The sequence below is a fragment of the Lagopus muta genome, chromosome Z, assembly GCF_023343835.1.
Source record: "Lagopus muta isolate bLagMut1 chromosome Z, bLagMut1 primary, whole genome shotgun sequence".
In the NCBI taxonomy this organism is placed as follows: Eukaryota; Metazoa; Chordata; class Aves; order Galliformes; family Phasianidae; genus Lagopus; species Lagopus muta.
The window spans coordinates 70,144,940-70,279,736 of NC_064472.1; the positions used below are offsets into that span (position 1 = coordinate 70,144,940).

The 134,797-nt window shown below is 43.2% G+C and overlaps 1 protein-coding gene across 5 annotated transcripts; it reads left to right on the forward strand.

Moving 5' to 3' along the window:
* Positions 1-34,172: 34,172 nt before the first annotated feature.
* Positions 34,173-106,201, forward strand: LPAR1 (lysophosphatidic acid receptor 1). Of its 5 annotated transcripts, none has more exons than XM_048932480.1 (4): positions 34,173-34,635; positions 58,602-58,770; positions 70,552-71,299; positions 99,479-106,201. In XM_048932480.1, the coding sequence occupies exons 2-4, from the start codon at positions 58,711-58,713 to the stop codon at positions 99,778-99,780; spliced, it is 1,110 nt and encodes a 369-aa protein (XP_048788437.1). In that variant the 5' UTR covers positions 34,173-34,635; positions 58,602-58,710; the 3' UTR covers positions 99,781-106,201. The 5 variants fall into 5 exon arrangements, with proteins under 5 accessions (XP_048788437.1, XP_048788438.1, XP_048788439.1 ...); XM_048932481.1 differs by lacking the exon at positions 34,173-34,635 and adding an exon at positions 34,785-34,885; XM_048932482.1 differs by lacking the exon at positions 34,173-34,635 and adding an exon at positions 34,890-35,002.
* Positions 106,202-134,797: the final 28,596 nt, after the last annotated feature.

Genomic DNA, 134,797 nt, shown 5'->3' on the forward strand with positions numbered 1-134,797 from the left:
AGTTAATAATCTCCAGTAGTCATCATCTCCCCACTTTTTCTCAGTGTCGAAGTCAAATCATAGTGAGATGCTGCCTGTCTTACCAAGCATTCTGAATTCAGGAGATGGCCGAATTCAGCTTAGGAGAAAGGACCCTGAGAAACCACTTTGTCCACTCTGTAGTGATATCCCTTCTCTTCATTTTACAATTGTGAACCACATAGCAACTAATTTACTCACATTTTTTAGTTTTTCTCCACCACTGAGCAGCAGAAACTCAGGAAAAAAAAAAAAAAAAAATTCCTTGAGCTTCATTCATGTTCATTCATTCAATGTAGCCCCAAGCAAAAAGCTGAATGGGACACAGGATGAGCAAGATAAATGCAACTATTGAAAAAATAAAATAAAATACAGCAGAGGAAAAACTCATATCAATGCAAAATTGATTATTTCTCTTTCCACTATCAACCAGAATTTTGGAGATAACTTTTTAACCACTTTTGCCAGCTTCTGCATGTCATTCTGAAAGCACAATGGCATCTACAGTCTTGTGCTGCAGCTGCCTGTGAGTTCCAGAAACAAGCTCAGCAGGCAGAAAGGGGTTCCCAGGTGAGTGTTGTGCTCCAGAAAATCCAACAAACTAACCTCTGTGCTGCTGGGGTCAGGGTTGTACTGCCAGTTTGCTTCTGGTAAAACTGCATCAAGTTAACCAAATCCATTTCTTGTTGTGTTAAAACAGGTTTGATTGCTTTGTATGAAGTTTAGCTTATGCTAAGAGTGGTTCAAAAGTATCTCAACCTAAATCAAGCCTTAAAAAGCGTGCAGTCTTGGTTGGGATTGATTTTTTAGGATGTGCTCTAAAAACTGCTGATTTTTCTGAAAAACATTTTTATCATCTGTGCTGAATTTTGACCAGAGAGTTGCTGGTTTGGCATGATACTGATATCTCCTGATTTTTCATGTCACTAGTACTTTGTATTCAGTGTTAGGTTCTGAAATCACAGAATTGCTGTAGCTATATGTTCAAAATTATAGGACACTTTTTTGAATTTGAATTTGGTGGTAAATTCCTCTGAAAGCTTTGGTTTACACAAGGACTATCATGATTATTTTGCTACTCAATGCCAGGTTTGCTGTTTCCTTAGCACATTTGATCTTAATGAGATCCACATTGCTAAAACCCCATGCAGCCTGTAGGGAATATATACAACCTTGCATGTTTATTTAATGTTGCTTATTTCAAGACCACTTAGGATGAGGAGAAAGAAGAAGGCTTGGTTCCTGAATGTGCAAAAGTAAAGGCAGATACAAGCTGTGTCAGGAAATAAGGGGCACACTTGGAATTAATTAGGTTCTGTACTGCTTTGAGAATATTATATGCTGGGCTTGAGGAGCACTGCTGAAGTCATCTGCCATGAAAGCACAGCTGGAGCACAGCATGAAGGCAGCAAATCCCTGAGATAGAATCACACTCTTGGTATTTCAGCCACAGCTAAGTGCAGTTTTCTGGGAAGTGATGCTGTCTCACAGACAAGAAGGTTTGTGTGGAAGCTGAGCATAAGATCAGTCCCACAGGCAGGAGAGATTCCTGAAGGCAGGATGGCCTTCCGACTTAGTGTGGCACACAGCCATCCACTGAGTCCCACACACTTGGCGAAGCCCATGCCAGCTGGTCTGCCCAAAATGAGACATGGTAGGTACTTGTAGGTACATGCAGATCACGGAGGAGTCTCACATACTTGACCAGGACAATTCCTGCAAAGCACTTAGAGCAATAGAGTGGGACTGACAGAAGAAACCCAATTTAGGGGGTGGAAAGGGAAAGCTTTGGCCAAAGTCACGTTGCCCCATCTCCCATAGTTCGGGTAGAACTGAACCAAGGAACAGGGAGAAAGATTTGGTTGAAATGCAGGCTGACTGTCCTCTATTTTTCCATGTGCTATTGTAATGTAAGCTTGAAAAAACAGAAGAAAGGGACAAGTTTTATGTCAGGCAGGGCTCAGTATAAATCAAAATTAAAAAGGGCATCTGTACAGGGCAAAACTGTGACTTGTGTCTGCAGATCAGTTTTCCCCACTGCTGGCTTACGTACTGTTGATGAGCAATGTATACCTTCCCTTACCCATTTGCTGTGACACAGCTGAACCCTCACTCACTGTCATGTCAAACCCATCAGTGTGAGGTTGGATTTCTTCTAACCTCAAGGCCAACAAGAAGATCCTGGACAGGATGAAGTGGTCTTTGAAGAAGTGGAGGCCGTTTCTCCTGTCCTTCTGTCTATAGATTTTGAGCAGAGCATTACCTGGGCTGTAGTGCAAAATGATGTTAAATGCATGAAATTGCAGCTGCCTTTACTGATATAGACAAAGTTTGGCTTTCCCTTCATCCTTTCCCTTTTGTAACAGAGAAGCATTTCATCTGCATTTACAGCTCAATAAATGCATGGTCTACTTTCAGTTGAAATTTGGCTGGACTGTCAATTGTTTTGCTCTCTTCCCTTTCCTACACAGCTGGAAATGAAACCCTCTCCACTCTTTTAGGATGGGATGAAGATTGGAGAGAGAGTGAGAGAGAGAAATAGAAGCTGTCAAGAAAAATTCTTGTTCTAGATGGAGTAATGTAAACTGAAGTTAAACAAGGCAGTGTTACTTCCTCAAGGCTAAACTGACACTTGTGTCAGGCCTGGGCTGGTGGGGTAGCATCTGATAGAGGGGAGCAGAAGTGAGAAATGTTCATCAGTCAGGAAGAGGAGTGACTGCTGACTGTTGGTTTGGGCACAGACCTGTGAAATAGACATATTCTCTCAGAGAGAAAGTATCCTGTCCTGTTTTGTTATGCAAACAATGGCTGCCCCAGAGTACATTCATCAGCCATGGTGAAGTTGCATCTGGGTGTAACAGTGCAGTCCCTTTTGTCCCTCTCTGGGAACATGGGAAAAATTAGTGCCCTGAAAACCATCTGACATAACTGCAAGTGCTGAGGGCATTTGTCTTGAAATGAAGCTGTCATGACAAGGCTCCCACTGAACCACAGCTTGATACTGCAAACAGCTCAGAGCATGAGTCAGCCCAGCGTCTCCTCCCCATTACCATCAGGACAGCAATTAGGGCTGCAGGAGGGACTCTGCAGGCAGTGGTCAGAGAGAGTCACCTTCTCCCCTGCGTTTCATGACTCTTGCAGAGCAGAAAAGGTCAGATTGTGAAGACAGTGAGGTTTCGTTGGGGTTTTGCTTTCAGAAAATGCACTGTGGTTTTCAGTCAGACTTCAAGTTTTTCCACACGTCATCCTGACAGCCTGCCTGCTGCCTACTTCCACTATACTGCTCATTGCAGATATCATCTTGAACATGCATTCTGCTACCGCCCCAGGAAACCTAAAGTTTCCTGCAAACAAGTTACTAGCAGCTGCAAGAATTGACCGTGCACCTAAGGCCAGACCAGAGAGCAAGAAGCACTGGCCTAATTAAGCTGAAAATGTTTAGAGTGATGCTGAGTGACACCAGTTGTGAAGCTTCACAAAGATTAACCACCCAGCTCCTAATTGCTTTTATATTCTTCATTGTTCCTGCAAGGAAATTCATCTCTGCAAGGGCTGATGGAAAGAAGAGTGAGGAGAAGGAAAGGAAAGCAGAACAGAGTTCCTTTTAAAACAACAAGTCTGGAAAAACCTGTAGCTTTTGCAAATAATTATGCGATAGTAAATAGAAAATTACTGAGAGACTCCAGGGAGCTCAACTTAGACTTTTAGATACAAAACTGTGGTATTGCCTTCTGTTTGTCTGCATATTGCATTTTTATCAAGACAAGAATATAATATATATACGGTTGCCTTAATTTTGGTTTGATGTTAAATAGGAAAGTATAATACAACTGTTTGCTCATATGGCAGCTCTTTAGACTGGCATTGTTTTGTTTGCAGTGAATATTTGCTTTGGGATTGCTTAAAGTTCACAATGCCTCCTGAATTTGCTGGCATACATGGCACACCAAGGCAAGGAAACCAAAAGAACAGAGAGAGATGCAGAGAGGTCCCAGCCCCTACAGTTCTGAATCTATAGATGTTTACTTTACCCTAGAATGCCTAGAAGGAATTGCTAAAGGTTCCTTCTCCATGCAACAGCCCAATTTGCTTATGCTAACTTTGTAGCACTATTCATAGCTTCATCCACATTCTTATTTATTTTTTCCCAAACAGATTTGCTTTCTTCTTTCCCAGAGCTCTCAAAAAAAGGCTGTCTTGTAATTGCAGGAAGGCTGGGATAGCCACAAGCCAGTAGAATAATGCAGTGATAATCGTAACTTAGAGGAGAGCTGGCAGTCACTGGTGAGGCTGTGATAGCAGGCGCCTGAATCCCACCTCAGCAAAAAAGGAGAGGTACTCCTGTTAGTCACCAACAGGTGACAGCCCCTCCTGTCATTTAGGGACAGATGAAACTAATCCATGCTGCACCACAGAATGTAGAAGTGACAGTGTGATTTTTAAAATTCTTTCCCCGTGTTTTGCTGTCTTAAAATCTTCACTGGATTTCACAGAACTTCAGGCTTACAAGCTGCTTCAGTTCTGATATTGTCACCAAAATAGTGGTTTTATTGGTGAAACTACTCAGCAGTCACAAAAGCAGAAAATAAGCGTGGACATACAGGGAAATATTTTTCTGCCAGTCAGTGTTTCCAGTTTGCTGTGGCTGTGCAAGTGCCAACAGGTCGATTCCCAGCAGAGGGCAGAAACAGACACAAGGTTCACCAGGCACCAGTTTGAGGTACTTGTTTATTTTCCAAGATCAAGATTTTACATCTGAAGGGAATTTAAGAGCATTCAGTGCTGCATTTGAAACTAAATTTAGAGTTTACTGCATTTTCAATACTCACATGGAAAATTCTGTATCCAAACACCTCCAGCCTTTGGGAATACTCAGTTCTCAGTTTGAATTTGACCCATGTCACTTGAGCCTCCTTCAGCTTTACAGTTTCTCACTTTCAGAGATGCGAAAACTCATTCTATTCTAAAGAATACTTCTCATTATGCTTAACATACATTTAATTTCTTAGACTTAATGCCTTTATATGATCTGCAGGGCACAGCGTTCTGTGCTGCTTGTAAAGGCAGTGGCATTGGTAGCAAATAGTTCATGGTGAGACTCAGGAAAAGAAGAATAAATTCTATTTTGGATTATAGTGCCTATGCACAGCAGATGATAGCAGGGAAACAAGCATTTCTTGCAAACAGAGCATCCCAAAACGTTAAAGTTAAAATCTATACATGAGAACTTCTATTTTGGGCATGGACTGTATTTTAGAACCTCTCTCTTCTCCTTTCCCCTTTTGGACCTTTTTCCATTTATCTATGCCACTGCCTTCTGCCTACATGTGGTGACTTTGTCAGTTTTGCATAAAAAGGACAACTAAACCCCATAGAAGATGCTACTCTTACATCTCCAGAAGTAGAAGATGCTTTCAGAGATGCCAAGGAACGTCATGAGATAGCTAATTCCCTCACAGTATTTCCTGAAAAATGTTTTTGCTATAATCTGTTTGAAAAATACAAAGGAGAAGAGGTAGCTTGTGAGCCATATGTCAAGAAGCACAATCCTATGAGCAGTTTATATTCCTGAAGATGATCATCATGTTTTAAATACTGAGTAGCTTTTCTCAGCGTTGTAGGCAATCAAAACACTCTATGGCGCTTGGTTTTACCTTCCTTATGACCTCAGACTTTCAGGCTTCTTTTCATAAGAGCGCACTCCTGTTTGGGATTGGCAAAATACAAGATAAAAGAGTAACCCATGCATTTGCTTTAATTTGGTGGAAGCCTTACTGTATCCACTTAGCTGTGGTAATGGTGGCTAATCAGAAAATCATTAGCTGAATATTTTCAGCAGCCAAGGCAAAAAACAAAAAAAGACTTTCATGCAGGAAGAAAAAAAACTAAAATGTGACTTAGTGTCCCTCCCAAAACTTAAGGATTTTAACATTTTTCTGTTCCAGAACGTGCATTGATTTCTCTGGGGAAAATAAGGAGGAAATGTCACAACCCTCAATACAACTTATTTCTCTTTATTTAGTGTAGCCCTTTGTTTCTTGCACTCACACAGCTTCTTGCTAAGTATCATTGGATGGCGTCGCATCCATGTGTAAAGAAGAGAACCACGATTCAACTCAGCACCTTGGAAGGAAGGAAGATCAGGAAGGAAGATGATGTTCTTCAGCTGTGTTTCAACAGCCAAAAGCTGATTTCTGACAACCACAATTGGCAGCAGGGTGCAGACTGAGGGCTGCCTCTTCTGCAGGAGTTTGCAGCCATGAGAAGAGTGGCCTTTTTGGAGAGGACCGCAGAGGGAGAGGCAGGGAGGGGGGCTGCCCCTCACATCACAGCCCTTCCATCTGCAGCCACAACTCAGCAAATGCAACATCTGGTTTTACCACAAAAGCTGCTTCCACCAGGTCAAGCAGTCACAGGAAAGCAGGGAGGAACAATTCACCCACACGAGTGAACCTTTTTTTTCCTACTGGTCTGCACAACTGAGGGTGATGTTCAAGGTCACAGCTGCAAGCATGGCTGCCCTGAGAGAAGGGCCCACAGAAGCAACGTTTGCAGAAGAGCCGATAACTGGCGTGACCCGAGCCCCTGAGGGCTCTGACGTACAAGGCTGCCTTGTGTGGTGTGAGGTCCCGCAGGGTGTGCAACTCCGTGTGTGGGAAGTCCATGCTGGGCTTGCAATAACCACAAGAAATTGCTGGGCCATACCTCATTTTGCAAATGAAAGCCATTTTTGTTCTCTGGTGTTAGTAAGCAAATGGGACGGTAGGTAATTTGATGGATGACACTAAAACATTTGGAAACTCAAAATAGCTTGCAGAGGCTGAGGAAAAGTGCAAAATTCACAGGCTCTGGCAAATAAAAGAGAGTTACATGATCTTCGGTGTCCCCACTTATACTGGACTTGAATGCTTGCTTCCTTCCCCTTCTGATGAATGTCATATTTGCCTAATATCCTACACATAATCATTTATCTGCTTCACACTCCATGCTGACCTGGCCTCTCCAGAGCCACACTGCTGTCTTCTCCCCATGCTCCTCTGTTCCTGCAGATGCATTTCATCCAAAACATGGTTCTTCTATGAGACGTGGGGAAGTTCACAAATGGCTCCAGGATTTGGCCTGCACAGGCAGCTGGCAAGACTGTAGCCTGTCCTTTCAGACTGCAGGAGCAAGTATGTGCCCTCATTTTTGTTGTGACCGCCTGGTTTCTGGGACAATTAGTGCTTCACTGAGAGCAGTTGTGAGGGTGAGCTTCTTACAGCATTGGAGTGAGCTTCAGTAGGGTCAGGCTTGATGACAGCAACCTCAAGATGTCTGACATACCACAGGGATCCTCTAATGGGTTTCAGGAATGCCTTTATCCTCATTTACAGGCTACAACTGGAAAGACACATGATTTTAATTTTAGCTAGCTCTCTGCCATTTGAGAGGGATATTTACAGGAGTATAAGCTGACAAGAGAATAGCTCTGCAGTTCATTGCACAGCATTAAAAAAAAAAAAAAAAAAAAAAAAAAAAAAAAAAAGCCAAAGTATAACACTGACTTCAGAACACCTGATGGTACAGACAAAAACAACCAGGGAATGGTTTCTTGCCTATAAGCATGCATTTTTTTATGGCTAGTGAGTGGATTTGTACCTCTATCAAACAGCCAGTGGAAGGCAGTCACTGGGCTACGCATCTGAAAGTCTTCATTATTTAAAATCAGATAAGCTGCTTTTCCTCTGATCATTTTGTTAGATCCTATAACAGATACTTTATGTATTTACTTACTAATTTATTCATTAGTTCTTCCTTTTCCTGTTTTAACTGTTCTTATTATAGAGTGCCGCAGGATTCAAGCCATATGAAGGAAGGGAAAGAAATAATATTTACATGTAGGATGGCCAAATAAATAAATGGCTATGTTCAGGAAAGTGTCCGCAGTGTTGCAAAGCTGAAGGTTTCTGAATATGGTAATGACAACAAGAGATGAAGTAATTAAATCTGGTAGGAATAAGAGGAGGAACCAGTTTGGAACAAATTAGGCTTATTGCATTAGCAGAACAAGTGTGGTGATGTGTCAGGAAGCCTTTAGGAACCCTAAGGGACAGTTCTGCATAGGAGTAACTCTTGGTGTTCAGAGCACCAAGGATACCAAATCCTTTGTGATTTCAACTTAATATCCGTCAGCAAGGCATGCAAAGGAAAGAGCCTAAGAACTATCAGACGTTTTCATATTTTACTTCATTTTATTATTTTAATGAGCTGTATTTTGTCTACGTAGCCAAAAGCTACAAAACCAACAAAGATTGTTTTTAAATAATGTGTTGAAAGCACCAGTCAGGTCCCTCGCTGTAGGGGCTTCCAGGCTTTCAGTCGATGGTTGTTGCATGTGTAAATATGGCATGGCTTGTTTGTTAGGAGATTGTTTTCTAAATAAATTCTCCAAAAATAAATATTCCAAACCTGACACCAAAGCAAGGCAGAATTCCAGAGAGAAGATGTAACTCAACCCTAAAAGCGTACACCAGAGGAGGACAACTTGGGATGATGCCTCTGGCTGTTATCTTATTTCTTGGAAAGTCTTTTAACTGCCCTTGTCTATTTTATTGTGAAGAATATCTTCAAACTGTGATTAGGAGAAAAGAATATCACAGAATCACAGAATTGTAGGGGTTGGAAGGGACCTCCAGAGATCATCGAGTCCAACCCCCTGCCAAAGCAGGTTCCCTACAGCAGGTCACACAGGTCGGCATCCAGGCAGGTCTTGAACATCTCCAGAGAAGGAGACTCCACCACCTCCCTGGGCAGCCTGTTCCAGTGCTCCGTCACCTCACTGTAAAGAAGTTCTTGCGCACATTTGTGCGGAACTTCCTATGCTGCAGTTTCCGGCCGTTTCCCCTTGTCCTGTCTCCACTCACCACTGAAAAGAGTCCGGCCTCACCATTCTGCCCCCCACACCTTAGATATTTATAGACCTGGATCAGGTCCCCTCTCAGTCTTCTTTTCTCAAGGCTGAACAGACCCAGTTCACTCAGCCTTTCCTCATAGGAGAGATGCTCCAGGCCCCTCACCATCTAATATACCTGGAGTTAACTTCATTCTTGTATCCCTTTTGCATCCCAGTGTTTCATAAAAAAGGAAAACAAATAGGGATAAGGTTTTGGGTTTTTTTTCAATTGTCAGCATGCAGGCCTTTCTTATATTATGCGTACCTGGAAAGAAGAGGAGAAAAAAGCATCTAGCTTCCTGACATGACACTTCCTCCTGATGCTTTCGCAACCAAGTACTTCCCCAGCCCAGGCTTAATCACTGCAGCAGAACTTAACCTGATATATGGTCTATCACTACATGCTGCTGCAGTGGTCCTGAGTGTCCATGCAATACCTGGAAAAGGTGACATCTGTACTGCACGTGGTCAAGAGTCTTGTCTGCATGGTGGAGTCCTGTCTCATGGACATGCATGTGACACTGGGCAGGACTTTTGCCCCTAGTACCTCTGCTCAAACCTGTGCAGGAGGTGCTGCACTGGTGCATGAGAATTGTGCAGGAAGTGCCCACACAGTCATAGGAGCATTCAGTCCCCATGCTGATAAACATCACAGTGCTTCACACAGCTCAGCTGAGATGAAAATTATACTGGAAACTACACTGTCAGGATAAACGCATTTAACAGCTGCAAGATGCTTAAATATAATACCCAGAGTCATATCCCTGCCTAAAAAGAAAGGGCAAAACATGAAAATGCTCCCTGACAAGTGACAGCACTTCTGAGCTGGAAGCTGTAATCACACTGGGGGCTCACTGTGTTAGCATTGGTAGTGCTTTTGTTTAAATGTAAACGCTGATTTGTTCTCACAAGTGCACATGTATGCATCCAGGAATATGTCCAGAATATATTCAGGACCTGTCCAGCCTGCAAGTACACCAGTCATGCTGGAGGCTTTGCTCCCTGTTTGCATTCTTACTTTCACTTCACATTTAAGCAAATTTATCTCTCCATACTGCTACTGGAAAAGTCAACAGAGATGTCAGGGGTTATGTTAGCTCATGCTCTTTGAAAGCATTATTTGTCACAATGCAGCACAGAGCAGATAGTTTCCTCTCCAAGTCCAGTACTACTAAACATTGCACAGGAAAAGATAGCAGGCTGACTGCATACAGGTTTCTATTTGCTATATTGGTAATGCTTCAGCCAGATAATGCCTTATCTCAGCAGTTAAATTGCTGTGTTATCTGAATACCAACCACCGCTAAAATACCCAAAGACAAATTCATTCTAGGCTTTCAGCACTCAGTAGTGTTGGGATTAGCCATAGCAATTTGGTACCAGATGAAACCATAAAATGAAGGTAAAGCCAGCAGCAGTAGTTCTCATGATACTGAATCTCTGTCTGCATAAGGCTAGCTGTAGGACACGTTCCTGAAGCAGTGAATAGGCTTGCCAAAGGAAAGCACTGTCTAAAAAATGTGGAAAAGTGGTTCTTTAGGATCCCTCCTACTGCCAGGGCCACTTTTGCCAGTTGTCCCTGGCATTCAAGCAGAGGAGCTTGTGAGTCCCAGGCAGTGGACATCTAGATTGAGAGGAAAGGGAGTGACTGAGGGAACTGGAATTGTTCAGTCTGGAGAAGAGGAGGCTCAGGGGATAACATCACTCTCTACAGCTCTCAGAAAGGAGGTTGTAGTAAGGTGTGTGGCGGGGCAGGGGGGGTCTCTTCCCCCAGGTAACAGAGGTAGGATGAGAAATAATAACCTCAAGTTACACCAGGGGAGGTTCAGGTTAGATATTTGGAAAAATTTATTCTCAGAGTGGTAAGGCATTGGCACAGGTTGACCAGGGAGGTGGTGGAGTTACCATCCCTGGAAGTATTCAAGAAAAATGTACATGGGGCACTGAGGGATGTGTTTCAGTGGGCATGGTTGGTGGCGGTGGGTTTGACTTGGTGATCTTAGTGGTATTTTCCAAACTTAAAGACTCCATGATTCTATGAATTGCTGACAATGGCATAAGCTTCCTTAGTAACCATATTAAAGCAACTCAAGTTCAATACAGCAGTACAGCATTTCATAGAAGTGCAGAATAAGGATGTTCAGGTGTACAGCAAAAATATGAAGAGGCAAGAGTTACAGCAGGAGTGGTCATCATCCATAAGAATAATGTCACCAAAGTATGGCCAGTCTGGATCAAAGGAATTGTGCAGCTGGAAAACATAATTTTGGGCACAGTAATACCTGAAGATATTAACTAGAACATTTAGAAAAGCTATGCCATGCATTATCACAAGAACATGATTTATAGCTAAAGCATTATGTTTATGGCTTCATGAAGTAGAAGCCCTACAGGAAGAATGAGGCTGTAATTGGATAATGGACCTCAAGTGAAGGCTGTGTCTGTGAAATATTTCAGGAAGAAAATGAGGAACATTGTTCAGAGTCTATAAAAAGCACCCGAGAGCCTGATGTTTGGAAACAGAGGAACAAGGAGAGCTTCTCAGTTACAACTGTCCACTGAACAAAATTGCACTGATTTGGGTAAGCACAAAACACACACACACAGTGTAGGGTAAACATAGATCCATCCTTTCAAGAAAAAAAAATAAAAAAAAATGAAAAATTAAGTACAGCCACCTATGGTAGCAAGAGTCAGTAACAGTGATTTAACAATGGAAAATCACCTCTCTGTCCTCAATCTCACAGCACACTGAGTTTCTCACTGGCAGGTACAGAGACCTCTGTATCCTTTCAGCAAAAGGGAAAGATACAGCTGTAGAAAGCTTTCTTGATAGACCGCTAGGAGTTTCAGTACTGAGGTTCAATACATAAAATAATATTTCCTGACTGTTTTTTCATTAAATATGGGTGTTAAATGACTGTAATAAATCTGTTGTATTCACAAGTTATCTTTCTCAGTAAAGGTATCTTAAAATCATTTCCCTGGAAACAAATCCCTGAGTATTTCTGGGGACAGGATACTTCAGGTTTCGTAGGGAAATGAGAATGTCATCATTTCAGTTGTTGTTGGATGCTCTCCATGTCTGGAACGAAGTTTGCAGCTTGGAAAGATGGGGGCTCTAAAGCAAAGGGGCGTGCCACAGCAAATCAGATCCAAACTAAGCTTATGTGAGCAGCCACTAGGTTTGACAATGAAAAATTATGGAGTTAACTCCATACTCTGTCTCTATAACAAGCACAAATTCAGGAAAGTAGGTATGGAGCAGCAATAAGCATGCCATTCAGGGGACTCCACAGAATGATCTTAGAAGAGTAAAATTGTAAGGTCTTTCAATAACAAAATTAGGAGCTGTAGTAGGAATTCCATTTGAAACGTTCAACATTACAGTAGGAGAGTACAAGACAAATAAATGTATCACGCAGCTCCTTAATTTTAAGAAAGGAACTATATAAAATGAAGCAAACTGTAAAAACATCACAAAACATCAAAGGCAGAAAAGTGAAAAAAGAAAACACAGAGCTTTTAAAAATACCATTATAGAAGTTGTGTGCTACAGCACAGGAAGGAGACAAGAGAAACCTAATTCTTCATAGTTTGCGGTTCACAGAAATCAAGGATCTAGCAGAACAAAAACATCAGCATTTAATTTAAAAATAATAATAATGCTCCTGAGATGATATGAACAGCAGCGTTTAAGAATGCATTGGAACAAATTTGTGGATAACAGGTCTATAAGCCATAGAGAAGTGCTGTCTAACACCCATGAAAAAACTGCTGCAAGATTAGTATAAACTCAATGGGCTGAAGAGCCCACTCAGGCGTGCATGCTTATTCCAAGCAATCTCCTTATGCTGGCTTTCAGGACCAAAAACCACTGATCTGAACAGGTAGCATATTCCTTAAATTCTTGCTTTGCCCTAATTTAGCTTTCCTTTTTAGCTGAAATTAAACCTACAAAGTCTAACTGGAAAAATGAAAGTGGAAGGAAATAGGTAATAGAGCTTTTTCAGCTTGGGACTGCATTCTAGCCACAATGATAAATCTTGTAACTGGTAAGGCTGGGTGAGAAAACTGGTTTCCTAACGCAGAAGTTAAATACATACAGTAGCAATGTATTTCTGAGACACTCCCTACCCCAGAACATTTAGCACAAAAGATGTCTAGAGTTACTAAGAATCTTTACTATAGCTGTCTGTTCTTTAGAGTGGACAAGAGCTAAGGTTAGGGAGAAGGCAAAGGAAGGGAGTTCATTCACTGCAGTGCTCTTAGCTGCCCTGAGCAAACTAAGTCAACAGCAGTTTGCTTTGCTGGTGATAGAATAGGGAATGTCATTTCATGGGCATCACTGAGGCAAACTTGAGCCTTAACAAGGTGTTGAAGTTTGATTTCATGCTTAATATTTGCCAGATGAAAGCAAACTCCAGATTGATTTAAGAGAGAGACACCTGCCACAGATCTTCTCAGTAACAAGATTGAGAAAGCCCTTTCCAATGAGCCCCCAAAATTTAGTCTTCACAGAATCACAGAATGGCCAGGGTTGGAAGGGACCTCATGGATCATGAATCTCCAACCCCCCTGCCACATGCAGGGCCGCCAGCCTCTCCATTTAATGCTAGACCATGCTGCCCAGGTCCCCATCCAACCTGGCCTTGAACACCTCCAAGGACGGGGCATCCACAACCTCTCTGAGCAGCCTGTTCCAGTACCTCACTACTCTCAGAGTCAAGAGCTTCCCCCTGACATTCAACCTAAATCTTCCCTCACTCAAGTTAAAGCCATTTCCCCTTGTCCTGCAGTAATCAACCCTTTCAAAGAGTTGATTCCCCTCCTCTTCGTAGGCTCCCTTTAGATACTGAAAGGCCGCAATGAGGTCACCCCACAGCCTTCTTTTCTCCAGGCTGAACAAGCCCAGCTCCCTCAGTTTGTCTTTGTAGGGGAAGTGCTCCAGTCCCCTGGTCATCTTTGTGGCCCTCTTCTAGACTCTCTCCAACAGCTCCCTGTCTTTCTTGTACTGGGGGCTCCAGACCTGGACACAGTACTGCAGATGGGGCCTCACAAGAGCAGAGTAGAGGGGGACAATCACCTCCCTGTGGGACAGTGCTGGCCACCACTCTTCTGGAGCCCAGGATACCATTTGCTTTCTGAGCTGAAAGAGCACAGTGCTGGCTCATGTTAAGCTTTTCATCTATCAAGACCCCCTGGTCCTTCTCTGCAGGGCTGCTCTCAAGGATTTCTCCTTCCAGTCTCTATGGATGCCTGGGATTCCTCCAGCCCAAATGCAAAACCTTGCACTTTGCACTTGAAAAGTGGGCCCACTTTTCAAGCCTGTTGTAGTCTTGACCCAAGGCATCATAAGGGGGGTGCAATAAAACAGAATCCTAAATGCCAAAGGAAAACTGTGAATGACATTTGCAAGTGTAGATCACAGTAAATGCAGACTTCTTGCCTAGAGATCCCTGCAGCAGGACACTTAGAAGCTTCATTCTTCAGGGTACCACTTTGACTTGTGATGTACATTATGGGATTAATATTTTGACTAAGTAGAATGGGATTGAAAGAGCTACAGCAGTGGTGAGGAGCAAGCAGTGAATTCAGGACATTTGTTTTTAAATTCCAAGAGACAGACATGGAAGTTCCAATGGATTCTCCATAAGCCTAAATCTAGGTTTAATCCAGATTGACTGAAATAGAGGCAGAAGAGCAATAGTAGAAATGCCACGGAAAGGCAGACAATTACTATTGATAGCTAGTTCCCAAGCTACCATCAGAATGTATTTATATACATATATATCATGGATTTGAATTATAAAAAAAATTAAAGATATTCTCAGAAAGCCACAAGATTCAGCAGTAACAGCTTTCAGCATGGTGTTTTTATGTTTTAGGAGAAATTTGCTGTGAGCAATTAAGGGAAGTGAAAACTCACAAAGCAAAGAGTTGTCTTAACTCACAATTAATCCCCTGTTAAAAACATATATGGGACACAAGAATTGTTGTGAAATATCTGTTGGACATACTATGTGCTCGTTATAAGGAATACGTCTGTTTGTCCTAACAGCCTTTCTAGAACTTCACAGTACTTTTTAACTGCAAAGGTAAAGTCCAGAAGGACAAAACTTGTCCCACAGTGAAGTACATCCTTGATAATGGGAAAATACTACACAGCTCCATAGAGGGAAAAAATGGCAACATTCCCAAAAGACCTGGCTCTAGAATTTGCTTTATGATTCCTAAATCTGTCTTTCCCCTCCAATGCAAACATGATTAAGATGGTTATGATGTGTCTGCACAGAATTTGCAAAGCAAATTGCTTTCAGTGGCCTCTGCCAATCTGTGACCTCAAAAGGTTGGCTTACCTTTACACTTAGCTAAGAAACAAAAACTCTGTTACACTTCTCTCTGAGCCAAGCTTGTTATGTTTTATAAAGGAAATGAAAGGAAAATCAAAACGTCTCTAACACTCTGCACAGTGGTATGCATCCTGGAAGGCTGGAATCAAATGAAGATGCATTAACTACCTTTGCTGTTTGTATGAGTGAAGACAGCTGACATCCCCATCTTTAAATACCAGGGGAAGCTGGATGGACCAAAGATTCCAACATGACTTGCTCATTATAGCCTTCTAGTTCGACCCCAAAGTTTTGGCGTTGGCTTCAAATTTTTACTGTGCTTGTTTTTCAATCTCTTTGTTTGTAGAGTTACTGTGACAACTTACTCAGGTCCTCTTGAAAGGTATCAAACACCCAAACCCTATAACTTTCTAGTACATATATATGTTCTTGGCAACTCTATAAGCAATTATGTGCTTTACCCTGTGTTTAACAGCAGATTGAAACCTTCTTGTTATGTCCCCTTACGTGACTCCAGCAAAACAAGGAATATTTTACCCATTATAAACCCTGGCATCATGAAACTGCTCCTTTTTGCTTAAATAATGACTTTATTTGGCTTAATATGATGTGTTGTTGTTGTTCTCCTCATGCCGTGTAGTGAATATGAGTTGGACTTATGAGAAGTTCCTTTCATTTTTTTTCTTCCTAGTGAAGGAAAACTTCCCTCCAGAAATTAGGAAGGGGTGGTTGTACTTTCAGTTTAAGCAAAAAATTCCCTGACAGTTTGCCTCTGGTATCCACTCAAGTCCAGGTTAGTCCAAACCTTGCTGGTGTTGTAGAAAATATTTCCATTAAAAATGTCTATGCAGTACATGCAGTGAAAAGAGAATTAAAACAGTTTTTATTTTCTAAAGAATTCATTTTCTTTTCTTTTTCATCTCTTTAACAAAAGAGATCTATCCTACGTAGCAGTCACGTAGATTCTTATAGTCACTCAGCAAAAAGTCACAAGGAAGTTGCTTCGGACTCTTCCCAGACCATTGAGATTAAGTTCTGCTCAAACACTGACGTGACTTAGCAGGCAATGGTTTAATCCACATGCCTTGGGAGTTCTCTTACATCCATTTGTTCTGTACAGAGTTTAATTGCAGAATTATTTTCTTTCTCTCTCAACAAAACAGTTAGGAGCTCACTTCTTTAATCACGTGCTAAATGGAAACTATCTAGTGAGTGTTTCCATTTAGCCTAGCATGAATCATTTCTCAGAGGTCTGTTCTGCAAGGATTCAAATTCAAGAAACACCCAGTAGATGAGGACAGAAGATTAAGGTGGGAAGCCAGACTAGATGGAAACAATCCTGTACTGTACTGTAATAAGAATAAATGATTTTGCAGAAATTTAAATAGTTTTCCTGGAAGGGGCGATACAAAACCTCATCCTCTCCATTCTGTTATCTCTTCACTTCTACCTCACTTACATCCTTTATTCTGTCTTCTACTCTGTTTCTTAAATTTTCTCCATTTTAATTTACTTTTTAAAGATTTCCTTGAGGCCCTACCTCATACTGAGTAGAACTGCTCACCATGTCTGCTCAGTAGCCAGATAAAACTCATCTACAAAAAGGCTTTTAGTATTAACAAAAGCAACAACATGTAAAATCATCTGATGTGACTTGAACTCCAGCTCTTATTTCTTTACAGTTAGATGAGGAGCAAAGAAATATTCCATAAATCATTAGCCATGAAGCTACTCAGTTGTGATTTGTGAGTAATTTTTGAGGTTATTTTCACACTAGCAGCCTTCCCAGCACTATCTATCTGAAGTATTCCTTGGATAGAGTCTATAGCTGTATGCTCCCAGTGTATCTCATTCTCCACAAGACTTTGACATGAATTTTGGAAGAAAAGAAGACAAAGAAATAAAGATAAATTTGGACTTCTAACAGAAGTACAAATGAAATGCTCTCAAAGGGGAAACCTTCCATGATATAAATATGGAATTCTCCCAAGATTTTCTGAGCTTTTTGTGTAATTTCAAGCTGGGGATATGGAGACAGAAAAATAAGTTATTTCTGTCAGATGGGAGCACTTTATGCATCCAGCCAAACTATTTTGATAGAAAATCCTTAAAAAGAAGTCTTGCATTTATATTCTGTAATACAGTCCTACAGGATGAAAGGATCTATTAAGCAACCTAGTGCTTCATCAAACCAAAATCCAATGTTGAGCATGACTATTATTTCAGGCTATACATAAATCTGTATTGAACTCAGAGACAAACCTGCATTCACCTGTTTTCCAATATGCAACAGTGAGATTTTAAATGGTGTGAAAAGCTCTTGTGGAACCGTGCTTTGCCATACTTGTTACAACTGCCCTGCTCAGTGCTGAAGGCAACTCACTCACTACATTCATGACCCCCTCATGTGGCACAAGTCTCCTCTGCTCTGTGTTTACTTGCATGAATCTTACATATTTCCATTACTTTAAAGTTGTGGTTAGCCAAATTCACAATCACAGTTCCTACCTCACAGTTCCTACAAGTCATCTGGTCTCTGCTAACAATTCAGAGTATGGAGATTACCCCATCTTTTCTTTGCCTGGAATGTGACTTTGCTCTGAAAAATGTGTCACCTCCATCCTTTACTGTACTGTTCCTGATCTGAACTTAGAGTAATGCCTGGATGCATTAGTGACAAAACTATTATTTTTTGTTGGCTTTCAGTCTAGCCAGCACTCAAGAGCCACCCGGGGTAACAGAGAAGGAGCCATCTTCAATTATTTTCTCTACTTTGCTGCACAATAGCACTAGTGTACATTAGCCAAAGTTCTGTTACTTTGTTCGTGAAATCAATCAGATTCATACCAAAGTGACTGCATCACTGGGACAAACAATATCCAGAGAAGCAGACTTCTAACTTTTTTGTGCATGAAAAAATGTGGGCCTGCTTTACTCTTCTCACTTCTGAGAATACTGAGACAATTTTGGCTAACATACTTGCTCTTTAAAATGCTATCGTTCTTAGTTGATGAAAGAAAGAAAAAGGGATGGCTGCTCTGCTGGAGAAAAATGGCACATGACATAAAGAAAGATGTGCAGGGATCTGTTGATTACAACAGTTATTCATGCTGATGATTGGCAGCCCCTTTCTAACTTTCCCAGCTTCTGACTGAATATAGAAATTATTACTAAGGCACTTGGGCATTTTTCATTTTTTTCTAATGTCTTGGGAGTCCCATTTCAATCCTGTTACAGCACAAAGTTTCAGAAGCAGCTGAGGTCATGTGGTTACATAAGAAATAGCTCTATGTGGATGCAACAGACACTTTTGTTCAGCTTGCAGCAGCTGTTCCCTTCAAGGTGAAGATCAAGAAAGAAAGAAGGGAAGAGCTTCCTTCTTCAAGGACAGGGTGAGCCAGAGAGATCAAATAAATCTATGTACACACTATGTTTAATGCAGAGTCATGAGTGGCAGAGCATGGCCTCCCATGATGCTGTTCACATGAAGGAAAAGCAGACAGGATCCTTACATGACTTCATCTTGTAAACTGCAAGGCTTTCTTCATTGCAGAAACTGGGTATTGGAAGATACCAGGAGAGGCTGAGAGATTCAGAGCATATTGCTAGCAAGAATTTCCTTCCGCTGCTGACTGATTAAATACAATGGTTAAATCTGGCATCCCAACTGCACAGAGTTCTAAGGATTGCAGGGATTTAATTAAATTTGGGATAATAAGTTATACAACTGCAGTGCATGAGTGATGATTAGTCCCTGGCAAAAAGCAATGGTGCAAAACAGGAGGAGTTCCTCTTCTTTCTCTCTATGCTGCCTAAGTTTCCACAAAGTGACAAAACTCAAAGCCAAGAAAACATTCATTAAAAATACTGCCTGCCATTCCCTGTGATTCTACATTTATCTTATTAAAGCCAGCCTGTGGCCTATGGCTGTTGGCAATGCAAGTAGTTGCAACAGAGCTCTGCAGGTTGCTCCAATGTGTGCAGTGCTCGTTCTCTTTAAGTACAGCCCTAGTATCTCTGCAGAGCCTGCTGTCTGCGTCACAACAAGCTGATGGAGGAAAATCACCCATCACAACAGAAAAAACAAGTCCTACATCCAAACGTTCACCCATGTATTCCCCTGCTGCACCCTTTGAATATTGTACTGGGAGCATCTGTAAATGCTTTCTGTCTATATTGTGGGAGGCAGCCTTGAATCAAAATCTGCTGATTGAGAATCTCTACCTTGTCCTGACAGCCTCCAGTGGTAAGGAACATGAGAAGAAAGGTTCATGTAACTTTTTTCTTGCTCTGTGGACCCTGGTACAACTCTCAGTATGTTGGTAAGCACTTAGATGCTCTGGTGCACTGAAGTAATTGCAAAATGAATTGAAAAACATGAGCATCATATCCCAAATCTGCTCTGGGGAGCTACCAAAAAATCAGTCAGAGTAGGTGTCCATCCATCCTTGTACTGCTATGTAAGCTAAACATCTGAGTGGCAGCAAAGGTTGAATGCCATGCTGCAGAGCAACCGTGAAGATATGGATGCTCACCTGCCAGTTCCTAGTGGTGAAAAAATCAGGGAGGCCCATTAGGGCATCCTCCAGGAGAAGCAGTAGGCTCCTACTGCTTGTGACTGAGCAAAGCACACAATGCAGTCAGCTAACAATAGCTGCAACGTAGATTTCATTTGGATCTGGTATTATTTTACAACTAAGAAATTAATCTGCTATGTTAATAAGTAGCAGTCACAGAATCCCAGCAAAAGTAGGACATGGAGTGTTCTGGGTCCTAGGATGAATGCATCCAGCCTATTCAAAAGCGCCTTGAAAAAAAAGAAAAAGGACAGAAATGGGTAACTTGTATGCGTTATTCTGGTGTTGGTCCCCTGCAGCTTTTCCCAGAGACCTTTGAAAGTGTGCAGGAAGAATTTACTTCTGCACACACACTGTGCAGTCAATTTACAGTGGATTACACCCTTCAGATAAGTCCTGGACATGTCAAGCATATAAAAAGAGGTGTGATCATGGATCACATCCCATGTAATCTAACAGCTGCCTTCCGTTATCTGTCCAGAAAGCTTAGAGATTTCTTCTCTAAATCATGGTTATTTTCATCTCTTCCAAAGAACAATCTTTGGAGGTTTGTGAGCTCCATGCAGTCATGCAAAAACAGCCTTTACTTTTTTCCTGTGAAGCCCTGAAAACCTGGACTCTCTGTGGCAGTTAGTTACACACAGGACATCTGCTGGGAGTGGATTAGTGTCTTCTCATTAGCAGTGGTGGTACTCAGTGTGGGACCCTCTCTCTTTAGCTTTGCTTTCCCCTTAAGTGCTGATTCTGTCCACTCTGAAGCCGTGGACAGGTATCTGTCCTCCCTGGGAAAAATTCTTCCTAAAAGTAGTTTTCTCCTATGCACCCCTCTTTTGTTGCTCTTCTGGCTTTCCACTGGGTGCTTTTAGGGAAGACTGTATGTTGACCCATTCGGCACTCATGCTCCAGGTATGTCCAGATGTTCCTTCTGGCTGGTGAAATGACTTCTCCTTGGCAATGAAGTCTTCTAGCCTCAAAACTTTCTAAAGCACAGGAATTTTTTTTAGCTTTCAAATCTAAAACTTTGGTAAGTTCCCATGTATCCCCATTGGGCAGACTAAATATGATTTCAAAATTCTCTGTTTGCTTCTGTGAATATGCATATTTGATTTTAATACTATTCTGTATTTTGTGACTAATATTGTATACTATTCTACTTAATGCTATTACAGGCACCTTTCCTATCTTTCTTAATGGCACAAAATTTTCTGTTTTTTACTGTACTCCTGAGGTAAAAAAAAAAAATCAGGATTATGCCTGATGATAAGCCATGTTTTGAGGAAAATCTCTTGGGCATAACTGAATCTGAGCTGTGCTTGATTTTCTTTTCCTTACCTATGTGTTTTGCTTTCATCCATTGCTCCACAGAAGTATTGTTCAGTAGCATGGCAGCAATGAAGTCCAGGTCATCTCAGTTCCATATCCTGGGCTGCATCAAAAGCAGCGTGGTCAGCAGGGTGAGGGATGTGATCCTACTCCTCTGCTCTGCAATGGAGAGATCTCACCTGGAGCACTGCATCTGGATGGGGAGTCCTCAGTACTGGAAAGACCTGGAGCTGATAGAGCAAGTTCACAGTAGGGACACAGAAATGATCCAAGGAATAACGTCTCTCCAACGAGGACAGACTGAGAGAGCTGGAGTTGTTCAGCCTGGAGAAGAGAAGGCAGCGAGGTGACCAGTAGCAGCCTTTCTGTATCTAAAGAGGGGATAGAAGAAAAAAGGAGGTACACTCTTGAGAAGGGTCTGTTGCAACAGAACAAGGTGAAATGGCTTCAAACTAAAAGAGGGGAGATTTAGGTTCGATATAAGGAAAAAAGTTTTTACATAATAAGGGTAGTGAGGCATTGGCACAGCTTACCAGGGGGGTGATGGATGCTCTGTCCCTGGAGACATTCATGGTCAGGCTGGACCAGGCTCTGTGCAATCTGATGTCCCTATAGGTGTCCCTGTTCATTGCAAGAGAGTTGGACTAGATGATCTTTAAAGGTTCCATCCAACTCCAACAGTTCTATGATTCTATGAACAATTGACAATCCACATGTGCTAGGATTTGTACTGCTCAAGAAAAAGCCCATCATCCATTCATGCAAGAGCTAGTGGAAGAGCAATGCATCCACCTTTTAAAGTAGTATTCCTGCCAAACCACTGTTTACTCTTTCTCTGATATAGCACTTCACTTTTCCCTTTCTTAGTGTTAATAATAATGGCAACCAAATTTGTCCGGGACCAAAATATACACGACAGCAAAGATTTCTTGAAGTTATTCTGGGAGTTTTGAAAGCTGGGGATTTATGCATACATCTCTTAGTGACTTAGTGAAATGTCTGGTTTACAGAGAGCTGTTCTCAAAACTTCCCACCACTTCTTTTATCCCAGGAAACTTTTCAGACTAAGGACTGCTTATAACTTAACTCCAGATATCCCCATTGCCGTGATCATGTGCTGGGGGCATTTTGACAGTAACTTTGCATTTCCAGTGCAATAGGGGATCTCTTTTTTCAGCTGATGAAGCTGATGAGCTCCACCACATCATCTTTTAAGTCATAGATGTCACATATCATTAGCATTACTGCTGAGACGTTTTTTGATTGCTGCTGTGTTGTCTTCCATCTTTGCAATTGCACCTTTTGTTTCTGACTTCTTCATTGGACTGATATTAACGATATCTGGGTTAAGTTCCCAAATTTTTTAATTTTCTTTGAAAGTTCTCTGATTTTTGCTTTATTGGTCTGTTACCCTTTTTGTCTACCCAAATCTGAGAGTGTTTCCACCTTTGGTTTGATTGACCAATTCTTGTCTTACAGATTGTCACTTGGCACCAAGTTCTATGTTTTCCCACTGTACTGTAATTTCTGCCTCAATCATTAGGTCTTCAATATCTCTTCACATACCTTTTTTGCATTGTTTTTCTCAGACTGCTTCCTTTTTCTTTTTTTTCCCAGTTTTTTTAATGAGCTTTCCTCAGATGGTTTCCATGTCTGTCAGTTTCTCCAGTTCTTGCTCACTGGGTTGAGATCTAGTTGTCCTGCAAGCAGTTTGGACTGTACTCTCTCTGAATAATGTCAGCTCTTCTTTCAGTGTGTTTTTCTTGCTCCTGTCAAACACATCCCCTGCTAAAAGGGAAGTTTTTTTCAACACCTTGTTTTCCAACACGTGCTCTGCCTTCTACTGTATCTACTCTGCATTTTCCATTGTGTTCCTCCTCCCTCTCAGAAGGTGTAGACCCTGTTTCAGAAGAAAAGTTGGGGTCATAAAGGTGTACCTGTCTAGGAGGTGGTTAGCATGTCATAGCTCTTTTAGCTTCTGCTTTATGTTAAATAGAGTGTGTTAATGCCCTCTCTTATTGTAGGAACAAGATATAATGTGGACTAAAGATGAATGTTAATACTAGAAGAAACTGGTCAGGCATTTTCCACTGCTGTGCTCTGTGGAAAAGCTTCTGGAGGTCAATTTCAGGCAGACAAGGGAGGGTGCATGTAGTCACGTAGTCACACCGGGATGGCATGCCATCCCTAGCACCCTTCAGCTGTATTTTGAATGACCAAAGAGGGCAGCAGGATTTGACCCTGGAAATTTCTTCCTGATTTTTATTTGCAGAAGGCTAGCTGCAGTGTTAGCTCAGCTCTCTCCGCTGTGCAAAACTGCTTAAAATAAAATCACATATTTCTGAGAACTGACTGTTCCTCTTATTGTGACTGTAGGAACAACAGTGCAATACGATCTCCTTTGTCACAGAAATTATAATGCCTTCTGGCTAAAAGACAGGAGTTCTGTTTCTGCTTAATGGCTCCTTCTGTCAGTTTTTTTCTGCTGAGTCTTGCTCTGCAGATTCTGCTCTTGAAACTAAAAGAGGAACCCCAGATTGAGGAAACACCAAAGTATTAGCCCCACTATTTTACCCATAAAGCTTTTGCTCAATGTGTTGAACATTATTTGTGACTATTAAAGAAAAATAGAGAAATAGAGAAAGAAAAAGAGAAAAGGAAGAGAAAGAGAGAGAAAGAAAAAAAGGAAGAAAAAAAATGAAAGAATAGAGATGAGAAAGAAAGAAAGGGGGGGGGGGGGGGGAGGGGGGAAGAAGAAAAATAAATAATAAAAAAAAAAGCCAAACTAGAAACCAGAGCATTATGAATTTGTTCCATTAGGAACTCAGCAGGAAGGTGAAAAGTTTAAACAACTGAAAACCAGAGGAATAGACATCAGTTGGAAATTGTGGTGCAGATGCATATGTAAGAAAATATTAATGGAGCATGTTGTCAAAGACACAATACTTCTAGTTCAGCCCTATATAAACAGGCACAATTCCAGGGGAATAAACCAAGCTTCACCCACTTAAACTCTGACTACGTCTTCGTGTGTGTCTGCACATGCATAAGGAATCTAGGCTTGAGAAAAGAGGGATTTTACTTGCTCATGTTTTGATTTATGTCAAGCATACAATACTTCAGGCTTTACTTTTAAGGTGTGCTTTATATCCTTTAATCAGAGCTGAGCAAGTTTTGCTGAAGTCTACTTTCCTAGTTCTGGCACTTCTGATCTCCAGACTCCTGTTTCCGATTCTTAAATCCAACAGAAATTATTTCCACAACTTTGAGCATACCACTAAGTCTTCTTCTGTGAATGATGAATATAACTCTTCCTTCCCTCCTACTCCCTGCATTTCTTGCTTATGTAGATTGCAAGCTATAGAAATGATCCCCTTCTGTTCCAGTAAATGCATCTGTCTCAGTACAGTCCTGATGTCCATGGGTGAAGACTGGGAGGAAAAAAAAAATGCAGGTGCTGCTAGAGTAGAAATAATTTCCAGACGCACCAACAGGGGACTAGGCTGCAGTGAAGGTTAAGTGGACAGCTAGTCAAAGATAGCCTTCTGACAAACACTTGAACAGTCATGAGCTTTCATGCAGCCTAATGCTTGTGCCCAGTGAAAGGGAAGTGCTGCTCAGATCAAGATTAAACAAAAGAGCAGAGGTGGATAATTACTTCCTGGTGGCTTTTCCAACCAAGACAAATGTATGACTTGCATTTATTTATACATTTATTTGTCATAAAGGAGCAATGTGTTTCTCCAGCTATGCCAGTGATGCTCAATTCTGGCACCCTTAGTACTGATTTTCTGTATCCTGTGCTTGCCTCTCAAAGTCACAGGAAGTTGTTCATGCATGGAGACTGTTCCAAGAACATAACTGCAGGCAATACTCATGACAGAGAATGACAGAGAAGTGTGCTCTCTTCTGAAGTGCTCGTCTTAGAGGGGGTTCTCATGCACGGGAAAAAAAGACCTTTTGATTAGAAAGACAGCTTAGTGGCACTGCTCCCTAATTCCTGCAGTGGAGAGAGGACTGAAAGGAGGAGACAGCCACTATCCTTGAACTAAATGGAAATTTTGCCTGTTTTTCAGATAACATTGCTTGCAAGATGAAACAATGAAACCGGTGCAGACAAAAGGTCTTTTTTAATTTTATTAGGCCAGATACTTGTTTAAGCAAAACTCAGTTTCCTTCCACAGCCTTTCCATAAATCGCTACTTTATAATCTCAGAGCCGCACACAGGCTTCCCAGACTCCTGCTGCCAGTTCTTGCACCCCATGTAATTCCATCAAATCCACCTCCTCAGCACAGTATTCGCAAATGAAGATAGCTAAAGGGGATTGATTGCTGGGCCTTTACTTTCAGGCCCACAAATCCCCATCCAAGTGATCCCCAACAATTGGCTACGTGGGGCAGAGGAGGGGGACGTGCAAAGTTGGCCTACTTGCAGGCCTGCTGCAGGCTGTGAAGGAGACTTGATGGATTCCAGCTGTGCTTATTCAATGGTTTCCTGACTTTCCACATCTGCTGCTGCACCACAGAGTGGCCCCCAGCCACTGTGGGATCATTCCCTCAGCCCAGCCCAGGCACCATGCTGCATTTGGAGATCAGTCTCCCTGTGCCACACAGGCCCAGGCTTCATGTCCTCACTCTCCTCCCCAGGTGCAGGTGCTGTCTCCTGCACTGCTGGATGTCAGATGTGCTGTATCCATTACCAGCAAGAAAAGAGACAATTCTGGTGGCCTTGATGTCATCATGGAGCACCTGTACATGTCTGTAGCATCATGGCAGGGTTGTGCAAATTGCTCTAGAACTTAAGCAAACCTGGTCAATGTCTGCATTGACAGGAGTATGTAGCAAGGTATGTGGCCAGTGGCAGTGGCAATATCAGTGGGCTTCTTGTGCACTTGAAGCTTAAACCCAGGACTTATCTATGACCGACAAACCAGGATCTATAGGGTGGCAATGTTTCAGCAGCACTGACATGTTTTTATGATAATGCCCATGGGTTCCACTCAAAGCAGATGTTACTTTGTCAAAACTGTCTCTGTGCCAGACAATTTACAATGTCTGCTTTTGCTGTCACCAAGTTTTGTATGGATGCTTTTAAATGGAGCATTTAAAAGGAAAGTGGAAGGCACTACATCCTTTGCTAAATGCAGAGATTAATGTCAGAGTTTTTTTCTGAGCTCTGCTCTGCACCCCCTCCCAAAGAGGCTCTGTGCCTCTATACATGGGAAGAAGGGAAGTAAATTTATTGTTCTTGGTAGTCCCTGCAAGGCAGGATGGAAACCAACCAACCAGCATGGGAAAGGAGAAAGGAAGAAATATTCTCATAATACCAGAGATACTGAAACACGCTCTTTGTGCTCTGTATGGGGAGTCCCTTACTCTGAGAGAAAAACCTTGTACCCAGAATCCAGTAAAGCCAATAAATCTTTAGCATCACAAAAGCCAAACTCCTGAGTAGAAAGCTGTGCAAGGAAGTCCCGCTGCCTTTTATTCTTAAATTTCATCCTGGGGAGCACGAGCATTTGTTCTGCAGAATAAGCAGCATAAGGAGTGCTGCAATTTGAGGAGCAGCACTGTGCACAGCTCCTGCTTGACTGACTGACCAAAAGAGCATCTGGAAACCACTCACCCTGTGTCACAATGAGCACATTGCTCCAGCCTTCCCGAGAATATCCTGAAATATAAGGCTACGCTGTTAGTTTGGAGGTGAGGGATTCTGCAGTATCATACTCCTTTCAAGAGCTAATGGGAGTCACATGCCATGCTACCTTGGCATGCAGACAGATTTATGCAGAAGCCGCATAAATCACCTTAGCCCTCTTCTGACACTGAAAACTTGATCTTGACCTCAAGCATTAACTTGTCATTGTCTACATAACTTGTTTTGTGTTTTGTTGTTGTTGTTTTGGTTTTGGTTTTTTTGGTGTTTTTTTTTTTTCTCATTAGTTATTAGGTCTCCACAAAATGTGATCTTCCACTGATTTTAGTAAGTAGAAGTTTGAGTGAATCACATGGGATGAGAACGGGTCACAGCTCAAAAAGCAAGAAGGAGCAACAAGGCTGAGAGCATTATTTTTGATGTGACAAATTTAGAAGCTAGTCTACCACCATTCATGAAGCTGCAATAAGTCACGGTGTTCAGAAGCACACTATACATACAGATTGTTTGTTTTTTTAATGTAAAGTCTACACACTATACCAGTCCTTTCATAAAGAGAATTTTTAAGTATTTTGCCATAGCATTTTTCCAAAAGTTTATAACCTTCAGCTATTTAGCACTCCATCTAGATTTTCAGCATTGTTTCCCATTCACCAACAGGGGAGCATGCAGAGTGTTCTTTTTTTCTTGGAAGCTGGTGTTTTCTATGCTTGCAATCAGTTTCCTCTCCTGAAAGGAGAAATAGTTACCTCCTCTATGAAGCACTGTACTCTAAACGAGAGCAGGGTGTACAAAACACTCAAGCCCTAGAAATGGCCACTTTGTCCAGTTCCCCAAGTGGGGATGTGCTGTTGGTCTGGTAAAAGAAAGCAGCTAAATTCATTTATACGCTACTTATGGGGACAGGCACTCACCTGGTCTGGGTTGTAAGAAGGCTTACTACCATTTACCTGTGTTCTCCCTCAGCCAGGAAGAACCCATGTTGAGTGGTGGGTTTTACTTTGGTCATCTGGCTGTTCATAGCCCTCTAACACACCTCGAAGAAGGAAAACTGGTCCCTAGCATAGACAGTCTTGTCCTTGCAGTCTGATATTTTCCTAACAATGTCAAACACGGGTTTTTTGTTATGTATCAGAAACAAAGATACATCACTGGGATGGTAGATCTGTGACCATAGAGCAAGATAGCCATTTGATTTTGCCTGAAAAGGAGGTGGATATCTGATTGTTTTCAGATTATGAACCTTGTCATGTAGATGCCAGTTGAATGGAAAGAGGCACGGTGAACGTCTGTTTCCAGTGATTCAACCATTATGCAATCTGAGTGAGGATTTGCTTCTGTTACCATGAGATGGTGTTAAAGTCCTGGCTTGAAGCACACTTCCTGACTTGGTAGCCCTTCACAGAAAGCAGTCAGGATGGGCCAGATTTTTAAAGCCTCTACTTAAGAGTACCTTAAGCACTGCCATTCAGAGGTAGGGCTCTCAGTATATAATGCTGAGTAGCCTTTCTCCTTGGCCTACTCCGTCCTACCCAACCTCAGTGTTTCACAGCTTTCAAGAGAACTTTTGGTAAGAAGGGAAAAAAACTAAAAAACTCCCTGTATCTGTGAAGGCTTTACATGCTAAAGCCCAGGCTTCCGTTTGAGCATTTTAATAACGTGTAATTAATTCCTCCACCTTTCTGTGGAGTACATGATTCTGTATTCTCATTAAACTTCCCAGGGCTTATGGACCCACCTCAAAGAGAGGGAAATATCTCTGCTTTTAGCCTTCGTGCACAGCTGCTGAGATGGAGACCAAATTTTGGCTCAGATTCTTCCATGAACAGGTTTCCAGGACAGTCTGAATAGATCTGTCTCCAGTGGTATGATTGTAATTTTCCTGCTGCCTCTTTTCATGGTATTCATTTAATAAAATGCTCGAGCAGTGTATGTTCTCCATTACGCTGTACCATCGAATAATCCAAAATTTCACATTTTTAAAATTGCCATTATTCAACTGACATTAAACCCAAACACACAATTGCAGATCAGTCTCCTAACTCCTATTGGGGCAAAATAAATAAAGGGCCTATTTTAATCACTCATTGTTGAACTTCTAATTGTTAATTCAGCCTCCAAACTAGTGGGTGCCTTTCTCTATTCTGCTGTCTTGAATAGCAGTAGTATGCAAAACCATACACTACAGCCTGTTTCTAATTACACTCTCATATTTCCTCCTAATGAACAAAAAAATCTCCATTCTGCACACTGCCTGTTAACCTCTGGAAAGGTCAGCGTTGCTCCTGTAATGCAGCACACTTTTTTCCTTTCCACTTAACATAGTTAATGATTTCTGGAAGGGAGGATATTTCTTGCTCAGGTTCATGCAGAATCAAACTTCTCATTCAATTCTGATATTTGAAAACTCAGTCTGACCTCCTGTGCAACACATGCCACATACTGTCCCTTTTATACACGTCGTTCGTGTGCAAAACTGGAGACCGATAAAGCATGTTTTCCATAAAAAAAATGTATCCACATATTCTTGACTTGAAGGTCTTAAGCCATTGTAGAGTAAGACCTTTAATTCAGATACCTAGCCCTGTACAACATGACATCCATTGCTTCCATCAGTGAAACTACAGGAATCATTAACCTGCTGGGTTTTTTTCCTCTCCTTTCCGTCATGAAGTTAAAACAAACAAAAAAACAAATTTATGTCAGGAAAACTCAATATTTCTATTGAGCATGCTTCTAATTACTAACTCATATTGAAAAATAAAAGCAGGCAAAAAAAAACCTCGTAGACATTTTGCTTCTGACTCAGCTCCTCCTCCCTTTGTACAGCAAGGGGTGGCACAGGGGGCTGGTGTGTGGGGAGCCCTTGGCTTTCAGTCTTCTCATTTTTCAGTTCCTTCTCAGGACCCCTTGGAGCTGTGCATCCTTCTGTGCCTTCTTCCTGCTCCTGAAAATGAAACTGAAAAACAAAAGGTTGTTGCATCTGTTTCATGGCACAGTTCAAAAGTGAAAAATGGAGCTATTTCAGGTTTCTATCAGTGCTGAAGATGTCACAATCAGAATGAGAATGTCTCCAGTGAATTATGATGGAAATTAATGAAACCTCACCAATTCTGCAGACACTTTCTTCCTAGTAAAGGAAATGAGAACTGGACATCCAAATATCTCAATCTGAACCACTAAACTTCTGACAACTGCTCAGAAGAGCAGAGGTGACAGGAAGGAACGTGTGCTCACCTCTTAAAACTATGAGGCTAGGCTTCCATCAGGCTTAAAATGGCTTGAGTGGTTGAAGTCTGTTCCCCAGCTCCATTGACATTAAGCAAATACTTTCTACTTGTTTATCAGTGTTGCTCTTACTCTGCCTACCCTGCAAAGGCAGCACAAAGGAACGTCAGGAACATTTGCAAACAAATGCTGCAGACATTATATGTAGGTTTGTAAATGCCAGCAGTGATTCAGCCCTAAATGACAACAGATTGCAGCAGCAGCCAGGTCTTAATAATTAACTCAGAAGGCCAAGCTGACCCCAAGTCATTCCTCTAAGGGAGGCAGAGAGGGGACACCTCACACAGCATGCAGGCCAACCTGATGGCAGGGAGTGGTGGGTGCCACCATCTCCCACCAGCAGCCAGAAGAGCAGACCTAAGGGTGCTCTGTGGGTTTCTGGGTTACAAAAACCTGGCACCCGCAGTGCTGTGCAAAGCCTTGAGATGTCTCCTCCACCAAAACATCTCTCAGACACTTCTTTCTCAGCGTGATCCCACTCCAAAAATCTGAACCAGGAAAACCTCAGGGGAGGGGTGTGGGAGCTAGGTGAAAAAGGAGGCCCTATGGAATACAGCAAGCAGAGCATATCTGCAAAGGTCTCTCCACATCCACACTCCTCTGTGCAGAAAGAGGGGTTTCCTTCTGTCCTCCCACACTTTTTAAAATTTTATTTTCCTTTATTTTTTTACCTTGCATAAGCAGTCAGCTTTCGAAGAACTGGCATGGAAGTAAAAGAGGAAATGACACAGCTGGCTTTACCATTGACAGTAGGGACTGCAATTCTTCCAGCATCTCCAAAGTAAGCAGATAGCAGAAACCTAGCTTTGGTAGGAAACTCTTACATGCAGCTAACCTAATATTTAGATTTTTTCCCCCTTTTTCCAAGCTCCCTATCCATAAGATTTGCTCACACATGGAGATCAGAAATGAGCTACTAAGGACACAGAAATACACAGGTTTATCTGTGACAATGAATGGCCTCACAGCCGTGGTAGAGCTGCATCTAGCATGGAGTTGAGTGCTGGAGCTGAGAGTGAGCTTACCAGGGAGGTGTAAGCAAGAAAAAAGGAATGTGCCCATGATAGAGACCCAAGGAGTGAGCTCCCGGACGGGTCATTAAGTAAACCTGGAAGCTAGGTATTTTTAATACAAATGATATTTAATAAAGGGAGCGTATGTTCCAGGAGAGGACTGTATCTCCCAGAGCCTGACATCATTCCTCTGTTTTCACATATCTGGAAGGAATTTCTCCCTAAATACACAACCATCATTCTTTTTCTTTCTTTTTTTTTTTTTTCTTTTTCTTTTTTCTTTTTTTTTTTTTTTTGGCCCAGCGCATTTATCACCAGGTAATCCTGCTGACAGAGCATCACCTGGAATGAATTTACCTGTGCTTGGGAAGAGTGCATTGTGCCTGGGTCCTGCATACATTATTTAAATGGCAGCACTAAGGAAACAGCCTGACTGCCAGAGGTGTTGCACACCTGCGGGTTCTACTTGAAATCGGTGGAAAGTGGAGGCTGAGAAACATCTCTTTTGCATTTTGAGAACTGAAAAATTTATCGGGAGGTTATTGAAGGTTTCTAATGGTGCAATCAAATTATTATAAGCAAAAAGCTACAAAATCAAATTCAGAACAATGAAAGCATCAGTTCATTAATGGAACGGTTCCAGCCATCTGGCATTCATATGTTCTGTGCTGAGGCTGTTATTGTGCAGACATAAATGACCCAATCTTACCTTCAAGCAAAAACTTTCATTAACTGAATATGTCCAAATTCTTCACAGTTCAGCTAATATTGCAAGTTCTTTCTTTATCCATTTTGTCCAGTTAATGCTCCAGCCCTAAGCGTCTCCTCTGGGGAGTGTGTGTTCCCCATCTCACTGTGGGCATAGCACCATTTGGAAAACTGTTAGTGATTCTTGGTTGCCAAAGCTCTGGAAGAAAGAAAAGGGAGTAAATGATATTCCAACAAAAGTAACAACACCTACAACAAACACAGTATCAGGGCAGAAGTGCAGTGACATGAAGATACCACGCACTGGGATAGCTCTGCTTTCTGCAAGACTTCAATCGTCCTGAAGTTGCTCAGAAGAGCAGGACACACCCAACTGTGAGATAATGTTGTCATTTGCTCAGACTCCTCTGCACCCTCTTCAAACACTTGTGAGCACTGGGGTTCTGGAATTAAGTACACAATAAATGAATGATATATGAAACTCCAGGGAGCATATTTTTCTGCACACATTGCTGTAGCTGCTCTTCATAACATGCAATGCACAATGGACTGCAGTATTTTAGAAAATCAGAATATTTTTCATAGCTGTTTACTTGTAAGGCCATTTCATCCCATCAATTGAAAGTGTACATTGAAAATACAGATTCATATAGATTGCACTGATTTGGAAATGACCCTTAAAGGCCATCTAGACATGGAAAGCTTCTTCTTTATACCCAGTCTGTTTTTCACGTTCTCCTGTCATTCCTATCTCAGAGACACCAATGCTCACCTTTTTTTTGTCACTAAGATACCAGTAATTGTGTTCACAGATACCATTTCCTTCAAAGCATTCATTGCGCTGAGATGCAGCGTATTTCCAATCTGAAATGAGATTATCCACCCTGAGAAGAACTCCACACTGTGCTGCACAGGGAGGTGCCAGAGACACATCTTAACTGTAAATTCCCCAATTTTTTATTTTTTAATTAAAAACACCAGAGGTGCTTTCCAGGCCAGGGCTGAACTGGAATGAGATGTGTAACTTTCCAGGGCTTTGTATGACTAATCCTGCAGACACTCGAACTGTATGAATGCTGAGAATTAAATGTAAATAGATCAATGCGCGTACGCATTCAGCATATTTATGATTTGAATCAATTCACAAAATCAGGCACATGGAGCTTATGTGGTTTGTTCTGGAAACAGACGCTTTTTCCAGACTGAGGGATGTGGAAACTGCTTCCCTATCTAATGCAATTCAGTACATCTGCATGTGATTAGAGGAACACACTACAGACTGCGGCACGGCACAGCCAAGCCCTGTGCAAGTTACATTCATTGAACTCCATGGAGCCACATGATCCTCTCCTCAGTATCTGCCTGTTTCTACGACTTTCAGAAGATTGCCTACATTTTCTAGTCAGAAAATGAGAATTAGTTGATTACTTTAATTACCCGGGCTCTATATGGATAACAAGTCACTGTTTCAGGGTTCGGCAAGGCTGCATGAAGTTACTAACAGAAGTCAAAGCAAATAGAAAGATCACAGAATTATAAAAACATTAGTGGTGGAAAAGATCTCCCATGTCAGTCCATCCCCACCATGACCACTAACCACGTCCCTCTGTGCCACATCTGCACACTTTGTGAACACCTCCAACTTTCATCACTTCTGTGTACTAAAAAATACTCTTTTTTTTAACGTATGCCATCATTTTGCCTACAATTCCATCTCACTTGTGAGGCAGCCTTTTCCCACCAGCACAGCCAGGACCGCTGTTCTCCTGTATAACTAAAGAGTCACTACCGACCAGCAAAGCTGAGTGACCATCCCACTGTTTTTATGGAAGTGTGGAGATATCCAGTACACAGAAGCAGCAGCTCTCTACATAAAGCACCTTCCTACCTGCACCATCTCACTGTGCAGCCAAGGAAAAGCTTTCCGCTTATGAAAAGCATATTGCCACAGCGGTGGAGAAATCACATTTATGTTCTGAAGACCTGTTTTGCCTACAGTAGCCATGTGAGTGACCCTCGATCTTCCCCAAAGGGAGAGGTGACACCTGAGCAATCTGAGCTGCAGTCCAGACAGGATGCAGGGCGTGAACAGCCATCAGGAGCTATTCCGGTACACAGTGTGCAGATGCTAAGCCAGGTATTACAGCTTGTGACAGAATATCCTTCCTGGGCTCACTGGCCAATGCTCAGTAGCTTGCCTTGAACACAGGAATAAATCTGCTGGTGTCTGGTTTCCAAGGAAGCACAGTGAGTGCTTTAAATGGGCTGGGTCCTTCATTAGTAACTTCAAGCGCTGCCGGAGGTGCAGCCGGCACGTTTAGCTGGTAGTAATCTCTCTAAGAAGTCTTTCACTGAGAGTGTGGAAGCAGCAAACCGTTTCAGCCACCGAGCACTGAATCTCTGCAGCATATGCTGCCTTTGCACTAGATGCTTGCACATGCAGAAGTGGCCTCTAGATGCTACTGCAATCCAACTAAATCGGACCTTATTGGACAACTCACGAGGAAAAGAAAAGAAAAAAAGAAGTCACTTGAACCTGTTTTTCTATACAGAAACAACTCCTCTAAGCCTGTAAAAGTATCCATCCTGCAACCCTGTCCCTTTCCAACTGCACGGCTTCGCTGACCCCGCGGACAGGCTCAACTTGAAAGCGTTGTTCCCAGACTCTCGCTGCAGACGCCGGCGGGAGCTTCGGGCACTTCTGCAGGAGGAGCAGCCCGCTCGCTCCGGGCCCATCCGCACACCGCTCCGCGGCCCTCACTTCAGGTAGCTCCGCTTATCCTCGCCGCGCAGCTCGGGGGGCTGCAGCGGGGCGGGCGGGGGTTCGCGGGGCCGCACCTGGCTCCAACCCGGCGGGGGCGGGCGGAGCGGAGGCAGCGCGTCCCGTTCCTCCCCGTCCCTCCTCCTCGTCCTCCTCCTCCTCCTCCTCCTCCTCCTCCCCCCTCCCTGCGGGCCGGCGGCGGCGGAGCCGCGCTCCCTCTAGCCGCGCCCGCGGAGCCCCGCGCAGCCCCCGCAGGTAAGCGCCCGCCGCCCTGCTCGCCCCGGGGTGCCGCTCCCGGCTCCGCGCCCACGGTGCCTCTTTTCCCCTCCACTCGCGGTTGCTTCTGTGTTTCGGAAAGTGGATTAAACGTCGGTGAGTGTCTGTGCGGGAAGCGAGCCGCTCCTGCGGGATGAGCGTCTGTGGAGCTGGCCCGGAGGGAATAATGGGCACTTGTTGGATTGAGGGGCACTAACACTGCTGCCGTTGTTCGGTTACTTAGGGTCCGTCCTGTTCTGTTGTTTTTTGTTTTTTGTTTTTTTTCTTTCTCCCTCCGTTACGTCTCTCTTGATCTGGTTGTACCAAGTTAGGGCAGTGGAAGTAGTCCGAACTAAACATGGTTGCCACCTCTCCCTCCTGACTTCCTCGGTCCTTCGGACGATGGGCCCGTGGAGGTGGGATGCGAGCTGCCCTCGCGGGTCCGCGCAGAGGTGCGGGACGGGATAGGATGGATGGCAAACGCAGCGGTAGGGAGTGCCGGGGGGTGGAGGGGAGCTCCGGGACAAAGCCGCCTGCAAACTGCAGTGAGAGGGAGGTGGAACCAGGGGGACCCGCTACGTTCCTCATTCTTTTTAAAGACCTGCAGTGGGAAAACCCAGAAAAACCTTCCTTTGAGAACATATGAGAAGTCTTCTGTATAGCCCTTCAGCAGGAAAGTGTTGGAATGTCTAATCTGTTTTTTTTCTTCTCTTTTCTTGTGGATTTCTCGTTGAAACAAGCTCACACCTCTCTGGTTTCTCCTGCATTTAAGTCGTCTGTGAATAAATTAGAAGCCTCTCTAATCCCCACTTCTTTTCCTTTCCTTTTTTTGTTTTACTGCTGCATTTTTCCTTTTGTTTTCTGAAGATTCAAGGCAGAGCCTCCAAAGGCAGCGGGTGCTCCCCAAGTGCTGGGGCAGCGGGGCAGCTGCTGCCTTAGACTGCTGGAGACTGTTGCTCCTGTATCTTTTCAAAGAAAGGCTCTGGCATGCGAAGTCAGGTTTGGTGTGCTGTACCATTTGGTCTGAAGTGAGTCACTCTCAGGTCTGAGAGTCGTGTTTCAGTCTGGCAGCCGTGCAGCCTCGTTACTCCCGTGTTAGGATGGGCAGAGCAGTATTAAAACAATATGTGCTGGCAGTTTCAGCCATGGACTGAAGCAGTATTCTGCCTGCAGAGGTGCAGCTGAAGGTCTGTCCTGCAGTACAGGCTGTAGGCGTGCTGTGCACTTTTCCTTACCTGATAAGTGCTCAGAAGGTAGTTTGGTGTGTCTCAATTTTATTGTTGTTTTTATTACATACAGCTACTCAAAATCAGATGCTGTCCTTTAGAAAAGATTGGCACCGTCCCATGCTGTGCTATTCCACGTGCACTGTGGTTGTTCTTCTTTGCAGCTGCAAGTAACTGAGGAAGTACTATTCAGGAATTCTGGAGAGTAGTTCTGTGCTGCTCTTATCACTCCCTACTGCAGGTTGCACTGCTTGGACCCTTGGCTGCTATAAACCTTGTTCTGGGAAGTTACTGGTAACTGCTGCCTTGAGTGGGGGAAAAATACTGACTGGTGTCTGCTTTCTTTCCCTCTCTTCAAAACAAATACTGAGAATGGAATGATTAAACAGCTCTTGAGATGAAACACATGTGCAATGCAAAACTGAAGTAATGCTAGACTGTGTACCCAGCTTCAGTATGTGAACTGGATGTCTGAGCAGCAGGCAATCCTAGCACTGTGAGCAAAGACACTTCTGGCCACGTGGCTTTCATCAGTAACTCTGGGAGAATGTTTTGTAACTAGAGTATAATTCATTTTCTGTTAAGAAGAGGGATAAAATAAATGATCAGTCTTCTGCTTGGTCTTCTGGTAAGTGTCCCAAAGAAGGCGTGTGGGGAATCTGGGAAGGAATGGTGGGGAAAGCGTTCTGATCAGGAGCTGAATCTTAGGTAGGATCTTTGGTAGGGTCAGATTTTACATCGCTGTGATGAACCATTAATAACACCTCAATGAATAGTTAATTGTTTTTCTATAGCCTGTCTGTATTGGGTTTGCTTTGTCCAGTATTCAAGGGTTTAAACTGAAAAGAAAGCATTTCTTCCCAATATCTTTTATCACTGGGAGACCACCACCATCCAACTTTGAGAGCCTAGCAACATTGGTGGTCAGCTGGCTTTGAGCACCTCTAGGTGGTGAGATGCCAGCAGCTTGTGAACACCTTCAGAGTGCCATTTTTTGCGTAGATGGTGGGGAAAACAGCCAAAATGCTGAGTGTAGTTCTGTCACTGATGAGAACTTGTTGGTAACCATTGCTTGTGGGCTTGGTGATGGTCCAAGAATGGACCTACAACACACTGAGAGCAGGAACAGGTCGTACTGTGAAGTTGTTGTCCTTTCTGTCGTCATTGCCAAAAACAAATTGGAGTTTGATACGTTCATGGGAATTCCCCATCTTTTCATAAAGAAACATATGTGTGAAATAAGGTACGCCTATATTCAGCTTAAATGCATGTAAATGAGTTATTTGTACCTCAACTGCTAGAAGCAATGCTAAGGAAAAGAAGCGTACCACTGTTCTAGTGAAAGGAAAATAGAGTAAACAGTACTTTGTCCCTGCATCACCTTTAGATGTTTGTAAACTAGTTCTTTGTACGCAGTGTATTATTTTACTGCTTCTTCCTGCACAATGAGATACATACATATATTTTTATATCTTTTTTTTTTTTTTGACAGTAGTAGGAATAGAAAAGGAGAGGAACAGTTGAACTTCAAAAAAGAAATAACATGATTATACAGGACGAAACAAACACAACACAGAAGTTATGGAAAGAGAACTGTAATGGGTCTTTATGTTCTTTATGGTTATTTCTTCTTCAGATTATGTGCCCATTTCACCACTTAGAATTTAATGATGATTTGAAGGGAGAAATCAGAAAGCTCTGATCATGAATGACTGATGGTGGCAATGGCTTGAAAAGGTAGTGATTATATGTGTGTGCAGCTTTGCTTTCCCATGCATCACTAGGTGATACTGTAGAAATGCAGCCTGCCTTCAAGGCTGAAAAACATTTTACATTTTGTCTGAGTATCCCTCACAGTTTGCTTCATCAATGGACCATTGATGTCAGTCATCTACAGTGAACACTTTTGGATCAGACCCAAGGCTGATGTGTTATTCTGACAGAACTGTGCAATTAGTCCCAGCTAGTCCCAACTGTTTAGTGCCAGCTTGAGTAGTGTGAGTGCAACCACATCCCATGTGGCCACCATGTGACCATTGGAAGAGACCTTCAGAGGTGGTTTGTGCACACTTTTCTGCGTAGAGGAACAATAGCCTTGCTTGGAGTAGTGTAAAGTCTTCAGCATTTCCTGACAGGCACAGCCTGGAGTGGTTTGTTAAACGCATTTTTTCTGACTCCTGCCTTTACATTCGATTGGATTCAGCTTCTTGAGTCAGATAGTGTCAGCAGTTATGTTAGTGCACATAAAGGGGAGAGTGCTGGTGCTTTTAGCCCTGGGCAAGGAATTTCCTCTTAGAAACAAAATGAATGCTCCCAGCACACGCCAGCAGCCATGGATGCCACTGTGGGCAAGGTGTGTGTGCCTGTGCCAGCGGCTTAGTGGTAGCCAACCACTGTTGCTTTGATGCTGGCACTCGTGAGGATCATGGCCAACAGACCTGGGTGGTGATAGGCCGTGGAGTCTGCTGCTGAGAGTCAGTGGGTCAGCAGGAGAAGTGCCTCCAGATGTGCATGTGGAAGGCTGCATCTCCCTGGGGACGAGGTGGGGTTTGGGCCATGGGTACCGTATTGGAGACAACTGCACTGCAGTTCTGTGCCAGCTCTTTTTTTTTTTCTCTTTTTTTAACGTTACTTTAACTTGAGAGGCATTGGGACTTTTTTTTTTTCTTTTTTGGCTTCCAAGTGGCATGAGCTGGATAAAATATGGTGCTTTCACCTTCTATTTAAAAATACAAAGGTGCCAAGTGTGCAAGACTAATACTGTCTTTCTGTTTTTGCTTCTGATTGTGGGTAGCAGGCAAACCTCTGCTGAAGTCAGGTTTTTGAGCAGTGCTGATGAATTTGATTGTCATGCATGAACTTCATCTCCCAGAAATACACCGGTATGAGTGAGGCCCACGCACATTTTGCCTTTTCCTTAAGAATTTATGTGCTGTAGTGACCCCCTGAGTAGGGTGAATTTCACATGCACCCTCCAGACAGTACACCATTTCTTTGCCAGATAGAAAATGTATTGCACACTGTAGTGCTTGCAGGAGCAAGCAAAAAAGCATTGGATTGACATCAAAGGCAAGATCTTTCTGTACAAAAAGCTGGAAATTTTTAGAGTGGTAAAAGCCTGGCAAAGGAAATGCATACTGTTTTTCATTGTAAGCCCCTCTCCCTCCCTCCCTGCCTCCTCCCCCTCTTTTTAGGGAGTGTGTGTCAATACAAAATGGTGCCAGCACATTATTTATGGGAGCAGTTTCCAGAGACTTTTCTTAGAAGTTATTTGGCCATTTGGAGATGATTGTTCTCAGCCTGGATGGAAAAATGTATGTATAACTAGGACAGTATCCTTTTTCTTGTCTTGAAGAAGCTAGCTGCAGCTCTGTTTAAAAAATAAAAAAACAGTTGAATGAGTACCGAATGTTCACTGCATAGAGAAATTTATATCTTCTTTCGGTGAGTGAGTGGTTATTTAAGAGTGCTGAGCTTAACATGAACTCCTTCAAGGAGCTACTGGTGTCTGAGAAGTCAAGGAAAGGTGGTACTGATCACATCCGTTTGCCGTGCAGTTGTTTGTATTTTGGGCTAGCATTTGCAGGAAAGAAGGGCTGCTAACATACCATGAGTAATAGCCATGTACCTTACAAGAGCAATCACTGCTGTTTTATCCGTTGTAGCAGGATTTTGGGAAAGGGTGCATACTGATGGATCTCACTGAATATGTCTTGGTCTCTGCGGCTGTCGGGTACAGAGCTCTATGAGTTTCCTGGGATGTTCGGGGATGAAAAAGCAAAGGGTCAGATGTGCTGTGGGTCAGCATCTCCAGCCAGTAGTTACATCAGGCAGAGATGAGGCCAGCTTGCCCCCAGAAGCATGGGGGGGTCCCCTGGGACCATGGCAGTCGTTCACTGTGGTTAGCACATCATATTCCTTTGGTTCTCAGGACTGCATCAGGTGCTCACAGACCTGCACAGGCACATCCATTTTCTTTATCTGATCTCTTAACATGCAGCTATGATAAAATTTGCCCAGCCTGAAGAAGGTACTGTGGCCTTTCAGTACGTAAAAGGAGCTTATAAATGAGGAGGGAGACCGACTTTATACACAGTCTGTTACTGATAGGACAACAGGAAATGGCTTTAAACAAAAAGAGGGGATATTTAGGTGAGATGTTAGGATAAAATTCCTCACTCAGAGGGTGGTGAGGCAGCGGCACAGCTGCCCAGAGAAGCTGTGGGTGCCCCACCCCCATCCCAGGAGATGCTCCAGGTCAGGTTGGATGGGCCCTGTTCTAACCTGACCTGCTGGGAGTCAGCACTCCCGTGGCAGACAGTTGGAACTGGTTATGCTTTAAAGTTCCTTCCAACCTAAGCCACTCTGTAGTTCCATGGTTCTGTGAATTTCTAAAGTCCTAACAACTTTAAAATATTCTAAGCAGATAGAAAGGGTTGGGTTGTTTTGTTTTTTGTTTGTTTGCTTGCTTGCTTGCTTGCTTGTTTTTTCCATCTGTACTTTGGTGAGAATTTTAATCAACAGTCCAGCCAGTAGATGTCAACTGCATGCACTAGATGCTTCTGATGCCTTCTAGTACCATTTCTATGTATATTGAACTATGTACGTTTCCTATGACTCCCCAAAGAGAGCGGATCTGTAGTTTTACAGGGTATGTACAGTGTGAGACGAGCTGCAGTGAAGAGGTGTTGCTTTGATGTGGTAATGTGGCTGCAGGGTAGGGTGTAGAGGGTAGTATGGCTATGCTGCTTCAGGTTGTGCTTACAGGATTAAATTTTTTAGTACCTTTCTGTCATTGCCTGCTAGTTACCCATATAAAACTAATTATTAAAGGCCAGGAGCATTTGGGAATTTGGTAAGGGAATGGACCAGAATAGATTCAAACTGCGGACAGTGAGCATGTAAATCCTAGAGGGAAGTGTTGCACATAAAATTCTGTACTAATGCCTCATTTATTGTGAATATTGCACTTGGAGGAGGTGTCTTTGCAAATGTATACACAGCTCTGCTTAGGGTGAGATTGACAGGTTTTTTGGCAATTTACTGGTACTGGAGAACATCTTGAAAGTTCTTGGAGTTTACATCAGAATGTCCCCAGGCATTTCTGTCCTGTGAAGAGAAACCAGGCCAGGGTACAAAGAGCATATTGTCCTCTGTGCCACAGCAACACCTGGGACCTGCTGGGAGTCACGTTTAAGTGAGTGTTTGCCAACCACAGAATCTTTAGATGCAATCAAGGAGTGAAGGTTTGGCTTTTGGTGTGGGATTCTGGGTTCATTCGGCGGTTTCTGTCCATGCGTAAAGCTCAGGATGATGGTTAAAGATGATTTGAAATATTGCTACGCTCCTGCAGATACAAAGCCAGTACTCCAACATTCTTTGTGCTTCTCATTCCTTGTCAAGGAAACTGCATTGGTTTATTGTTTTCCTTAGACAGGGCAGCAGCAGGGTAGCCAGCTTCATGAAAGTGGGTGTCTGGTTAGATATCCAGTATTCAAGGATTGAACATAGCATGGTAAATAGGACATACATACTGTGCTTGAAAGGTATGTCTGTAAATGCAGAGCTGAGTGGTCACTGCTTTTGCTTGCTTTTCCTCCTAGAATGCTGCAGACAAGCTGCATTGGACCTGCCCTGAGCACAGTGTCTGTGTGAGGCTTTGAGAGCTGTCCCAAACATGTCTGGCCACATGCCAGGTTCATTTTGCTCTTCCTTGGATGGATCTGATAAAAAGTTTGCTTTAGAACAGAGCACATCCCCTCACAGAAAGCATGTGAACTGGAGACAGCTCTTGGAGTCAGTCCGGTTGCTGCCCTCATCTTCCAGCTTCTTGCTGATAGCGGTTGTAGCATCCTGATTCAAATGCCCTGCGCAGATGAGGCTGGAAGCTGGCTGAGGCTGCAGGATATTACTGTGATCAAAGCTATTCAGGTAATTAGTGAATAGACTTCAAATGGGTCTCTAGAAACCACTGGATTTTTTGCAGATACTTGATAAAATGTGCATGGTTTGCCACCTGGTTCTCCAAGAAGTGCCATATGTTTCTGTTCCTTGTTCAGGTTGCTTGAGTTTCACAACCAAAAGCTTCCTGAGAGGCTCAGCCTGGAGAAGACTATAGTGGGAGAGCTGTGTGAGCTGATGACAACCTGATGACAGGAGCAATCACGTGGTTGCAGAGCACACGGAAATGCCTTAAAACTAATAAGCCTCAGCAAACTCTCCTGCTGGTGTCCTGTATGTTTGCTTCCTCCCCATCTCCTCCATGAAATTTCTTACGAACAGAAAACATTGGCCTGTATTTTTGTGACAAAGTGATTGAGGGGTTTGGTTGACTCTTTTTTTTAGTTTTATCTAAACTTTTCTTAATGCTCTGTAAGGACTGTGTGAAGGGATTCATGAGCAGGATTTAGGAACACAGTTGCTTTTTCCTTTGTCAGAGTGGCACAAACTGCAGGAAGGGCTTTGGTGCCGCAGCTGTACTGGCTGCTTCATGCTCAGGCATCTTCAGGCACGTGGGGTGGGAGGGAGGGGAAATGCCATCCGTAGGAGCTGCAAGGCCAGGTGGTGACACGTATCTGCCCCTCCATTTCTGCGTGGGGTTTGATTAAATTTCTTGTTCCCCCCCCCCTGCCTGTGACTCTGCAGAAGGGACTCTCGCTGATATAAGCCATGTCTCCACTAGAGGGGGGTGCCAGTATAGCTATACTATGTAGCTTTGAGGATTTGGCCATTTACGTTGCCTTTGGCTTCCTGGCAGGTATTCTTGCCTGTTGGGTAGGTAGGATGTCGTTGGAGCAACCTGGGAAGTCCAGTGAGAAATGGTTCCTTAGAGCCAGCGCCGCCCACTGGGCTTGGGTACAGTGGACACCCACTGTGGGATGCCCAAACATTCTGGCATGTGGGCAAATGGTGGTACATCCGCCCCTGTGCTCTGGATCCCTTGAACTCCTTAGCTCATGTATATCATCACAAAAAGTTCCAGGCAGTGCTTTATGGTTCGTGGTTTGGTAGCTGTTGGGACAAGGCCTTGCAGTGTTCATTTCTGTGTTTGTACCCTTGCTAATTGAATTCCAATGAGAAGGTTTGAGGCAAACAAATGTACTGCTACATAATTCTAAGGATTTTATCCTTTTTTGTTCCTTAAGAGATGTGCAAAAGCAATGTATCTGAAAAATAGTAAGATAGACTAGGTAGTAGTCCTTGAACACTGACTTTTCTCTCATCGTGTCTGAGTGTTAAAAGTATTCTCTTTGTGTTGGTAGTGGTGGTGTTTTTTCACACTGACTGCATTCTGCCTCCTGGCTCTTTTCTCTTGAATTCTTGGTATCTCCCAGACATTCTGACTAAGGTGTATTGTTCCTGTTGGACACTATGTGTGCAGAGGACCTGGTCAGAGAAGCTGAGTAATCACTTAAGTGTGGTGTGAATTTAAGACAGCCTACTTAATTCACGTGACCTCTTCTATACACTGAAAGCTAAACACAATTTAGAGTTAATCCCAGTTGATTCTTAAAGCGAATTAGTCAAGCTTTGCACTAAGCCTCTGTGTTTACCTGTGTATTCAGATATGCAAAGGCCTGAGATGCATTGAACCTCACTTGATAATAGGCAGGGGAAGGGTCGGAGGGGCAGGTGATTAAAATGCTGTTGTATCCTTCTAGGGCATGTTTCAGAACTCATTTGTGTTTATAAATCTTGAGTTCGTGGAATGATCAGCATGAGCTACCTGAGGCCAAAACCCAATGCTCTGCTGCAGTTCTCCTCTAAATACCTTTGGCAGCTGCTACTCCGCGGACACTGTGGGGAGCATGCTGCTTCCTGATCATCCCTAAAAGCTGTTCCTCAAAAACTGCAGCAAGTTGAGGTGGGGTGGTGATGGGGAGTATGGTGCGGACCAGAGGGACAAAGGAAGTCCTTTTGATCCCCACCAGAAAAAAAGCAGCCAGCCCTGATTTTGCATCGTGGGCTCACAAATTCCTGTTGCCTATTGTTAGGAGCAGTGGCTTGCATGGTGGGCAAGAAGTAATTACCTTCCATTTGTCAACATTAGGATTTCTGTTGTCTTGAGTTCCTGGGTTTGCTGCCACTCCATTGTGGCGAGATCAAAGGTAAGATCTTATTTCTGGGTCACTGCTGTCCATCAGATAAGTTTGTTTGTGGCCTTGGGGAAAAAAGCAGTGACGTGAGAACAGGGAATTTAAAACCCACCATTAAGATAATTCTTTCTTGTTGTCAATTCTTAGTTCTTTCAAACTTCATTCAGCTTAGCTATGCAAAATGCAGTGCCGCAGAAATTGCCGTGATAAGTTGGTTGAACTGACGCTGATGTTAGGAACAATTTTCTGAAACAGCATGACTGCTGTTTGTTTTGTGAGATTGATGAATGGTTGCTGTGCCTGCATTGGTGCTGGCCTCAACCACGTAGAGGCAATGCCTTGCCATCTTCAGTGCACTGTTCTGGGGGGAGTGGTAGGCAGGTTTCTGTTTCAGATACACTTAATTAACCCCCTGTTTGCACAACACTGCTCAGGATTCATGCAAATCTGTATTAAGATGGTACATTTGTAATTTGGGGTTTGGGATCTGGCACGATTAGTTGTGGACTTCTTTGGCTTCAGCACTTCCAGATTATTGTATTTTGTGGTCATTCATTCTGTCTGAAGACTGAACATCTGTTCTGTGCATGTGGGGTGGGGGAAGTATTTGCTTTTGCTTTGCCCCCCCTCAAGACTGTTTAGGGAATTGTGACATTCTGTTATCATCCAGATGTTTTTTATCCAGTGAAAAGGATATTGCCTTAACTTCTAAACACAAACTCGTTTCAGAGGAATGCCAGACCAGTACTTCTCTTTCGTGTTTTAAACAAGGGGTGGGTCATGTCAGGTGGGGTTAGCGGATGGAGCCTATGTTGTTGATCTATGGAAGTGTTGTGTCGTATTACACTGTTTTTTCCTTTTGTAAATATGTATTGGAAGGCTGTAAGTTGTTACAAAGAATGCTTTTTGCTGCTTTTCCTGCTGTGGTGTGATAGCTGGAGAAAAGCATCATAATGTTACATGGTGATGTATACCTCAAGTGTCTGTCTACCACTGTCATCCCAATTACTGAGCAAAACAGGGATGTTCCCTCAGAGGGAAATTCTCCCAATTACCTGTGTGAGGCTGTGCCTCCACTTGGCTCAGCAGTGTGAAAGTTGCTGCTTGCTGTCCCAGCGAATGGTTTCAGTGAGCTCCTTGCTCAGTGGTGGTGGTGAATGTTTTTGAGGAGGAGGACAAAAGCATGCAACATGTTATTTTTTTTCACACCCCCACCCCTAATGATGCTGGTGACAGTTGGTGATGCATCATCAATGATGAGCTATCCGTGGTGACTTTGAACTTTACTCCCTGCTAAGTTAAACTCACAAACTCTTTACACACGTCTGTTGGTAAGAATAAACCACTTTGAAAGAGTTTCAGAAACTGCTTGGAAATGGCTTATTTTAGAAGCATTTGTTTCTCTAGAACTCACTACGATGAAAGTGCAGATTATGAAAACATTGTCATATGACAGCAGATTCCTTGTGGTTGTGCTCTGAGAGAACATCCATGTTGTAGTCAGTTGTTTACATCAAACAGAGCAGATTGGCGTTTCTTTCTGGCAGGCGGTGTCTACTCATTTTTTTCATGTTTTCTGGTGGTCCTTTTATAAAGCTCATTTTAGAGAAATGAGATAATGTTGAAATTCAGTAATGGTTCGTTGTTAGCTCTAGAGTTTTCCCAGTCTGCACTGGATGTACTTGAAGGATGGAAATCAGAAATTCTCTTTCAGGGATGTTTTACTGTTCCAGACAATTGCTTCTCGCAGACGGTGACGCTGTGGTCAGTACATACGCTTTCAAGAGCATTTTTGGATGGTTGGTTTTTCTGTTGGTGTCTTGAAAAGATCGTTATGGTGAAGAAGCACTTAATGTAGCCAAAGAAACATGCAAGTTCCTGCCAGCTCCAGACATTGAGGCAGGTGGACCTCAGCACCAAGGCGAGAGTAGGAGGAGGCTCTGCAGCCTGGCTGAGTAGCAAACCAGAAACCATCTCTAAGCAGTTTTCAACTTGCAGGCATTAAAGTAAGCTGTTGGGGGAAGTAGCATTGCTGGTGGGTAATGACTGAAATAAGTCTGGAGGTTCTGGGTGATAAGGGGAAGGCAGCAGACGTGTTGGCTTTTTGGGGGGAACTGGAAGAAAATAGGGAAAAAAAATCCAAAAAACTGAAGAAGCCACGCAGAAGTTTTTTGAACTTTTCAGGCAATGCTCAGAAAAAGCATTTCACAGAAATGGAAGCTTCGAGAAAAGATGAAGTACAGTTTTGGATTTAGAAACAGCAAGAAAATGCTGTCCAAGAGATGGGTGTAGAACAGAAATAACATGAACGTAATCAGGAGAGGAAGCTGAGTGAACAGTTCACATTGGTGCAAAATGACCTCGGCCGGGGATGTACAAAAAAGACTCTTAAAAAGAGCGCCTAAACGAGGCAGAAGTCTTGCCTAATTGCTGAAACAGTTTCAAAGCTTTCAGTCTGTAACAGAGTGAGAAATTGTGTCCTGTGTTCAGTGGGAAAAGGAGCATGATTCGGTTGTGCACAGCGTGGTGATGGCGCTTGCTCCAGTGCATCCCGGGATTCTTTAAGCTCGTCTGAGCAGCACACAGAGAAACTTGGTGTGCTGCTGCATGCCGTGCTGATTAACCTGCAGCTGATGTGAGTCCAGATTTTACCATAACTGACAAGATTTAGGGAGAGCATATTTATGATTTCACATGTTACAAGGCCAAATACTGTGGGTTTGTGTTTCCAAAATGTATTTTCTGTTTATTAGTAAAGTGCAGCATTTGCTTTTGATTTCAGAAGTCGGAATAGTAAAGATGCAAGTCCCCTAGAATATCCAGAGGCAAAGGAGTTAATTATTTTGGATACAGAAAACCAGAAAGGCCAGGAAAATTCCCTTTTTTCCCCCTCTTTTTTAAAATCAGATACAGCAATGTTTAGTTTCCTGCCTTCGTGATGAGATGTTTATGTGCCTTAGAGAAGACCTTTAAAGTGAGCCTCTTACTGCCCCTGACACGGGAAGGTAAGATGTTTGTTTTTCTCTCTTAAAGATGTTCGTGGTCATTTCCATTAATCTGAAAGCAAATGTCAGGGAGGGCCTAACGAGCATCCATTCTGTCTCTGTCAACACTGCAGTGACATCTCCCAGCCATCCCCTCAAATACCTTTTGCCACGAGTAACCACAACAGCAGGAGATTATGTGGATATGTGTGGCAGAACAAGTGGGGTCAGGGCTATCTTCAGCCCGGCTGGACCTTTAGTGAATGCTTGGGAAGCGGGAGTCTGCCTGCCTGCCACTGAACTTCATGTGCATAGGCTCAGACTCTTGGCTTGCCAGAATAAACAACAGCAAAAGGAAAAAAAAAGAAAAGAAAAAAAAACAGGGCTAGAACAGTTTTGAAAACAGTGAATAGCCTGCAATTTTAGGAATAATGTGCTCTCTGAAGACCCTTGGTGTAGCCTCAGCAAGACATCTGGAGGTCCGTCCTGTGGATCAGCATTAGAGGAGCTGAGGGAGAAAGGCAGAAGAGCACAGGTTAATTACAGACGCTTGAACTTGCCTGCCCTTTGGTGGAACCCAGTGCATAGCTGTGGTCAGCCTGCCTTTGTCATCTTCAAAGGGCTATGCGGCTTTGGTGGCAGTAGAGCCAGATTGGCATATGGAAAAGATTTCCCTGCAAGATAAAAGCTTCAGGGTAGTGTATGGTCTGCTGAAATTTCTGCGTTGCAAATTCATGGAAAGAAAATATTTTCCTTCTCATATGTATTCAGATTGATCTTTGATGGGTTTGAGGGCTTTTGGGGGAATGGGGAGGGACTCTGATCTTGCCTCACTGGGATGACAGGGAAGGTTTATCTCCTGACCTACGCATTCTCTACACGAGCAGATTATTTCTGGGAGGGAGTGCTGCTGCACGATGCTCCTCTTTCTGCTGTAAATGAGTGAAGCTTATGGAAAAGAAATGACACAAGAGTTTTGCTGCTTTTTGGTGAGGAGGGGGGTTCTGTGCAGACCTTGTGAGGCTGCTCAGCGTGAGTGCTTAGGCTCTACCTGGCACATCTCTGCAATCTCGGCCCATCTCTTAGCTGGCCATGGAAAGATTGAGCAGCCGCCTGCAGCACTCATATCATTAATTCTGGAGGCCAGAACAATGATCTCTTCCTGTTTAGCCACAGAGCCCCTATTCAGGGAGATTTGACTGATGTCATTTTTTCTGAAGCATGGGCTGAGCTGCGAGTGCAGGCGATGTAGTTTTGAGATCTTCTGTTGATTGTTGTGTTGTGAAAGGCTCCTGCTGACAGCAAGAGCAGGTTTTTTTTTTTTCAATAGCTTGAAACAATTTTCTTTCTAGTTCTGCTGAAAATTTTGTCTTTTTCCTTATATAAGGGTAATATGAGTGTTATTCTCCTGAACATGAAAGACCGAGACAGTTGGTCTCAGTGTCTCTTCTAGCTGCAAGCAGCTGCAGGCTCCCCTGCAGAACCTTTTTAAGACTCTTTGAGAAATACAGGTGTGAGTTGGCAGAAGGCAAAGTAGAAAAGCTTATTTCTTCTTTTTGCTTTAGTAACACATTCTTGGATTTCTGCATTTTCATCTTATCTCAGTAAGTTAGCTATCTTACACCTGTATTTTTTAATAGATGCCTTTCTGCTGGCTGGGCAAGCAGAAATCAAATTTCCAGGGTGGTGTTTGTTGTTATTTTGGATTGGTTTGGTCTGTATGGAAGTTAAGTGCTGTGGCATGAAGCTCTGTTCTCAGTTATGCAGTCTGTAAGGTGGTGTACAGCAAATGCACTTTCGTGACAGCTAAGGTGTGGTTGTGCATGCATTATGCAGAATCTATACTGTGATTGACAAAAGGCAAAGCAAATGTCATGCACAAACAGATGTATTGGGTAGGGGCCCTCAGCAAAAACAAAAGCCCCAGTTCTCTGGGAAGAACTGAATTGCTTCCAAGACAACTGTTGAAGAGTCTTCACTCTGAAGACGGGGCAGCAGCAGCAGCAATGTAAACAGGTTAAAAGATTTCTGCTTTGGCACGTTCAATGTCCAGGCTAGGCCCAGACTTGTGGAAGTTGCTGTCCTTCTGCTTTTTTGGCTGTTGATGTCATAAGTGCTTAGATTGAATAAGTCTGAATGAGAAAGCAGATGATGCCAACAGGAGAAGAGGAAGGAGGGGATCTCCATTGTTGTGATCCAGGCCAGGGGGGTTCCTGCTCCTCAGCAGTCTGGGTGGGCGCTGGAGGCCTCTCATTGCTGGGGGCCGTGCTTCCTTCCACAAAGGCCATGTTGGCTGCCCTGTGGCAGCTCTTCAGTGGGTGCTTACCCTGGGCATCCTGTGCCCATTCCTGGAGCCCTGGTCTTGCCCCTCCAACTCCCTGCCTTGGGTGCAGCTGCCAGACCCTGAAGACATTCAAGGTCAGGCTGGTATGAGCACCTGATGGAGCTGTAGGTATCCCTGCTCCTGACAGGGGGTTGGACCAGATGGCCTTTAAGGGTCCCTTTCAACTCCAACAATTCTATATTTCTGTGAGTCTCTGACTGCAAAACGCCATTGCTTTATTGTATTACCAAATAGGAGAAAGAAAGCGCTACCCCATGCTGCCTTTCAGTCTCAAGACTCCATTGTAACTGCCAGACTGTTACTAACAAGTTGTTTCTTGATGACAGTGAAACATCTCAAATAGAGCATTATTCTTGTTGCGTATCTCCCTCCCTTACTTCCTCTCAGCCTCCTTCTTTCCCTTTTAAGCCTTAATGATATTTTATTTAGCTGCTTTGTGTTTTGTCTGTTCTGTCACGTTGGGAAAATAAATCCCTTTTTAATAATTGCTCTGGAAATGTTTGTGCACAAACAATGCATTACTTCACTGGTAGCAGAGATGATCTGGGTGGAAATTGACACTGTTGAATTAACCCAGTCAGCCTGCAGAAGAATGTATTCCATCTCTTAAATTGCACCTGCAGATAAATGGCTTTTAAAACCTTAGTAAATTAACCATTTAATACCAAAAATAAATGAATAGTTTCTTTCTCCACCGTGATCTCATGGAAAAATGTTCCTGGGTATGGATTAATTTCCAGTTGCCATTCGGGCAATGTATGTATGGCATTTTGGGGGTGGGCTGTTATTTACATAGCATCTTGCAGTCTGTTGTTAGTGCCTGCCAAGGTGCATGTGAAACGTAGTTTTTGCCTCCCATACAATGTGATAGTCTAACAGCAGCATGAAAGACTTTGCCGTGTTTCCTGTGGGTGTCTTGGTTGCTTCTGCAGAATGAGTAGTTCTTTGCATTTGTAGTCTGCTCTAGGTTTTTCAAGTTGAAAACTGACCAAGTGCTTAGGGCTAGTTTTAATTTCAGTGACATGAGCTCTTGCTAGTGGGAAAGAGACTGTGATGTATGTTTCATTCTCCATTTTTTGTGGTAGAGATGGCCCATCACTGTACCTGAACGTTTCCATGTGTTAGGTAATTACAACAGAACACATAGAGAGTGAAGTTGGACTTAGGAATGGCCAATAGAGCAACTTTGTCCCTTTTGTTTAGCAATCCCCTTTTAAACTCCCACGACCCCTCAGTAAAACCTCACAAATTCACTTCCACAGTGATTGTGTTCATTTGGAAGTTCTCTGTAAAAATGGGTGAGATGTGCTAGCTCTGCTACTCCTTGAAGTAACCTGTCCACTGGAGTGACAGACAGAAGAAGTTCTCCAGTGCTGCAATGAGAGTAATGTTAAATGAGCAGTAGTAATGGGTGCAACTCATGGCATTTGATGGCACTGGATCTGAAGATGTGCTGAATGGTTGCAAGTATTACTGTGGCGTACTCAGTGCATATGTGATATCAGAACTTTATACTTGCCTTCCATGCTGCTAGCGAGAAACTCATTTTTTACTCCAGCAGTGCAACTTCAGATTCACTGCTATTAAGCCAGTTTAGCCAGTGTCATTCCTAGAGTTACTCTCATACTTACTGCTACAGTAATGAATGATGGATGCAAAGACAACCTTTATCTTGCTTGCTGGAGAAAGACATCAGGAGAACAGGCCAAGCTGGTGTCAACCAGTCTGCAAAAACTGCTGTAAGACATGTACTCTAATGCTCACATTGCGAGCAGAGCCTGACAGGTATGGTTAATGTTGTATTGGCTTCTAAACCAGTCACACATCTGCTGAAGGTAAGGCTGAAGAGATCCCTCCTCTGAGACAACGGGCATTTAAGAGGGGAGACCACAGGGGAAGTGTCTAACTGAGAAGAAAAAGGCCAGCAAACTTGCTGTGGTTGTTCAGAAAGATTTAAGATAATAATACAAGCAGAGGCCACAGCATCTGTCCAGAAACTAACTCTTTTCTTTGTTATTATTATTTTAATTTTCTGCTTTTACTTAATATGGAATCATAGCTATTAACTTAGTGTGATTTTAATCACCAAGCAAGTTAATGTGGGCCATGGGGATTATCTTCATTTGCAGATAAAACGCGTCCTGGAGCAGAAGGAGAAAACAGAAATGGAAGGAAATTGCATTGTAGAGATCATAACCACTTGAATTAATTTGGCTTATCAGTATGCTTTGGTGGACCATTTGGTGATGCTCCCTGTCTTTTACGGAGCTCGTTCTGCAGATGCCTTTGTCACAGTAAACCACATGCAGAACTCACAGTGAGATGCAGCATTCTGGTCCCCAGCACAGAACTGGGCACTTGCTCCTGTGCTATGCAACACATAGGGGAAAGGAGGAGGAACATCCTTGGTGACAGGGAGGAAGATGGCACATGGCTTTTTCTCTGGTTTTAGGTGGTAGAACTGGTTAGTGTGGCTAAAAATGCAGTTTACCAAGGTATGCTGTTTTCACTGAAATCACTGCTGAGAGTAGAGTTTGGAGCTTGCGACAAGAATTTCAGGATGACCAAGAACTTCTTGTCTACGTTTCTGTGTTATGAATTGTTCTGTGCTAGTCTGCTGGGGTAACTGTTTCACTGTTGCTGATACTTCTGCTTGCTTATGAAGTCATGTTAGCATACCCTGGAGGTTTTCTGCTTTTTTCTTTTTTGCTTTAAAGTATATGAAGAGAAGTGTGAAGAGAAGTTTGAAGAAGCTGGCTTGTTCGGGTCGTTTAGCTTGGAGAAGAGAAGGCTCTGGGGAGACTTCATTGTGACCTTCCAGTTCCTGAAAGGAGCACAAACAGGCAGGAGGGAGCTGACTTTCTACACAGTCTGGTAATGACAGGACAAGAGGGGTGGCTTTAAACTAAAAGAAGGAAGTTCTAGGTGAGATGTTAGGATAAAATTCTTCACTCAGAGGGTGGTGAGGCCCTGGCACAGCTGCCCAGAGAAGCTGTGGGTGCTCCATCCGTGGAGATGCTCCAGGCCAGGTTGAATGGGCCCTGTTCTAACCTGACCTGTTGGGTGGCAACCAGCACTGAAGCAGGCAGTTGGAACTGAATGATCTTTAAGATCACTTCCAGCCTAAGCCATTCTGTGGTTCTGTAATAAGTTTAAAAAGTTACTGTGAATTTCTCAACAATTTTAAGGAAGAGAATTACGTTGATGTAAATGAATCTGCACATCTGCTATTCGAAGTGCCAATGTCAGAGGTGGCAAAGGCATAAAATAACAAGGACTTAAAAGAGGTAACTACTGTATTTTAGGCAGGGATTCTAATACCTTACAACGTGCAAAAAAAGGCCCGAATTTTTGCAATAGTTCCTAGCAGTAACTATAGTAAAAGAAAGAATAGCAGTACAGTGTCTTCTCTTTTCTTAGAAGCATGAAATTGAAATGAAATTTCTGCCTTTCATTTTTATTTAATGTACCAGAGAGCATATCTATTGTTCTTTTGTTAGCTGAGTGAAACTACTGTAGAGGGAAGCAACAACTCCGTGAATCCATAGTAGATAACAAAAAATTCATGTTTGCATTGTAAAATCATTCTCCCTTTTCTTCTTTATTTATTTATTTTTTTTTTTTAGGAGGAAAACACGATTTTTTTAAACTAAAAGACAAAAGGCTGGAAGGGTTGTGTTACTACCGGCTATTCCATCCGTATGAGGTGGAGAAATCACAAGCCTTCCATAGACTAAAGCAGGCAGTGAAGTATTAAGCGTGGTAGCATCAAACCAACCCTGTTGGTGCAAATGCATTGTGCAAAGATGTGGCTCAATCTGTTGGATATGAAGACTTTGCAAAGCACAGGGAGCAGCATGACCTGTCTCCTCCATAAATGCTTTCCCTGAAAGTGCTTGAGTGGCGGTGCTTCCTCACGAGGTGGGTCATGCTGTTGCCATCACTTAAACAAGTGGTGTGGTGAAGCAGTAGATAGGTAGGTGATCATTGCAGCCATTCCCTGGACCAGGTTTCTGTGTTTTCTTGTCTCTTATTCGTGTGTTGAACGTGCTCAAGCTTATAGGCAAGATTTGCGTAGCAAAGGAGGCTGCTGGAGGTGAGCGGTGGCAGATGATGGCTCTTTGGATGGCAAGTCAGAGGATGCCATGTGAAACGTGGAATGTCTCTGGAGCGACATCTGGAAGCGAAACCCCATGTTATCAGATCGTTTCCTAATCTTGCCTTTCTAAAAGTTGCTTCCATTTTTTGTTTTATTTTCCTTGACTTTCCTAGCCATCTGGGGTCAATTAGTACTTAAATCTGTCTTCTTTACAACCGCAAGTTGGGCTTTTATTCACTAGAGATGGACAGGGAGAGGAGCCTTGTTTAGCTGAGCCAAATACAGTAGCTTCAAGATCATGCTGAATCAGTATCTCTTGAGTCACCTAATCCAGAAACTTGAAGTCTGTGGAGAGAGGCAGTGGTAGGAAAGGATACTGTGATAAGTATCAAGGCTGAACAACTGTAACAGTGCCAAAAATCTGATATGAACCAACACAGGAGGCAGACCCAAATTCTGAAAACACAGCTGGCTTTTTTGAAGGTCTTTGCAAAAACAGGATAGTTATTTTTGTTATTGCAGCGGATATTTCAGAAGTAGTTCCATCAGTGCTTCTCTGGCATGTAACTGCATTTCTCCTAACTTCTTGAAGTAATGACAGAACTACATTGCTCGTCTTTTCTGCATTCTCAGATGGGTGATCCAGAAATTATAGTGTTTAATCATAATGTGTTCAAGAGCCACATTTTCATTTGGTAAGATCATTAGTCCATGCATTAGATAGGTGCTACTCTTTCGGGCGTCAGCAATTTTTAAAACAGTGTGTTACCATAAATGACTTCCTAAATGTTGTATTTATGGTGAAATTCTATTTGCTGGAGTTGAGTACCTTTCATTTTACTAATTTTAAGTAAGTGTTGAATGTCTTTCCCCACTTGGTAGTTCTCTCAGTGGTATCAGCAAAGACAGCAGCACTTATCAAGAGAGGACAGCGTAGACTGTTGCATGCAGTGCTTCCAGTTACAGTGTTTGGGAGTGGTATGTGGGAAGCTGTGTCCAGATTTGGGGATTTTTTTTCAGCGTTGTAGGCAGTAAGCCATCAAAACCTCATTAGTAAGAAGCCACTCCTGTGCTTTTGTGTTTCGGACTTCCTTTTTAGTGGAGATTACATTTTTGCCACAGTGCTCCTGAGAGGAGTTCACTGGAAGATCCTGTTGCCTTTATTTGCAGTTCTTGAAAAACACGAGACTGCACCCAGAGCTCACACGGGTATTAAGTTAGGAGCCACCTTTGTTTGCTGTGGAAGCAGAGTGCCCTTCACATTTTGTTTCTGCTGAAGGAGCTGGGGTGGGTTGGGGGCAGGGGGAGAGTCCCTTTGTACAGTCTGATCCACTTTCAGTAGGAATGCTTTTCAGAGTGTAACTGTTTGGCATAAAGTCCTCATTGCCACGTACCTTATGCTCAGGAGGTTGCATAGCTCCAGTATGGTGCAGAAGCAGTGGTGACCCCATCCTTCATGTCCCCTGTCTCCTTTTGTCTACCCACTCCTACCCATTTACAGGCTTTGTTGGCTGGGCAGAAACAAGGAAGTAACCAATTTAATGGTATGAGCAGCATTCAAGATATGGTGGGCAAACCCTGCTTTGCTTCAATTTTTTGCATCCTGCGTTTTTTTTAATTTTACCAGTTGGAGGCACCTTTTGCCACGCAAGATATGAGCAGAAGAGTCTTCCTTTTCCTGCCTAAAGGAATCAATCCTGCTGGGCAAGCTGGATTCTGAGCATACGCTTGATTTTATTCAAGATAGTCCTCTCTGAAATCTGCGTCATGTATAGTGTATTTTGTTCTCCAACATTTCAGGAACAAGAAAGAAGAATATAGGAAAAAAGATGAGCTGCTCTAAGGCATATGCAGGGTCGTTGCTACTCATTAGCATGTTTTAAGGATAGAAACAGAGGTCTAATGAGGTGTTATTTGAGTTAGATTTGTGACAGTCTTCCACAGCTGATGACCTTGAGGCTATTGATGGAGTTTTACTGGAAGTCACTCTCTTCCTGTTCAAATAGCAAAATTTCCCTAATGGCAGCATTTTCAAATTGAAGGCTCACATCACTCCATTTACAAGAAAGGGAGCAGGGAGGAGCTGGGGAACTACAGGCTGCTGGGTCTCACTTCTGTGCCTGGAAGATCATGGAACAGATCCTCCCAGACGACATGCTTGATCATATGAGGGATGAGCGTGTGATCTGAGACAGCCATTACAGCTTCACCAGGGGAAGGTCGTGCTTTACCACTCTAGTGGACTTCTGTGATGGAATGATGGCATCAGTGGACAAGAGAAAGGCGACTGATGTCCTTTACCTGGACTTGAGTAAGGCCTTTGACATGGTCCCCCACCACATCCTTATCTCCAAATTGGAGGGATGTGGATTTGATGGCTGGACCACTCAGTGGATAAGGATTTGCTTGAAAGGCCGCAGACAGAGGGTGGTCATTAATGGCTCTAATGACTCTAATGGAGTCCAGGTGGAGGATAGTAATGAGTGGTGTCCCCCAGGGGTCTGTCTTGGGACCAGTGCTCTTTAACATCTTTATCACTGACATCGATGATGGAATCCAGTGCACCCTCAGCAAGCTTGCTGATGACACCAAGCTGAGTGGTGCAGTTGACACGGTGGAAGGAAGGGATGCCATTCAGAGGGACCTCGAGAGGCTGGAAAGATGGGCTGAGGTGAACCTGATGAGGTTCAACACAGCAAAGTGCAAGGTTTTGCATTTGGGCCGGAGGAATCCCAGGCATCCATACAGACTGGAAGGAGAAGTCCTTGAGACCTAGGGGTCTTGATAGATGAAAAGCTTAACATGAGCCAGCAGTGTGCTCTTGCAACTCGGAAAGTAAATGGTATCCTGGGCTCCATCAGAAGAGGAGTGGCCAGCAGGGACAGGGAGGTGATTGTCCCCCTCTACTCTGCTCTTGGGAGGCCCCATCTGCAGTACTGTGTCCAGGTCTGGAACCCCCAGTACAAGAAAGACAGGGAGCTGTTGGAGAGAGTCTAGAAGAGGGCCACAAAGATGAGCAGGGGACTGGAGCAGTTCCCCTACAAAGACAAACTGAGGGAGCTGGGCTTGTTCAGCCTGGAGAAAAGAAGGCTGTGGGGTGACCTCATTGCGGCCTTTCAGTATCTAAAGGAAGCCTACAAAGAGGAGGGGAATGAACTCTTTGAAAGGGTTGATTACTGCAGGACAAGGGGAAATGGCTTTAACTTGAGTGAGGGAAGATTTAGGTTGAATGTCAGGGGGAAGCTCTTGACTCTGAGAGTGGTGAGGTGCTGGAACAGGCTGCCCAGAGAGGTTGTGGATGCCCCATCCTTGGAGGTATTCAAGGCCAGGTTGGTTGGGACCCTGGGCAGCCTGGTCTAGCATTAAATGGAGAGGCTGGCGGCCCTGCATGTGGCAGGGGGGTTGGAGATTCATGAGGGTCCCTTCCAACCCTGGCTGTTTTGTGATTCTGTGATATTACAGTGGTGTTTCCTTCATCTGTCAGGCACAGAGGTAAAAATCAATGAATTTCAGAAAATAGGCCAAAAGTCTGTTTTGAAATGGAAATGGGAAGCCTAAAAGATCTGCCGTGTGGTTCTTTGATTTCCAGTGAAGGTTTTCTTGGAGGAATGATAAATCTCCATTTTCTGTCCTCTGCATGAGCATAGTGGTAAAAATTTGGAGCAAGGAGTGGAAAGAATGAAAGGCTGCTAGCAAGAGATGAGTAAGAAGGAATAGGGGTCACTGGAAAGCTATATAAAGATGGGAAAAATGATCCTAGAGCTTGGAAGACGAGCCAGGCAGCTACAAGTGATGTCAGGCATGCTGGGTTGTGTTGAAATGTGAAGCAGGCATTTGAAGATAATGCTTTTGGAGAAGGAGGAGTAATTTCCAGGGTGGTGTGTGAAGGCTGAGTTTGGACGCATGGGCGCACAAAAAGACAAAATCGACTCGTAAGAGCACGTGGAGTGCAGCTTATCTGCTCTGTCTTGGCTGTGTAAGTATGGGCTGGCTTTGAGAAAAGGGACCAAAGGCCGGGAAAGCTGCTAGCTTTGGCTGTGTGCTTGCACCATGGTCTGAGTTCGAAAAATACCGGTTAGATCAGGGTTCATTTTAGGTGTCTTTGATGAGGACTGACTACGCTTTGCGGGGGTGGTTTTCCACCGTGACTTACAGAGTAGGAAGTGGTAGATGCTATGAGCAATAGATCTTTCTCCCAAGTCCTTTCTGGTGGCTCGTCTGTGGGCTGCATTGTGTACGTCTTGCATAACTGTGGAAAAAAATTAATAGCTGCAGTAGCAAAAGTCTGGAGTTTTTAAGTGGGCTTTATTTCGTGGCCATTTGCAGTTTTCTACCTTTTTGTTTGGTTTCCTTTGCATATAGGAAGAGATACATAGACTGAAACTGATCTAAGCCTTGATAAACATGATAGCTAAGAAAATAACTTGTTTTGTTGTATCATCTCATCAGCCTTTACATACCAGTTCAGTATATTCACCCACAGTATGTATCTGCCAGAAAGAATAAGTACGATTGAAACTCACCTACAATAAGTTTGTCATAATCCTTAAGCTGAAGAATGTTTGTGATCACTGAAAGGTAAGACATAGCAGTTGAGAACCTGAGGGTAATCTTCTGTGAGGTTCTCCTTTTGTTCCTCTAAGTGGAGAAAAAATATTACTGTTAACGTAGCGCTGTCAAGTGACCATCTTTGCTTAGAAATGTGTGCGGGGTCTGCACATTAGTCTTCTTGCTGTGTGCAGTTTCTGTGAGTTGTAGTTTGTGTGGTCAAGTGGATTGTTTTGCTGTTCTGGACTAAATGACATGGTGCCCTTTGAAACTCCTCCTGTGAGTCTACTGTAAATGGCCATGTGAGCCAGTTGGCTGTACAAACTCCCAGGCTAGTTTTGTAGCAGCTCAGGGGCTTGGGTGTTGACTGCATACCCAGCTCTCATGTTATTCTCAACCATATTTTTTCTTCTTGCCAGGAGCAAATGCCAGCATGACTGGGATCTGAGGAGGCATCTCCGTGTTCTTACCAGAAGTTTGTGGCTCCAGAGGAGGGGTGCAAGGACAGCAGGAACATTTTGAGCTAAAATGGATATCCCCACCGATTTGGTGCCATCCTCCATGATGTCACAGCCTGAGGTGATCGAGGTGAGGAGATCACAATGAAACTCAGGCAGCCAAGCTGTCTGAACCTCTTTTTTGTTTCCCCAATGAATCCCTGCTTCTTTTTTTTTTCTCCCTCAGTTTTGAGTCATCGAGGGAATTTTCCCTGAAACATTGTATTAAAGACATTCATCATTTCCTAAGAATGTTGTTATACTTTGAGGCATGACACTGTATTATACTGCTATTTGTAGAAGAAAAGATACAGCGTATTATGATCCTTATTGTTTCCACGTAGGTGTTGCCTGCCATGTGGTTTGATTTTACTGTGCATAATGAATACAGGGTAGAAGAAGGTCACGATGGGGTTCATTTGGAATAAAACCACGAGAAATTTCAGGTTCAGTGCTCTTATGAGGAGTGCTAAGCTTTTAAGCCAAAACTGGCAATAAAATAGTAATATACTTACAATTACTAACAATTACTAATCTTACTTTCATGAGTCAAAGTGCGTGCTTAAGACTTGATATTTATAAATACCTAAGTGATTTCTTCAGCTCCATGCACTGAACACCACATATTTTTTCCTGTTAGTGAAGTAAATATTACAAACAGAAAAGGAGATGTTAGTACTGCTGAAGGTTTCGTCTTGAAAAGTTCCTCTGACTTGAGACCCAAGTGTCTGTTGGAATTTAAAACTTTTAAAGGTATATACTTTATATATACATCACTCCACAACTGGTTAAGTTTAGGTGATACTGTCAGAAAATTGGCAACATAACTTTTGTTTTTCTTTTTTTCCTTTTGCTAAAGATCTTTTGACTCAGGAGAACTGAATCTCTTAGCAGAGACCTCTGAGAAGCTGCAAAAAACTTATTAATGGGTGGTGGAGCTAAATCTAAAATCTCTTTTAGGGGGAATTATTTGTGCTCCTTTTCTTCCTGCACTTCAGATTAAGAAGTATCACAGAATCACAGAATCACAGAATCACCCGGGTTGAAAGGGACCTCAAGGATCATGTAGTTCCAACCCCCCTGCCTAGCAGGGCCACCAAACATACACATTCAGATCAGGTTGCCCAGGACCCCGTCCAACCTGGCCTTAAACACATCCAAGGACGGGGCATCCACAACCTCCCTGGGCAGCCCATTCCAGGGCCTAACCACTCTCCTAGTAAAGAACTTCCCTCTAACATCCAACCTAAATCTTCCCTCCTTCAACTTGGATCCATTTCCCCTAGTCCTGCTGTTGTCAGCCCTTTTGAAGAGTTTACTCCCCTCCTGGGTGTAGGTTCCCTTCAGGTATTGATAGGCTGCAATGAGGTCACCCTGCAGCCTTCTCTTCTCCAGGCTGAACAAGCCCAACTCCCTCAGCCTGTCCTCATAGGGGAGGTGCTCCAGCCCCCTGATCATCTTAGTCGCCCTCCTCTGGACCCTTTCCAAAATCTCTATGTCTTTCTTGTACTGAGGGCTCCACACCTGGACACAGTACTCCAGATGGGGCCTCACAAGAGCCGAGTAGAGAGGGACAATCACCTCCCTGTCCCTGCTGGCCACCCCTCTCCTGATGGAGCCCAGGAAGTAGTACATTTTAAAACTATTTCTGTTGCTTTTCAAGTCTATATTAGGGTCAGAGAAGGATTTTATCTCTTTGCAGCAGGTTTCAGGACACCTGACAGGAAGGAGATCCTGTATGGCTGTATTGCAGGGTGCTTGGCCACTGATGCACTCTTCTGCCTTCCTGGACTAAGGCTCCCCCAGACCATCCCCTGCATGCTCTGAAAGGCATCTGCACCACTGTCTCCCTGCATTCTCTTTTCAGAAGCTTCTTTGCATGTAAGAAACGTGTGCTACTGTTCAGGGGTTGCTGTTCAGGATAAATGCCTTTTTGAAGAGAGCATAAGGTCAGTTGTGGTGTAAGAACAAGTGGGAGAAAAGCTATTACTTCTAAAGGGTTTGATTGAAAATGGCCTTCTAAACTGTATGGTCACGGTTCTGTTGCATTTACCATAAATGCATGCTTTGTGCAGGGACTTTCTGCTGACTACATCTTGCACAGGATTTGGATCTCTAGACCAAAGACAAGAGGCAAAAAGTATAATCTAAATATAGATTATACTAGATATTGGCTGTTAACATAAATGGGTTTAGTTGGAAATACTAGTGATAGGTGGGCAGCTGGACTGGCTGATCTTAGAGGTCTTTTCCGACCTTGATGATTCTATGATTCTCTGGCTCTCCCTTTCATGTCCGGGTTTCAGAGTCCATACATCCATAGGATTTGACTTGAGAGCAAAAACAAAATGGCAACAGGAGGCAAAGGAAAGACTGATATCTCAGTGTGGGTTGTAAAATACTATTCTCTGAACCTCTTATTGTAAAAGCAGATTCCAATTTCACAGATTATATCCACATGGCAGGTTTTAAGTGCATGTGTGAATTCATCACAGATTTCAGTAAGCCATGCTGGATATGATGGTTACAGGGCTTTAACCTATGTAAAGGAGAAATGGCTCCAAAAAAATAGCCTGGAGACTTCTGTTGCTGAGGGTGAGGAACAATTTTTTTAACAGAAAAGGGCATTGTAACATATCTTAAGGGCAGAATAATTAGACAGAAATGAAGCTGTTTCCTATTGAATGGGCTTGACTTTAGCATTTGTGCTAAATGAGCATTAAAATGAGCCTTGGTTATTGTTTAAGAAAAGGTACATTTGTTAGAATACCTTTTTTTTTCTGCAGCACATTATTTTTCCTTTTAAAACCGAGTAGAAACCACAGTCAGCTGCAGAAGATATTTAGGGGCTAATGTCTTAAAGATAAAAAAATAAGACAACTTGGAAGTAGCCTTGCATGCTTTCTACATGAGCTAGATGGCATCTCATTTATTATTTAAAAAAAAAAAAAAAAAAAAAGTGCTTTGCTACTTTACTTGAAAGTTTCTTTCTTTCTTTCTTTCTTTCTTTCTTTCTTTCTTTCTTTCTTTCTTTCTTTCTTTCTTTCTTTCTTTCTTTCTTTCTTTCTTTCTTTCTTTCTTTCTTTCTTTCTTTCTTTCTTTCTTTCTTTCTTTCTTTCTTTCTTTCTTTCTTTCTTTCTTTCTTTCTTTCTTTCTTTCTTTTTTTTTTGGTATTCTTTTAGCATTAATTTTTTTATTTAGTGTTACCAGGACAGTTGGTTTCCTGGATACTTCATTTGGACACTTTAGCATTAGAAATAGGTGTATATGCATTCATCACAGAAGCAAGTACTCCTTTGACTGTCATCAGCCCTTTAAATAAATGCCCAAGGACAGCCAAGAATAGGCTGTTACCACACAGGATAATCCCAGAGACCTCAGCAATGCTTTTTGTAGTCCAAAGCCCACTCTGACAGGTTTTGGCTTAGGCTTGATTGTACAGATGCTTGTGGTGACACCGCAGTGGGAAGTTTTTGTTAATTTCATTGAAATAGGTATTTTTCATGTGATTTATTTCCTGAGTCGACAGAAAGGCTCAGATTGTGGAAAGGTTTTCAAAGTTCTTAATACCAGGTGTAACAGTGCTGCTACTTTCTTATTGCCAGTCTGTCAGCACAGTAAGGGATTTTGATGCATCTCTACAAGCCTCTACTGAAGCAACACTTGTTTTCCACAGTAATGTCTCTTCATATTCTCCCACGCACTGATCTCTCTGAAGCTCTGCTTCAACCTTCTTTCCCCCTCCAGCATTCACCAGAGATACGCACTGAATGCATCTTGGCCATGTTTAAATGTGAAGGATAAATAAAGTTTCAGGGTATTTGACTGTCTGCAGCTGAGATCTGGATCAGAAAATGATTCTAGGACAGCATTCCCAATATATCAAAGAATCAATTAAAAGAAAAAATTGCCATAGTTAACAGATATTTATTGGTGATGGAGTTTTTTTATTGTAGGGCTGTATCTATTGATTTCAAATGAGACATAAGCTGTTCTGTTCCTAAGAGGAAGAAACAACAAAATTACAAAACTTTCTGTTTTTTTAAGTTTCAGAGTTTTTTTTTGCAGACCTAACAGCTTCATGGTTCAGCTCTGTATGTGCAAAAGGATAACAGAAACCTGATTGGTCTGATAATGCAGAGAAGTAGAAAGTTAAAACAGCCTGCAGGAAACATTTAGTATCCCTAAGGGCTTTGTGTTTTGCAGGGAGGAAGCACAAGTGGTGATCTAAACGGAGCAATTTACTCTGTGGAGTGATTAGTATCTTCTTGTGAATGGCATGGGATGAACTCTGCTATAAAAGCTTTGAAGAAGAAATGATGTGAGCCTTACTTGTTTAATGAAATAGGGACTTCCAACAGTGCTTCAGAAATGCTTAAAACAAGAAAACAACAAAATTCATCACTCTCTTTGCTTTTGCCAGCAGTGGATTCTACCAGCCAAACACTAGAAGTGAATGAATACATTTAAATAACCGCCTTGCAGCTGTTCCAAAGAGAAACCCATAGCAGATTCCATTATAGTGTCCTTTCATGGCTGTGTGGTTACCAGAGCCAAAAGCCACTTCTTCCACTCAATGCCACTGAATACTTCTTTATTTTCCCTTCCTTTTGTTGAAATTAGAGTTGAAGAGATTTAAGCTATCTGTGCCAAAGAATGATATGTAAATGAAATAGTCTGGTGTTTAAAGTACAATTCCAATTTGTTCGAAATTGACCAGTAAAGGCAGCTTCTTAGTACAGTATGGACATGTTACTGATAGGGAACCTATTCCTGCCAGAGCCCTGAGCTAGAAAGATCTTTCTGTATTGTGTTCACACATTTCACAAGAGTGCATCAAAGCAAAAGAAGCCAAAACTGTGTATATTTCAAGAAGAAAAAGAAATGTATTTGCAGCAGTAAACGCAGGACAATCTTCTTCCCATTTTGAAATCTTGGTTTCCAGCCCACAGTGAAATGTGCAGGTCTCGTTAACATAATTCCGAATAAGCGTTTTGCTTGTAGGCTAACCTCTCCCAAGTGCTTGCATTACTGGTTTGCTCTGTGAGGAGTGATGGAAGGCGTGCCCTGGAGATGCAAACAGCCCCAGTAGCCTCCAGAATTTTTGCAGCATAAAAGACCAATCTTTCAGCTGCTGGTGCCAAAAGCTTACCCCAGCTTGGCTCGTAGAGCACCAAACTGGGCCTGAGGGATGCACGTTGTGTTTCATTATGCATGGGAACTCAGTTGGGATGTTGGAGGTATGGGTTTTGTGGAGGCTTGTTCAGTTTGTTTCTTGTTTTGTTCTGTTTTGTTTTGTTCTGTTTTCCCTCTGGTTTATTCCACTTGGAGGGTTTCTAGGGCATCACACACAGAGCAAAAGCCCTTTCATCCTGGGGCTGAGCAGGCCTGTCCTGAGCTGCCCTTGATGCAGGAATAACTAAGCAGGTCAGACGTCAGCTGCGATGATCAAGTGGAGAGTTAGGCAGAGGGCATTGGGTGATATACTGAAGAGGTCTGGTCTATATCATAGCACAGAGTATTTTAAAAGTGTGAGAAGTGGTATATTCCAGTCGGCAAATTAGTTAATGGAATGTAATCACCTTGCTGTGTTTCCCACAGCAGAGCCGGGAGGCACTGGCCTGTACTGGGCCTTGTTGAGCTCCCCTTGACAGGGGGAAGAGACAGCTGGAAAGCACAAGCAGTCATGAAGGCTCCTCCAGAAAAGAGTGAAACTCGAAGAGCTTTGCAAAAACCCATTACATAGTGTGCATGGAACATTCAGGCTCAACATTCTGCAAAACATGCTCAATCCTGTCTTTCCAGTTAATGTATTTTTGGAGTATCTCTGCATTGTAGTGATGACCTCCCTTTGAGAGGAGCTTGGAAGGCAGCATCAGGGCAGCAGAGAAGTGCTGAATGGTCTGGGAGCAAGTAATGAATGCCCAAGCCATCCAGCTAATGGAAGGGGGAATGTGGTGATGTGGAATCGGGTGGTCCTGAGTTGGAAAATATTCATCAGAACATGTAGGTGTGGCTTGGGAAGAATGCAGCTCATCTGACAATGTTGGGTCTGTGGGAAAGGAACAGTGATACAGCAGGGCCTGAATTACTTGGTAAATTGCTGGAGGAATGGCTTCAGTCTCTGTCTTCTGCTGGATATTTTTTTCCAGTTCAGTTAGCTTTCTGATTTCCTAAATCTCCCTTTGAAGTGAAAGAAGTTGTTTGCATATGCATGCTTCTTTCATGCAGCTGAAGAAAAGGCAGGAGTTTGAATCAAGAGAACTAGCAATTTGGGGGCCTGCTGGAAAAGTGTTTCTCACTGTCACTGCTCTGCATTAATGAGAATTCGCGTCTGAATGGCACGACTCCTGATTTATCTATCCTGAAAAGTTGTACCATTGAGTTTGGGTATTTCAGACTGGCTAGTTAGCTTCCAGAGGAAAAGAACATTTAGCTTTTGCTGGACTTCAAGCTCCTGCCCATTCCGGTTTTTTTAATCCTCAAAAGCTATTTTTTACTTTGCTTTTGTAGTAATCACAGTGAATAAGCATTAAGGAAAGTCAACACCCTTCTTGGTTTTATAGTCCATCTGTGGAGGTTGTTGTAATCATAGCTTCCATCAGGATCTGTGTCACTTGTGAATTATACCTTCCAGCAACATAACTGCTTCTTTTTCCGGTGTTGCTGGGTTTCTTTGGTGCCCTCTGTGCTTAGGTAGTTTAGGTTACCCTTTTCAGGTGTAAGCTGCAAGATAGCCAAGGACTTCTCAGTTCGCAAGATCTATTAGAGCTGAAACTCAGCAGTAAAATCAACTACAAATGCTTCTTAAGATGTTGCCACAGTGTCTATGTGTTGCTTCTTTTTTTTTTTTCAATCGTGTCACAGCAGAATTGAATGGACCCCTTGCAAAGGGATTGACTTTTTCCTACCTTTTCAGCTGTGAGAAATGAAAAATGTTTCTAGTGAAGTGAAGAAGTGGCTTGCTGTGACTGAACCACCAAATCTAACATACAAATCTTATTCCAGTCTATCAAACAATTAATGCCATTCTGGAAAGGGTACGTGAAGATCTACTGCCTCTTGGTGTTAGTGTATTATACTTCTTTTTACAGGTATAAATAATTGCATAAGGCTATGATGAATCAGTACCCTTGTCTCAAGACTTCCTTGATTTTGCCATGTTGGGTAAATGGCCCCTTTCAAATTCTACTTTTATTGTCAGAGGAAATACCTTTATCCCTTTACTTTCGAACCTCTTGTTTCCTCTGCATTCTGAACAATAGTTTATGCCTTTCATTAGATAGTGATTTTTCTTCAAATTGGATTTTTTGCTCATCTGTTACAACTTTACTTTTATAAAGTCCTTGTTTTAGCAATTGCAGCTTGAGAAATTATTCACATATTCATTCAATTATTCCTAAATGTACTCTTCTATGCTTACTTTAAAAATACTCTTACTTGATAATCTTATTGATTTTGAGGACTTTGAAATCGGCCGTTTCCCCAAGCTTTTCTGCTCTAGCCTTCCTGATGTGTTGGTAAATTTCAGAGTATTTAGCTAAACTTATAGCATGCTGTTGCTTCTCTTGTCAATGCTTGCTGTTCTAAATATGGAGCTGTAAGCCACCTATTGCTATTTTGGAGTAGTAACCTACCATTCCCAATTCTGCTTTTCCTCTGAAATGTTTTCTGGATTTCTGGATAACGCTGAGAACAATAAATATTATTTCTGGGATCCAAGGGCAACTACCTCAGAATTAAAAGCTCATCCTGTATAGGATGAGTCTCCTCTGAGTCTCATAGACTTCAAGGAGGTTGCATGCAAGTTGAATGACTTCTACAAATTTGAGGTTTCTGGCTCCCACTTGGCATATTATTCTATGCAGAACTGTCATCTTCCTCAGGCTTCCTTGCCAGATAACTGGCTTTTCATTTTCTCATTGTGTTCTAGGTAAGAAAACAGCAATGTGTCAAGGTTAATTCAATGTAAGGGGAAAGGAGAGAAGCAGGCTGCATTTGGAAAGGGTTAAAATATTTTAAAGTGTTCTCTTGGATATGGAAACATTTTTGTGGCTTCCAAGTTTTAAAGGCTCTGTAAAAGTCAGACCTTAGTATTCTAAGAATGTTCAGCTCTCTTTCTCTCAGCAAGAAGTCAGTGTGCCTATGTTCTCGGTGTGAGGGAGTCTTTGGGGGTTTTTCCTTTTCAGTGAATTAAGGAGCAAACTCTCAGATTGCAGTGGTTTACAAGCTGATCATTTGTCCTTCAAGCACCTTGTGCAGACTTCATTTAGACAATCAGTATATCTTGCACTCTAACCATCCCCAGGTGCAGAGCCCTCCCCACTTGGGCTGCCACTCACCACCAAGCTCCCTTCTGACCTTTCTGCTCTGGGCAGCCAATGTCTTTTCCAATCTCTTCAGCAGGAGGAGAAGGTGACAGTGAGCTGCTCACCCAAGAGCATCCCATAGGCAAGACTGCCCGATGCCCTAGTCCTTACCCCGCTCCTTCAGCTATTCTGTAGGGGCCAGGGAAGCAGAAGAATGGATGAAGCACAAAACACTGGAGATAAAGTCACTTTTCTTTTCTGTCTTCCCACTGCCACCCTGGTAATGTAGCTGTGTACCACCACAGCTGAGGGGACATATGTAGCAGATGATGGCTGGAGGTGCCAATGCCAGGGCATTATTCTCACCAAGAGTTGAATAGGTGTCATCTGTAGAAGCAGGGTGACATTTATTAAGTACTGGTGCCGAGCTCTCTGGTCCGTGTGCACTGCATTATGGCTGTGACTGGGTTTTGTGTTTTTAAGAGACTTAACCCCATGTACTCAGGATTTTCTTGTTCTTTGACGTGGGACAACTGTGTCTTGAGTATTAAATCAACCTCTTATTGTTAGAGAAGTCTTTGATTTCAGCCTGCTGTTACTCCATTTTCCTTTATCTATCTTGTTGGTTTATAATTCAGATGTTTCCTTGCACAGATGTGTCTTCAGTGTTTAGTTAACACAGGCAATTTGCAGTTTGTTTTAAACTTCTGTTGAGATATACTAAGTGGATGAGGTAAATCTCAGGGCACTGCACATCTGGCTTACCCAGGCAATGAAACACACTGAGTGAAACTTCAGGAAATTAAAATATAAACTTCCCTGCCCCTTTTCCTGCAGGGACAGGAGAGGGGCTGGGTCTCCCTGCTTGCATGTGCTGTTGTAGGATGTTAACACTTTCAGTACTCAGAGGTACATTATTTTTCCTTTTACTCAAGCCTTTGCTTCCAGACAGCAGCTTCCAGACAGCAGCTTCCAGACAGCAGCTTCATGCGTGAATGGGATGCCTTGGGATCTCCATATGCTGACCTGTGAGGTCAGAACTTTCCTGCAGGATATCTGCTGGCATCTGAGAAAGCTGATCGTCTGGAAGTCCCCTGTCTGAACTTCGGTCAGCGACTTGTTCCTTATCACTCTCACAAATGGGACCATTTGTTTCAGCACCTAGAAACTCCACTGGTGGACACAAATCAGCTCCCAGTTCAAATCTCAGAAGCAAGCACCTGCACAGCCAAGATCCTGATACACTACTCTTTCCCCTGGGACTGAAAAGATTGCTCTTAAAGAAGGATTCCAGGTTTTAGATTAGCACAACCTGAACACAAAACTTCTTTCAGAATCCTTTACACCAGCAGAGGATTTTATTACTGCATCTTCAAAATGAGAGAAGAAAAAAGTCAGCCTCATGCTGTTACCCCAGGGTTATTTAAGCACTGTCCTGTTTTCAAACCTAACAGGGCTCAGTCTGCAGCATTTTACATACTCCTATGCGCATTGCACTTGTTCAGCCCTGGCTTGGCATTCTGTGAATGAGACAAATGCACTGCACTTGGTGCTTGTTACAGTGAGCCCTGTCTTGCTTTGCGTTTCATATGAGAGAGCAGGGAGGGTGCTACAATATCAGGGCAGTATTTCAAAGTCTAAGCCCATTTGCAAAATAAAATTGAAGCAAGGGAGAAAGGAAAGGAGTATCTACCAGGTTTCAATTTTCTGCATTTGAATTATTTGTTCTGCCAGGTGTTATCTGCCTCTCTCTGCAGCAGCAATAGTGGAGCGAAAATCGTCAAGTATGGGCAGCAGCCAGCGGCAAGAAGAATTTAGATCAATAAAAGCATGGACAAGGAGAGAATTTATTCAGGATAACAAACATTCACTAGAGTTTGGAGTCCTGACCTCCTCTGCAATTGAAATTATAAGACTGCATCCAAATACTCCTATAGAGGGCAAAAAGGCAAAAACCAGGCCATCCACATAATTAATGCAGATGTTGGCGAGCTTTTATAAGGGCCACTAATTCATTCCTATGACTTCCTCCCTCCCTCAAGGCTTCTTACACTTGACCTGTTATTGCCACACAATCCTTAAGCAAAGAATTGAAGCCAGATGTCTTGTAGCTAAGTCTCCCTTTGTTAAGTATGCCTTGTAAATCAGTTTTTCTGGGCAGTGGAGAAATCCTATATGAGAACTTTGAAAAATTCTTAAATAATTAAGGCTGAAAGGTTTTTAACCTAAGAATTGATGTATCCTAGAGGAGCAATTTAAGTTTTATAGTCAGTGTGCTGAAAATACTGTTTACTCTTGTTCTTAATTATCCTGGGTTTGCAAATGTTTCTGATCAATGTTTAGGTTAGAACTGAAATCATTTTTAGAAAAAAGCTTTTTCTGCAGCACAGATCTAGCTGTTATGTAAAGCGTTTGGGTTATGGGTGGAAAGGTTTGTATACTGCTTCTTTGGAATTTGCTTAGTTGAGTTGACAAATAGGTGCAAATGAAAACAAAGAGAAATAGCCTTGAGTAATTCTGAGGAAATCTTTTATCAGATACTTCTTTAACTGGACCACAATTACTAATTTTTTTTTTTTTCCTAATTGTGTACGTTTTTAGTTTCAACCTGAAGGTTGTGTTAGTTGAAGCATTTCCATCAGAATGGTTGGAGCAGTCCAAAACTGCTTTGTTTGTTTGTTTGCATGTTTTAATGGGAAAAAATTCTTACATTTTGATGTTGATCTGTTATTTGTTTGGGCGTACTACCTGTTTTCTTGCTATAACTCCTCTGTTTCTGCATTGAGAAAAATAAAAATGAATTTCAGTGAATAGAGTTTTGACAGCAATAAAACCAGAAACAGGTCTCCTGAGTGTCTTCAGACAGAGACATGAACTTCTTGTTGGTTTTCTTTTTATTATCATTTCATCCTTGAGTCCTTTCTGATAAACCACCCTAAACAAGGAACCACTATGTTAGTCTGAAGAGTTTCTTTTTGTGAGATTTGGCTTTTGGGAATTGCACTTTGAGTAACTGATTATAACAGAGCAACAAGAAACGTCCCTGATGAAGATCTGGGTGAATTAAAACCTCCGGGGAAGTGCAGCAACTTTTCTTCCTCTTTGAGGAACGTGTCATGTATCACAGCTACAGCCAAACAATGCTTTTATGCACTCATAACATAAGCAAAGTGTTCTGTAACAGAGTTAACTTCTTTTAATTATGAATTGCATGCCTGTCTCTCTAAGTGAGTTTTTCAGGAGGTCTGCCTGGACAGAAGCTCTAATGCTTATTATGTAATTTACAGCTATGACAGAAATCGTGCTCATTCCCAGAGCAGATGGAAGTATTTCTGGTTGCTTCTAATCTGGCTGTAGTTACTGGAATCCTCAGAGCAATAGTTTGTGATTTGTGGAATGCTGTTTGTTCTGAAAAAGTAAATTTGTTCTGAAGCATGTTCCCTTTCTCCGTCCAGTGCCTTTCCCTGCTCTCTGTGCATGCCTTGTCCATGGAGGCAATCATATGTTTTCAGTTCTGATGTCGTTCTTTTTCTCTCTTTCCCCACCCCCCCCTCTTCTTTCAGTCCACAGCCATGAGTGAACCACAGTGCTACTACAATGAAACCATTGCCTTCTTTTATAACCGGAGTGGAAAATATCTAGCCACTGAATGGAACACTGTCAGCAAGCTCGTAATGGGCTTGGGGATTACCGTCTGCATCTTCATCATGCTAGCCAACCTCTTGGTTATGGTGGCTATTTATGTCAACCGCCGATTCCACTTTCCTATTTATTACTTAATGGCCAACTTAGCCGCCGCAGACTTTTTTGCAGGGCTGGCCTACTTTTACTTAATGTTCAACACGGGACCTAATACTAGAAGACTGACTGTAAGCACCTGGCTTCTCCGTCAGGGTCTCATTGACACTAGCCTGACAGCCTCTGTGGCCAATCTGCTGGCCATCGCCATCGAGCGGCACATTACAGTCTTTCGCATGCAGCTACATACTCGGATGAGCAACCGGCGAGTGGTGGTGGTAATTGTTGTTATCTGGACTATGGCCATCGTAATGGGTGCCATACCAAGTGTCGGATGGAACTGTATTTGTGATATCACTCACTGCTCCAACATGGCACCGCTCTATAGTGACTCCTACCTGGTCTTCTGGGCTATTTTCAACCTGGTCACTTTTGTGGTCATGGTGGTCTTATACGCTCATATCTTTGGGTATGTCCGCCAAAGGACTATGAGAATGTCCAGACACAGTTCTGGACCTCGCAGGAATCGGGACACCATGATGAGCCTCCTGAAGACTGTGGTCATTGTGCTTGGTAAGTTTTTACTTTGTCCCCTCTACCTTCCCCGCTCTATTTCTTACCAGGTGATTGCAGTAATGCATGTCCAGCTTCTGGGAGGTCAGCATCATTTGAAAGATTGTAGAAGAAGTAGGGGCAATAAGAAGCCCCAGCATTCATTACTGTGTGGGTATTATCAAGCTTTTATGAAAAAGGATATCAGAGATGTGGTCATCCAGCTATGTAACATGAAACTGATGAAAATAGCAAGATCTTGATAAGGAAGGGATTTTTGGAGCAATGCAAGTTTAAAACCTTTTCTAGCAGCTTGTCCCCGGCACTGTTCACCTGTTGGCATGAGAAGAAGCCAAATGAAGTGGGTCCATCATGCAATGAAATACAGGTTCTTTCCTTGTGCTAAAAGTGATGTGTGTATTCAAGTAATATTTTGTGTCTGAAATAAAAGAAGCTAGAGGCTTGTGTTGAAAGGATGCTCAACAAGGAGTAATGGCCTGTAACCTGAACACAGGAAGTTCTGTACTAACATGTGGAAGAACTTCTTTACGGTAAGGACGATGGAGCACTGAAACACATTGCCCAGTGAGCTTGTGCAGTCTCCTTCTATGGAGATATCCAAGACCTGCCTGGACCTACCTGAGTGACCTATTGTAGGGTACCTGCTTTAGCAGGGGGGCTGGACTCGATGATCTCTTCAAGTCCCTTCCAACCCCTACAATTCTGTGATCTGTGATCCTGTGACTTCACATGTTAAACAAGTCTTTATGTAAAGTATGCTCAGATCTCTGCTGTATGGTTTGGCACATCTAAAGTACCTGCCTCTTTATTTATAGGGAAAGATACCACATGAGGTATTAGTGTAGTTCTCTGGAGGTCCCTAAGGTTCAGGGCTTGGAAAATGGGGAAATATCAAGCAAATATCGCAGTGCAGTTTAAAGGTTTTTTGTCTTCTTGGACAAGCATATTTGGTTTAGATCTTATGCTTTCTGCTTGCTTATGCAAAAGCACTGCCTGGATGGTACCACTCCCTGGTGATTATCCTTGCAGTTCCTTCAGTTCTTTGTTGCAGCTGATGATGGTGAGCTGCAGTCAGGTAGGGATGGTGCTAATTATCTGTCCCCAGCTATGAGGGGGGGTCCTTTGCATGAGGTCCTTCAACAGGGCAGATGGGTCCCTTGCAATGCTAGTCCCCTGTTGTGTTGTAAACTTGGCCTAGTTATCCATAAGTGCAACTGTCCCCAAGTCTCCAGGGACCTAAACTTAGCCAGAGTTCTTGCTTTGACATCCCGAGTTCCATGGCTTTACACTGTGACTTTTGATTTCTAGCTCTTATTACCTGCACAAAGAAGACAGTTGACTTTTATCACCAACTTTGATGTAAGTCACTGCAACAACTCTCATTTTAGTTAAAGAATGTAAATGCTGTTTTCTCAGCTAGTGATATTTTTTTAATGTGAACTCTGTAGTCAATTGACTTGTTCACCTATTGAAAAGATAGTCCTAAGTGTTCTGTTTTATTCATCAGGGAAAGAATAACTTCATGTTTTGCATGGGAGGCTGTAGGAGTGGGTAAAACCTCTTGTGATTTGGACAGTTGCCCCTACCTCCCTTCTCACAGAAGGCAAGGTGTGGTTAAGAAAATGAAAAAAAATACAGTTAGATTTTGCAGATTTCTTTCTTGAAAATAGATACTTGTTTCCTCTTCTGAATTAATTGCTGTTCATAACCAGTGAAGTATTTCCTGTGAGGAAAAGGACTGTTTCAGGCTTTTAAAAACATGAGTGGGGGATAGTAAGCACTGATATCAGTAAAATGCATTCATGCAGGAATAAATAAATACGAGTGACTGAATAGAGAGCAAACTGTAGTTATTATGAAGCATGTGTGGAAATAGAATGGCAGTGTAGGTAGTGACTGCATCCTTCTCTGTTCTCCCATGGTTAAATAACATTCAGTTGAGGTGACTCAAATTTAAATGCTACTAGAGTTCACCAATATCTCTGGTTCCACATTTAGATTCTTTTGAGTAAAATTTATCAGTGCTGCAGGTAGTGCATGTCATGTTTTCCACAAAATTTGAGCAAGGCCTTATTTCCTTTCCCTAAATTCAGTGTTGTGCTTTGCAGTAGCACCTCTGCTAATCTGCATAAGATACCATTTATAGTGAGAGACAGTGGGTTCTTTAATCAAATCTCGAAGAGAAATTAATCCCCAGGTGATTTGGTTGGACGAGTTCAGTCACAGAGCTAACAAGTAAAACCATGCCTTCACCTTGCTCTCAGGCCTCAGGAACAGCTGCAAGATGAAGATGGGGGCAACCTCAGAGACGGCAGAGGTTGAATGTTTGTATATCAGGGCATTTAGCAGATGACCAGCTGAGCCATGAGAAAAGCTCTTTAATTGCCACCAGCACACGAATGCTGTCCCACATCTCCAAATAATCACTTGCAGTGGAAGTTTGCTTTCTGGCTCTGAGCAGTTGGAAGCGCTGGCTAGGTAAAGCCTGCGCTCAGAGGAAACCTGCAGCAACCCCTGATGCATTGGTGCTCTTGTGCTGCTTGAAGTCTGCTTGCAAACAACAGTTTGAATTCCCTAATGTGGTATTTCCTGATTACCTCCTTCCAAAGGCAGTGCTGTAGGGGCAGAGTTTGTTTCTGCTTTGGCAAAGGCAGTGAAGGTGAGTGGATCTCCAGGGCTGCCTGCAGCAGCGTGCTGAATGTTTATCTCATGACCTCTGCTTTTTCCTGCATCAGTGAGCCTCTGTAACAGAGAAGAAAAGACCACCCTGCCTTCCTTAATGATGCAGAGGAAGCTAATACATCACACTGAAGGCAGACACCAACTTTTTCTGAAGGCAGAGAGAGGAAAGGCAGTGTTTCGGTGTGTGTGCAGCTCAGCTCACTGCTGAGTGGGGAAGGAGCTGGAGTGATTCCCACTGTGGAACCCTGGGAGCCGAGGAGGGCTGGGATCTGGGTACACCTGTGGGTGCTAGTAGGTGGAAGCACACACATCCTTGCTTTAGGATCTTTGTTAGAGTTCTTGCACCGAGCGCCATGTCCCTGGCTATGCACAAGAGGACAGTTGTGCATCAGGAGCAGTCAGGATCTGGCACCCAGCGTCATCCCAGGGTGCCGAGGCCTAGGAACACATCAGAGGCAGAGAACAGATTTTTTTTTCCCCCTTTTACTATCTTTCTCTTTTTCTTTCTTTCTTTTTTTTTTTTTTTTTTATTTTTGCTTTTTTGTTTTTGCTTTCTGTTGTGTTTTTGTTTTTTTTTTTTCCTCTTGATTTGAAATATTTTAAACAGAAGGAAGTGATTTCATAGTTAAGCCCTTTTTTTTTCATCTAACAAGGCAGCTTTTGAAATCTTATGAACGTAGGAAGGAACATAAAGATCTCTCTCCAGAGCATGCCTTTTCCTGCATGCTGGGGCCAAGGCAGGCTGATCTGTACACCACACACAGCCATAAAGCAGGATCTGGCTTAGCTTGCAGCTCAGTGACACTTTGCATTTCACCACTACCATGTGTTATGTTTAAACAAGCCATCAAATGAACAAGCAGAAACCCAGTGGATGCAATAGCTGAAGGCTGGTGTCATCCCTTCTGTCCTCCCCATTTCTGTGTTTTACTTTTAAGGACAACTCTAATGGTTTGATTCATTGATGGTAGAAGACACCATCAATGAATCTCAGAGCTCCAGGCCAAAAAAAGAGGCTCTGCCTTAGCTTTCCGTGACCTGAAAGAAGACATGAAAGGTGAAGTGTTTTCAGATGTTTTTATAAAACTATTTTTGTGGGTAAGTATCAGCAGAGATCACAAGTGCTGATCAGACTGTATGGTCTCCTGTCTTGCTTATAGCTCCTGTTTTCATAATATAAATAACTCTTCCTTATTCTTCCATAAGAGGATCGTACAATCTTCTGTATTTAGATGGTAGTTTTTGTCTGAGAGGCTTTCTCTTGGCACCATTATGGTACAAAAGAGATAATTAAGGTTAAAAAAAAAAACAAAAAAAACACGAACCTGAAACTGGTGTGTGGTCCCCCTGCAGAATGTTTAAAACTGTGAAGTGGTTTTGCCCGTCCTTTCTCAGTAATTAGTCAGTAGCTCTCCATTGAGACAGGGTGGGAGACTGCTGTCAGTGGGATAATGATACTGAAGTTTTATAACTACATTTTTAGGTAATAATAGCAACAACTCTTCCGTAGTCAGCACTGCAGTTAGCCTTAGTTCTCAGTGGTGTTTGGCCAAAAGCAGGCGTGCTTGTTGGGCTGGGCAGCACAGCTACACCCTGACAGAGGCAGAGCAAAGAATGAATTCCTTGCTGCTCACCCCTTAAGCTCCTGGAAACTGAGAATACACTTTGGGCCTTCACTGACTGTAAGATTATCTGCTTTGCTTGTAGGGACGCAATTTAATCTGCAAAATGTGGAAACTAATGTGAGCACAGATTAAAAAAAAAAGTGGAGGTTCCTTTTGTCTGAACTATTTTGATTTAAAGGAGTCTTACTGTGTTTGAAGATAGTCCCTTGCCTTTCTATAATGAAGCAATAAATGCACGGAATACATCTGGAAGTTTAGTATAAACATCTGGAAGAGTGGAACTGCTCAGTAACAGCTTTTTTTTTTTTTTCCTGCCCCTTCTTTCTGCCGTGGTTATGAATTGCATGAGGGACCAAGAAACTTTTGTTTTTTGTTTGGTTTTATTTTGTACTTCAGTAGCTTTTCTTTCACAGTTAGGTACCAACAACAACTGTGGTAATGCACCAAGTTTCAGTATGCTGTAGGCAGGCAACCAAGGGAAATAAAATACAATATTGATAACCTTTCTGTCTGTCTCATTGTCTGATGAAAACTGTGGAGATCTGTGAGAGTATGTTTTTAAAAGATGTTTCCAGTATCATTGCTGTCTCTCCTGGCATGAATTCTGCATCTTTTCCCACTCCCTCCCTGGGTGTGTAACTACTGCATAGTTCTTCATGCAGCATGACTTCTGAATTGTCAGTGGGAAATGAAAAGGACAAGAACTATTTCTACAGTCTGAATGAGAGCATTCCGAGTTCCACCAGAGGGATGCCTTTATTTTCACAACTCTCATGCAGCGTCAGGTGATTAACAAAGCATTGTCTGTCTTCATTAGCTCCTGAACCTTAAGGCTTTGATATACCTAACCTTTCTTAAATATGCTTCACCCATTGCCAAGTGGTCCTGGGTTGACATCAGGATGATATTGTCTAGACTGGGCTTGGTCATGGCTTCGCTTGACTTTCAGTGAGTGGACCTTCCCTGCCCATGGAAGGTTACTGTTGTGGTCCACAGTGAACATCAGCTCTGGTAGCATATGCAGCTGATAAAAGGATGCTTCAGAGAGGCTGAGGTTGAACTCTGAGCCCTGTGACAGGAAGGGGACAGCTTGACCTCTCCATCTTTGAGGAGTTGTGCTGGCAGGAAGAGAGAGACAGTCTTCAGCAGCATTCTTCAGCTGGCCATGAGCCTGTTATCTTGAATATGTCCTCCTACAAAGTACTGATGGCCCTGTTGGGAGAAAACAGTAGTATCCAGTTGTTTTTTTTCACTAACACTTCATGTTCCGTAGAGACCTGAGTTGGGTAATGAGGTCTGGCCAGCATGAGGACATTTCCCATCTCCTCTGAAAGTGAGGGAATGTGAAGTCATAAATACCAGGTTACCCTGTGGCCAGCACGGGGTCTCATTCAGAGTTACCAACCCAGACTGACCCCTGCATCACAGTAATGTCGCTTGTGTACTGATTTAGTCCTAGCGGAAAAACAAGGCAATAAACTCTGGGACTGGCGCTGGCAATATGAGCCTGAGCATCAATGACTTTCTGTTCTAACACACAAGGTGCAGTTATGCACAGTCCCAGTGTTTTTAGATAAGTATATTTTAAAAATGCATAAACTGTGAATGTAACCCACAGTCAAGTAAACGGGAAAATTGTGGCTGATGGCCATAGTCTAAATGGAGTGCCCCTCATGGAGTTTACAAGATTAATTCTTATTACTATTGCATGGGGAATGTGGAGGAATAGAAGATTTATAGTAAGTGCTTTCAAAGCTGTAGTATGGCTGCAGTACTTTGGAGCTGTATCATCAAATATGTGCACGAAGAAGGTGAAATCATTAAAGTTATCCTACAGTACTTTTAATATCATATTTTGGGCTTTATGATTTTTGATGGCTTGGATTTTCTTCCTTTTTTCTCAATGGAAGGACAGTTACGATTACTCCTCTGAAGCTTCCTTTAAGGAAAATAGTGCATACAGTTGGGGTGCAGATGGTTTCAAAAATTGTTATTACACATTATTCTTTCTTTCTTTTCTGTCCTAATGGATGATGTCCTAATGATATTTTGATGTTGGAATTAAAAAAAAACAAACAGAAAGTCTACCTTCAACTAGCACATAGGTGAGGAAAAATAGTAGTCTTTAGATTATTGCTGATATTTGTTGCACTGTGTAACTGTGAAGCTACTCTGATTTAATACCAACAAAGAATAAAATTGTCATGCTGTTTATTATCCATAACAAAAGCGGGTTACTACTTCTTATATTCTTACATGTAAGTGTCCATATTCTTATTTTCTTGATGTAGTTCTCTTGCTGTATTAACTAGATACTGCATAGTTTGAAAAAAGGATGAATACTTTTTATAAAGATCTAATTAAAAATCAGAGAGATGAGTTTCTGCTCTTGGTTGAAGTAGTGGAAGTGTGAAAACTTGCTGAGAGTCTATGTTGCAGTGCATACATCACTACACAGTAATTTGCACTTGATGCTTTTCTCTTGCTTTTTCTATGCTGCCAGAAAGAGCAGTACTCTGTGTGCTCTCTGACACTTAATGAGTCTCTCTGAATCTCATTTGCTGGTCAGTTTTACTGCTGTATTTTTACTCCTGCAAATGTAGTCCAGCTGATCTTATCTAATCACGCCTTGTAGCCCAAACCAAATAACTTCTCAGCTCTGCTTGGCAGGGGAGGGTACTGAAAAGAGAAAGAATAAAGAAACATGGCATGTAGAAATTACACCGTGGACTGTTTCTTTGTGAGATAAACCTCCCGACTAGCTTCCTTTTTCAAAACAAGCCTGTGCAAGCTCTCGCTCCTAAAGAAGAATTGTTTGGTGCCTTGGAAGCAGGCAGCTCTTTCTCTGAACCTGGAGCCTGATGGGGTGTGTTAGAAGTTTGGTTAATAATGTTTTCTTTAATTTCTTCACTGACTCTCCCAATTGAATTTATTACATCCTCAGCTAAAGCGGATATGTTCTTGGTAACTATCTTTTCTCTAAAGTATTCCAGGTATACCCTTGTAATTCATCGCTTTACCCTAGGGAAACCATTTGAAACTTTTCCCCTTCTTTCCCCCCCTCAGTTAAGAATAAGTACTATTTATTTTCATTTGGGATCCTTTGAAACTGTGCTTTGAGGAACTTCCATCATTTCCCAAGGCAGGAATGTGGTTTTATTTTATTTTATTTTTGAAGGGGAAAAATCTCTCTAGTAAATCCATTTCTTTACACACGATGGAAATGAGACTTTAATAAAAGTCCTTCCTCTGACTTCACTGTAATTTAGTAGCCTTCAGGGAAGAAATAAATTTGAAGGGCAAACGAGAGCTCTCTGGGTTCCTCTAAGAATGGCCAGAGAGAGAGAAAACTTGAGTAGTTCAAGGTTTACACCCATGTTACATTTTTATTTAAAAATAAAAGTGAAATAAAATCTCTTGTAATTGCTTGCACTGGTTGTTTCATGTTTCAAAAAGTCTTTGAAAATAAATTTCAGAAATAGGTTTTCTCCTCTACAAGACCAAAGGAATTGCTTTTTTATCCTTATTATGAATGACAGCATTTGGAAGTCACACCCTTATCCCCAGTCAGCAGAAGACAACCGTTTCCCTTGAGTCCAGGTGAAGTAACAAACCACTGGCTCCAGAGTTAAATTCACTTAGTGAAAATGCACGCTAGACCAGAATGAATCGGCACTGTAGTGCTCTCTCTGCTGCCTTAATTCCGCTTAGCAGTGCTGCAGCCACGGCCGTCCCCATCAGCCTGGGCCTCTCTCAGGGGGCTGAGATGGACGTGTGCCTGTGAGGCGTTTGTTTTAAGCCAGAACTCTCAGCAACCTGGAAAAAAACTGAAGTTAGAAGTTGTGATCAGTAAAAAAGCAGGTAGTCAGTGTGTCTAAGTAAATACGCTTGTAACAGCCCAGCACACAGCTAAGAAGGCCTTCCGATCTCAGACTTCTGCTGCGTTTTTGGAACAGAAAATGGGAATCCATCCATTAAAAGAGGTGACAGGCTTAGAGTACATCGTTTTGCAGTGTGGGGAGATCTGGAGTACAGTACAAGTCCGGCCACTGGCTTGCATTTTCATCTTTGGGATGGCATTTGTGTATCGGTGGAAACTGCTGAAGTGCTAAGCCAAGAGAGCACGGCCAGATTTACAGCCAGGCCTCAGCTTAGGGCTGCGTGCACAAAAATGCCAGCTGTTAACTTGTCATGTTGCAGAACTGTACTCAGCAAGGCACTGAAGGACTGTTTGTTTGGAGCAGTGGAAAACATTCTGAACAAGAGGCTGTTTTGTGGGAGAGGAGAAGGGTGCTGTTGGCATGTTGCTTCGTTCCACACAGGCAGCATGAGCAAGAACTCTGGGTCCTGAAAACAGAGAAATAGAATTTTCTGTCTGATATTATTCCTGCCTCTGTAGTTTTAATGGCTCGTAACATCAAAATATATAATTTTTTCCAGCAGGAGTGCATGTGGAGACATCTAAGATGCATCATCTGCCCTCTTCCTGGCTGGTGGGTAGTGACTCCTGCCTTCTGACAACAGCATTTGTGCCCCCCTGCTTGCAGTCTCCATATGAGAAATGAGTTGAAGGAGAAGGCCTGGGTTTTTTGTCAGTGCATGCATTTTGAAGCTGAATGTGAATGACAAATGTGATTGGAGCGCTTCTGTTTCTGGTGTTACTAGCAGGACAGCTTCCTGTTTCTTACAGCTGTGGATGCCATCACTGAGCTCACAGATGGCCATGTGTTTTTTTGTTTCAGACAAAAGTCTGCTTTTTTAATTTATGTTTTCAGCTTTTCTATGAGTAAGGCTCAGTCATGCACTTGCACACTTGTTGCACTTCTTTAATGCTGAAAGTAATGACAACAGCAGAAAATCCTCATGCAGTCTGCAGGTCCCATTCTCAAACCCTTCATGCTGGATCCCTTCCACTTGGCTCAGCCTAAAATAGAAAAAAGCCCTCTGTCTGTAACCGCAGGTTTTCAGAGAGATGCTGTTGGAAAATGCAGGTGCTTGCAGAAAAGCAGGTGGTCATGCCTGCTGCATCATGGCTGGGGCCATGACGTGCTGGTGGTGAGCACAATTTTGGCCTGGGTCTGGGCATTTACTTGTCCCTCCTCCTTCTCCCCACTCCCCATGGCTGCTCTGTCAGAAATCCTGAACTCACTGTGAGCTTGGCTTCCCTCAGAATTCACTCTCTTGTTTATTTTAATTGCTGGCACGGGGAGAAAGGTCAAAAAGCATGATCGATGCAAGGTTGGAGGAAAACCTGGAAAGCAGATAAAAGGACTCTGAGCTGGTATGGATGGGCTTTAGAAGTAATGACATCACTTGTTAAGTCTGATGCATCTCTTTTCCACTCTGAAGGGCTGTCGGTGGTGGGAGGCTGTGCTCAGTAATGAAATGCTCAAACTCAGAGGCCTTCCATAAGTGGGTACTTCGTGTCCAGAGGGCATCTGCTGTAGTTTGCTGTAGCAGTAACCTGTGGATGCTGGTGCTGAAAGCTTAGGGGGTTATTTGGGACAACCAAACCAACAGAACCAGACTTCCAGTAACTCAGTGAGGGAATTGAAGAGGAGCATGCCTGTTGGTCTTTGTTGTGTTGGACTAAGGGATGTCTGCCTGGGTCTTTCTGCTTCAATAAATGACTTTGTATCTTAGTATACATTTGCAAATATAACTGAGCAAGGACTGTTAAGTTTTTTGAAATATCTCCTTTTGTGAAAGAGGAAGTGTTCCCTGAAGGAGAGGGAGAGAATTTCATTGTTACAAGCAAGAGAAGCTGCCAAGCTGACGCATTTATCTCCTTTTCATGGAAATTGTTTCCTATGACCCTGGACTCAGTGCCTCCCTTGTTCACCTAAAAGCAGTTCTGGGAGCTGTTTCCTATTTTCTGATACTGCTATAGCAACAGGAAGAAGTCTTTCTTACATATGGTATTGATAAATCTCTTCTCCCCTTGTTTGAAGTTGCCTCTATATGCCCACTTTCTGCTTTTCCAGAAGTATGAGGAGTAACAAAGACTTGAATTTTTCCCAGCAGAAGCTGTGAGTATGGAGAGCAAAAAAGCTGTGTAAATCTATTGTGTATTTGTAGAACAGTTGCTACACTCTTTTGTTAAACAAACTAAAAATGAAATTGCAGTCCATAAAAGGAAAGGGAAGGATACTTAAAAAAATAAAAAAGGATGCAGAGTGATTCTAGATGTCTTGAGTTGCATGGGGTTGTTTTTTTTAAGTTGTTAACTGTTGTTAATCATCAGAACAAAGCTTTTTAATGACACATTTTCTACCATAGCTGCATCCAACTCCTTTTAGAGGAGGGGGCACTGCACCCCCTGCACACAGGATGTGATGCAGTTGTACCAGCACTGGGGACTCACTGTCACCTGCCAATCGCTGCACATGTATCAGTCAACTCCAGGAGCTGTGCAAAAGAGCATCTGCATAGTTACTGGAGAACCATTTCATTTCAGTCAAAGTGAGCAGTTGAAGAACAGCCTGGGTTTTGATTTCTCTCTTCAGCTGGCAGCAGGATGAGAAACAAAGAGGGACTGATAACATTACTACAAAGCCAATATTGTTGTGCTTATTAATCATCAGCTGCAAGGTCTGTGTTTGACACAGGTGGGTTACATTTAAAAATTTGCTAGCATACCCATTTATTTGGATGGGTACTTTAAGCAGTGAGATATTGACCTCCAGATTACAAACTTTTATTGGGGAAATATATTTCTTCAAGTATGTAATAAGGAACCACCACCTTAAGTGATGTAGAAGGCAGCCCTTTCTCTCAGTTAACTGGGAAGAGGGCTACGAAGAGGGAGGGAGCCAAACCATGGTTTTTCTGCAAACAGAAAGGTGACTGCTCTGGAGGCAGTGAGTGATGTGCAAGAAAGCTGCACCAGTCTAAAAATCAATTCATAACCAGGATGCAAAGAACTTGACCAACACTACAGTACTGCCTAGCATAGGCAGCATGCCTTGCACTGCAAAGATACAGTATTCTTTTGCATGTTTATGTGGTTGTGGAGGTTTTAATAGAGTGTATTTTGTTGTCTGTGGTTTCTACCTTGGTTTCTCTTTTTGCAGCTCTTCTTGTGGCTGGTGATTGGAGTACAGGAGTTGTGTGTCTCTCCTGACTCTTCACTTAAGGTTTGAATGCTCTAAAAATGAGCATTTGGGACTGCTCTCTTGCAGGCACATTCCGTGTAAACCAGCTTTTGTCCCAGGAGATCCCCTGCCTTTGTTGTGTGTATACCCAAGCAACAAAAAAAATGTAAGGATTGCATAGAACAAAACCAAAAAGCATTAAGATTATTTTTTCCCTTTTCATCTTTCAAAAAATACCATATTTTTATTTTCCAGTGGGTGGTTTCTGAAGCAGTAGCAATGTAGAGGGATATTTGGTTCTCCAATTTCTGAATCAAAAAGGTTCTTTCTGTTTTGTACCGATCTTATCCAGCCTCCCCTACGCAGCAGCTCTTGTTTGCATCTCACTGCACACAAAAGGAACTGCTGTATTGCTTGTAGTTGTTATCTAAACTATCTTTTAAGCTTTCTGAACTCACATTAACCATTTGTAACTTGGATACTTTGCCCTTCTCACTCTTGGAGGAGCAGAAGAGAGCATTTGAGGAGACTGCAAGCTACTCTTCAACCTTAGGGCAGGAGGTGAGTGTGGTACGTGGTGTTCTGGCTGAGATGTTCAGCTGTTGCAGCTTCCATGCAAGAACAAGCAATTACTTCTTTTCAACCTGTGAAGAAGTTAGGTCACAGTGTGCATTTTGGGTAGTTCAGTGTTACGCTTTCATGTGTGTTCCTACAGCTTCACTGGAAGCATACTATTTGACAGCTAAGTCTATTTATAGTGAGTGTTTATATGCAATTTAAAATAGTGAAAGGCTTGCTTGGTCAGTACTCTTCTGCTGCAGCCCTTGAGCACATGCCATCATAAAGCCTCAGTATCCATTTGATAACTGCACTGACTGCAAATTAAACTTCTAAGTGCCCCTTCTTGGCAGGTGTGAGTGCTAGTGTGAAGGAGGTTTGCATTGGGACAGGTGTAAAACCTCAGCCAAGGAAACCACTTTTGAAAGAATGTCATCAGCTTGGCTTCCAGAAACCAGCTGCAATGCAGGCTGAGAATAAATTGGTGTTTCTTACAATGCATGGCATAGTTTCTAGGAGCTGTGTGATATCTTTATGAACATTTATGCATCTATTTCAACAAAGCTTTCTTTTGTAGTTTGGAACAGTGGAATGTATTCAGTGTTCCTTAAAGAACTGATGATTTTTTAGTTACTATTTGAATATAAGTATCTGTTACGTAGTGTAGCAGAGCAGGGATTGTAGTGAGCTGGCCTTTCACCTGTCCAGAACAGAGCCACAGGCGCTGTTCTGACTTGGAACCACTTCCCATCAACAGCAGCGCTTGTTGCAGCTCATCATTCACCATATTGTCATTTTGTGTTTTGAAAAGGTGAAAATGAGGGGAATGTGTATTAGCTGATAGGCTATGTATAATATGCCTTATATCGGTCATGTGGGTTAAAACAGTCCTCACTACGGATAATCAGCATTAACCTTTGGCTGTTCAGCCAAAGATGCATGAAGAGAGTTGCCACTGAATATCATAGAATGACTTGGGTTGAAAAGAACCTGAAAGCCCACCCAGCTCCAACTCAAATCCATATCCATACCCTAATATCCCTCCTGGCAGGGCTGCTCTCAGTGAGTTCTTCTCCCAGTCTCTGCACATATCTGGAATTGCCCCCAGCCACATGCCAAATCTTGCACATGGCCTTGTTGAACCTCAGTAGGTTCCTGAGGGCCCAATCCTCAAGACTGTTGAAGTCCCTCTGAATGGATCCCTTGTACTGGTCTTGAAGAACAGAAAAATTCAGCTTCTTTCCATGGGGAGTGAGGACAAACCAGTGAAGCCAGATAATTAGCTGGAAGTAATTAACTTTGCGTTTCTAGCTGAGGAGAACACTTGGCCTTGTGGTGTGTGCACACATCAGATGCTGCCATATGCTGTTCATGGAGAGCAAAAGGCTTCCAGATACACTGCGCTGCTCCACCACACCGGCATGTTAGCTCTGGATTAAGCCATGTGCACACAAGAAATGAGGCTTTTTAAGCACATTACAGAGCATACTTTAGTGATGGGTGCTGTTCCCCATGAGGTTTTCCTTTTTCATGTTTTCAAGGGGAATTCTTCGTTTCTTGTGTTTTACACTGCCACTGGCATTCTACCTCATGTTTTATTCAATGTGTATTAAAAACAGATTCATTTAAACAATGAGTGGATCTGAACAAACTGTTCAGGAGCAAGCGCTGAGGATTTAACCTCTTACATTTCTTTCACGGATACGGATCTTAATTTCACAAGCCAAATGTGGGTTTATCTCTCCATCTGTAGGGGAGCACCACCTGGGTGGGAGGACCACCTTGCCTGCCCATCTGAATAGGTGAGTGGTAGCTCAAAACATCTGTCTTCAGATATATTGCCTGTGGACCGTAGGTACTTGGGGTCCATCACAGCTAGTTTCTACCCTCTGCTTGCAGTTCTCTCCCTGGTGAACACATTGCCTTCAGTTTCTGTACAGCAGATCAGATCTTGCAAGATGTCAGTTGTGAGATGTCTCCTTTGCATATTTCATTGCTGAGTGGAAATTTCAAAATTAACTGAAAGGATAATAGAAAGTGTTGTATTTGCCAAAAGTTTTGTTGGAGGAGCTCTGATATCTTCACGCTGCTATTACTTGCTAATAGGAAAGAGGAATGTCTGCTGGATATAGCAATTTTGTTGAGTATCTCTTCTACAGAAACCATAGCAAACAGGAAGTAAATGTGAGAAGAAGGCTTCTGATGCTTAGGTTTTTTGTTACTAAGAAAGCAGTCCTATTTTATGATGTGTGGAGAAGGCAGTAATATTGCCTACAAAGCTGAACATACTTGATGTTGCATGTGCTTTGTAAATCTGTGATAATAAGAGATGTGCATCAACATCTTGAATCCATCTCCACTACCTCCATGACATGGACTGACCATTTAAAAAAAATAAATAAAAGAAAGAAAGAAAAAAAGTCTGCATACTTAGAAGTATATTTTCGTTGTTTAAAGACGTCTATCTTCAGTGCTCCAGGAAAAAGAAAAAAAATGCAAAGTGCTAAGAAATGTCAGGCACGTTGCCAGCACTTTAAAGAGCTGTTAGAAGAGGGTTTTTAGGGTTAGAGATAGGTTCAGAAACTTCCTGAACCAGCACAAGAGATACCAGTGACAGAAACATCCGAAAATGTTTAATCATTTCATAGCCCCCATGAGGGTTGAATCGTTCTGCAGTGGAGGTGGAGGGGGCTCACATTTAGGTTACTTCCATCACTGGGACTGAAGGGCATGTGCATGGATTGGACATGGTGCTCAGTGCCGTGGAGGTCACTTTAAATATAAATGCTCCCAGTCAAAGTTAGCTAAGAGTTGTAGCAGGAATGATTTGGTCAGCAAGTTTGTGCTTCTGAATATTCAGCACAGGAAGGAGACAGCTCATGGTGAGAAGGCAGCCAGGGCCAGGGCCACCGGGAGCCTCCCGTCATGTCCGCAAGGCTGACCGGAGCTGCAGCAGGGCACCCCTGCTCACCCCTCTCCTGTGTTGACGTTCTGCAGATGCTCCTTAGTACTTCTTTTTATTGTGACACATTTTGAAAGAAAATGAGGTCAGCTCTGATTGGCTTCCTTTTGCATGTTATTAAATGGTTCAAGATTTTTCTTCTTATCTGGAGAAGAAAAAAAGCTGTTTGTTTCACATAGAACACCAGAAGTACTTCTTGGATGCAGTTACTTTGCTGAGTAGAAAGGTTTTGCAGGCAGTTTGCTTACAGTGTACCAATCCATTTCCTTTTTTTCTTTTTTTTCCCATAAAATTCCTGAGCAGAGAGCCTTGAAGGTCTCCCATTTAACCCATGCTGCCTCCCATATGCTTTAGATGCACAACTATCTGCTATAAAGAACTGTAGAAATTTTACAAACTCATAGTCACTGTGGCCATCCCAAAGCAATCAGATGTAAGCGCTATCACAGGTTGCCCAGAAAGGTGGTGGATGCCCCATCCCTGCAGACACTTGTGGTCAGGCTGGATCCAACTCTGAGCACCCTGTAGGTGTCCCTGTTCATAGCAGAGGAGCTAGACTAGATGGCCTTAAAGTGTCCCTCCCAACTCAAGCTGTTCTATGACTCTATGAGTCAGAACATGAGCAATGCTGAATCAAAACCTTTGAATGATCCTGCAGGCACTATTTCAGGTTTGGGCTGTAGGAGAAACACTTAGTGCTGATACTCTGGTATTTCAATAAAATGTAATTCCTGTGTGCCTGAGTACAATCTATTGGACACATGCTTGGCCATGCCAGCAAGCACTACCTGTTTGCTTTTTGCATACCAATCTTTTTCATATTCTTCTTTCAGTCTCAGAATTTCCAGGCATGGAGCAGATTTTTTCATGGGTATGTTCTGCTCCTGACGTCCAGTGATGTGGCATGCATGCTTACACATCTGGGATTAGTGTTCACTTCAAAAAAAGACAGTTACCTCTTCCTTCCTCACTGGGCAGATAGGGGTTGGATTTGAAGGACCTTTATCTGGACAAAAGTGGCTGGGTACCAGATCGACTGTGCCATGGAAAGTTCTGCAGCATTCTGACACAATATAGTTTCTTTTTCATGAGTAGGTGGGAATGAATGAAATGAAAGAGAAGACCTTGTGCTATTTTTTTTTCATCGTTTTATTTTTATCATGGCCAAAATCTGCAGTCTTTTATGGGGACACTGAAGCAAGCAGTTTGCCAGAGGTTAGTGCAGTCACATCCCCAGAAACACATGGATTGAGCAACTTTCAGTTGGCATGACAGTGTTCTTTTTTTGCGGTTTCAAAAGCTATTTATACAGAAATTTTTAAGCCACAGTGACGCAGGATGTGGTGTTAACATAGTAGCTGAAAGGCAAGTGCTATTTTTGGATACTTCAAGGTGCCATGCTTTGCCTACCAGAGGTTAAACTGAGAGCAGGAGAGCACTGCTCCTGAAAAAGCAGTGAGGACACAAGAATGAGACCAGAGCTTTGAACTCACATCATCAGTAAGTGCACAAATGTGAGGAAAGTCAGAGTACTCATCACTGATCCAAGCCAGGAGGAGTATTAATGGCCCTCTTGGGGGACGAGGCTGGGACTGCCTCTTTCATTAGCAATTAGAGGTGTCTGATGTCTTCTGAATTCTTCCCTTGCTTTGATTTTTTGCCTGCCCCTGCTGACCTGACAACAGAATGCAGAGCTGTGCAAAGCATCTCTTCCATAGTGGCTGTATTCCCGTTATTAACAGAGAAATGGCTGGCTGAAGATGGACGCTCTTTTTTCAGTTTAAGACATGTTTTGGCAATGTCATTCTCAAAGCTGTGAGTTGAAATAAAGGCTGAATTTTATCAGGGCGGTGTTGTGTGTGAAGAAGAGTTTTAATTAATATCAATGAGGGCATGGACAAAGGAAGTTACAAAGAAGCTGCCTCTGGAATTCCGATATTTACCAGTAGCAGTGAAACATTTCCACTGTTTGCTGTATCTCCCATTTTAAGAATGGGAAATGCTGTCTTTTCTGCAGTAAAATTACAAGCCACAGGATAGCAGATATCCTTCTGATGGAAAAAAACTTACTGTACACTGGTGCAGTACTTCCTGCTTCTTGATAATACTTTCAATGAATCCTGAGACTGGTTTCATTGCAGGTGATAAAACACTAATCTTCCTTCTCCCTGATACCTAGGACATAAGTTACAGTATAACATGATCTTGTCCAGATAGCAAGCATTGGATGTTCAAAAGGAAACCAGAGGCATCCATGAGAGCCTCCCTTTAAATCATGTCTCAACTTCAGAGTAGAAATACAGGCCAAAAGCTGTGCTTTCTGCCCATGTTATCAGCCTCATCTGGACAGGTTTAAATGAGCACAGATAAAATTAAGTGCTGAAACCTGGAATCTGACCGTCTGATAAGCTGTCAGCATATAGTCACCTCAAGCAGAATTCAGGTAGTTAATCACTCGGTGGTTCCCTTGAGCAGAGCAATGCTCTTTCTCTCTGCTGTCCCACAGCTTTTCCCTCCATCTGTTTTATTGCTGCTATTTGTGGATGTGTCAGCTGCCGTCTGATAGCAGGGGCAGTGTCCTTTCAGCATGGACACTCTCCCTGTACTGCCTTGGTGGCAGGCTGTTTGGCTGTTGAGATTCTATGATTCTATGATGTGGTAGTATCCCAAGGTTGCTGCTGCTATCAGGCAGTGTCTAATTTTGTTAGCATTCACACTGGGAGCAGGGGGTCTGTTTTTGACTTAACAAATCCAAAAGACTTAATTTTCTAGGAGGGCTTACTCCAGAATCTCTGGAGTCTTCTTAACCACTCCATTGTCCACATCACCCTGGAGCTGTGCCCTTACTTTTGCATGGCTGTCATGGTGGATTATGCTTCTAAACACTGTGCTTTGAGTAACTGGACTTAGCACAATTGCCTCAAGGGACATTTGCCACACCTTAACCAGCCAGCTGTCATCGGATCTGTTCAGTATGGCTCTATGGAAAGACAGCACGCACGGATTTTTGGCAGTGGATTATATAATGCTGTCATTTCAAGTGTTTCTGCCCTTTTGTAGCACTTTGTCCTATTCACAGTCTGGTACTAGCCTGGGAGAAGCAGTTTTTATTCCTATTAAGGAAACAGACAGAAGTTCATATGTCTCTTCTAATATAACTGGTTTCATCTTATGTAAGATCAAAGCAGGCCTTTGCACATTAAGTTGCATCCACCCATGCTTCATTTGGAAACTTGTGTTGCAACTGGAGCCCATCCAATCATAATACCAGAAGTGCTTAATGTCCTTAACAACAAAAGAAAATACAATTAAACAATCTCTTCTACCAATGTTGTTTGAAATCTACCAATCGAAGTGTATTGTCTAAGTGTAGCATTGTGACCATCGCTGGGAGAATACCAGAATGCAGTGAGCTAATGATTTCCAAAAGAAAAGTGGGGGATGCGTGTCTGTTTGTTTGTTTTCAACATCATTGTGAAATATTTTTCTGTGCTTAAAACTGCAGGTACAGGAGCAAAGTAACACTCCTGCTAAATATACCTTGCAGGCAAAGGCAGAACAGATCCCAGCCTGTGAGCTGTCTGCATGTGCCAGCTGTCCTACCTGAGGTGGCCTCTGGCCATCAGCCTTCTCACTTGCCTTGCCATCATTCATGGCAGGTATGGGGCTTTTGGCATCTTCCACGGAGATATGGACGAACATGAGGTGTATTTTCCACACCTGGTGTGGAAGAGCTTTGGGCTGCTTGTTGATCACCTCTGCTTCAGGGTGCCTGGTGCCAGAGCTTAGATTGTGAATAGAGTAGCTGCTTTCTGTTGAGAAACCCTTATCAGGTCCCCATTTAAGGGACCTGAAAGCCCCACCCAGGTCCTCTTGCCTTTGAGACCCATCTGGTGAATTCACCATCCCCAGTCTGGTGAATCATGTAATGACCATAAACAACCCATCAAGTCATGACCTCGTGCCACTAAAGAGAAGGCAGAATTAGAGCTAGGTGGTGTAAGTAGGACAACTGATGTGGGCTGAAAGGTGGTTTCTTGTTCGTAATTTTCTCCACAGCTCTGCTGTCTGCTTTTCTTTGTCCTGTGTCACCATTCCCAAGGGGCACCAGAGCTATTTGCACTGGGAGCCTGCTATCAGCAGGACTTCTCTGCTCCTGTTCCTACCAAGCTACTGCCACTGGCTTGGGACTGCATGAGCATTTCTGTCTCTAATAAAGCATTAAGTCTCTTGTAGAACACTGGAAGTTGAAAAAGACATTCAAGTTTCCTCTGTGTGTCAGGTTTTTGGCAACAGTGAAACTCCACAGGGACTACTGTTTGTCTTTACACAGAGATAAATATTCAAATTGTTTTGGCAACAGCCAGGCCTTTATTCAGAGATTAGCTTCACATATCTTTATGAATTTAAAAATCAGTTGGGATCCTGACCATTGACACTTAATGACTTCCTGTTTTTGTCTAAAATGCATTTTTTATGGCTAAGTGGCTTAGTTTTGTCTTTTGTGAGTGAAAAAAAAGAGGACTGTCTCTCTTCTGTAGTCATTAGATCAGTGACAATATCCATGTTTTCTTAACAGCCTTTTGATTTGAGGGATCCAAATGGATATGGATAAGCTGCCTTACAATCAGACTTCTATTTTCAGAAAGCATCTTGAATATGCTTTCTTTGGAAAATGTCCTTTAAAACAAAAACATGCATTTGAAATGAAGGGATACTCAAACAACTTTGGTTTGCACCCATCATTTGAAAAACAGCCTTAGTCTCCTCCATTTGCATTAGATTTCTCCTTCAGAAATGTCAACCCAAGACTGTTTCCATGTGGCCAGATCAGCTGGCCAGAGATGAACAAACTCAATTCACAGCAGGCAAAGAATGACACTGTGTAAGTGCTAACCTGGGATGGAGTACAGTGAGTACCCACCAAGTGAACCAGCGCTTTCTGACAGCTTGTTGCTGCCCACGTCTATTTTTCTCTTCAGCTTGTTTTGCTTTGATGTTGGTCATCCTCAGGTTTTTCTGCCTGTTGTCATTTCGGACTTCAAAAGTTTCAGACACTGGCAAGGCTGACAAGGGCCCAGAGACTCACACGGTATGTAAAACATCCGCAGCTGATACTAGGCTCTGTGGAAAGGCCATCCAGAGTCCAAGTGGGAAGCCTGTTGTTTCTTAGTCCTGATCGTAGAAACCTGCTCGGTGTTATCTCTGCTTATGAACCAAGTTGGTTCTGCTGTGAGCACCATGCTATGCAGGCTGGCAGAAGGAGGAAGACTGAAAAATGTCAGCCACCCAAAAAATAGAAAAAGGTAATGATGGTAGGGACCATAGATACAACCACACCAGCCACTGGTGTTTTCTCTGTGCACAATTCCATGCTTCAAGGCAGTTAAGGATACTAGTGAGGGTGTTACATAGCATTTACTGTCGGCTTTTCATGAGTCTCTGTGTTGAGTCAGATGTATCTTCAGTGTACATTCAGTTGTGCAACAAATGTGGATGCAGAACAGTACCTGGTTTAAAAGTAGAGAGTTGAAGATTTCACAGAAGAATTTGTAAGGCAAAGTATTTAAATGATGAATTGTATTAGGTGGTGTGGTGATGTGAGCTTTGAAAGAGAACAGGGGAAGCAAAAAATAGCAGAAGAGTTTGTACGCCAAGAAGATTATCAATTGTGGTCAAAATTGTGTGTGAGTTTAGGGAGAGTTTTTCATTTTATTTACTTTTTCTAAAAAGAAGGAAGCCTTGTCACTGGAAAACAGAGCTCAGGGAGACTTCATCACAGTACTCCAGTATTTAAAGGGCAGCTATAAAGATAACAAAGGCTCTCTCTTCACAAGGAGCCACATGGAGAAGGCAAAGGTGTAAGATGGAACAGGAGAGGTTTGTCATGATACACAAAAGGTTTTTTTTACAGTGAGATCAGTCAATCACCAAAACAGCCACCAAGGGGACATTGCCTGGTCCTCATCACTGAAGGCTTTCAAGGTGCAACTGGACAGGGTGCTAGATAATTTCTGAGGGCTCCTTTTTGAAAGGTTGAACCTGATGGTCTTTTGAGGTCCATTCCTGTTTGGGCTGTTCTGTTGCTCTGTGATCCTGCGATGAGAATGAAAGTGCTGAGCAGTCACAGATGAAACACTAGAGAGTAAGACCAAGAATGAGATGGTGCTGCTATATACTGGAACTTTACTTTTTGTTGGCACATGCTTGGTGCTCTCAGCCCAGCCAGAGCAAAGGCAAAGACCCAAGGAAACTCTCATGTGAAGTTGTTACTCTGTCTAAGAAGCGTAAGTGTTTCACGAAGCAAGCTTCCAGGTTCCTCTGAAAGGGGATGATTTGTTGACAAACATAGCCATGCCTTAAACACTGAATAAATTCTGTCACAGGAGTTCAAAGCTGAAGCAGACTTGTACTGTACTCCTCCTGGGAAGGAGAGGTGAGATTTGGAGCAGGACGTGGCTCCTGTGTTCCTCTGCAGTGCAGCCATTAATTTGTGCAAAGCCTGACCAAACACAGCAGCTCAGTATCCCAAAGCAGGAATCAGAAGGAGATTGGACTGTGAGTGTGCATCTGTCTGTGCGGAGGTAGGAAATCAGGGATGGATTCAGTGCCAGGAGAAACAGTTTATTATTTTAAAATTCCTTTGTCAGCCATGCATGCAGTGGATTGAAAAATTTGGCAAACCTGTCAATTTTCCATATGAAATTCAGATACTGGAAAAAACGTTGGAGATTTGCTCCCTGTCCATAGGGATGTCAGAATTTTGTCTGCAAATTCAGTTATGCAGCTCATGGAAGACTAGAACAGGGAGCCCCAGGGATGGAGCAAGCACAGCATTGGGAAAGACAGGATTCTCCCATATGCCTCTTAGCTGAGAATTTTCTCCCAGTTGCCTGAGTTTTCCTGCTCCAAATCCTCTTACAGGAAGTACATGCAAGATGCTTTTCCACAAAGATGCAGATTTTAATTAGCTTTCCTTTGTTTTCATTTCTCATTTTACACAACCGGCAGTATTCCCCCTGCCCCTCACACACCGTCTGGTGTGAAACCCAAAGTTTCCACTGCATCAGAGTTTCTTAGCCAGGAAAACCAAGCAATGTTTTGCACTCAATCAGGAACACGGATTACATTCTTCATCCAGGGGAACTCCGTAAATACAGACACCTTAAATAAACAAAGGGTTTGGCCAGTACACATTTCGATAAGACATTTCTTGCTGACAGACTGCATGCTGCTGCCCGTCCTGCATGGGGTATTTTGCAACGATGTTCTTTCAGTGCCATCTTGACAGGGACCTGTGGAGTCAGTGGATGCAAGGACGTGACTCTCATATCTTAAGTTACACAGATTTGTATGAATTTAGCATAGGATTATTTTACTTTTGTTAATCCAGTCCATGTGTGGTAGCCACATTTTATATTTTCACATAAGAATTCCATGGGTGGAAGTAACCCTTACCCAGTGCTGTTTCCAGCAACAACTACAAATAATGGCAACAAGTATGTTTTCATTCACCAAGAACTATAAGCTATATTGTAGTAATATTGTGGCAAGACAAGGACAATGATGTCAGACTCAAACTAGAAAAATGACGCCTACACTCTGTATGCTTGCAGCATGATAAATGGTCTTTGCAGGTCCTTTGCATTTACAATAATTCAGCATTCATTTTGCATTTAATTCCGTAATATTTCTATCTAGAGGGAAACAATGCAGAGCTATAAATAAGCTCTGTTTCACACAGTACTTATCATGCCGTGCACACGAGGGTATGCAATGTGATAAGGAGGTTTATTGATACAGCTTACAGATGGGGAGGGCACGAAGAAGTGCAGTTGTACTGCAGCTGATGAGGGAGCAGCTGTCCCTGCTGAGGGTGTGATTGTGTGGGGATGTGGAAAATGCCAGGCATTTCTGAAGCCCTTGATGGCTGAAGCTTTGTCAAGCAGAGGGCTCTCTGCTTCTGTTTGCTTTTAGTCAGCAAGGCAGCTGCAACGCCAGCTTTCCTCTGCACCTTCACAGAGGTGGCAGATGCTGCACAGCGGGCAGGCCACCACTTGCCTGCAGCTTGTTTTGGATGCAGCAATTTGTTTTTCTTTCACTGTGCTTTCCACACCTTCCAGCTTCCTCTCCCAGCCACCCGCCAGCCCAGTCTGTGCTGCTGGATTCAGCACGGCGAGACCCTGCTCCCTGTTGGTGACCAGCGGTGATGCTCAATGTCCTCCTGGTCCTGCTGGAAGAGGTGGTGTGGCTGCCCACGTGCACTATGAGACCAGGGTTTGGAGAGCTCAGCCTCCCTTCTCGCTCCCAAAGATGGGCCCTTTCTGTATTTCTTTACCTCTCTCCATGTGAGAAAGCAGCAAAGCCTGGGTGCACACCCACAGGGGTGAAGGAGGGCTCACAGGAGAGATGCACAGTGGTTAGGATGAAGAACAGGAGTGTTTGAAAATAGGGACATAGTGGTGAGGGCAAGAGCTTGAGGATGGCCTCCCTCTCCTTCCTTCCATCTCTGTCTGCTCATTGCTTTCTGCTTGAAATGGGCTTTTCCTTCTCTGTGAGAAGCAGCAGGTGCTCGATGGGCAGAGCAGTGGCTGCCAGGCTGTGAGCAGAGTGGTGTGACTTTTCAGGAGCAGAGGCACTCGTTTTATTTAGCTGTTGTGAGCAAGAGGAAAATGAATGTTCATGGAACAAACACTGTCTTATGCCATCCAAGGTGAAAAGACAGAAAAAAAACCAACAGTGCTGCTTAGGAAATGCTTCATCTGCTGATGTGTGAAGTTGCAGGAGCAGCTACCCTGCCTTGTGTCTGGGAGTTGGCCACGTGAGGGCCCTTGCTCTCAGGGCTGGTTTGTGCCTTTGACCCACTGCTACCGTGGGGGATATTGCTGTGGGGCACGTGGCCTTGCAAGGAGCATGGGGCCTGGAGCTGGGACAAGGTTGGTTTTGATCTACCCCTCGGCTCACTGAAAAACAAAGAGAAGTTACTTAAGACAAGCTGGCAGTGTTTCTCCTTGCTCTTCAGCATCTTTACCACGATGTCCTGTCCTCCCTCCGGTTATGTTAGCTTCTCAGGAGAGGGACTTGTACTTGCTTTGTTTCTTAACAAGTTTTTGCAAAGTTGGGCACCCATGTAAGACAGTCTGCCCTGTAGGAAAACATATCATCCTGAATGGTCTGTTCTTGGCCATAAGCTAAACCAGGAGGCATGGCTGGCTGCTGTAACACAGAGGTGATATTGAGGTGCCTTGAGGTAATATTTCTGTGTTTTCGGATGTTGTTTTTATCATACCCTTTTCTCCTGCTTTATCTTGTGATGTCTGAAGCTTGTTGTGTTGGTCCTGCAAACCTTCCTGAGAGGACCAAGGACCTAGTGTTTAGTGACAGGTTTAGCAGTGTTTATTGTCATGTAGGTTGTTTCCTTTACACTGATGTTTTGTTGGAGTTTCTTTTACCTTTTTCAAGTCACTCTTTTTGTATGATTTATCATTCTTGGTTTCATGTCTATTGAACACAATAGCTTTATGCTCTTACAGTCACACTGTGATGTGTTGCCACACTTACACAGGAGTTTCCAAGCTTGCATCTACTATAGAAATACAATCTAGACAGCTGCACCTGAAAGGGGTTCAGGGCAGACCTGATGTAATTTCACTGTGGTCACTGGAAAGCTTTCAGTGGGCTTCTGCCACAGCACAGCAAGTGGCACAAAACTGCGCATAGGGAGCAGGATTTTCAGCTCTGAGTGTGATGTACCACATAGCAAGTTCTATAGGATGAGATTTGTTTCTTGACTGCTTTATTCTGTCTCATATTCTGCTGTAAAATGTGCTTCCCAGTTTATAGCAAGACTTTTCCTCTCATCTCTTTAAATCTTTTTTAAAGATGCTGTGCCACTTCTTCTAGTTTCCTCAAGCCTTCCCACTTCTTAGGTAGCCGTTCTTCCCTTAGCCTGACAGTCACCAATTCATCAGGTCCATCTTCCCAGGCCCCAGGGCTGAGCTCAGCCATGTACCACGGACTGACCAGGCATCAGTGCTCCTCTGCCCCGTCTGCACTTCATTTGTGCATATTGGGCTCTCCTACTACTGTCTAGTGCAGGATGCTGACATATCCACAGAGATGGTCAGATTTGATTCTTTGAATGCAGGAGATCTGCTCTGTATGTCATTGTAGTGTGGGTTTCACTGCATCTGTGCCATGTAGAGAAGGACCTGCAAGTTGCTTGAGCTGTCAGCAATGCTCCTGAGCAGAAGAATACATCACACTTTGAATTACGATGAAAACTTTCAGTATATGGACAGCTGGAAGCTTTCAGAACTCATTGTCTTATTGAACATGATATTTTTAGGTCTTCATTGTTTGTGAAATCAGTGCACAGCTGATTTCAGAAAAGGAAAGAATTTAACCTCACTTTTAGCTTATAGCATTTTGCTTTGATAAGTACTCCAAGTAAGAGGTTGAAAAAATAAATGTCAGGCTTTTTCATTCCAGGGAAAGAATTCCACTTTTAACAGATGACCTAAATCTGAAGTAACTGGAGCCTGGCATTTTTACTTTCCTACTTCAAACATGCCCTCACCGTATGTGATACTAACCAGTATTTTCCAGGATATTGACAGTGAAATAACAAGAGAGAAAACCCAAGTCATTGTTTGTGTCACCATTTGCAAGCATTTCACTTAATAAGCCACAGGAGTCATTAGCGTGGTGGGAAGTTGTGCAAGGAAAATCGCAGGGGCTAAAGAAAAACAAAACCCACTAGACTGAGTGGGGCTGGCTTCAAGGGATTTGCTTCCCAGTACCAAATGAAGCATCTGCTCAGAAGTGTGGAACTTGCTGTGCCTGCCCAAAGGTCCGCCTTGGATGTTGTATGGAAGCTAGTTGGAAAGTCAGGGACTTACCTCTGAAGTATGAAGCCATGTATTTCTTCATAAACAGTGTACTTTATGAGACCTAGCCCAGACACTGTGGAGCTCAGGGGTTCATAGAACTCCACCTGAGACCAGAATTCCGTCAAAGGTGTCAGGATTTTCTCATGGCCAGTGACTCCCTACTTCTTTTTCTTGCTACTGCTTGAAAGTAGCAAGTATACTTGAAAAGTATACTTGAAAGAATAAAGAAAAAATCGGTAGCAATAAAAAAATGTTCTCTATATCATATTTAATTTCTCAACAAAACATTGGAAATAAAACAACAACTAAAAAAAGATCAATAAATTGTTGGAAAATTGGAAGCTTTCTGGTTGCAACTTTGAGCAGCCGTAGGAGAACTTTCCTGTCAGCTCCACTGTTGCCACATTGGGCTTTCTGCTGCAGGCCAGGTGAGAATGCTGTCATCATCCTTTGCCCTTGACTGGAGATCCCATGACCTGTAGTGTTTCCATCTCTAATGTTATTCTCTCGAGGCAGTGTATAATGGAGAAAATACATGCTCAAGCTGGAACAAAGTCCACCACTGCCTCACTGGCTAGGAGTGTGAGTACAACACACATCACTTCTGCAGTGAGTAGTTAAATTTGCAATATTTGCTCAGTTTCTGCAGAAACCAGCCCAGCAGAGCTGCTCCACAAGGGCAGCTTCTGAACCAATGTGGGTAATGTGTGCAAAAAGAGATGCCATTTTCTGCTCTTGGGGGAATAGATATGAGGAAGGAATAGAAGAATAAAGTCGTTGGCCCAGGCTTCAAGTACTCTTTTCTAGGATTGCTGGAATCTAAAAGACATGCAGACAAAAGCTGTGAAGCGGATTCACGTCTCTCATGCCACCTCAGCGTGGGAGAATTTCAGCCCTCTTCTGTAGATTTACTGGCAGCCCCTAACAAAGTCATTTGGCAAAAGAAGTCAGGGCTTTGTATCAGCAGCTGGCAGCTCGCCTCCAGATACTTTCCCTGTGTGAGCATTGTTGGCCAGCAAAACGATAGGCATTGAGGGGCACTGTGCCACCACTGTTTGCAAGCTCAGTTTAGAGTTGCTTTCTGGTGTGTTGAAAGCCTGTCTGTGCTTCCTGGTTGGCATCCAGTGTCTGTAGCAGAGCACACTCTGAAAAGCTGTTTGGAAACCACTTTTCTGCTTGACCTAAGTGAGTCTGGTGCGTCCAAAGGGAAAGGTGTCACACTGCACCTTCTTGGTGGGCACAGCGAATCGATGGACTGAGATCGGCCATGACACCAACAGAGCACACTGCTGCCAAAAAGAAAGAGGTGGTGTGTTAGCACATACCACAGTGACACAGGAACCCACTGGGAACAGCACTGGCTGAGTAGTGTTGGGAAGCCCCCGTGGCAGCTCCTGCACTGAGCCCTGCACTGAGGCTGATGATAAAGCTTCATTTCCCACCTCCACCAAGCATGTCAGCCTGGAGAATCTCAGAAGCACCATCTTTGCTCTGACATGATCCTTGTGCAAGGACTTCCCCACAGTGTTTGTGTTCAAAACATCCTTAAGCTTGGAATATACACTGCCATTCACTCCTGGAAAAATTCAAATCATTCTGATTTCATTTCTGCATTGAACTCAGAAATGTTTGGGGCTTTGTCCCTGTCAGAGCTTTACAAAGTAGGGAAGGGAGGGGGAAGCATTTTAATCAGGGTAAGGCTCTTTGGCATTTACCCTATTGAAGCCTGAGGAGCCTCTGAATTTCTGCTGAATAGAGACCTAAGAAAAGAAGTAGATCTGTTGAAGGACGACATTTCAGTGCAAGAAGGATGTGTGCTTAGGACTTTCCATTACATAATGGGACTGATATGGATTAACATGACCCAGGCTTGCTTTTTTCTTGAGAATTGCTGCCTACACCACTTTTTTCTCTGTTACTGCTGCTTCAGGCACAGCACTCACAAAATGGTTTTCTTTGTTACTAGCTAGAGAAGTAAATTACAGCATTGTTTCTGCTGATCAACAGATTGATTAGTCAGAGGCCTCTAGCTAAAGAAAAAGATGTTCCTCATCATCAGTGTTAAATGCAAGTGTACTTGCAGAGAACAAATGAGAGTAGAGAAGCACCTTGCTTATGTAATGTGCTGCTCATAACTTTTTGTGGGTCTCTGAAGGGCAGCCATCTCATCAGGCCACTGAAGAATAGAAAATTAAATTTCACTGCTTCCATTTGGATGGCTGTAGAATCATGGAATGGCTGGGATTGGAAGGGACCTCAAATATCACCCAGTTCCAAGTCCCTGCAGCAGACAGGGCTGCCGACCGCCAAATCCTCAGAGTGTGTGACCGGTCCTGTTGTGTTTTGTCTGCTCTTTCTCTTTCTAGGTGCTTTCATAATCTGCTGGACCCCAGGACTAGTCTTGCTTCTCCTTGATGTGTGCTGCCCACAGTGCAACGTCTTGGCCTACGAGAAGTTCTTCCTTCTCCTGGCAGAGTTCAACTCCGCCATGAACCCCATCATCTACTCCTACCGGGACAAGGAGATGAGCGCGACCTTCAAGCAGATCCTCTGCTGCCAGCGCAGCGAGAGCGCCAACGGCCCCACCGAAGGCTCTGACCGCTCGGCCTCCTCGCTCAACCACACCATCCTGGCCGGCGTCCACAGCAACGACCACTCGGTGGTGTAAAGGCCCCGCCGGCCGCCCCACCGACGGAGCTGCCGCAGGGAGGTAACCCACTCACAAGATTTTCCCAAACACTAATGGACCTCAAGCGCTTCTTTTCCAGGGAGCCCGGTGCGGCGCTGTGCCGGCATCGCCATTCGGCGAGGCCTCTGCCTTCTGCTTGCGGAAGGTGGAAAAGCAGAGACCTTGCAGCAGAGCTGGCCCCTGGGGAGCCTCGCTGAGACTTCGTCAGCCCTTGCAGCGCCTTGGTGCCAATCTGAATAAACTGATTAATTAAGCTTATACCTGCTTCACTGCATTTACATGTAGCCACTTAGTCTTTTTAAAAAGGGAGTAAAGGGGATAAAAGTATGCCTTTCATTTAATAGACATGTAATATTTATCACCATCAGCATGCTTTTGATGAACATTTTCTGTGCAGGGAGTAAAACTGTGCTGTAGTCTTCGTATCCTTAGCCACACTGCCATAACTACAGTAAGAGCAAAAGTATTTTTTCTAATACAGGCAACGGGAAGATGATGGGAACTGACTCTCCTTACCTTCGTTACTGGTGTTAGAAAGCATGCATGTTCTGTGTGTATGCGCGTTGTTCTAATTATGGGGGGAAACAAGCGTTGTAAAGTCTGCAGGAAAGTAGAAAAGCGTAGACTGTATTCCAGTGTTTGTTTAGATTATGAAATAAACAGTACTCTAGTCACAAGGTATTTAATGTTCTTCTTTGAAGTGTGATATGAAATGTGTAACGTGTGAGGGGTCCCAAGTTTTTCAGGGTCAAGTTCTTAAGGCAGGACACATCTCTAGGACTACAGTCATGTTGGTAAGCCTGAAAAAAAAATGGATTTTTTTTTGCTGATTGAATGCTTTTCTTGCTTGTGATGAAAGGGAGTGAGATTTTTGACACGAGAAAAAGCACACTGTTTAAGAAGATACTTGTAATGGGAAACGAAACAACTTCTGTGTCTTGCACTGAGAAATGTTTATGGGGTATCTCTTAGTTTACTTACCTTGCATTTTAAAAGCAGTGGGCTATTAGAAACCAAGGTACAATTATACTTTGTAAAGTCAAAACCAAATATTTAGTAGCCTATTGCAAATGACTGAACTTTTCTATCTATAATAGCCACACTTGCACATTGTTATGAAAAGCTAAGCTAACGGATGTATTTTTTTTGTATGTGGATGTTTCAAAGAGAAATGCCACTAACATGAATGCCACTTCCCAAGAATCAAAGATGTTAGTCAAAATTCCTTGAAGAAATAAACTGAAGCAAAGATGGGACTTTGCAGATAAAGAACTTGGGACCCTTCCCTGAGAAATTATATTCTTCTGACAATGTAAAATATATCAACGGTAAATTCTTAGCACTGTTTTCCTTATAGAAATATGCCTCTATAGCAAAAAAAAAAAAAAAAAAAAAATCTTAAAAAAAAAAAAACTGAAAAAAAAAAAAATCTCAGAAAAATCTGAGGTGTATCAGTCAGTGTAATGTACTGGAATGTAACATAAGTCACAATATTCTCCCATGTGAGCAGGGAAGAAATGGAGAGGAGAGAATCAACCTACCACAAAGCAGAGTTTTTAGCATCTCTGTTTAGAATCATGGGGGGAAAAAATTGCTTCGAAAAATTTGACTCCACTGGATAAAGTGAGATCTTTGCCACTGCTTTCAGGTAAAACTGAAATTCACTTGTACGGTTGAGCCAAATTTTTAAGAGCAGTGTTGAAGGAGATGTGAGGAAAGGGGATAGAAGAAGCGCTGTCTGCCAGCTGACCGAGGTATCCTATGTGGCACTTCCTTTGGACAAAGCAGAGATCTTTTTCTGACTGTATAAAAGCAAGTGAATCTGAAGGTTGATTGTGTTTTATTCACATGACTCTACTGAGAAAGAGGAGAACAGGCAGAATTAACTTTTTCATTTAAAAGCATCTGCTTGGTAAGCCACTCATAAATGTTTCACGGTGCCTGCGTGATGGTCGGGCTAGTGCAGGTAAGCAGAAGAAAGGAGAGGGGAAGAATGTCTCCACAGAGAGAGGCATCTGAGAAACATATTTGTTTTATTTCAGGAGTGCTCCCTGGATCTAGAGATAGCACCCTTTCGTGTCCCTTCCTTCCACACAAAAGAGGAACATCACACACACTTTGTTCTGGGGGAGGTTTATATTTTCCCAGCGCCCTTTTAACTGCTCTTTGCATGTTCTTTTCAGGGTGAGCTGGGAGGGTGATGTTGAGAAATAGCAGTTTCATTCACCCCAGTTTTCTGTGCTGAAAGTGTGTGGTGATGTTGAAGAAGCAGCGGCTGAATAATGTAACCAGAAGCATGATTGTCTGCTGGGTCCCAAGGGCCCACATGAAGATGGATGCCTAGCAAGGGTTTTCTTTTCACATTACAATTGCAACAGATGGCAGATGCTGCCCAGGTACCTCGGTCAGACCTTCTCCAATGAGACACACTGTTATTCAAGAAGCTGGACCTGGCCTTTTTAATTCTTAACAGCAGATAAAATTCACTTGTGGGATAGATTTACCTGGGAGCACTGCTGGCAGGATGTGGCTTTTTCTTGTAGAAGGTGAAGTGCGATGCTTTAGATCAAAGGCAACAAGATGCAAAAGTTTCTTCTAGGATTCCACTACAGGGACTAACTGAGCATGTGGCTGCTGTTTAAAGATTTAATTAGTGCTTTGTTTTATTGACGTGATCTCTTCTCTTATATCCTTGAGAAATCTGATCTGTGGATTGAGTGTTTCTTTGCAAGCTAATGAAATTAAAGCTGCTGTGAGCAAAGAAAATAAAATCAAGAGCTTGGACTAGAAGGATTTTTGCTCTCTTCTTTAGAGTGGCTCCCATCCCACTTGGTTTTGTCTCGGTTTTTTGGTTTTTTTTAATTTTTCCATTCAGGTTTTGCCATCTTCATCATGCAGATGTACAGTTCACTTTCTGTTATGTGAGAACATGGTGCAAAGTACTTAGTGGGAAAAAAAATGTTCCACTTATTTTTCTTATCTCCAATCCTGCAAAGGGCTTTAGGAGACTTCTTAAAATACCAACAGTCCTCCCAAGTCATTAAAATTCTTCTGTTGCTGGCTGCCTCTGGTCCAAGTAAATCCTCTTGAAGTTCAAACGTAAAAGTGTTTGTTTCAGCAGTTTTAGCAGTAGGAGTTGTGTATTAACAGCAAAATGGCTGATGAAGTCACTTGCAGGTCAGTGAAAATGTCTTTTTGCTATCTCGTTCATTGAGTAGCAGCACAAGTCTGGAAAGTAATAGAGAAGATTGCCCTTGATTGAGGAATTTTTAAGTAAGATTTTAATTCCTTGTTGCTATCACAGTCTGGGTGACAGACTGGTTATGGAGCTATTAGTCACAGCATTTAGGTGAAAAGTTGAGAGCATTCTGTGGCTGCCACAATGAATTTCTTGTCACCCTTTTATTGTTCCACATTCTCTGGGATATGTTGGTAGCTTCAGTCTGGCTGCTGATTGGGATGCTGAAAGCTGGGCACCTAACTGACATGAGGAGGAAATGTAGACCATTAAAGAGATTCTTCAGGGCTTCCTAAAACCGAGCTCACCTGTCCATAATGCACCAGTAGCTGGTTTATTTAAATAGTTGCCCCAGGGTCAGCTCTTTAACTCTGTCCTCCCTGCATGTGAATGCTGCTGTGCCATTCACTGCCACAAAAGCTGCCAGCAAAAGCTTGCCCTGGTTCAGCAGACATGCAGTAAGTGTTCATGATGCAAATTAAGTCTGGGTGATTTGTGTGTCAGAGACAGAAGAATGTATTTTTATGACTGATATCTTAGTTTTGCTTCGTCTCCCAAGTAATTTGTCAGTGTCAGCATAGGTTTCTCCCTATATATCATGTATATCTCAGGTAGCTCCAAGGAGTTTATCTTTTGGGCTGTACGTACAGCCACATCCAGCCCAGGTCACAGGAGCAGTCTGCTATCGAAAGCTCAAAGCAGCCCTGCCTTAGGAAGCAGGTTATACAGCTGCTTCTGACCTTCCCATTGTCTCAGAAGTATGCTAGCAGATCCCAGGCTTAACTACTATAAACCAGCTGGAGTTTCTCTCTGCAATGCTATCACCACCAGCCCTGTACATCCTCACTGCAGTAATTGCCTATGTACTAGAACCATGCTGTTTTTGAAATAAACACATTCTTCCCCAATGGAAAAGAGGACACCATCAACTGGAGAGACTTTGATACAAACACTCCAACTCTGTCTTTTACTTATGGTGAACCAGGTTGATGCCAAAGTTGAGCAGCAGGGCCATTTCTCCAGGGCACGGCCTCCACGCTATCACGCTGTGTTGAGGTGTGACCTCGTCCTGTGGTACCTCTTGGTCTTTTAGGTCCCTCAGATGGATTAGGGTTCACAGAGATCAGCCTGAAATAACAGTTCATTTTTCTGCATTTTGGAGAAATCACACATCCATACAAATACGGACTTCTTTTTTGGTCAGTTACATGGCTTGCCTGCATAACAATTTGCAAGTGCTGTACTTAACATTACTAAATCAGAATGAAAGCTGACAGATTAGAAAAGCCTCTGGCACAAGCATTCTTCAGCAAAGTTTTACCTATTATCTCCCCTGAAATCCTTGTAGGTAACTTGAGAAGTGTGGAAAACATAGGTAGACAGTCAGGTGAGAATTGGGTGACTGGCAGGGCTCAAAGGGTTGTGATCAGCAGCACAGAGTCTAGTTGGAGGCCTGTAGCTAGCACTGTTTCTTTCGGGTATGTACTGGGTCTGGTCTTGTTGTTTAGCAGGGGGTTGGACTGGGTGATATACATGGGTCCCTTCCAAACCCTATGATTCTGTGGTTCTGGAGGCTTGCTAACTCAGTAGGTACATAGTCTTTACTATACTTTATGTTAGTCTTTACTAACAAAATATTTAAAAGACAGTTGCCGCTTGTGTTAGACATGACTAGTACTAACGTGTGACCCCTTTGCTTTGTTCCAAACCTGCAAGTGAAAGAGACAGTAGGCTCTTCCACAGAGGAGTCACGAGACCATGGAGAGCTTTGTATGCCCTCACAGTCACCATACTAGCCTCTCCATCTCTCTTTCTCACCAGTTCTTGCAGACAGCAGTCTATGCAGTGCACTGATTAAACTGCACAGAGGGTCTTTGCAATTGCAGTTTCTATGCTGCTGTCTCCTGTAGTAAAAGGAAATTGAACACACTGATAAGCTGCCAGCATTTTAAGAAGAACCTCCATGAAATGTTCCCTTTTGCCTGTGATAAACTTCTGATAACCAGAAGTGTATGTGAGAGACTCAGGAATCTGCCCATTTGTTTTACTGTTTAAACAAAACCATGTTTATAATTTGCAAGTACAGAGAGAGCCAATGAGATTTGGCAAACAATTTTGCTGTTAAGTGCACTTACTGTAAATGTTTAGAGGTTGTATCTAGTACAATAAGTATTTAACATGTAATATGGAGCATGCAAGAAATGCCCTTCATTGGGAGAGCTGGTATTTTTGGGTGTGGAGGGGAATTCTTCAAGTAGTGTGTCTGTGCAGAGGTACGAGCTTCCCTGTCCCAGGCACAAGGACAAAATGCAGGGACAATGAAGGGCAGGTTGTTTCATCACATCACAATCATTTCCACTCCTGGTTCCAACCTGCCCACCCTTCTCTTTTCTATGTCCAGACTTGTACCTCTTAACCCCAGGCCTCTTCATGATACTCGGAAAAGTCATCTCACAAAGAGACAAGTCTGCTGCCTCTTCTCTCTGTTCCCTCTTATTTTCCTTTCTCCCTCTCTTCTTTTTGTTTATTTCTCCCTTCCCCCTTGCCTTCCTTTCCTTTTTCTTTTTCTGTGCATGGACATGTTTCTCCCAGAATACATCCACAGTTTTAATTTAACCATAGGTCGGTTAGACTGGATTGGGGCTAGAGAGCTTAAACATGGAAATAAATATGTTCATGCACAGATTTGCAAAGTCACATGAAAATAAGAAGTTTTAACTGCAGTGCTAGTAGAACATACCTGGTTTATAGCTATTTTTGTGCTAATTCCCACTTCATTAACATTTTAAAGGAAAGAGGTCTCAGGTAAAGGGCTGATTGACCCCTTGCCTTGTTAGAGAAGCTGATCACTTGCATAACAAGCAAAACAAAGTGCCTGCTTCAGCAAAATAACAGCAAATAAAGTTGACATTCCTAAGTACTAATCAATAGGGAAGGGGTATTATTAGTATCTTAAAAAAAAACATGAAAAGGGAAACGTCCCATTTTTTTCCTCTCCCAAAACTTAATTGGTGATCCATGAGTAATGAGTGCCCTGGTGATGGGCTTTAAATGGCATGGCATATGTAATGTAAAGCAGCCCCATGGGCTTGACTGCTGGATGTAATGATCAGGAAGCCAAAATACACAACTGCTAAATAAATCACACTTTGTGAAAATGGACTGCAATGCCTCCCGGATTTTTTGTTTTAAGACCTGGATCATGATTCGTTGGCAAAGTTAGATTGCTTATATGGTGATCTGTTAACATTAAACACACAACATATGCAGCAACACAGGATGGGGCTGCAGTGTGCAGCATGCCAAATATGAACATTCAGAACCATCCTTGGGGTGACAATGCCCAGAGCCCATAGGTGGTAACCCACTCACCTGGTACCATCCCCAGCGTGATACACAGCAACATCTAGGCCCATCAGGACTTTCAAACTATAATGCTGTTCTTCTGGGAGAAAAAATGAGGTGTGACATCCCCATGGTACTGGTGTGGAATAATGTCCTTTTCCACCAATATGCTCCTTGGGCAGGGACTCCAGCCTTGGCTGTTGCAGGCTGCCCAGTGATCACTGACATTGTTTACCTGGGATGACAGAGCCACATGTGGTTGGGAACCTTGGAACTGACAAATTGAAGTAAGGATGCCTCTTCCCCTGGAGACAGCTGCAGTGCTGGCCCTAGTTTTCAGGAGAAGCATAGGAAAGTACCTTGATAGAGACAGCCTTTTTAGGGAAAACTCTTTACTATCTCATTCCAGGTCTAAAAGTATTTTTATTTTCTTCCCTAACCAGTATGTAAGGAAAAAACAGCTCACTAGTTCCAGTAGGAGCTGCTGCCAATGGGACTTCTCCACTTTGACCTGAAGACTTCCTCTGCATAGCAGTGTGGCCTTCATATGTGTGTGGATTTGGGAAAGCCTATTGCAGGATCACCAAGCCCACCAGAGTTCGAGAAGCACTTGGACAGTGCTCTCAGACATAGGGTTTGAATTTTGGATGGTCCTATGTGGAGCCAAGTGTTAGACCCAATGATCATTTGCTCAGAGAAGCTGTAGATGCCTCATCCATGGAGGCATTCAAGGCCAGGCTGGAAAGGACTCTGGGAAGCCTGATCTGGTGGGAGGCAACCAGCTGACAAAAGGGGTTGGGACAGGGTGGGCCTTCAGGTCCCTTCTAACCTAAGCTATTTGGTGGCTCTATGATTCTATTATTATTGTTCATCCTTTCCATCTGGGAATATTCAATGATTCTATGACTTCCTCTTTCTTACTGCCCTTCTGAAGAGCTCTTCGAGCACTTCATTAGTGTTCATTTCCTCTGAGCCTTCTCCAGGTGCTTGCCACCATTGGTACAACTTCCTTGTAATTCCCCATGGACGAATAGGGAAAAAAGCACAGCACATGGAGAATGCAGAAGTGAAGAATTTCCAAGAGAAAGGAACAGCATGGGAGAGAACCCCTACCTTTACTGCAGGATTTTGTTTGTCACTGTTTAAAAGGCTTTCTGGCAAGTTCAGAAAAGGTTTTCTGTTTGTCCTTTTTTTTTTTTTTTTTTTAAATTTCATTTCTTAGAATGAATAATGCTCTTTTTATTGCATGACTTTTTAATTTTTTCTTTCCTTTTTTTTTTGCCTGATAGAAGACTTTGTTGTTTTAGGTGTATTTCATTTATTAAGAGCTAAAAAAGCCAACTGAAACAAGGATAAGCCTTCCCATTTCCCACCCACACTCAAGGCAAATTTAAACTGTTACTATATAAATGATGTTTTACCACTAAAAGATTGAAAGATGTTTCAAGGACTGACATTGGTTATATTTGTTTCTGTTTTCTGTTTTTCCAAGTCTCACAATATCTGGATATTTTAATGCTTGTTCTGCCACAGATTTTGAAGTTCATACATTCTTCTTGTCCTCAAGTGTCTCTTTGCAATCCTGCTTTTTCAAAATATGTAAACACTCCTTAGTTGAAGGGAGTTACTCAAAAATGTGCCTAGTATGAGCTAGGCCAGCTGCTATTGCCTCCCAGATGCTCTTCTGTGCTGACAGGGCTGAGCTTCAGACACAACTGGATGCAAGTAAGAGACAATTATTTTGTTTAGAAATTATGTCAGAGGGGATGCCAGTAGCATACGTATGTTATTATCACTGATGCACTGCCCTGCAGGAGCACTGGCTGCCACCATGGCACTGCTTAAGGAGAAATGCCCCAAAAACACAGTTTCCTACCCTGGAGCAGGTTAAAGGTTTAATTTTCAAAACACAATCACTGTATCCTTGCATGACCATGCCTTGGGATGAGCTGTTGTTTAGCCTCCAGAGCATGTGTCCATTCTCCTAAGGCTCTTCACAGCAGTGTTGGTGAGTACATGGGGGGATGAGGCCTGCTTGCCCTGGGGTGCAAAGAGGGGCCTGTCAGCACGCTCAGGAGTGCTCCTGAACTGCTTTTTGGCCTATGTGGATCAAAGCATAAGCTGGCCACTCCTGGTTTCCCCAGGGAAGCAGAACACAAGGGGAACTGGAGCCTTGATGGCCAGATCTCCCTTCTTTCAGATGGAGGCATGCATAGTGTCTGTGTTATGGCTGCTATAGTCTAGAAACACCAGATGTGTTTAATGACTTATTCTAAGTGCACAAATAAAACACAATTGCAACAGTGACAGCACATTTGCTTGGATAAATTCCGTGGAAACTGGCAAGGTTAGAAGACTTTCACTCAAGAAAATGGGGGCTTTGTTATCATTTTGTATTTCTTCACGGAAAACTGAGAGAAGACAGGCAGCATCACTTTTTTTTCTAGGTGGAGCACACCCCAAAGCTGAGCAAGTGCAAAAAGCACAGAGGGCAAAAATAAAGGGAAAAATTATGGGTTTTAGTCAACCTATCCATAGATGGCATCTTCCTTTACTAAACAAAAAATGTGAACATAAGCTGCCCTAGGACTACAGTCCTTGAAAACTACCATCAACAGCTTCTGAATCCAGACTGCAGATTGTGAAGCCAGAGAAAAACATGTGGCTGGGAAGGCCAGATCTTACCCTGCAGGGTGGAGAAGGGAGAATCTGGAGGAGATAGTGGAGGTGAGGGAGCACCAGCTTCAGCTTTATGGCGCTTGATGGTGCTTGATGACTACAGCTTAGCTGAGAAGAGTATATCCAAGGATGTATATGGCTTCATTCAAGTGACAGGGTCCCAGTAGGGGGATAGAAAGCCCAACAGTCTGACATTCTCCTGTCATTTCAGTAGCTCCTATAAGCGGACATTTCTGGCTTGCTCTGGCTGACCAGGAGGTATCTGCCACAGCAGAGACAAGGAGGAGGATGGGTGCACCCTGCACTTTGCAGCAAGTTTGGGGGATTTTTTCTTCTCAACATCTGAGGAGCATGTTGGAAGCTTCCTGCAGCACAGGTGTGGCTAAACTTGCCATTTTGCAAGTGAGCAGACAAAAGGTAGTTATGTGAGGAAGACATCTAAAAAGTCATCCATAGAAAATCATGTTTCTGTTAATTTCTGGTGCCCTGTCCCTTTACTTGCCAGGCTACTATTTCCCCAAAGAATTTTCTTATCTGAAGAAGCACAAAGTTTAGGTAGAATGCTTTGACTGAACATTGAAAGGACTTTTCTTTCAAGTGTCTAATACCACTCATGAGTGTGGCCACAGTCATTTTGCTGAGTATGATGCAAGAAATACAACTCCCTTTGCATGAATTTGTCTGCACTAGTCCACTCGTGCCTGTGCCAATTCAGGTTATTCTGGTTCAGGAACCAAAAAAAACTGCTAGTACAAGGCACCTTTGTTCCAGTGCTTTGTGTCACTGTGTGAAGAACCAAGTACTGAAGGAAAAACATCCAGCCCAGCATGAAACAGTGAAATTTGTCTGATGTAGGCCATAGACTCCTAGGTAGCTCAGACACTTTTGAAAATATGACTCTTCATCCAAACAAAGTAAAAGAACAGCCAATATTTGGAGTAAGTGGTTTGCTAGTAGTGTTGCTTAAAGCAACCTCCCACAAGCTTCCACCTTCAGTGAGTAACTTCATAACTGAAAAGTCTGGAGATGGCCCAAACCAAACAGTGTGTTTTTCATTAAGAGTGGAAAAAAATTATGCTATGTATATAATTTACTATGAAGCCACATTGTTTGTTATGAACTAACAGTGACATACGTGTGATTTTAATAAAGAAAACCATGACTTCATTAGTTAACACTGTGGAAGTCAAGCGTATGATGAAAAACAAAACAGATACAGTTAAGCTACGTGAGCTTTTGCAATAAGATCACCAGACTGGGTGGGCTTCTGCCTCTTCCTTCCTCCCTAGCCAGTCACAGCCCATTCGTGAATGGATTTGTCCCTGCAGCTGGCAGTGGAGAACTGTGCTGAGATGTGCTGTGGCTGTGGTCTCACCTTGTACCCTCTCCCACGGCTTGGTGCCCACACAAGAGGCCATCATGCCAATACCATGCGATGGTTTGGTCACTGCACAACCCGTGCCTTCACTTCTGGTCCTGTGTCCACCTCAGAGCTCCAGGACACAGTTAACAACTGCAAGGAATAACAAAAACAGAGGAAATATAGTTGGTTGAGTGAAATATTGGGCCAACACTCAGAAGATACAAATAATCTTCCTGTTTCTGCCACAGGCTGTATTTGGCTGCAGGCAACTTTCGCAGTATCTGTTTGTCACTTCAAAAAAGGGCAATTATTTTCTTCTCTCTGTTCCCTTTCCATCACAAATTCAACAAAATGGGGAATGCCTCACAGTAATTTCTTCATGCAGAAGTAAGGGCAATAAATGAGCATCTCCAAAAGAGAGCATTTCCACCAAGAAAGGAGGCCATTTCTGCAGCACTCAAAAGTCCCTCGATCAAGCAGCTGTCATCCAGTTGAATCACTGTTGATTCAGGTCTGATCTGGTAAGTAATGTACTTACCTCATTCTCTGGAGAAGAGTTTGGACAAAAAAGCAGAAAGAGGGAATTACATCAGAATGTGGTTGGAGACCAAAAACTAGCAGTCAAGGAAGAAGGTAAACTATATGTTTAGTGTTCACAAACCAACAGGAGAAACTTGGAGAAAGGTGAACATAATGGATCTAAAGTAAAGTTGAAAAACTTGTGGTCAAACCTTGCTGGACCACAGCCAGAAAGTAAGCACGACTGCAAGGCTTGATTTTCTGCAGGACTGGAGATGAGGAAGGCACCACGAGACCTGTCTGGGATGCTGAAACTGCGTTCAGTAGGAAATTATTCTGTTTCCTGAGTTAGCAAGTTTACCATTCACGTGAGCCCAGATCTACACAGCTTCTGAGGGAAGCTGGAAAATAAGTGGGACCTTGTAGAACCCACAGAGTGCTTTTGAAGATGAGCCTGCAGTACTTAGCAGGAGAGGGGAGGCGATGGACTTTGTCTTGAAAACAAGAATCAGAGCCATGCAGTTCCAAAATATGGCTAGAGCACAGAGGGACATTTGTTAGAGCAGTCTGACTTGACAACAAGAGATTCATTATGAAGGATTTTGGCTTGTATCTGCTGCACCAAACTCACTAGTGGGTGAGATGTCTCTTAGGTGAGAGTGTGAATTCACAACACCCCATGAAAAAATAAAGCTAACTATTCACTGGACACATTCCCTGGCTTTCTCTCGTGGGCCTGTTGTCCCTTCATGCCTGCTAATTTCCCAGGGGCAACTAAGAGGTATCTTTGATAAATATTGAGATGAAAAGCTTGACCTGCAGTGGAGTAGAGCTATAGTGACCATGCTGACACAAACTTCTGTGGGCAAACTGCCAACTCAGAGGTATTGATTTCCATTGGACTTTGTGCAGGATGGAGCCCAAGCCATCCGGCTGCTGGCCCCTCTGTTTCCTGTTGTCATGAGTTTAGTTGGGCTTATTCCTTTCCTCCCCTTTATCATACCTGGAAATGTGTTCTTATTTTCCCCCACAGAAGCCAAGGCCATGGTCACAGCCATGTTTTGCTGAAACAGTCAGTACAATGTTTAATTTAATTGAAACTACCAAGTACATCAAAGATGAAGGAAAGTAGTACAGTGGCTCAAAACTGGCCTCACTGCAGTGTACTCACGTTGCTGTGTACAGACAGAGGGAAAGGCAGTGTGGACTTTTTCCCTGCAAGCATATGCAAAACTAAACAGGAATGTGAATCATAGAATCATAGAATCTCAAGTGATGTCAAGAGTGACAAGGTTGGTGCCGTTGGAAGGGATTTGCCTCCAGAATAATTCAAGTTACAGAGCTGATGGTCTCAGAGCACATGCAAGCCTTCTCATTTAAGTAATTTTGGATCTTTGAATGCAGGGATCTGCTGCTTTATCTCAGACTGCTGAAGGGGGTGGAAAGAAAGTTCTGCTGACTTCATAGAGATTTGCAAGTGAACATTTCTACCAGGGAGGGAAGTGAGTGTCTTCACATGGCAATCAAAGACAGAAACCTGCACAGGGTTTCCTACATTTCTCAACAGCAGACCTCAGGGTGCATGCTCAGGATGTCCAGTGGTGCACATCAATGGTTAAACTGAAATGCACAAAGCAAACCATTTAGTCCATTTGATAAGATTATTTGTTCTTCAGACAGACCCTCCTCTTTTGGAGGAAAAGAGAATTCCCATGCCATGAAGGCCCCACCAGGTTTGCTGAAAGTGCTCCATGCAGCACTCAACAGAAGTAAGGATTGTTTCTACAATAAGATCATTAGTTATGGCTTTTTTTTTTCAGAAACCTGACAGTAGAATACTCTGTACGAATCAGTTGCTGGAGGCAATAAACTTTAAAACTATACTAAAATGGATCATTCAAGCTGCTCTCAGAAACACACAAGATTAAATTCAGAAAGTTAGTGTCATCCTTATAATCACAATTTTGTCTTATTTCTCTGCAAACACATGGTGGCTTAACCCAGCAGGCAGCTCAGCACCACACAGCCTTTTACTCACTCCCCAGCCTCAGTGGGACAAAGGAGAGAATCAGAAAAAAAAGTAGAACTCAAATGTTGAGATAAAAACTATTTTCTAAGACAGAAAATGAAGATATAAGTAATAGTAATGGCTACTATACTATAATAATTACTATAATACACATATATATATATACAGATGTACATATACATACATACGTTCACAAAACGAGTGACATACGTCACAACTGTCATTCTCTCTCTGCTTCTTTTGCACTCTTCCAGCCCCCTTGATGGCAGAACAGTACAAGAAGTCAAAATGTCCTCAACAACGACCAAAGCATTGCTGTGTTATCGATGTCATTCTAATCCTAAAGCTACAGCATCATTCCAGACACTAAGAGGAAAATCCACTCTGACCCAGCTGATACCAGCACAAAATGCCAAATGATAATATCAAAACCAGAAAAGCATCTTCATATTTATGGGTATAAAACAAAGAGGACACTACCCCTACCCTTTTCAACTGGAAGCTAAGCCTGCCTTTGGTGATACGCAACCCCTGAAAACACACGAACTTAAAAGCAAAGGCTGAAGTCCAGAATAATATCAGGGATGAAGTTTCTCTGTGATGAGGATTTGTATTGGGTCTCAGATGCTTCCATGACAGACAGCGGCTGGGGCAGGTAGACTCCAGTTCTGACTGTAGGACACTTAGAGCATTTGGGTGAACACTGGTTCTGAGCATCAGACATGAATTTCCAAATGTCCTTCTCATTACCCTCAAAATACTATTGCTTTTTCTTTCTTTTTTTTTTCTAATGTAATTTTCTTAGATTGAAATAATACTGACATAATGGCTTAGACCTCCAAGGAAAAGCTATGCACAGTATACTGAGTGTCTTGTGCAGAATCATTGCTGATTATGAGGAAATTTTAAAACTTCTTTACCACCAATGAGAATCCCAAGCTAGCTGTGCAAATATGTTTCAGAGAAGCATTTCCATTCTCATCGTCTCCCACAAACCTACCACTACAATTGATGTGCTGCTTGTGACATTCCCTGGAGGATTTTTAAGACGTGTACATGTGGCACTTAGGGAGATTGTTAGTGGGTATGGTGGTGATGGTTAGACTAGCAGATCTTAATCAATCTTTTCCAACCTTAATAATTTCTTTTCCAACCTTAATAATTCAGTGATTCTACAATACGTTTCTGAGACTTCAGAATCGGAAATAACAAATCCTTTTAATTATGGAAAAAACTGGAGCTCTGAATACAGGTGCTGATCCACAACCAGTTGGGAGAATGCATATTTCTAGGCACATTCTCATCCCTGGAGATTGCCTGGAGAAACTGCATCCTGAAAACAAGAGAACTGCTCTTATTATCAAGGGTAGTTTACAAACTAAGCAAAAGTAAAACTAATAACCATTTAGTTTGATACTGCCTGATTTTACCTGCTTCCTAGTTGGGTATCCAACAACTTCAAGCTGCTGAGAAATGTGATTTTTTGGGGGATATGCCTTTTTCAACAAATAATTTGGCATCCAAAAGAAAAGTGAAGAGGATAATAGCAAATACAGGTGCAGCGTTTTGGCCTTCTTGTCCCTTCTTTACCGTTGAGAAAAAGCCTCTGAATTGGCTCAGCAGCAGGTTGTCTGTGAGAGGCAAAGTCTGTAGATCTGCTGAGGGGAAGACTCACTGTGTCATGCAAAAATCCTCACTGTGCCATGAGCTTTGTGATAAGCAGAGAACTGATGAGAGAGTGGAAAGCTGAAGGAATGGATACTGGCTTACTGGAGGATGCATTTGGCCTTTGCTTTAAAGGTCAAAAGAGACTTTCTGAAAGAGCAGGGGAATGCTCAGAATTTCAGGCACGAAGATGGGGCCGCCTTTAGCAAATACCTAGAATTTTTGACCTCCGAGATTCATCCCAGTGTATCAGCAGATCCTAGAAAGATCCTCTTTCCTCCTACAGCTGCAACAGGAGAGTTTAGGAGACAGAGCTGCTCTGTGTCTGCTCACCACAGCAGCCTCTGTCATGAGAAACAGCAAACTCTCACAGGGTGAACAGAAATAAAGTGTCTGAATGAGGCCAGGCTGCTGGAGGTCTTTCCAAAAATGATCCATCATTCATTAGCACAGACACATCAGGAGTGCTGACTGCATTTCCTATCATTTTGTGAGTGAACTCCAGCAGCTGATGAGGGAAGACTTGAAGTGAGCTGAGTGATGACTCTCGGAAAGGAACGGCATGATGACAACGTACTGAGAGGTGTTAACACCAGGAAGGGAGAAAATTTTGGGAAAAGGAAGTGTGGAGGCTGTGGAGAGGAAATGGAAAATGAAAACAACCCTAATGGACAGAGGGTTCTCTGTCCATCTGATGCAGAGATGCAGAGATGTAATGTCAGCACAAAGCGATTTGAGTCCTATTGCCTTTGAGCCTCCAGCCCACACTCTTTGCAACCAGGCAGTTCCTTCTTACTTACTTGCTTAAAACAGATTTCCTCATGATTGCTGAGGAGTTTTCTTCCATTGTGCTTGGCATTACCCTGCTTTCCAGAAAGAGAAGAGTTAGCCCAGTGCAGTGTTTTCAAACTCTCATCCTCCGTGCTCTGATTAGCGATAGCAGATGACATGGTATGGCTCCATAGGCTTCAGTGATAGTAAAAAGAAGTAGGTATCACACATGTAAACCCAAACATCTGCAAAAATACTGTTGACAGTCCTTTTCCTGTTGCTTTGCTAAAAAGCAGTGTCCCCTCAGAATCCTGCTCAGACCTGATCTTCCAGCAGGAGGTGCAAAGATAGGTACAAGCAGCTCCGTAGGAGGGGACTTATCAGTATCCAAGATGAAAAATGTCATTCCCCTTCCTGCTTTATGCACACAAAAAAAAAGAAGACAAGAGAGGAAGAAGAAGAAGAGGAAGAAGAAGAAAACAATGATGATAATGCCACTAATTCGGCCTTCCATGAATAGCTGTTTTTATTTTCATACAGGTCTCTTTCACAGTATTTTGTGCAATTACATTCAGAATGCCACTTCTAAAATCTGCAAGCTGGAGAAAAACATCAGCATCTGAGAGGGAGCTGACTCACCCAGTACATGGGTGACCAAGAGACTTTATTTCTAAAGACATGAGCTGCCTGCTGCAGGTCTCACAAAGTCCCAGTGGAGGGAAATGCTGTAGAGATGGTGCAGCACCGAGAACACTGTGCCTCCAGGAGCTGCCTCCAGCACGAGGTACTCAGCTGCTCCAGCCGTATCAGGACACTGTGGCTGCACACTGGTCTCTGCCATGCTGACTTGAGACTACAGGGCCAGCCAACTCTTGTCAGAAGCTATCAGCACAGATGCTGACCTGTGAAAATGGAGTTAAAAGTCTTGAGTGGAAAAAGTAAGACAAAAAGTGAGATTGCCACCTTGGCCTTTCAGAGAGCTAACTTCAGCCTTTTCCAGGGTCTGCTGGGAGGTATCTCATGGCTAGAGTGCTTGAAGTTAATGGGACCTGTGAGAAGTGGGCGACATTTAAACAGCACTTTTTCCAAGCTCAGGATCAGTGCATCCCCAAGAGTAGGAAATTGGGGAAGGTAGGCAGGGACCTGTGTGGATGAGAAAGGAGCTTGTGGGTAAGATCAAATGGAAGAAGAAGGTCTACGAAATGTGGATAAAGGGCTGGACCATTTGGCAGGAGTATAGAGGTATTGTCATGGCCTGCAAGGATGCAATGAGGAAGTCCAAAACCCACCTGGATTTGAAGCTGGTAAAGGAAATAAAGGATACTAAAGAAAGGTTTTCTTTAAGTATGTCAACAGTAAAAGGGATAATGTGGGTCCCTTGCTGAATGTGGGTGGTGTCCTGGGATGTGGAGAAGGCAGAGATGCTGAATGCCTTCTTTCCTTTTGTCTTCACTTTAAAGACTCCCCCTCAGGACTTCTGGACACTGGAGGGAAGAAAGAGAGACAGGGAAGTGGAAGGCTTCCCTCTGGCTGAGGAGAGTGTGGTCTGGGAGCGTCTGGGTGAGATAAATGTGCACTAACACATGGGCCCCAATGGGATGCGTCCATCTGTGCAGGTGGGGCTGGCAGAGGTGATTGCCGAAGCACTCTCTATCATCTTTGACAGGTCTTGGAGAACAGAAGTACCTGAAGACTGGAGGATAGTCAGTGTCACTCCAGTCTTCAGAAGGGGCAAGAAGGAGGATCCAGGGAACTATAGGCCAGTCAGTCTCACCTTTGTCCCTGGAAAGATGATGGAACAGCTTGTTCTGCTACCTCCAAGCAATTGGAAGAGAAGTAGTCAGCATGGATTCACCAAGAGGAAATTGAGCTCGACCAACCTGGTAGCCTTCTATGATACCATCACCAGCTGGGTAGGTGGGAGAAGTGGATGTCATCTACCTTGACTTCAGAAAGGCTTTTGATACTGTCTCCTGTGACAAAGCTGAGAAAGTGTGGGATAGATGAGTGGAGGGTGAGGTGGGTTGAGAACTGGTTGGCCAAGCTCAGAGGGTTGTGATCAGTGGTGCAGATTTCAGTTGGAGACCTGTGACTAGTGGTGCTCCCCAGGGGTCAGTGGTGGTCTGATCTTGTTTAGTACCTTCATTGATGACCTTGATGACAGGAGAGTGTTCACCCTCAGCAAGTGCACTGTTGACACAAAGCTGGGAGGAGTGACTGACATGCCAGAAGGCTGTGCTATCATTCAGCAAGACCTGGACAGACTGGAGAACTGGGCAGTAAGAAACCAGATGAGGTTTAACAAAAACAAGTGTAAAGTCTTGCACCTGGGAAGAAATAACCTCATGTAACCTTACAGGTTGGAGCATGACCTGTTGGAGAGCAGTTCTTGGAGAAGGACCTGGTTGTCCTGGTGGATGAGGGATTGTCCATGAGCCAGCAGTGTGCCCTGGTGGCCAGTGGGGTCTTGGGGTGTATTAAAAGGAGTCCAGCCACCAGGTCAAGGGAAGAGATCCTTCCCCCTACTCTGCCCTGGCCTGGCCTCACGTGGAGTACTGCATCCAGTTCTGGGCTTCGCAGTACAAAAAAGACAGAGATCTCATGTGGAGAGTCTGGTAGAGGGCCACAAAGATGATATAGGACCTGGAGCATCTCTCCTATGAGGAAAAGCTGGGTCTGTTCAGCCTTGAGAAAAGAAGGCTGAGAGGGGATCTTATTAATGTTTATAAATACCCTAAGTGTGGGAGACAAAGGGACATGGCCAACCTCTTTTCAGTGGTCTGTTGGGATGGGAAAATGGGCCACAAACTGGAGCATAGGAAATTCTGCACCAATATGTGAAAGAACTACTTCATGGTGAAGGTTACAGAGCATTGGAACAGGTTGTCTAGGGAGGTTGTAGAGTATCTCCTTCTCTGGGGATATTCGAGACCTGCCTGGATGCCTACCTGTGCAGCCTGTTGTAGGGAGCCTGTTTTGCAGGGGGGTTGAACTCAATGATCTCTACAGGTCCCTTCCAACTCTTACAGTTCTTTGATTCTGTGATTCTGTAAATAGTGTGTCAGCTGTATTTCCCTGGAAGCAAAGCCTGTTTCTGCCAAGAGAGACAACAGCCAATTCAAAAACTTCTTCTTTTTTTAAGGTGATAATTCATGGGTTAATATGGGCTGGAGTTAGCATTTAACTCCTATGCTGACACATACACAACACCGGTGGTCAGGAAATGCTTGTAATCCCATCTGAAACCCGAGTGAGTGACAGATCAAAGAGATAGAAAGCAGGCACGGATCTGCCCCAAAGCACAGGAGAGAAACAACGGAACATGAATGCAGCAAGGGGACAACATCAGATTTTCCAAAGTCCATACACACCTGAAGCACTTTACAGACCATGTGCTGGCATGTCAGCCCTCCAGAACAATAATGATGACTGACCTTAGCAGGACTAGACACAGCCTGGTGTGTGGATGCAGGAGGATCTCTTCACGCACAGCTGTTGTCTCGCTGGTGCAGCGGGAATCTGGAAATCTATTAACATCACATATCTTTGCTCTGCCCAGAACAGGCAAATTAATCATCTAGTCCATCTTCTAAATTATTACAGTGAATCAAAACATGTGTTTCTGAGAAAACTGTGCAAAGCACCATAGGCATGTGAGCTGTGCTGCAAAAAGCTATTCCAGGATTTGGGACTGCTCAGCTTAACAAGTCTCTTCCTACAGCTGGAAAATCCATATTTAAGCAATGTGAGGGCCAAGGGATTATTGGAAATTCTTGTGGGATGGATTCTTGCAAGAAGATGTGTTATTAAGAGACCTTTTCTCTCATAAATGTCTAGAAGTGATCTGGAAAATCTGCCTGCCTGGAAAAAAATGAAGCCTAAAAGGTAGCTTGACCATAGCAGATGCAAAGTGTCATTTTCAAAAACAGAGTATTCTTCGTTCTCTTCATCTGGAGATGTTGATTTCTTTAGCTCTGCTGCCACGCAACAGTCACCTTCTCTTCTCCACCTCACCTTCTCACCTCTGTTTTGACTGCGTTTGGAGACTGGCCTGGCTGAACAGAGACCTTTGGCTGGAACTCAGGAACAAAAGGAAAGTTTATGGTCTTTGGAAGAGGGGGCAAGCAGCTTATGAGGATCACAAATACACAGTGAAGCTGTGCAGGGGAAAATAAGAAAGGCCAAAGCCCAACTAGAGCTGAACTTGGCCACTACAATGAAAGACAACAATAAATATTTCTATAAATACATTAACATTAAGAGGATGGCCAGAGAGAATCTGCATCCCTTGTTGGACATGGATACACGATGAACAAAGATCAGGATCAGGCTGAGGTACTTAATGCCTTCTTTGTCTCAGTCTTCAATAGCAAGGCAAGTTGCTCCCTGGGTGCACAGCCTCTTGCAATGGAAGATAGGGAAGGGGAGCAGAATATGCCCTGCCTAATCCATGATGAGACGCTTTTGGACCTGCTTCAAAAGCTGAATACTCACAAATCTGTGGGGCCAGATGGAATGCATCCTAGAGTGCTGAGGGAGTTGGTGATGTGGTTGCCAAGCCACCCTCCATCATCCTTCAATAGTCCTGGCTAACTGGGAATATCCATATGGCCTGGAGCCTGGCAAATGTGATGCTCACCTTCAGAAATGGTGGGAAGAATGATCCTGGTAGCTACAGATTAGTTTCACCTCGGTGCTAGGGAAAGTTATGGAACAGATAATCTCAGGAGCCATCATGGATCAGTTAAAGGTCAATTAGGGGATCAGTCCCAGTCAGCATGGGTTCATGAATGGTAGATCCTTTTTGACAAGCATAGCATAGCCATGGTTGAAAAGGATCTCAACGATCATCTCGTTTCAACCCCCCTGCTATGTGCAGGGTTGCCAACCAGCAGCCCAGGCTGCCCCAAGCCACATCCAGCCTGGCCTTGAATGCCTCCAGGGATGGGGCATCCACAACCACCTTGGACAACCTGTTCCAGTGCCTCACCACCCTCTGGGTGAAAGATTTCCTCCTAATATCTAACCTAAACCTCCCATCTCAGTTTAAAACTATTCCCTACCACCCTCATAAAACAGCCATTCCCCCTCCTGTTTATGCTCTCTTAAGTACTGGCAGGCCACAATAAGGTCTCCCTGGAGCCTTCTCTTCTCCAAGCTAAACAATCCCAGTTCCCTCAATCCTCCCTCACAGGACGGTGCTCCAGCCCTCTGGTCATCTTAATGGCCTTCCTCTGGACTCATTCCAAGAGCTCCACATCCTTCCTGTGCTGGGGGCTACAGACCTGGATGCAGTACTGCAGATGGGGCCTCATGAGAGTCGAGTAGAGGGGGACAAACTTGCTATCATTCTATGACAAGGTGACCCGCTTAGTAGCTGAAGGTAATGTGTGATGTGGTGATGTGGTCTACCTGGACTTCAGAAAAGCATTTGACACTGTCCCCCACAAAATCCTCATGAAGAAGCTGGCTGCCTATGGTTTGGAGGGCATGCACCCGGGCCTTGAGAGTTGTGGTCTTAATTTGAATTAAATCCAGTTGGCAGCCAGCCACGAGTGGTGGAAAGGAACCTTGTTGTAATGATGGACAGTCAGCTGAATATGAGCCAGCAGTGTGCCCATGTGGCCAAGAAGGCCAGTGGCATCCTGGCTTGTATCAGGAATGGTGTGGTGAGCAGGACTAGGGAAGTCATCTTGCCCCTGTACTCAGCTCTGGAGTACTGTGCTCTGTTTTGGGCACCTCAATACAGAAAGGACACGGAGGTGCTGGAGCAGGTCCAAAGAAGGGCAGCAAGCAGCTTGGAGAGAATGCTCCTCTAAGAGTAAATGTAGGAACTGGGGCTGTTTAGTCTGGTTAAGTGGGGACTGAGGGAAGACCTTATTGCTCTCTTCAAATACCTGAAAGGTGTTTGCAGCAAGAGCAGGGTTGGTCTCTTCTCACCTGGTGACAGGTGACAGGATGACGGGAAATGGCCTCAAGGTGTGCCAGGGGAGGTTCAGGTTGGGTATCAGGAAAAACTTATTTACAGAAAGGGTTGTTAAGCACTGGAGTAAGCTCCTCAGGGAGGTGGTGAGTCACCATCTGTGAATGTATTTAAAAATTGTTTGGATGTGTTGTTCAGGGACATGATTTCACGGTGGGTTGTTAGAGTTAGGGCAATATGGCTAGGTTGTGGTTGGACTTGATGATCTTGATTCTTTGTCTCTGTGATTTTGTGTTCCTCTTCTATCAAGCGCTTCCTAACTGTGGTTGTTCTACCTTCCTCTTTAGACCAAAGCTCCTTGGGGCTTCTTTCAGTTAGTGCATTTCTCCCATTTCTGGGTTACCTCATCTGCCAAGACAGGAGCTCGAGATGAAACAATAGCCAATAGTCTTAAATCAATTCTTTTTAAAATAACTCTATCTCTGCTTTGAGCTCATATCTCAATCACATAAAGGAAGCTCCATGTCTCAAGCATAATTTCTGAGGAACTTCTGAGCCTCAGCAACTCCTGGTGCTCAAATGCTTAGAAAAAGGCAGAGATGGTTAGCACGGGCCAGAAGGAAACAAGCCTGCAGAAGATTGCCTTCTGGCAGCAAGCTCCAAGACATGGAACTGCTGGAGAGAGTTCAGCAGACATCTACAAAGATGATCAGGGACCTGGAGCATCTCCCTTATGAGGAAAGGCTGAGAGACCTGGTGCTGTTCATCCTGGAGAAGACTGAGAAGGGATCTTATCAGCATTTAGAAATATCTAATGGGCAGAAGTCAAGTGAATGTGGCCTGGCCCTTTTTGTTGTTGCCCAGTGACAGAACAAAGGGCAGTGGGCACAAACTGGAACACAGCAAGTTCCATCCGAACAATAGAAATACTTTACTGTGAGAGTGATTGAGCTCTGGCATGGGCTGCCCAGAGAGGTTGTGGAGTCTCCTTCTCTGGACATATTCAAGACTCTTCCGGACACTTCCCTGTGCAGCCTGCTGTAGGGAGCCTGCTTTAGCAGAGGGGTTACTGGGGGATCTCTAGAGGTCCCTTCCAGTCCTTACAATCCCGTGATTCTGTGAGCTGGGTTTGTCTGCATGAAAACATGCTTATAGCCTTATCTTGTTTCCTCCACCTGTCACATGTTGCCATTGAAGTGGAGTGAAAATGTTCTTTCCTGCAAGTTTGTGCAGCACATACTGCCACAAAGCTCAAGCTTTACCAGAAGCCCCCAACAACTGCCTAGAATTTCACAGCAACTGTACATGAGCTGGGTTAGGGTCAAAGGATGAATGAATAAAATCTTGGAATTTTGCACATGTGTAGCAATCACTGCAAAAACCATATTTTCCTCTAAACTAGCCCACCCTACAGAAAGGTGTTGTACCAATCCCTATGCACTAAAGCAGAGGAAGACAGGTTGCTCTCAGAGAAACGGCATGCTAAACTCATGAGCTGCATACTTAGTGGAGTGTCGTGGATGAAGTTCTGTCTCAATCTGCTAAGGCTTTTATAATGCTTTTGGACAAATGTGCAGTTACTTCTCCAAGGACACCGATTCAGTTATAAAACTGTCTATTGGATCTGTAAATATATGAATCAGACTTGGTGTTGTCTGATGCTCTGTGAATTCCACAACTTGAAATAATCTTTCTGGAAAAAACAAAGTCAGGACTGTGGGGAGCAGTTAACATGAGTTTGAGAAGATGCATGATAGATGGTTATTTCCAGGCTTTTTTTTTTTTCTCCCCAGTTCTGTTCATTTTGTTCATGCACATCAGAATTTTTTCCTTTTCTGTTTCTTATGCTTTCCTCTCTGAAGCTTCGTGCGATTAGCAAAGAAGAAACACCTGTGCAAACAGTCATAAAAATCCCTTCTCATGCACCAGTCTCATTCAACCTGGCCCTATGCAGCAGCCCATTGTGTGAGTGGGGCTGAGAGAGCAGGTAAGTGTGATGCAGGTGAGGAGTCCATCCCCGTTCTGCAGCAGGCCTGCAGTCACTCTCACAGTTCCAGCAAAGGATCTTGGTGCACAGAGACTGTGCCAGCAATATTGAAAGCTTTGGGGTTACTTCATTCAGTTAATTCAGGACTATTCCCAGCCCACTTCCTATCAGCAGTCTGGTTAATGAATCAAAACTCTGTGAGCTGGCAATTGTTTTCCACAAAGCTGTTCTGGGAGGAATTTTTGGCTAGTCACAGAGGACCTGTAGTCAAAAATTTTCTAAGTGAAGAACTAGCATGGGAATTTTGTCCCTTTGCAGAGGTAAAACCATATTCAAAGATGAAAAAATGTTCCCAATGTGACTTTGAAGAAGGAAAAAAAAAAAAAAAAAAAAAGAGGATGTCTCCATACCAATCCTCTCTTTACAGCCTTGAAATTAAATCTTAAGGAAATCATTGTCAGGTTTGGTCATATCTCCCATTGCCTATAATGGAAAAGTGCTAAAATCACAACTCCTATACACCCAAACAGCCCCATCAGTGTCACTTTTCAGTGTCCCAAACCTGGGATACTATCCTGGGGAAGACTTCAGGAAAGTCCAGCTGTCTTACACTATGTCCTTCTAATAGCATAGATCCATTCTGCAGGTGGTTGTGAAAATGTATCCAGAGAGGAAAGGCATTGTGAAGTACAGAATAGCTACTGTTCTACCGTGCATGAAAGTTGTGTGGGAAAAGATTTATTATAGGCTAATGCATGATTTAAATTTTTTCATGTCTAATGTGTGCCACGGTGGATTTCAAGTAACTTGGAAATAACTGATGGCTAAAGCAACTCATTGCCCTTTAGACTCTTTAAAAATTCATTGCCAGTGACTAAGAAAATCTATAAAATATCCAATAGTAGCCTTTTTAGAGTTACTTGTGTATGAATCTCTGTAAAAAACTATGACCTACATTCAAATTCTAAACTTTCTTCATCTGCAAAACTCTGTTTTGCAGCCAGCTGCTGCCTTTACTCACGTGGAGCTCACAACCAATTTCAAAGCAGCTGTTCTCCAAGGCAAGTTCAACTTGGACTGACAAAGGAAGGCAAAGTCTTTCTTACTACCTCTGTTATTCTAAAAGCAGACCTTTTTCCATAGTTTGGTGAAAAATTACTACATACTCACAAGGAGATAGTATGGCAGGAGATGCTTTCAACCTCTTGCAATGCAGAAGACAGGACAAGATGGGTGAGGCTCTGTGGCTGCCAGGCAGGAGCAGATGCATGCTCCTCCAGATAACAAAACCACCTGCCCTGCCACTGGAAAAAGAATCTGCACTTTGACTGACTCATTAAACCTACCCTGCTGTGTCGCTGCTCCTCTGCAATAAAGCAGCCAGTCTGTCTTCACAGAAGGAAAGAGCATAAAAGAAAGCAGCGAGGCAGTTTTAATGGCTTGGCTAGCCAAGCTAGGAAAAACCTCAGCACACAATTAGGAACATATTCTGCATTTCAGCTCAGATGATGGATGCTCCGTAGTGAACTCATGAGAAGATGTCTGGGGGAGAGCTAGTTCCCAGCTTTCTGCACAAAGCTGACTGCACACAGCTTGCTGAGGACAGAGCAGTGTGAACCAAGGCAGCAACATCCAGGAGGAATTTTGGGAGCCCATGGGTGTGAGTGAAGCACTGGTAGCACAAGATGCAGCAGGGATGCATGGGGACAGAATAGGTCCCTGGTTAGCAGAGAGAAGGACTGGTCTCCAAGTCTTGTGCTCAGCTAGAGGAGCTTCTGCTTTTTACATTGCCTTTTTTTATTTTCAGCTCAAATTTATCTTCAGAATTACTTTTTCCCACCAGTTGGATTTTTCTCAATAAATCTTCTCAGTGCAATCGAGAACTTGGAGGTGTCAGTGCTTCCTCTCCTCTTTCTCTTCACAGGCTGCTCCATTCCAAAGCATCCTTACCAGGAGGCAAAGATGCAGCCAGAGTGACTGTGTGCCCTATGAATGCTGGGGTTTGGAAGGTGAGCCACTTTATAAATCTTTCAGGTGGAGATCTAGATGTCACCACGGTCAAATGCCATGCACTTAGCACCATTTCTTCTGCTGTCAGAAAGCAAACTACAACAGCAAGAGCAACAGGAGAAAGCCTGAAGAGGGATAAAAGACAATATACAGATGAGGCCAAGGAGTGTGAACAACAGGGTTGCCCAAGATGGCTGCTCCAGCACCCTGCACGTGATCTGCTTGTGGTGAAGCAGCAGAGCTTGAGCTATTTGCCATGTGCCAAGGCCAAGTGGAATAACACAGCCCTGTCATTTGGCCTTTCAGCTTCTTTCTCCTTCATTTGTTCTCTATACCTTCTCTCTCCTCGCTTTTATTTCTGGATTTTGATTTTCTTCTCCCTTTTCACTTTTGTATACGTGGGAAAGAGCAGAGCATAGCGAAGTGATGCTGAATGGCAGTGGCTGCAGAGGATTTCCCCATAGAGTCAGTGCAATGTGACCAGCCATAAAGCTGTTCTCTTTTTTGGTGGAGGAATCTGGGGAAGATGAAGATAGGCTTTCTGTTATGTTCTTTTCCTGGAAAACACATGGTAAGCTCCTCTGCGGAGTTTGCTAATTGTGAATTTTCCCAAGCTGCTTAATTAATTTGTCATATTGTTTTGTAACACAGTCTTCAAAAACTATCCCTGGCTGTCTTTGCTGACTCTCTTACCCTTTCAATCAGACCTTCTGGTTAATGGATGTCTGTGCTTTTTGTCACTGTAAGACAGAGCAGGGATCCTTTTGGATCAGTGTGTTATTTTGGCCTTGGGTAAGAGACAGAGAAAGGAAAAAGATACTAATTTGCATGCATGCAGAGACTTTCAACCATTTTCCATTTTCATCCGGAAAATGTATCCTGCTATTTTCACCCGTCTCAGTACTGCTGCCATAGATCTGTGCCTGTTCACACTTGGAAAATTGAAGGCACATCTCATTGTCAGTGGCAAGGTCGGGCCCAGTGCCCTGAAAGGCAAGGTTGAACCCACCCAGCATGGAGCCAATGTTTTCAGCTTCTCCTGAACTGCATTATGCTATGGATCAGAAATAGTTGGTCTCTTCTTTTTTTTGGCCCCTTAATTTTTCAGACTTACTTACGGTTATTGTAAATAGGAGGAACAAAATAAGCTTGAAGTGAATCAAATGTGTTGGTTTTTGGTTTTTTTTTTTTTTTTTTAATTTCTGATTCACTGAATCCTCTGACAAGGAAATGAAAGTACATTCCTGTTCTGACCCAAAGCAGTTTTGTGAACTTTGGTTTGGGATGTTGGGTAGCATCCTTCCTTACTGTTTAATGATTTTGAGTTAAGGACTGCTCTGACATAGCTGTATGTGTGTAATGGTTGTGTAACAGTGTAAGCACAACATGAGATGTCTCAGTTAAGAACTGAGACAGACAATATAAGGAAACATTAGAAATCTGCAGTTAAAACTGCATCAGTGATTAAATGCTGGAAATTTGATGTGGTATCAGGGCCTCCTTGCAACAAAGTCCATACTTGTTTTACATGGAATGCTTTCCTTGGGTATCCAGTCTTAGCAGTTATTCCCAACCCAAACATCCATAGGTCACCTTAAAGTTAAAAACCATGAACAGTTAAAAACTATACCTCTAGGGCACTTCTGCCTGCTGATTATTACTCCATCAGGCCTTACAACCCTTTTCCAGCATTTTTACATCAGCTACAGAAAACTTCGGAGCTTGTTTCTGGCTTATTTCTCCTCTATTCAGGGGATACCTGGTATGCAGTCATAAACAAAAAAACCACACTTGTTGAATTTGTAATCTGAAGCTGAAGGGTGGTGAGCCTACACTTGAAACCAGATAGGGAAGATTCTTTGGAGAAGAGAGCACTGTTTACCTGCTCTGGGGATAGAAAAGGGAAGCTTTCCCCTTCCCCAGCAAAAGGAGAAAGCAAGTTTCACCCTCCCTATCCCAAGTCAGTCTTGCTCACTTAGATACTCTGTGCTCAAGTCTTGCAATCTGCACTGAAAACTCCTATCTACATTTTGAATCTGGGTTCATTGCACTATCCTCTGTCAACAGCATCTGTGTGGCAGTCTGGAGAGTCAGACACAAAGATCTCCCTGACCTGACTCATACCTTTAGAAGCTTGTTTATGGACAGATTATCTTTGTCCATGCATTGCTAGAGGTTGATGTAGAGCGTTAAAGAGGACTTTTATACAGTGCAGGCCTGGCACAACCTCTCTTTGTGCCTGGTAGATAGAGCATTTGTTACTATTTTCCTAAGGAAATATTAGCAAAACTTTTAAATTTGAAGTTAACAGCACTGCCAAAGCTGTCCTCTCCTGTCTCTGGAGGCATGCCCATAGCTTGCAGTGTAGGCAGTTGTGTGTGGTCCTGAATACTGTCAAAGGTGAAGAGGCGTCTATTACTTTTGAAGAATCTTTCCTGACCCCTTATCCCTGAGAAAACACTTTCTTCAGAACCTGGACACCAAAGTAGCAAAGCAGAGGTGGATAAACTGAAGCTAGCCAGTGTTTAGTATGGAGGCTGCTGACTTTTTGTTGCTCCTTAAGATTTGTTTTGGCTCAGCACAGGCTCTATCTTCTAATGTCCTGAACATCTCCTGCCAGGGATCGGTCCTTATTTTGTTTTCAGCTGACCACAATGTTTTACAGAACTCCTGGAACCTTTCCCACTGGCAGTATTGTTTAATTGTTTATTCGCAAGCCTCTCCTGGCCAGCGGTCAGGGAGCTGAGGAACCAAGGGCTTCCAGGGATGAAAACACGAGCAGCTTAGCAGCTGGAGCTTTGTAACAGCTTCCATCTTCTGTGGCGTGAAACACAATGTGTGCTCCCCCCTGGGAGGTGTACTTCCTCTGCACAAAAGATGTTGTCCCCAATGTTTGGGGCCTGCCACGTCTCAGAGGCTGCAGCCTCCTCCTGCACTGTGGCCACCACTTGACCCCATGTGAGGCCTGCCAAGCTCTACAGGCCCTGGTGCTTCTCTGGGAGGTGCAGGAGCTTAGTTCTTCATGCACTAGGCAGGGAGAAGCACAAGGAGGATACATGTACACTTCTCCTTTGCCTGCAGTTTCACTCCAGCCTACCACTGCAGCATCTGATCCTCGTGCCTATCTCACTGGTGGGGGCACAGTCAGCACAACAGCAGGTTGTCAGACCTCTGGGACTGCATTTCATGGGGTTTCATTAACAGCATTCCCAATGTGATTTTGTTATTGTGTTCCCTGTATAGAACACAAAATATATTGCAACCTTTTCCCAGCACTTATTGGCTATTTTAATCAAATCCAGAGCAGAAAAAAAATCATGGAGGAGATGTAGGGTTTTTTTGTTGTTGTTGTTGTTTGGGGATTTTTTTTGCACTGGACAATGCTGGCAGATCTTGTCCTTGCATTAGAGCAAGGATTTATTTCTCATCTGCAGCAGGAGCTGAACTGTGAAATTTCTGTGGCATCTCAAATGAATAAAGAAGTTGGGAAGAATGTGACCGAGTATGCATGAATAAAAGGGCTGCATATGTCTTACCAAAGTGATATCCTACTGACCCACGCCTGTTGACAAAACGGGATGCTGCGTGTTAGATGCATGTGGATGATGGCCTATGAGGGAAACTTGCTTCATTAAGACAGGAGAGGCCTTAAGAGATCACGTTTCTTAAACAGTGCCTCCATATACTGTGTGTATGATTTAATTAGGGGAAAAGCAATGGCTGAAGACCATCTATGTTCTAGGCTTTTTTCTGTTTTGGGATGTTGGTGCAAGTTACTGGTGCAGAAAGCAGGGGTAAGGATGAGAAAATAAAGGGCTTTGGTGACACCATGTTGTCCTCTAAAGACTGCTACCTCTATCTTGCTCTTTTTAAGTCCTTCAGCAAAAGCAAGCAGCTATGAAATGCAGCTTAAATAGAATACGTATACTTCTTGCACTTGTTCTCTCCTGTGATGGTTTTCAGCTAACACCATAGCAGGCACCCCTCTTACTCTGAGCCATGTTCAGAGGCATGATATTGCCAGCAGACAAGTAGCTCTAGTACTCAGCACTGGGGAAGCAGAAGAGATACAGACAAATGACATGGCAGCTTCCTGGGACTATCTGTCAGCACAAGACACAGAGTTATATCTAATCTCCTGCTTTCTATTAAAGAAAAGAGCTCAACTCCTCACACACTGATTAGTACCTGTGGGGCTCCTACAGCAGCTCCAGGTGAGGAAGTCACAGAGGCACTCTGATGTCCAGACATCACAGCAAAGGTTAGCAAAGGCTCTCTACCAGCGTATACTTAAAATCAAACAGGCATTTTGCTGTTCTGCTGAGTAGATGCAAATTGCATAATTGAGGCCAGAGAGGAGAAGAAAGTGGCATTTTGAAGTATAACATAAAGGTCAGCGTAAGTCATGGAGTTTTACAACATTTTCTTCCTGTCAGATTATTAGTTTCATTTACACATGAAGTAGATAAACATAAGCATGCATTTTGAAAGTTTCTAGTCCCAGAACTGACTGATATATCTAGTTTTGCCCAGTTTATTTGTAGGACCAGACACAGTACTGATATTATGCTGTGTCTCCTCAAAAAAGTGCTTATCTTTCTTGCAGGTATTTCTTAGTTTTGCAAAATATCAGCTACATTCACCATGGCTCTTCAAAACTTTAATCAGACATCTAGTTTTATCTTTAAAGATCTGGTATTATCTTCCTCTGCCTTTGCAAGAATGCTGTGAATGCAGAAGATGAAAAGAATGAGACTGCTGCTCTTCAGTTCAAAAGATTACTCCCACCAAACATTGCATGTTTGTTTTTTTTTTCTTGCTCCCCAGCAAAAAAAATAGAATAGTGGGTCCTTGCAAATCATGGCTTTGATTTTTGTAACAGATTTTCTATAGATTTTCTATGATAACTTACATTTCAAAGGAAGATTCAGTGAAGATGCAGCTCCAGATGTGCTAGGTTCCAGCTCACTTCAGCAGCTGACAGGGCACAGAGCAGCCAGTGCCAGACCTTCTGTGCTGATGAACTCTGTACAGTCCAGTTCACAGCATATAGCATCATGTCTGTCTGCATGGTTTTATTCAGAGCTTTGGCTTCTGGGCAAGACTAGCGTGGATTGGATTGGATTGGATTGGATTGGATTGGATTGGATTGGATTGGATTGGATCGGATTGAGGAACACAAGATGATCCATGTTAGCCCACTAATTTCCCCAGATGCTGGAGGCCCTTGCCTAATTACTGTGACCTTTGGATTACCATGCAGCATTTCTGCTTAAAACACTGTGTCGAGCCCTGAGATCCTTTACCATGTGGCCATTAAAAGAAAGAAAGGAAAAAAAAATCTTTCTAATACTTAACACTAAACTTTTATAGAAAAATTCCTCTTGAAAGCAAAATCTATTTAATTTTAAGGCAAGTACTGATTTTTCCAAGGGTCTGTCTTCAAAGCGTACAAATTGGTTCCTTCAGACAAGGACAATGTCCATCTTCCAGCAGAGTTTGTGGTTCTGTGGAGGCCACCGTAGCCCTCAGAGACATTATTTAGTGTCTGCATATGTAACCCAGACACAAAGAACTCTAGAGATCGAGGGCAAGTTATCACCAGCACCTTGCTGTCACAGCCCTGTACTGCTCTCCCAAAGGATAATCACCATTTATCCCTTTGGTAGATAACCAACATAGCCATGTCTCAGCAGGATAGCTGAGATAGGCTTGGAGCGTTGCCTTGGGACACTGGGGGGCTCTTTGGGTCTCCCGCTGGTGCTTGCCCAGGCTATGTGACCTGGGACACTGATTATCAAATAAGTGTTCAGGCTCGATTTCTTTAAAAAATAGGAGGGAAGGAGGGAAAGTTGTTCTTCTAAAAAAGAGGCATGCTTAAATACTGGTTGAAAAATGCAATCTGAAGGGCCTGCATTTGCTGCCCTCCTCAAATGTGCACTCTTGATTTATTTGCAAAATAGAGGGAGGCAAACAACATTCCTTGCACTCATAAATGATTTTGCTGGGCAAATACCAGGCTTAGTCAGGTATGCTGAACCCTCTTCTCCCATATTTTGATCAGAACTGTCTTGTTAATAGCTCTGAATTGCTTTAACTAGCAGTTCTGTAAATATTGATGAGTTAATTTCCTCCCCAGAAAGGTAACGGTAGTTATTTCTGAGACCCCACAGTGAGACCTCACACTGGCTGCATGTGGCCAGAATATTCTTGAGTTGCAAGACATTACTTCTTGCTTGCAAGCATACACAGACATAAAAAATGCTAGCAAATAAAAATGTGGTCCAGAAATAAAGTTCCAGATGTAAGCAGTGGGCTTTTGCAGCCCTCTCCCAGTAGGAGCACTGGTGACATGAGCACAGTGTTTGTCACCCTCTCAGGATGTGCAAGGAGAACTGAAGGGAAGGAACCTGTAAAAGATTTTCTGTGAGCTCCCGACTCCTGACTTAATGCTCTTCTGGCTCTTCTGATTTCATCCTCCTCCCAGAAAAATATGCTGTGATGTCTTTTCCCTTGTGGCAGCATTGTCTATGGCTGTGATATGAGTGAGCATCACATTTTGGCAGGCCAGCATCCCGCAAGGAACTGACACACACCCTGCCCAAACGCCCACAAACCTGTTGCCACTGTGCACCTGTCCAGCTCTCACTGCTGTCGTGCCCTGCTCACTCCACTCAAAAAGCCGTGGAGCTCACCAGATACAGCCCCTGCTGCTTTCATCCATTGTGGTGGTCTTTTTCTTGTGGCGAAGGTCTTGTCTCTTCCTGGCATTTCTTAATCACTTCAGTTTCTAACTTTTTCACATTGATGAAGATGCAAACTGAAGCTTTATATATAGCCAACAGCTAATGTCTGCTCGTGGCTCAGCCTAGAGAAACCTTGCTGCTGCTAACTACAGATCTTTGCCTTATCTCGTCCTCAGTTTTCTGTTGCAATCAGAGAAGGGAGGAGAACAGGAACAGAGCCTGGTTCTGAGAGGTGTTGAGTCATGCAAGTTATTGCCTTGTTTTCTCAGGATCTGAAGGGAGGAGACAAGAGCTCTGTTGGTCAGGGCTGTCAAGATTCTGGACCATCAGTGCAAGAGGTGATAAGCTGATTCTCCCACCCCAGTAAACAAAACCCAACCAGAGGGAGCACAGAGGTGCTCCACCAGAAGCACTCTCTTCTAATGGTGATGCAACCTGTGTGGTCTGGGCCTCATCCAGCTCCACAGCAGTAATAATTTTGTTCATTATTTACCAAAAACAGCAACACTTTCTGCTCCAGGCTATCTACAAAAACGTATCACTGCTGTGACAGAGAGCACAGAGAAAGGGACAGCCAACAGACAGGGACGTGGTGCATGTAGGAGTGAAGGAAAGCAGCAGAGATACTGAACAAAACAACCTCACCCTGTCTCCAAGACTTTCACAAACACCATTCTAGTACTCTGGAAGAAGAATCCCTTGACAGGGAATTTTCTCTGTGAAAGAGCTTATCCCACACAGGTCCAGGCACATGTGTTAGGAGAGCTCCAGGGAAAAAAAGCCATCATATGCCCCCTCATTGCTATATGAATGCATAGGTTTGTGTTTAACTTAACTACTCACTTGAATGGAGACTGGATCAGACCTCATTACGTATGTATAATGAATGGTTTTAATGATGTGCACCATATTTGCATTTACATTTTACCCAAGACTGTGGAGGGGAAAAGAAAAAAAAAAAAAGAAAAGAAAAAAGAAAAATGTGGGAATTGGGTGAAGAAAATGGCTGAGCATATCTGAGAGATATATCCAATTCGTTTTTGGTTCCAAGTCATCTGTTTACAGAGAAGTGCTCGTGTCAAATACGGATCTTTTGTGCTCAGAAAGGGATAAACTGCTCAAGCAAGCACTGTTAGGCATTCTCACCTATTGGCTCCACAGAAATAGCTCTTAGAAGCTTGTACAAAATACACCACAGGGATTAATCACTAGCTTGATACTGACCCATTCACAACAGAAGCAAGGCTTCTCTTTGCTGACCATCAGAGAGACCAAGCCCTTTTGTATGAGCTGAGTTGACTGTGGTGGGTCTAGCAACATTTCCATTGTGCTGCTGTGGGTGTATGTTTGATGCATCTGATGGATAGAATCTGGAAAATGTCTTTTAGGCAGATTAGTGCATCAGTGAACATTGCAAGACAACTCACCATGTCCCTACAGCCACAGTTTACTTGTTCATTCAGACTACAGTTGTGCTAAATAAAACTATGTGAAGTGTCTCAGCACCCTTTGTCTGCTGATGCCAACTGGGGTCAAGAGTGCACCTCCACTTCCTTTCCCACTTGCTTTCTTACTGCTGCAGGAATGAGCACTGTGTTATAAGCATTATAAGGAATTAAGGGCCACACAATGTCCTCTCACTTGACAAGAGAGCTTCCTAGAATGAGCTTGCTCTGGTGCAGGTGGGAGATTGCAGCACTTTGACCACAACAAAACATACATTTGATTTTCAAGAAGGCAGACCTAAAGGAGGGGTTGTTACAACCTGTTATTTCAGCTGGATGCCAGCACCTTGATCTATCTCCAAGGTGAAGGGAATGGAAGGGAAAGAAAAGAAAGGGAAAGTAACAAGTAATTTTCCCTCTCTGCTAGTGCCTGTACCTCCCCTGCAGTGAGGCTCCAGAAGCCACACTAAGCTGCTTGAAGCTCCAGCTTGCCAAAAACAAGAATCTGGAATTCACCAAACTCTTTGGATCCCAGCACAAATTTGTTGACAGAAGATCTCTAATTACACGAGAGGAGCTGCCAGGGAAGGTCAGGTCCAGGTCACACTTATATAACTCCATCACAGAAATACAGCAACTTAAAAAGCTGTTGTACATCATCAGAACCATCAGGATTTGCATCAGAGTGATGCTGTAAATCTTTGTCTTGCATAACTACTGGTATTAGGAAGAGCTTGCTGCTGATGGGGAAGGTGGCATTTCCAGGTCTGCTCTGAGCAAGCCAGCTTCTACTGCCAGCTGCAAGATCAGTGGAAGGTCAGCCTGCAGGGTGAGCAAGCTGGCATGAGGACCAGAGACAGTTTGGAGTTGAACTCCTGTGCTGGAACAGCCTAAGTGCCTTCTGTCATGGCTGGGTCCAGTCCCTCATCCCTTGATGTGCCTGCAAAGCATGCTGTTTTCCACCTCCCCTCTAAGCACTTAGCCCCAGGTAAATGGGAAGCACGAGGTGACCAATGTGAGCATGTGAAAGGGCACTGGCTTCATGCTGTGGACTCAGTGCTGCAGTCACTGGTTTCCTTGGCTGAGGTGGAGCTGCTTGCAGATCCAGGGAGCCATCTGTAGATGAATCATGGAGTTCCTTGGAAGGAGACCTGCCCTGGGGAGATGAGGCAGCCAGCTGCTGAGATCAACAGTTTCAGGGCTTGGAGGCAAAAAAAAAAATCTTTTGGCTGCAGACATTTGAAGCAGGGGGACTGATAGCTAAGAGTGACTGAAT

Coding starts and splice junctions, on each gene's coding strand:
- LPAR1 (XM_048932480.1), top strand. CDS start 58,711: ATGGATATCCCCACCGATTTGGTGCCATCCTCCATGATGTCACAGCCT. Junction 58,771..70,551: donor CACAGCCTGAGGTGATCGAG/GTGAGGAGATCA, acceptor CTCTTCTTTCAG/TCCACAGCCATGAGTGAACC. Junction 71,300..99,478: donor GACTGTGGTCATTGTGCTTG/GTAAGTTTTTAC, acceptor TTCTCTTTCTAG/GTGCTTTCATAATCTGCTGG.